Raw genomic sequence first — 139,081 nt, forward strand, 5'->3', positions numbered from 1 at the left:
TCTTCTTTTGCATTATTTCCGATAAGCATAGTAGATAGACCTAAGACCCTGAAATATGATATATTGATTAGAGCTGCAACAATTAGTTGATTAATCAAAAGAAAATTAATCGTCAACAATTATGTTTTGAGTATCATTCATTTTGATCATCGAAAGAAAATGGTGAAAAAATATGCCATGTGGTAATATATCTAATTCCTTTTTCTTTTCTTTTTTTCTGATTCATTAGGGTTAGGGTTCTCTGGGATAATAAAGTGAATATCTTTTGGTTGTGGACTACACAACAATACATTTTAGGCTGCACTTAGGACTTTGGAAAACACTGACCGACATTATTCGCCATTATCTGACATTTGAAGACCAAACAGTCAATCCAATAACCAACAAAATAATCCACAGATTAATCGATGATGAAAATAATCCTTATGTAGCAGTGTTATCAATGGTAGTTTCATTCACATTGTATTGGCGACAGCTGGGCTACTACGAGGTCCTGCCTGATGACATTAAGAATTACGAGCCGTACATGAATGCATCGTAGGATCCCATTTTTTTTTTTTTTTTTTTTTTAGGAGGGCTGATGTCATTTCAAAACTTAACTCACACTCCCAAGTCAACGCGGCGACTTGCTCACCTCTACTTCTCCCGTGAAGTCCTCCCTCATGTCTGTTTGATCACATTTTCAAAAAGTCCAGGAGGTGAAATAAATGAAAGAAAAACCCGAATTTCTCTGCTAGAGGCGAAGCAGGAGGATTTTTAGACCAGAAACCCCCGGGACTAGAGCCCCTCTTTCTGCGGGCAAAGGCGGCTGAACTTTTTTTTTTTTTTTTTTTTTTTTTTTTTTTAAACTGCAACTGCACAAAAAAATGAATCGGAGTTTTAATAAATCGCAGCCTCTGCGAAATGTGGATTGTAACGCGGTGGAAGTGAAAAGCAAGGTGAGTGTTGAACTGTGGGGATTTTTAAAAAGCGCTAAATGGGGATTTGAGGTGGAAAATAAATGTTCACATGGTCGTCCCGTAACGGAGCCGGAGTCGGTCGGACCAACTGTCTACAGCATATTTCGCTCTTTTCAGCGACACAACGTTGATCTAGATCGTAAATTAAACATATCGGGTTCGGGAGGTTTCTGTAATTTGCAGAGATTATTTTCCCCTGATTTCCAACCGTGCATTATTGTGCTGATTTGGCTCTTTCTCTGTCACGAAGCTGTTGGGTGGAGGAGTGCGGGGAATCTGGTTTGACATTGTTTTCGAGCAACTCCGCTTTTAATACGTCTTGTAACAATAAGCTTTCACGGGGTAAATCGGATGTTTTTTTTTCGCCACACTAAATTACATTCAGCGCTGTTTTTTGTGCTACATAGTTTCAGCCCACTCATTGTTTTGGATAGTTTGGCTCAAGAGTAATGGCTGCGTAAATTAAGTTCACCATCAAGTAAAGATGACCACAGTCATCTGCCCATTCTAATGTTATGCAATGGAGACCACTAATTCATAAGACATTCCACTATAAAGCATCAGTTAATTCAAATATGCTCCATCTATCAGCGAATCAAACGCAGGAGATCCACGAGTTTCGAGATACTTTTCTATTAGCTTACTCTACTGAAGAAGAGTTGTTGTTGTTGTTTTTTATCTTTGCTTGTTTAATACACAACTGTTTACGTGGCCAAAGTAAAAATCAAAACAGATAAACCACCAAATAAAGGGGTGGCACTCACCCAAGGACCCACAAGAGGATATTTACTTAACAATGCTTAAATCGTACAATTATGTTATTGGGATTTTTATTTGCTGAGTATTGTCAAAACATATATTTCTATATACTGCAGTTGGTTACTTTTTTTAACTGCAAATTATTTCCCAAAAAGGAAAACTTATTTTTTATCAAACAAAATAAGGTTTTTAGGCTGTTCATCTCACATCATTCATTTCTATTGCAGCAAAATGTTATTGTCAAGCTGACACACTGACCAACTTTCTCATTAATACCTTTGTGTTGATTCAATTTTGCCCTGCAAAGTATCCCAATACTATTCTGTATAACTGTTTCCGCTACCAAATACCATTAGTTAATTTATAATTGTGCCAAAGCCACACAATGATTTCCTGTAGCTGACAGTTTTTATGAAGTAATTTTGGTAATCAGTTCATCAAGTATATGTGTTTACACATGCCAGCCCTCGTGAGTGTGACTGTACGTACCGTACGTACAGTGAAGGATGAACTCCTCCTTCATGGGCAAGTGTTGCAAGAGGTGTGACTCATTTAGTCCAGAGGTCTTTTCACTTTTAGTTTTTGGCTGCCCAGTTTCAGTGTTGCTGGAGAGGCACTGACCTGAAGCTGTGAGCTGGATAACAGATGCACTGATAGTGGCTGAGCATCTGTCCTCACACAGACACATCAAAGTTTTTTTTTTTTTTTTTTTTTTTTGAGGCAGGGTCAGTTTTATGTTTGTTTCACAGAGACAGGAGGGGTCACTTTGTTTGTGACTGACACGCCGGGAGCTGCCTGGCTGGAACGGGCAGTTTCAGCAGCATCATCACTTCAGTTTAGAGCTGACTCACTGTCATCCAACGTCACACGTTTCCCCTTTTAGATCAGATAGACTTCATCGCTTACGTCACTTTAAGTGTTTTGTCATTGCCTTCTCTTTCCTGCAGTTTTGTTATGATCACTTTGATGTGTGCTGGAGACTGAGCAGCTCCACACTGCGTCCTCCTCAAGGACAAATTTGTTCAAAGTAACAACATTGAGAAAAGAAGCGGATGGTTTGGAGAGAAGATGAGTGGTGTAAATCCATTTAGTTTTGCTCAAACAGAATGACAGCCGAGGACATTTGAACAGTTGAAAAAACATGTCATCTCCTAAGTAGCTCTGCCACATTTGAGTCTCTGAAAAGCAGGATGTTTAATTTTATGACCCTCTAATTAAAGCCAGTTGCGCATTGAAGCAATCTGCAACTTTGTAAGTAATTAATTTGTTATTTTTCAAGAAAACCTGGCATTATTTTCATTCTTATGTGATTTGTAAATAGGTACATCTGTTGTCAGGGTTGCTGTGTGATGGATGTCCTGTGCATGCTTCTCACTGGTTCTTGTTTGGGTTTCTCAGGGGAAACTGTTCCATTGATAAGCTTATCAGGGATAACACTGGAGGTGTCTGGCTGCCTGTTGTGGAGCCTCAGCCAGGAGCTGGTTTCACTCGCCTAAAGCTCTTATCAGTCACAGAGAGTGTGTAGAGGGATGTTGGGGGTTGGGTGGAGTTTATTTTCTGACTCCCTTTACCCTAACTTTGGTTCAGCCAGCATTTTATTTTGAAAAATTCTTTAACTTATCTCAGTCTTAGCCAAAATATTTCCTGAGTCACACGTCCCAGAACATGTTGCATATTTATTTATTCATCTTTTCAAATGCCAAGAACCTGCAGGAGATTTTTCAGGTGAGATTTCTTGGACTTTCAGAGTATTGAGTTAGGAAAATGCCTGTGTTGTTGGGCAAAGACAAAAGTCAGTTATCTTCCATCTCCAGTGTGTCAGTTAAGACGGCCTCGACATGTTTCAACCTGTTGGACGTCACGTTGCCGTGATATTCCAGGAGGACAAGTGATGTCACGTTTGTAGTGATGTATTCTTAGGTTCAGGGTTTAGCACCGAGGCCTGTGATTAATCATGCCATGCTCAGACTTGCTCACACTTGAGGGCTGAGTTCTGCTTGTAAAAACAGATTCAGTTCAGCCTGATCACAAAGTACAGTGCAAAGAGAGCGCTCACAGTCACAGCAGTGACTGAGGTTACTGATATGGAGAAGAATAATTATCATTTGGTAAGTCAAGTGTAACATGTTGAAGTCTACAGAGTTAATTGCAGTTCATTCATGTCTTGGCTTCACTTTCCAAAGTGTTAAGAGCACCGACGGAACACTTTCAAACCTGTTTGTCAACTTCCTGTTCATCTCCTAATTCAAGTTGGGTGCCAAGCATTCAAAACGCAGCTTCACGCGTGTGTCTGGGCTGAATCTGGCAGCAAACTGCACCCGCCTGGCATCCCCCTACTCTCCGAACACGCCTCCTCTTAAATTCATATGTCATCTTCTAATTACAGAGCTGGTTAATGTATCCCCCGCTCTTCTTCTTTTCCTCCCAGTCAGTATACCGCGGCACTCTTCTGCTACTATGTCAGCAGTTTTTTCTTTCCCTCTCCCTCCTCCTCCTCCTCCTCCTGCTCCCTGATCATCCCTCCACTCTTCTCCTCTGAGCTGCTGTCAGCTTCCCTCTGCTGTGAGCTGATGATTACAGTAACAAACAGCACCTTTTAGTCTACAAATTACCACTGTGATTCACACACCGCTGCTGCTGTTGTGCTGCTGTGGCTTATTGAACTGTGCTTTTGTGCCTCTGTTGGATCTTTGTATTCGTGTCTATGAGTCACATGATGACCCCACCATGACCCTCAGCCATGCTGTCATTGGCAGTTCAGTGACCTAGCCACGAAAGCTGGAGCACAATTGTTCAAGTGCGTAAACAGTGTATTGGAGGCGGAGCTGCTGCGCTCTGTCATATTCATACAGAGAATTTACTTATCTACCTGTATTCTTCTATTTCAGCAAACCATTTATGTGCTAATTAGTTTTTTCCGATGATACGATCTTGATGTGCAGTGTAACGCAAAGCAGCAGAGCTTCCCCCAGGAGATGATTTAGCTGAGGTGGAGAGCCACCCAGATCCATGATGCATCTCATTATCAATTAAGTGTGTGGAGGATGCACTAAACAAGTCACACTTGTTAAAGGAATAGTTCTGCATTTTGGGAAATGTGCTTATTCCTTATTATCTTGGAGATAATTAGATGAGAAGTTTGGTGTATCTATACTAAATATGAAGTTCACTAAGCAGCTGGTTAGTTTCGCATAAAGACAGAGCATTGATCTATTCAGAGGCGCCAAGACCTCTAAAGTTCTCAAAGTAGCAAATAAACCAACAAATTTAGAGGAAATTTACCTTTAACATCCCATGTACAAGATGGTGACAGCCAAAATCCAAACTTGAGCCTTTATAACAGGTGTTCACAAACCAGTGGGTGAGTTTCTGTTGGTCGCCGCTTGGTGATGAACAAGGGAAAGACACATCATGACTGATAAGACCCAATCAGGGTGTCTCAATTATCGTTTCCAAAAATCTCCTTTTCTGCCCATCTGTACTAAAGCGCAATCCCAAGGCTTTCTAAATACAACTGGTCAGTAGTGTTTTTAAAGGTCTTAATTTTAGGGGCAAAAGTTGTGCTTTGCGAGGTGTTCGGGTGGTTGCACCATCGGAGGTAGCGGTAGGAGGATTTTTATCCCTTCCGGCAGAGCCAGGCCCGGTGTTGCTGCCTGTTTTCTGTCTTCCCACAGATTAAAACTATCCAGCTTTTGACCGTAGCCTCAGCACACTTACAATGCAGACATAAGAGCAACATCAACCTTCTTTTCTAACTCTTGGCACAAAGTGTGTAAACTTGTTCCTAAAATGTCCAACCATTCCCGTAAATATGAGAACCTCTGTACCTTTTTTTTTGGTAGTTAATGTTTCATGATGTTGTGTAATGTAAATGGTTGCTAAACGACATTGCTTTGGCTGCATTGAAACCGGTTTTGCGAAGGATTGCAGCTAATACTGTTTATTTATTCCTGAGAAAAGGCGCCCTATTTTACATCAGGTCTTCCTTAGGACTTCCACTCTGTTGACTTTATGGTTGCCATTCACATCCCGGTTTCCTCTTCCTGTTTGGTTGTCACACTGACAGTTCCTTTAACGTCCTCTGTCTTTTGATTTTTCTCTTCAGTATGGGGCAGAGTTCCGCCGGTTCTCTGTGGACCGGGTCAAGCCCGGCAAGTTCGAGGAGTTCTACAAACTCATTCTGCATATCCACCGCATCGCTAACATGGAGGTGATGATCGGTTACGCTGACATCCACGGCGACTTGCTGCCCATCAACAACGACGACAACTTCTGCAAGGCGGTGTCAACGGCTCATCCTCTGCTCAGGATCTTCATACAGAGACAAGGTAGGTTTTCTGAAAGGTGAACCACACTGCATTACTTTCTTTGGGCTTTTTCTTGTGTTTCTTAGACAGCAGGAATCAAGCTCACTGAGTCTAAGAATGCTCTGGAATCAGTCTTCCCCCTCCCAAAATAACTACCTAAAGATTACATCTTAAAGCTATTAGCTTGAATAAACATTAGTTGGATATTGCGTTTGAAATATCCTGCAACTGGTAAAACTATAAAACAATCACCTATTGCATTAACTGCGTCTTGGGCTGCAATTATTGTGCTGACTCGAATCAAGTTTCCCCTCAGAATATTTCCTGATCCAATTATGTCTGTCTCTGGGCCTTTTTGTTTACTTCATACGAGGCTTTCTGTGTGTGTCTCTACGTGTGTTTATGTGTTTCCTGCCTTCTTATTGGCTGGATCAGTCTCAGTCTGTGTCTGTCTGCTTGCTAAGTCCTTTGCCTTATCCAGAGGAAGGGCTCCCAGGCAGATGAACACACACACACACACACACACACACACACACACACACACACACACACACACACACACACACACACACACACACAACACACAAACATACACACACAGACCAGTGCCTAGGCAGCCCCATGGAAATCAGGTCATTGAGCAAAGCCTGTATCCCGGCATACCAGACATTACTGAGAGACAAAAGATCTGCATGAAAAGAGAGACTCCTTACTGAGCTCCCTCCGTTTGTGTGTTTGTGTGTGGTTAGTGCATGTGAGTGTGTATTTGTACAAAGACAACACCACGGTAGCCCGAATTGGAACCAAGTCCTAGTCTCTCTCTCTTTCCATCTCTCTCTCATTGATCCCAACTCTGGAGTGGGTCTTGACTGCCAGCCAGCCAGTCAGGGAGCATACAAATGAATCTATCACCATTCACATCTACTCAAACCCTCAATCCTTCTTGCAAAGTCCCTCGCTCGGTCGCTCGGTTGTGGAATGAACATGTACACTCTGGGGTATTGTTTTAATTGTCCTCCTGCGGCTCAAATACAAAAGCAATCCGCAATACATTGAACAATCTTGTTGCAGATGGGGTTCAAATATTCAAGAGTCCCCATCAGACTGTCTTCATATGGCCCCAGCTCAACCAACTCTGTCTAAGTTGGCTGATAAAACAGTCAGTGCTAATTAATATGAAAGTAAAAGTTATTAATTAGATTGCTTCATTTTACTTATTGTTAAGGCGTGTAGGGATATGTCAAATTTAAGTCCTGAGAGCCATAATTTGTGATTTCTAGTTATAGCTACAAGGATTTTCTTTCCAACTTTTGCTGCGAGAGGTCATGCATTACTTTTTACTGGCGATCTTACTGCTGATATTGCGCACAAAACAATGGTCTCAAAAGCGTGTGGAAGCGTATTGATGTTGATTAAGTGATGTAACTTGGAATACTTACTCACAGAAGTTATTGCTTCCCCCTGCGCCATAGGTAGTACTGTGGTGCACTTTTGTTTTGTGAGCAATAGGATCCGTCTTTTTGATCACACCTGGTATATCCAGATGGACCAATCATGCTTGTCCCATCATCTTTGTCACATTCTGTCTCTATCCCACTCTCACTCTCTGCCGTGCCCCAGAATTACTTAATACAGCAGAAATCCCCTAAAACAGCAGAGGGACAGAGTGTTCCTTCCTGATGGACAGATTTGGTTGCTCAAACTGGAGGAAGGGGCTTACTTAGTGCAGTGGTGGTGTAAACACAACACTGACATGGTGATGTGGTTTAGAGGAATGTGCAGTGTTGTGACTGATGCTGAAGCAGCCTGAGCATCCTGAGCCTGTAGCCATTGTTAGCTGCTAGACAAAGAGGTGTGTGTATGACTGTGTAAGTACCTCATGTCTGAGAGAGGAGATGCCCTGCAGCCGGCAGTGGGGCACAGGCATGAGAAAGTCTGTGATAATGACCGTGTCAGTCAGTACCAGCCTGTTAGTACGGGTCATCAGTGGTGTAACCACGCATCTTCTGTGTCCCGGTCAGCAGACCACACTGGATGAAAGAAAAGGCCTCACAGACTCATATATTAAGACGGTGTGACTCACCACCCACTCACAGAGGGGAGACTCTGTGCAACTTCAACAGGACTTGGCTTTCATATGGATATGCGAGAAGAAAACAACACATTTTAATTAGATCGCTCCTTGAACAGCTCAGCCCACGAAGTTTTTATGTCTCCTTTTCTGTTGTGACAATGTGTGAAATGTGCATTGTTTCACAGACACATTGGACAGTAAGAGCTTTTAGAGGCTTTCATTACACTTACAGATGAACCACAAAGACAGATGGGAATGGAAAGGGGAGAAATAAAGGAAAACTAAGACGGGAGAGGTCTCCAAGTTTGAATTAGACAGTTTGAGAGTAAATCCACTACATAAGTCCAGTGATGTATTAAAGGTGCACAGACAGAGCAGTGTTTTTCTCTATTGGGCTTAGTTGACCAATAACTCAAATCTTTGGACTCTGCTCGGTCAGACCAACAGACAGACCTTCCCCTCCACACCGAGATCAGACAACTTTCTGTTACTGGTCCTGTGTTAGTGTGTGGCTTTTCCACTTTTGCTCCGCGTAACAATAGGTATTACAACATGTGCACGTCTCTTTTATCTACCTGACACTCCCTTTCCAGGCTGGGGTATATCCATTGTTGGTAAAATCACTTGAGCACGTGCCACGGTTCTGTGAGGATATGAGGATAATCCTGCTGAAGGTAGCTGTTACTCCCTGTGGGCACTGATGGCAGCTTCTTTAATGATGACCTGCTTCTGGAGAAAACAGCTTTCTTCTTTGTGTTTTTTTTGCCAAGAATACACAGTAGCCTCTGAGCGTAGATGATTATAGGGTACCGTTCTTCAGTCAGAACAAGAGGAAGTTAAAGGATAACACCTGTTTTTTAATATGACCCACAAAATCCACTGAAAACATCAGAGTAACGTTGTTGCACATTCAACATAAAGAAAAAAACTAACTTTAGAAACTGCAACAATGCCTGTCTGTTTTGTAGTAATTCTACTCTCTTTTTTGGGGTATTTTTAAGTCACCTAGGCAGCTTCTCGCCTCTTAATTCATTCATTAATACCAGTTGTGTTTGCGCCAAGTTATATGTGGCCATTTAAGGGCACATTTTCTTTTTCAGAGGCTTTTGCTTCTATCGAATATTGAACGTTATTGCCAAACTTTCACAGACTTGAACGTTGCCGGATTTAGAAAATTCATCATAGTACATGTCAAGTCTTAATTATTTAATGACCGAAAAGAGTGATTCTCTAAATGTTTACCATTTTAGAGCAACATGCAAATATTACTTGTCAATATAGCAGCACTACTTGTAGGTATTTTGATAGATTTCAGTCCATTTGAATGTAAATTGGTGAATTGTGTTCCTGAACAGAAAATGTTGTTTTCCAAGTTGGTTCTCAGCACTGAAAGAAGCCTTTCTCTCCTAAATTGTATAGAATGATGACCTAATTTACGTCACGCAGTCTGTTTGTAACGTGGTTAATATCGGTGTGACCGGCCATCCTAACAACAAATCAAATCCAGTTTAATCATCCATTCCTTCTGCAATCTCTATAATTATATTTTAAACTTTACAGAAGCTGGAGAACTGCAGTGAAATCTACCAGTTTGTATGGAGCGGGGGAAGGTAGTCGCTTCTCCTAGTGAAGATTTGTACTGGGACACTTCTACATTTCTCATGCAGGAAGAATTGGGAGGGGGAGGCGGAGGGGCAGGCGGGCAAGTGATAGGGAAAAAATGGGAAGCGTGTGGTGAAAGAGCAGCTCTGTATGTGGAGGTGGACTCCCTGTCTGGTCCAATGTGTGGGGGTGTGGTTGTAATAGTCAAGTCATGTGACGTCAACTGCTGATTGATTGATTCTTAGACCCTGGTCACAGACACAGTTCACTGCTGAGTTTGTACCTTGGGGGAAAATGGACCCTGTCACTCCAGTGCCTTTATCTAGGCTCAGCTTTTAGTTTCCTGTTTAATATATTTGTTACTCCTTTTCGCAACAATGACTTCTGTCAAATGTTTATGGTATATTTTTCAAGGGAAACTACAGGAGCACTGACTGCTCATTCATAGTCTGACTCTAAATGATGCAAGTTATATAGATAAGCCTGGGATGAAGCACCGCCTATTGTTTTTGAGGCAAAGATAAGTCAGACGGGACAAATTGAAAAAGTGGCTAAAACTGCAGCTCTTCGAATGCCCTCTTGAGGCTGTCTCCAAAAACGAGTCAATCCTCATAGACCCCATGTTAAAATGCCCAACTTGCGCTATATTAGACAAAAAGTCCCAATTATAGCTCCTGTTTTGAAAGCTTGTTCATGGCGTGAGGGATGCAGTTGTTTTTGTAGACTGTGCCAGTGGCCTGCACATAGACTAAACTTTCAACAAAGAGAAGAGATCCCTGTTTGGCAGAAGGGCTAAAAGTTTAAATAAATAGAGCAGTCAAGGTAAGCCAAGGTGGTGGTGTGCGAGGCTTCACATCTAGCATGCTGGGTGCCGGGAGGTTGCAGCTCCGACTGCTATCCACACCTGTGAAAACTCAGACCAGATACCAACAGCAGCCAAACTAAAGAGAGAAGTGGTACTGCAGTGCAGTGCAAAAAGCCAGGGTGTAGCGGCAGCAATGCCAGTTAAAGCTAAGCTGTGCAGACATCCAGACGAGTGCTGTTTCACAACAGCTTGGATAGCACAGCTGCTTGGAGATCAAAGAAAATCACTGGCTTCCTTTGGCTTTTTCCTTTTGCATGAGTTAAATCAGAAATGTGTTGTTAACAGAAAAAGCTCGGCAGGCTGTGATCAGAGAGGTGTCATTTACACCCTGATAAGTTCAAAGGGAGTACAACAGAAAGACTAATGCTGCCTGATGGATTTGCTTGAGTGAAAAGTTCATTAATTGTATTGGTGTATCTGTCGTCATCATAAGGAGGTGCTTCTGTTCATTGCAAACTGTTGACATCCAGAATTGAATTTTCATGCCTCCCTCTGGAAAAAAAAGGCCCATGCATAGCATTGAAATATTTCCTTTCTTTCATTCCGAACTAACTGTTTTGAAATGAATCACAGATGAATCAGTTCAATGAAAAATACAAGGAGGCAGTGTGCGTCTGGTGTTCATAGAGTTGTAAAGGGATGTTTGTGATTTGGATGATAAGCACCGGTTTGACCTTAACCCGACCTGCCCTGGCATTTTTAACTACAGAGTCACTCTGTAGTCTGTCAAAAATTAGCCACCCTTAACAACCCACCTACACTTGTATTTCACAGTTTTTCATGGAATTTGGTTCTTAATTATTCAGCCTTAGTCATTATTCAGTTGTTCCATTGTTAAATCAGAGAAATAAGGCACTTGTCAGAGTTAACATTAGGCAGAGTAAAGAAACTTTATGCCATGAAAGCTGGTCAAATAAGAAACTACGCTGCCATGCTTTAATACCTGAATGTTTTGCAGCCTAAATGTTGAAATGAAGAGGTAGCTAAGTGGACTTGGTGGGGATTTTTTTTGTCTGGTTTTCTGGTTTTGCCCAAATCAGTTTGCATAGATTTTCATAAAATCCTGTTTTCTTATTGAAAAATACAATTGAAAGCAAACATTTAATTCCTTCATCGTTTTTTAGCAGTCTTTACACTAGAAAGACTTTTACTGTTGAACCTGAATTCATAGTAACTTTGGAAAATTAGATTTATTAATATTTGTTCCCTCATTCATCATGCCTATTTTCCATTTTGGGCTGTGGCTCATTATCTGAACCAACACACTTGAACATATTGCAGCTCCAGAAATGATCTTTATCATGTAATAATTACAAAGAATTACTGTATACATAGATTTCTCTATGTAGGTACTCAAAGCAGCTATAGTGCATTTTACAACCACCACCTCTGTTTTGAGACTCTCCCAGTCTGTGCACTGTTGTAGTGGCCAACTGCAGGGATCCTGTCAGCACATCTGGCCACTCTCGCACCATGGCCGAAGGGCCTCCGAGAACACGTGCATGTGTGTGCGTTTGTGTATACGTACTGTGTGTACTTTTGCCCACTAGCAGGGTTGTGCTGTGGACGTGTCAGCATGCCAGTGCTCCGTCACGGTAGCTGTGAGCCCGCAGCATTTCTTCCGTGTAGACAAGAGAAAGAGCCACCTCTGTAATTAGCATTGGCTTTTTATCCCAGTAAGATCTCACGAAGCTGATTTAGTCCTTGGACTTTAGATTAGAAAAGATCTCTTGATTAGTATAGGTAAATCAGAATTTATTCATGCCAGTGTAGTGCTTTTTCTGTTTTGCCTTTTTTGCTTGGTTGCATTTTGGATGCTGTTTGGTGGATTAATGCAACGATGAATTCCAGTCATTCAGGGAAATGCCACCATGGGCAGAAACCATCCTTTTCCTCATACCAGCACGTCTATTTTGGTCATGTAAAGGCACTGCCTTATTGTGCTGCCTCTGCATGCTTTTGTGACTCCATTTGCCAAGTCATTAGGAGTGAGTTTGAGTATTGGTCTGTTGTGCTGGTGCTTCAAGTACCCCTGGTCTTTGTGCTTGGTACCAGAGAGTGGCCTCAGGCTGCGTGCTGAAGGACCTGGTTTAGTGAAAGGGATGAAACAACAACCCAACATGCTGTGTACTGCTCCTTGAAGGAAACAGCAGTTGTTATTTAATGTGTTTTTTTCCCCTCTTTGTTTTATTTTCTTTGTTGCATCTCCACCCTTCTTTGGTTTCTCTTTTTCTAGGAACAGTGGTGAAGGTGTGCAATCCCTGCCAGCAACCTATCCGTCTGATCATCTCAGTGCTCAGTCAAGAATTTAGTTTTAGGTAGCGGTGTAGGCCGATCCTCATTCTTTTCACATTAGAGCTAAGGCATGACTCAATTGTCAAGGGCAAAGGGGGAGAAAACCACGGCAGACAGTGGGGAGTCAGGCTGACAGTAAGAAAGACAGACAGACAGACAGGGAGGGAGGGAGGGAGGGGGAATGAAGGAAGGATAGATGACCCTGCAGGTTGAGTCCACCTCTATCCTGTGGTTTGGCTGTTATCCTCGTGTTGCAGACCTAGCCAACAGAAATCAGGAATTTTCAGCCTGAGCAAGCAGCGGTGGCACAAGCAAATATCACGTACAGTATGAAACAAAAATACTTTTATTAGCAAGCTTTAAACAGATACTTTGATGACACTTCTGGGTCACATTGAGAGGGCAGCAGCATGAGAAAATGTACCGCCGTTTATCACGGCCAAGTGAGGTTCACAATGACTAGTCACAGTCGGAAATTGGTGCAAGTGTGTCCCCATGCGCCCTACCAAATAAAGCCCTGTCTCTACTGAGAAAAATGTTCTGTGCTGTAAAACCTTTTAGGTGGCGTGTGTGTGTGTAGGGGCTTCTCAATAAAACCTGTGTGGCCTTTTCTCTGCGTGTCTGTAGACAATGCCAGCCACAGTTAAAGTGTGATGGAGATGCCTGGTTCCAGCCAGGGGCCGGACGGGGCAGCAGCAGCCATGTCGGATGGGGAGCTGCCTCCCTTTGTGCCCCTGACTGCACAGCCACTGCGAACCAGCTCGGATCATGCCGTAAATCATGTCAGCTGGCACAAAAAAGGGACGAACCGAAGGCCACACAAATCCAACACCAATGCTGAACATGCAGCCAGTCAGCGCGCACACCCTCTGTTCCATTACACCTACGATGTGGGTGTGTTTATGAAATGACTCATTTTATAATAATCACACCACTGGTAGTCTTTTACTTTACTTCTACAAAGCATTTCAGACATGCACATGTTCATAATGCAGCTGACACACATCAGCAATGCTTCTCTTTGTTCTTGAGGTCTGGTAGGGGAGGCTCTATGCTTTAATTAAACTTTCAAGGGTTGTTGTGTTTGTCAAAATTATATTGGTGTTTGTGTTTCCTAAGTCCCTGCTTTCATTTTGGTTTACGACCCTGCTTTGAACTGCACCCCCGCTCTCCCGCAATGAAGTTTCCAGACATTGTGGGACAGGACTCTTCTGTGTCAGGGCACCACTCCTATCATCTGTTTGACATTTCTCAGCAGCATCTCATCGATTTATTTTGTGGTTTTTAAAGCTGCGAGTCAACAAAACTGATCAAATGTTTACTCTCGTGTTTAATGTGCAAATTTCCTGAAGGATGCAACTGATTTGAGGTTCTTCATACTGGTATAAATTAATGTTATGACACAGCTGCTCTCAAGCCAGAAGTGCTATCACTCCTCAGCCGACTTTCTGTTGGGACGATTCTGATTTTTTTTTTTTTTTTTTTCAAAAACTCAGTAGCTGAGTTGAAATTGGATTCATGCTGCATCTACATAAGCAGGTTCTGAAAATTGTATGATGATTGTGATGACTATAGACGGTCCTTCGGGGACAAACAAACAACTTCCTCAGCCACTACCAGCACCACAGCCACTCCTCAGCAGCATGAAGCTTCAAAGACAGACAACAAGCCTGAAATACTTCAGTGCTTTATTTCTCTCTCTCTCAGTTTATGGCCTGAAAGTGGCTTGAGATCCTGTGACGTGTGTGACTTTGTGTGTGAGTTTCCAACTGTTTGTGGGTTTCTGTTCTTTGTTTATGTGTTTGTACGTTGTCACAAGAATAATGGGCAGTGCTTTGTTTAGGACTTTCCCTCTGCTTTATTTTAGAAACCTCCAACCGGCGATCGTGACACTTCTGTTCATCCATATATAATGATTTTACCTGTTTTTTGAATTTCTTTGGTTGTGGGCATAAAGAATTAAAAAAAATTTTTTTACTCCCGTAGTGACATTTAGGAAAGAATTTTGACCTAGAATGCCACATTTGACTGAAAAGAAAATGATTAATCTATTACAATATCAACTCTACCATTTTTACATGTTTCATAAAAAATTAATAAATTATAGAAATATTTTCAGATGGACTGCCAGAAAGGAGTAAATTTACCAAATGGCACCATAATGACTTGTGGAAAAAAATGTATTGACTTTGTATTTTGTGCCAGAGCCTTTTTGGACCCAACCCCTAGTGGCCCTCTGTGGTATTGCAGTTTAAGGCACTTCCACATTGGCCACACTGTTCAGAGCCATGTGGACATTAGGCCCTTGACGTGGGTTTGATTTGTGTGACTGTGTTGTCCGAAGGAGGTGTAACTCTGAGCAAGAAAGTAGTCAATAAGAATATTTGATGACGCATTAAACACTGCAGGTAGCCTAAATGATAAATAATAATGCCAGGACGGAGACAATACCGAGATCGTCCGAATAAGAGAAATGCAGTGGAAAAATTCCCCGGCCAAGTTTGGGCCGGGCCGCGAGCAAAGTGAGGGAAGAGGGTGAAGATTTGGGGTTGGAAAGAGCGGGGAATATGGACGCTGGGTGGGTGTTAGTGGGTTTGTGAGGGAGGAGTCACTGGTTTTGTGCAGAGACGGCAGCTCGCTGTGAGACTGGCCACTGCAGTTCCTCCTTAATTACAGCTCTGTTGAAGGACAAGGCCGGGCATGCTCATTGTGTGCATCTGTGTATATGTGGAGAACAGTGGAAAACTCATACTAATTCACACATGTAGATGTTAATTGCAAGCTTGAGGAAAGGATTTGTGTTCTTTGAGGAAATCCTAGTTTACCCAATTTCCTCAAAGCGTGCGGATTGGCTTTAAAAGTTTTGACATTGTGTGTGTGTGTGTGTGTGTGTGTGTGTGTGTGTGTGTGTGTGTGTGTGTGTGTGTGTATTGATCACTGATGCAGTTATACCAGATCAAACCCTGCACTTTTAGTTCTCTGTGATCTTTCACTGATTTGTTTGTCCATGCTATCACCAGCTCTACCGGGAGTAGAGCTTCAAATATTTTCGTAACTTTTGGATCTATTTCTTATTTCATGGAAGATACTTCTTCAGGATAATTTCACAACTGCTTATTTGAATCCTCGCAATCTCCTCGGCAATTACTTTGTCTTACCTCGGGGACGACATGCAGCTTTGTGGCATCTTAAGTTGAGCCGCTAAAAATGCTCGCGAGCTAGCACAACATCAACCTCGCTTTGGCTCGGCAAAGGCTTATTTCGGGAGTCCATAATTACAAAGGAGGGACTGACTTTTGCTTCTCGACAGCTCAGCCCGCAGCAAACACGCTCACCACTGGCGAGGTTGGCTTCAGAGCCACCCGGCTCACTTCGACTGAGCTCTGTCTTGGCTACGAAGACAGGTTCACGCCGGGCGCTGGTAGCTCGAAGTGAATCTTATCGGCTGACTTTGTGTTGTAATTACAGTGTGGCACCTTGCTTTGAAATGAGTCTGTTGCATGTACCGCTGCAGATGCACGTGGTAGGCTCGTATGCTTTAAGTACTGTATAATACACACACGCACGCACACACACACACACACACACACACACTCACACTCCTAATCCCCTGAAACCAATCATATGCAGCCAACCTTGTAGCACGAGAAGTCATTTATTTCCCTCATTTGATGACCGTGGTCACAAGGTCATGGTCCCTGTGGCAAAAAAAACCCATCCAGGACTAAGTCCACTTAACATGAAAGCCTGTGCAAACATATGGACTGTGTACACACTGAACTCTGCCTCTATGGACACCAGTCTCTTTCTGAGTCACGGCCCGTGTTTGCTATTTTTGCGCGTTTGCTACCGTTTAGTTAGTGGGACCTCGCTAATAGAGGTATTCCTAAATTTAGCCGGTCACGCGTGCACAAACACACGTGTTGCACTTACCAACATGTTTACGCGCAACGCCGAGGCCGAGCGGACAATCACGCTTTGAGCACTATACAAAGGTCTGTTTCTGTGTCGCGACCCGCTTTATGCCGTGTCTTTTTCTTGAAATAGTTGGAGCTGGTCTGCTGAGAGGGAGTTAACTGTTTCTTTAGGGTTGTTTACTTTTCTTGCATCCCCTTGTGGCCAAGCCACACTGACGAAATATGAGGCCATTTTGTTGTTTGTTTTTGAAAGGAAAAAGGGAAGCTATATTTTAGACTTATCACTTTTTGGAATTGTAGTTGCTGTTAAAAATGTTCTGCTTGCTTGTGTACTATGGCACATTTAATTTTGTATGGGCTAGTGTGTGTGTGTGATGTCAAAGAACTATGGGAAAAATTGCAGCAAAATGAAGACAGTGTATAGCCTTATATAGGTCATGAGGCTAAAACAATGAGGCAAGCCATGCCCCCACCCCACCCCCCCCCTCCCCCACGCCCCCACCCACCCACAAGCTCTGGCAGTTGTTACAGCATGCTCTGGACTGATTTGATTGGCTAGAATTGAGCTTGAAGTTTTTTTGTGATTGGTCATCACCAAATCACCAGAGCTGGCAGTGAGCCCGGCAGCAGCCACTGCACACTTCATTCAACATCTAAGTGAATCACAAGCCGCATCTACACTGCATTTCTTGTGAAGTGTCCTCGGTATAATTGATTGTTCTTGGATTATCAATTAGTCATTGGATGTTTGTTTGGAATGTTTTGCTTTGCTGCATGAGAAGATGGCCTTGAATAGCAGTCTGGAATGCATCTTTAAACATGGAGAAAGGAAGGAGGAGTGAAGACAGTCAAAAACATCCTCCCGTCTCAAATAGCTTTTAGTCACAGTCACATAAAGGTCTGGTTAACTGTTTGTCATCGAGCCCATTTTGGATGACTTCAGCTTGAAATTGTCAAACTATAATTAAGTTTTGACCTAAAGCCCTGCTCTTCACCAGAGTTTGCTATCTTATGAACTCCTGAAATGACTTGGACAAGGCTGGCAGGAATAGACAGACACACCGTGAGAAGATACTGCCCATTCTCCCACCCTCCCTCCCCCTTCTCCAAACATGTGGGCCAGGAGTTGGTGGTTGAATCAGGCCAACTCAGCAGTTCAGGATGGGAGAGGAAGGAAAAGAACGGAGGAGGGGAGGAATGAGCCCTGACTCTTGTCCTGATATGAATTGTGTCCTAGAGACTCCCTGAAACAATGGACACTGACAGCTCATGTGGAAACACTCCCACAGACAGTTTTGACATTGTGTGTGTGTGTGTGTGTGTGTGTGTGTGTGTGTGTGTGTGTGTGTGTGTGTGTGTGTGTGTGTGTGTGTGTGTGTGTGTGTGTGTGTGAGGATTGTGATTTCGCTCCAGAGACAAGATAAAGTAACCCACAAATGGAGTCAGCGGTGCAAAGCAGGAGCAGGAAGAACCAAGGATATGTGTCACCACACACAGGAAGTGTTCTGTTCTGCTGTGTGGTTGTGTAAGAGAGGGAGTTGGTGTTTCAGGTGTAGGGGATGATGGGAGAGAGGCCTGTCTGAGCTTGCAAAAGATTATCCCAATCACACTCGGGGAATGGGGGGCCCCTCACCTGGAGACCCAGGAAGGGGCTTTTCATTGACCCTTGTTCATGATTGACCAGAGCTCAATGAGGATGCTCAGTGGCAGGGTTCAGCACGCATGCAAATCTTATGCTAAGGATTCAGAAAGTTCACTGGATAAACAATAGAAGTGGACAAGAAGGTTATTTTTTAGCCAAAACTATTATATTTATTTGTTGCTAAACATAGCAGAGCTGCAATAATAAGTTGGTTAACCGATTAGTTGATCGACAGAAAAATAATCGCCATTTTTCTGGATAATAGAGTCGTTGTTTTGAATTTTTTATGAAAAAATGCAAAGATTTGACCAATGACAGCTTCTTAAATGTGAATATTCTAGTTCCTTTTAGTCCGTCATGATAATACATTGAATATCTTTTTGTTGGTCGAGATAAAACAAGACATTTTACGCTGCACCGGCGGACATTATTCACCATTTTCCAAAATTTTGAAAATCAAGTCTTTGAAGATAAGTCTATTAATAAAGAAAATAATTAACAGATTATGAGCATGTTAATAATATGTGTTATTTGCTGTTTGGAAACAAAGCACATTATACATCTGAGGCAAGGTGGATGCGTGATCATGTACTTGTCTGCTCAGATAAAAATGATCTCATTCAGCATGTGAAACAACATTTTTGTTGGCCACTCATTAATCGTGCTGTAACGTGATGAGTTATTTTCCTTGCCCACGGTGTGAATGAAGCAAATGTCTCCAGAGGCAGCTTCATAACAAAGGATCACTTTTCCTGTGAGTAAATGTAAGACCTTCTCAGCAAGATGTCCTCTCTGAAGATAGCCCTTTCTCAGTCTTGCTTCGTCTTTTCCTTAAAGCCAGCAGTTTACCACAAGCAAAATCGAATTTGGCCCTAAGGTATTATGATGACTTGTTAATTTTCAACAATTCACAAAAAAACTACAAATTTTAGCATGTTTGCATACGTGTTCACTTCTTTGACTCATTTCCTCACCTGTTTCTTTCAATGTCACATCCACAGCGTGTGTGTGTGTGTGTGTGTGTGTGTGTGTGTGTGTGTGTGTGTGTGTGTGTGTGTGTGTGTGTGTGTGTGTGTGTGTGAGAGAGCCAGAGACACCATAATCCTCCTAAATATGCTTGTTGTCTATCACATGCAGTTGATGAGATTAGAAAGTGACTTAAGATCAGATCAGTGCCAAAAGGTTGGTAGGGATGAAGGTAAATGTTATAAATAAACAGCAGCAGAGGTCTTGCAGAGTTCATTTGTGGTTTTGAGGTACTAAGATTAGACTCGGGTCCAAATTATATCAAGTCTAATCAGGTCTTGTCTCATTTTACCTCTTTAGGTCTTTGTGTGTCATTGTTATCAGCAGGAAATACTTTAGGAAATCAGTAGCCCTTATAAAAAAAAAGTGTGTGGTGTTAGTCTAAAAGACAATTACTCATTGGAATTAAAAAATGTTCTTTGCATTGTCTGTTACATAATGTTTTACAGTTGGTTCCATGAGTTTCCATTCATTTTGAGGATATTGATAGTGCTGTTTGTTAATTGATGACACCTCATGCTGCTGCAGGTCTTGTCTCTGTATTTGGGCGTGTTTGGCTCGACCACATTTTTGGATTGGATAGGGTGTCTATCCAGATTAAATTGCCTCCGGATCATGGAGGTTTTCCACAGCTTGATTTTGGATGAGGTACAGCATTTTGGACCAGAGAAGATCTCTACACAGTACTATGTGTGTATGAATGGCTGGAACACACAAAATATACAAACACATGCAAACCAGAAAGCCTAACAAGTCAATTGTTTATTAGTAAAGTATAATATTGCATAAACCTACAGTATTTAGATGTGTCCGTTCCTGTGTCTGGCTTCCAGATTTTGTTAAGACGCTCCCACGTTGGAGCGCTGTCTACTAAGACAAAAATATGTTTTTGCAAATCTCTGTGGTCCAAATTCAGATGGGTTTGACAATATAGAGAATATTTCAGGTCCCCCACCCTCCGCAGCAACCACTGCATTCTTTTCACTTGTAGATTTATTACTATGCCTCCATGCTGGTGACAGCCGTGGCCAGAGGCATCATGTTTTTGGGTTGTCCGTCTGTCTCATTCATGTGAACGTGATATCTCAGGAATGCTTTGGGGGAATTTCTTTAAATTTGGCACAAACATTCACTTGGACTTAAGGATGAACTGATCAGGTCAGTGTGGCCTCACAAAACAAGTTTGTAGCCATAAATCAATAATTCATTAGCTAATTATGACATTTTACACAAATACTAACAGGATAAAAGGTCAACTTCACTGTGACATCAAAATGTTCTGCCAAAACACTTTTCTGTCCATTATTCAACACCATATTGCTGGAAGAGAAGGTGAGATTGTGACCATATTTCACATTTAGTTTGATACTAAATTGGTAAAACTAATCTTGGGTATTCACCTGATTGTTTAGATCTTCTGTGGTGTCGGGTTGAAGATGTGTGTGTCGCATCCATATTTCAGAATTTGTACTTACTTAGCTGCGGTATCCATATTTGAAACATTATCTTCTGAATAATATGCACACAGGACTCATAAACGTTGTTCTCTCTATTAAGCAATGCGAAGCAAATCCAGTTGACAAGCAAATCTTTTCAGCCTGGGGCTCTTTCAAAATTATTTGACGGTCAAAGAGGCTGAAGGCTGATAAGCCTCTGTTTGGGTTTGTGAGTGTTGGAGAGGAATCGAAAGTTTATACTGCAAGTGTTATTTCGTTATCTCCTCTGAGTGACTTTCTTGTAGTAGAGCATTGTTTGTGTACAAGAGACGGTGGATACAGACAGACAGACTGGTTTTATCAGGAAACAATATCTTGTGTTCCTCAAAGTTTAGGGGGCATTTAGAGTCACTATGTTTCCTGATGTCTTACCTTCTCTCTTACGAACACACTTACCTAATAGCTCAACAGGCCTCATAAACAGAAGGCCAAGCAGGTGGCACGGACTCGGCTCCAATTCTGCTGCTGTGACTTGTTTCTCTTGATCTCTTCTGTGCCAAAATGCCTCTAAAATATCTTATTTATCAAATGGTTGCGGGACTTGTGTTTTAATGTTCTTTAATACTCTTCATAGTTCTCTGTTCATTGTCCCACCAGTATATCTCTTGCTAAGTAAAGAGTCCAAGACTTCCATTAACTCCATATTCCACAGTGACTACTTATATTTATATCTTCACATGGGTAGTGAGCAGTGAAAGCAGCGCGGGTACCTGTGGGCCAGATGGCAGTGGAGACTTTGGGGAGCTTAAATCAACAGCATGTGTTTTCGGGCTTGGAAGCATGCATATGACCAGCAGAGAGGCAGCTGGATTAAAACCAGAAGCAGCAGTTCCCTGTATACTGGAGAGAAAGATGGAGGAAGTAAAGTTAGTGAACCCCCAACAGCACTTTACAACACTTGATGGAGTGTAGATTGTTCCTTTTGAAAAGGTGGAGGAATGCAAGACCTGTCTGCTGCATTGCTCTCCTTGTCCTCCCTCTTTGATGTTTCACCCCCAACCCCCCTCCCCGCTCCCTCCTCCACACAAACACAGATTAATCTGCTTATGTACGAGCACACACACTCCGGTACTGCCTTCTTTCTTTCCCCATTAACCTCTGGCTCCCTTGTGATATAGCCCTAACATCTACATTCATAAACTTACTGGGGGCGGTGTGTGTGTGTGTGTGTGTGTGTGTGTGTGTGTGTGTGTGTGTGTGTGTGTGTGTGTGTGTGTGTGTGTGTGTGTGTGTGTGTGCGCGCGCGCGCGCGTGTGTGTGCGTGATGGGGGGTGGATGATACCTGCAGCGAATCTCAAACCTGTGACTCTCTCCACACCCCACCCCACAGGCCCAGCCAGCATGGAGCAGATCAGGCAGCTCCTTTTTAACATGTCCCAGATGTGCAGCCGGGCCTCTGTGTGCCGCAGCAGTTACTGCTAGTTAAAGGACTGAAAGCAGTGAAGGAATGGACCGGGAGCATGCAAAGCGCTACCCACCATCTACTGTAAAATACACGCAAAGGTTTCAGAGCCTTGTCTGGTTTTGTCAGGAGGCGAAACTACTTTTTCCATTTGCAGACAATTTCACCCCACTCTCACCTGACTCTCCTTCATTTTCTATAATCCCAGGCTCTCTTTTCTTTACTAATGCAGTCTTAACAGTGATTGTAGGTCTTTGAAGTCTGTTAGGAAGTCTGCATGAGACTGGAGGCTCAAAGCTCCTCCTGCTACTATCTTTGCGGAATGAGCAGGTTAAAGGAGTTCACATGAAAGTGAATGCAGTAATGCTTGTGTCTGTGTGTACACATAAGTGAAACAACTTCTTTACTTTAGAGAAAGTAGTATTACTACCATGTAAAATACAAAGCAAAAGTCATGCAGTTCAAATGTTTTGAAGAAAAACTAAATAAGTTATACAGAATGGCTCCTTTTAAGAGTTGTATTGTCATTTGCAATAATGTGTAAGCAGCGTTTTATTGTTTCTCTGCAAAGACGTGTATTTTATGTAATGTAGTGAATTAAAAAGTGCAATTTTCACTCTGAAATTAAGTGAATTATAAAGTAATATAACATGGGAATACTTAAAGCACAGTACAGTTCTCGAGTAAATATACTCAGTTACTTTCCACCGCTGCCTGTATGTTTAATCTTTCCTATGCACCTAGCATAACACAGCATGCACAGGATCACAGAAACTTCCAGTAAGCTCCTACTCAAACCTTCAGCGGAGCTGTCGATTAAAACCACGTACGTTTATCGAGCTCCTCCAAATTTCCACCCGGGCTCTGCCTCAACCACCCCTGCAAGAATGTGAAATATGTTTGCATGTTTAAAAAAAGTTCTTTATTCTGTCTGGATTCTTTTTTCCATGTTAGTGTTAGTTGAAAAATCTTGGCAACAGTCAGCCTATAAACACACAGATAGACTTCCCAGCCATCTTCAGTGGGGAGGAGCAGATATGTCCAAGAATACAGATTATTTTGTTTCATACATTTGCAGCTTGCTTTTTATATTGACAAAGGTGAAACTCTGACTGGTCAACTAAAAGGCACTGCATCTTGCTTTAGAAGAGAAATCCTGGTTTGGGGTTTTCGTGATGTAGAAATTTGTTTATTCAGCTCATTCTGCTAAATTTGGATGTGTTGTATGAAACCACTGGAGCGTCCTTAAAACCAGCTATTTCTGAGCCCACGCTATGAGGAGAAAGCAGTACAAAGCGCCCTGGATTTCATTAAATCATGTCTTTTCTAATGCTAAAAGGGAAAAATGTTTGAGTGGACACACACGTTTACTATACTGCATTGTACTGGGTTGTCTTGTTTTGTCCTGTAAGGCTCTTTGCTGTCATGGGATGTTTCATCTGTCCTATTTATGCCATATTCCTGGTGGTTTTGAAAGTGAGGAGCTTCCAGCTATATATATATGTGTGTGTGTGTGTGGGGGGGGGGGGGGGGCGCCTGTGGGGCCCAGGAATGAAGCCCACTGCCACAGCATCCAGTGACCTAATGCAAAAGGCAGCAGGGTCTAGCACTATTCACTATTCTCTCTATGTGCCTTGTCTCCCCCTCTCTCCAGTGATTATGGTCTCCCCTGTCACTAAGCACTTTGTCACGCTCGGACGAAGAGCATGATGGGGGCTGGAGGGGGTTGTTGGGGGCGCAGGAATGTCACATGCATAGATGGACTTGTAGCTGGATCTGCTGTAAACAGAGCAACAGGCTGGAGGTTATAGGCTACTGCTGTATAGGAGTAAGATGATGAATATACGTCATAGCTGTCTTGTTAAAAATGCTCCAAAGTTCTAAACTTTTCATTAGCGAAACAAAACAGCCCTATTTGTAATGATGAACTTTAAAATAATCCAATGAGGTTTCCAATTATTTAGTTTCAAGAAGTTGGAGACGTTCCTCAAGCCATAAAAATAGATTTTGACATGGCAGGAAACATGAAGCTTTAGCTTTATGCCCCGTGTCCACACTAATCCAACATTAATACAGACAACAATGACCTTGACAACCACGGGTAAATTCAACATGGAGCATGTAGCTACTGCCTACATGCTCAGGAAGCAAGCTATTATATGAGCGACGGTGTTGCACTGCATTCGGTGGCACACCAGATCCACTCTTCTATCATTCATTAAGGCAGCTGGGAGTTTAGAAAAGTTTCTTTTTGGAAACCTTCTACTTCCGAGCTAAGAGAGTTCAGAAACATGCAACATGGAGGCTACCTGAAAGTGTGCTCAATTTCTGCTGTCAAAATACAGAAAAGTGACCAACAACATATCCAACCAATCCAGGTAAACCAACACGGGGACAAAATAAAACTCAGGAGGTCAATATTATTTGTACACAACATTTCTACATGTTTTGATGCACTGCCTCGATTTAACATTAACACAGCTAGAAAACGAGGTAGGCTAAGCTAACCAGGTCTGACACCTCGAAGCAAGTACGTTTCTTCCTATTACCACTTCCTAAAATTCCTCGTCGAATATTCCTAGTTCGACTGGCATTCAGGTATATTTTGCCATTCGGAGGTCTGACCTTTTGCACTTCCCAGTTGCTCTTTACCGCGTCCACGTTGTTACTCCAACGCTCTCACCACTACAGAACCACCACTGCCTTTCACAGAACGTGATGCCTCACCAAACACGGTGTATCCACAGCTTTGGGTGGCATGCCCAGTGTCGTGAACGATCACGTGATGTAAACGGTGAAGCGGTGCTAAACCACTTGTTTGTACTGACAGAGATTAGATCGTTTTAGTTTTAAAATGCCATTTTAGAACGAACACATTAGTGCGGGCATATCTTTAGCTGGAAAAGGGGACTGTGCCGATTTGTTCTTTTAAACCTGCTGTAATTTGGCCACTTTCAGACGGTAGGAACAAGTTATAAGCAGCGTAGTTTTTTTTTGTTTTGGGTTTTTAGTGTGTATGCAAGTGCATATGAGCAATCAGGTTAGGTGGTTAAATATGAAAAAAACATTTCATATTTAAATTACCAACTGTAATCTGGTGGTTTTTTTTGCACGCTCTGGTGTTAGTGCAGTAATCATTGCTTCTGTGAAGCAGTTTCAAAGGATTTTATGTTTGTAAAGTTTCTCAATTGGGCTGCTGGAGTCTGGGTCAGATCAATGGGTAAAAATATCATTACCAGGGGTCACACCCCTGAGGGGCCGCCGCCTTCAACCCAAGTCCCACGTACACATCATAACAAGGCTTTCCGCGATAGTTGTGTATTAAAGTAGTAATATTTGTCCGTCTTTTGATAAACCGTATGCTGCTGAATGGTAATAAAGTAGTGTATTTTTTTTATGTTACTAGCACTTCAATTCTTCCTGTTAGCATTCTATTGTAGTTTGTGTTTTTCCCGTCCGTGCAGTGTCTTCTGTGCCAGCACAGGTACAACAAAAATATTTAACATACTGCGCCAATTTTCACAATGCCCCGTGTGAAATCTCACGCACGCCGTTGGCCCCGAACGCCTCTTAAAACATTAGTCTGAACTTCTGTTATGCGATTGTGGTGCCTCTGCTGTTACATTTTCACTCAAGTGTAGCCACAGGAGATAACGTCTGTTTGTCTACAACAGCCCACCATTTTAGTGCTTACAGAGTAGTTTACACACACACACACAAAAGAAATTCCCTGTTGATTAATTCTCTCCTTTTATTCCTGCGTATCGCTCACTTTATATCGCACACAAAATTTAGAAAGGATTTGAAAGACTGCCTCTGAACGGAAGTGTGTTTTTTTGGCTTCGTCCTCACTCTCTGTTTACAGTTGGGTCGAATGTTAGAAGACCTGCCAGGAACAAGTGTGCCGAGAGGTCCTAATGGTTGATCATAAAACTCGTTGGATTCCTGGTTTTTATGAGAGACGCTGGAAAAGCAGTAGAACTTTAAAGAAATGCCTTCTTTTCACAGCTTTCGTCAAGTAGAGGTGGGGTTCAGTGGAACAAAGACTATTTTTCCTCTTTTTCCTTGTTTATGCGAGCTTAAGAACAGCATGACACGTTTAATAGCAACTGAGAACCAGACAGAAACCAGTTTGCGAACTAGCTTCTCATTGGTCTTTTTTTTTTCCCCCAACACAAAACTTTAGGATTCGGGTAGTTCTCATAAAAAAAAAAAAAAAAAAACATTTACAAAATAGTGCTAGATCACATTATCTAAACGGTGTCGTTGCAAGTTAGTAATAGCTAGTTGCTTTAGGTCGAAGCAGCCTGGATCTAGAAGTTATGCAGAGCTCCAACCTGTTCGGCGATATCGCCAACTGCATTTACCACCACATTCCTCCGGTGTCGGAGGGTGCAGACAAGCAGGCAGCCACACTTCAGCACAGAGCAGAATGTCGAAGTCATCCAGAAGCGGTCTTCTCACCTCTGACCTCGTCCCCTGACCTCGCAAGTGTTGGAGCCACGTTAGGTGGTGTTTTCTGGCGTCCCAGGGTTTTAGGTCCAGTATCCCTAAATACAGCCAATAGAACAAGAAAGGATTTAGGTTTACAAGGGGAGAAAACATAGCAACTTTGAAATCCCACTGTCAGTTTTAGATATTTCTTTATCCACCAAGATGTGCCAGAGCTCTCATATTCCCCTTACTGATACTCTTTACCTCAGATGCTGTTGAAAATGTTTTTTCCATCTCTGTCAGCATTTAGCCTCACTATTAACTGGCTGGATTTTTTTTTTTTGTGGAATTCCCTGACCTTGAAGTTTACAACAAAGTGAAGTTTAGAGTAAATGCAAACAGCTGCTGTGCTCATGCAGCCTCTACACACAGTACGCCTTCCTCGATTTGTTTTTCACCTTAATTGATATCATTCCACACTGTGATCAGTAAATGATCCTTGATAGTAAATTGCAGTGTGGAAATAAGGAGTAACAGCTAATTGAAACATCAAGTTCTTCTAATAGGCTTTAGTTCTGAGGTGTTGTTGAGCCTGCAGATGCCTGGCAGTGACCCGACACTTTGATCAACGGGTTCACATTGGCTTACCCATCATGCTTCAGTGTAGCAGCAGGGATTAGGTTTGTCAGGAGTTGTTACAATAACCATTGTGTGATTGGCTGGAACATGCTCACTTTGTGTGTGAGCGTGTGTGTGTGTGTGTGTGAGCGTGTGTGTGAGCGTGTGTGTGAGCGTGTGTGTGTGCGTGTGTGTGTGTGTGTGTGTGTGTGTGTGTGTGTGTCCTACACTTGTTCAGAACTAGAACGCTGTGACACCTGATAGTTCATCCTTATTTCTTTGAAGTAATCATGGACCTTTATGAGATCGGTTTGGTTTAGGAAAGTCTTTTTTTTTTTCATCTATAATTTAAAAGAGGATGGTAATTTTCTTGCATTAGCCTTGACTGCAGTTACATTTATCTGAAAGTCTTTAATAGTTCTTAAAGAAAAACTGTGTTCACCATTATACACAATTTCTATTATGGAGTGTGTTTTTTGTTTTTCTTCCTCTTCTCTTCTGGTGCACTGCTGTAGCAGAGACTATAGTCCTTTACAATGGAAAAACCCTTTATAGTTTACTTAATGCACCGGTTGTGAATATAATACCTGAGGCCTGCAGACACACTTAGACAGACAGGGTTTTGCAGACACAGTCTGCTTCTCTGACTTGACATCTTAATTTGTTTGGCCTCTCCAAATACTGCAATCTCCTGATGCTCCAGCCACACTTGTTATGGAAGGCAGCTCACAATTATTTTCATCATTTAATCTATTGATTATTTTCTAAATTTACTGGTTAATAATGAATGCCAATTAGTTTTCTGTCAATCAGCTGTTCCATTATTTATTAATTGTTGGACTATCGTGTGCTTAAAGGTTCTATATATAGGATTTCTGTTTTTCAGAGCATAAAATGACGTCAGGGTTTAAAGAATGGGAGCAGCAAGTAGCAGTGTATCTGCATCACCTGCGGCTGTTTTGGTTGTTGTCTAAATGCCTTCTTTCTTACTGACTTGGCTCACCTTCTTCCATAAAACTATGTGACGGTACTTGATGTTTGGTAATTATCCAGAAAGGTAATTGGCGTTTTAGCGAGGTAAACAGCCATCCTTATAGAGTTAGCACACGTGTGATTACATCACTTGGATTACATTGGGTTTGCCCTAGAACACGACTTTTTAATCAATATCCGAAATGGTGATATGTTCCAACTCTTTTGGTCGGTTACTGACACCGATATACACATATATTCCTTCTAACCTAATAGCAGAGAACATCAAGTCTCTCTTGTTGTGGAATTAACATATTATTAAACCTTCTCTTATTGTGATGGCCCGCTGGAAGATGCAGACAAAAAAAAGCTTTTCAACGTGTACACATTCACAGGGCATAATGAGAAAACTACATTAACTTGCACTGTAAAGCTTGCCATATTTATTTTTACATCACGATTTCTTTCAAACAAAACGGTAAGCTTCATTCTATTTAAACTAGGGATAGGCCATGATTTTTGTATTTTTAAAGAGTCATTAAAAACTGAAAAGTCAAATCATTTACCACCAGAAGGTGGCAGTAATGCCACTAAAAGCTGTTTGCCAACTGCCAACAAAAAGAAGAGGAGAAGAACACATTACTACCGTCTTGGGTAAAACAAGTGATGCTGTGAAATAACCAAAAAGTAGTCTGCCAGGTAAAGCCAGCATAACATAAGTATACTTCAGCTGAGCACAGTCTTCTGAGAGCGAGGTACTGAGCAGACGGTCCATCTACAGGTCAACAATCAATGGCTAGCTTTGTCACAAGACATAGTAAGTTGGAATAATGGTCATCTCGTTGCCAGAATAGTAATTAGTATTAAAAAAGTATTTTTGCTTAAAATGCTCATCCCTACCTTAAACATGTTTGAATGATGCTTTCCCTGAGACAATCATTACAAATAGCTTCTTAGAGACTTGATGACGTCGTGCAGCGTGCGCACCCGCACAAAGGAGTTATGGCATTGAACATTTTCTTTCAATTATAATTAAAGTGCAATTTTATCACATCTGTAGAAATGTTCCTTTTGTGCTGATACTGATGATTTGCCTGTATGATCTCAAGTGGCTGGTGTTGCATTTAGAGGAAGGAGGAGAGAAATAACCCTGCTGTAAATAGAAGACGTCACTGGAGCAGACTTTAACCACAGACTTTTTAAAATGTAGTTTTCCTGGTGGATTGTGGTTGTGCACACAATAGTGTAATGAGCACTGTGCCCCAAACTCCTGCTCATCTTAACTAAACTTTCCTCTTCAGCTATTGCCCCTGGATAGATCAGACACACCCCATGTCTCTGAATTTGTAGGTTTCTTAAAACAAACGACACCAACAGATGTGTCTTACGGGGTTTTGCTGAACAGCTGTGAGATATTACACACAGAAAGCACAATTATAGTTGTACACATTGGATTTCTCACTGAAAGATCATCTGTCCTCCTACCACACACCCCAGTTATGTGGTGTGGCGTTGGTTTCAGACCGAGGTGAGGGTGTGGAAGCAGGGTGTTGCACCAAAAACCTTTAATGAGACTCTGCTGCAATCCCCTACAATATGGTTCCGATCAGGGAGACTTGCACTTGTGGCAGAAATTCCAGCCCTGTAGCAAATGCCTTGTCTGGATTCAATCAAATCAGCTTCTGCCACAACATGCTCAGAAAACTAAGAACACCATGCACTTTAAGCTTGATTATAATCAGACGGTTTTGCTATAAATGGAATATTTTTTTTATTTTTTATTATTATTTAAAAAAAAGCTCATTTTGAAGCAGCCCCGTTGCATTTCTTTATCAGGCACCTCTGGCACAGCAGCTGGGCTCAAGTCCGAGCACTTGACAACATTTCTTTATGCTGAGCCAAGACACGTCAATCTACCGTTTCACTACCACTCATTTATCATTCCTACTTTGTCATGTTTCTCATTTTCCACAATTTAGTCTTTGCCAATTCCACGTGTGCTGCGGTCAACTGCCGACGTCCACACGCTGCCTCTTCTCACCTGACAGCGAGCACACAGACCCTCTATATCCATTTTCTTTTCTTTTGTAGTATATGCCTTTGCTTTGTCAACACTCTGCTCAGGGAGCAGGAGGTGGTGGGGGAAGACAACATATATCACTGATGAGTCAGCACTGCATAGGGAGCTGGAGGGACGGCTAGCCAGCTGGCTCTGCTCAGAGACTCCAAATTTATTTCGTTGTTTAAAGACGGGGCCAAAATTACCGTGCGCTCACCCATTGAGGCACAGACCACCAATATACACAGCAATTTGATAAAAAACAAAGTGTCCCAAACAGCAGGGCAAGCATGACTCATCATCATGCAAGTGCAGGAGCCGATGCTCCCGCCTGGGGACACCACTTCCTGTCACATCAGGGTTTACTGTGTCCAGATTTCCTGTCAGCCTGAGAAGGGAAGATTAGAGAGCTATCAAGTTATTTATTCACCATGGAGCGCAATTTTTTTTTCTCTCTAGCTCGCACTGTCCTTCAACTGAAACACAACTCAATGAATGCACTCATTTAGTTTTTAGCGTGACACCCTAGAGCCGCGGTTCTCAACTAGTCTGACCTCAGGAGCTGCATTTTCCGTTCATCATGAAGTCTCGACCCAAAATTTTGACATTTTTAAGCCATTCAAATTTTTTTCATGTAAAAATAGGACAGCACTGTTAAAAACATTAAATAAACATAAAAAGTTGCATGAAAAGTGCAACTAAAGCTACAAAAATGAATAAATTAAAGGCATATTTATCTTGAATTATAGGCTTTTTAAACAAGTTTAAACTGGCGATGCCCATCAAGTGTCAAAAATCTAAATTAAACCGTATGAAATATAAAATAAAAAGGCTGACTTTTCTTGAACTAAATTTTTTTTTTTTTTTTTTTTTTTTACAAATGCTCATGTAACAATGTTAGTTTTGTTTAATACTGCACAGTACTGTAGTTGTGCTGCATCATTGCAAATATATCCTTCATAATTAAAGCAACGCCCTCAAAAACAGCCCCAATCTAAAAGTTGGTAACGACTGCCTTTATCCTGTCATGTTTATTCTTCTAGTTTATCCAAGTTCATCTGTGGCAGTGGGTATGTCATTTTGAATACGAGTACTTTAATGAGTACTTCATTGTTTGATGCCACGAGTTCTACGTTTGTATGAAGGATAGTACATGTATGTGCCTGTGTATCTGGGGGCAGGTATGCAAACTGAGAATCTCTGCAGCTGCTGCCTGGTAGCAGAAGGGTGGGTCACCTCTGTCGGCACAGGCATGCTCTGCAAACTCAGCAGTTTTATACACACACTCAGTTTGTCAGTAGTAGCAGTGTGTAAATCTAGTTGACATGTTCAAGTGTAATTTTTCTTAAATTTGAATTCATCTTTCTAAAAATGTTCACTCTTGACTACTTACAGACTCAATCAGCTCTCAGGCAACAAAACCGTTGTTTCACATCTGGAATGAAAACTATATGAATAATTATCTTGTCCTTCACAGGAAAAATTGCTTCAACCACATCTGTGCATAGTCTGAACAAAGGTTACTGAGTTTGTAAGGCAGGTGGTTTGATTTAAAGATGTGGTGAATACTGCAGAGATCATGTACAGGTTTCATACTTCTAGTACAGAAATCTTCCTCTTTCATCCATGTTGTGCCTTTCGGTGCTTTTACACAGAGGACGAAACACATGAAAGAAAGAAAGTTTTAAACCTGTGTTGCCTGCACATTAATAAGGAGGAAACCTCTTATTTATTACTTTCTCTCTCTCTCTTTTTTTTTTCTTTGCAGAAGAGGTCGACTATGCTAACTTTGGCACCAACACAATAACTCGTAAAAAGAAGGCAGTGGTCGCGCTGCGCAACAACGATGTCAACCGCAAGCGTCCTCACATCCGCATCGGCATGCCGCAGGACTTCCGGCCTGTCTCCTCCATCATCGATGTGGACATCCTACCTGAATCTCACCGCCGTGTCCGACTGTATCGATACGGCTCAGACAAACCCCTGGGCTTTTACATCCGAGATGGAACCAGCGTGCGGGTGACACCTCACGGCCTAGAGAAGGTCCCGGGTATCTTCATATCTCGCCTGGTGCCCGGAGGGTTGGCAGAGAGCACCGGGCTGTTGGCGGTAAATGACGAGGTGCTGGAGGTGAATGGCATTGAAGTGACGGGAAAGTCTTTAGATCAGGTGACAGATATGATGATCGCCAACAGTCACAACCTCATCGTGACAGTGAAGCCGGTGAACCAGCGCAACAACGTGGTCCGGAGCAGCAGGATCTCTGGCAGCTCAGGCCAGTCGTCTGACAGCAGCGGGTCAACTGGATACCCGAGTTTGTCGGTGGCCTCGGCAGGGGTGACGTCTTCTGGAGCGCACGGTTACCAAGACGACCTGGAGAGTGACGAGGAGGCAGATATTGTCATCGAGAGCAGCCTCAAGCGGCCATCTCAGAGGTCGAATGCTTCTCTGGCATCCAGCGTGTCTCGCACGCACCAGCAGACTCCGACAGCGGCTTCAGGCCCGGTGGCACCACCGAGCCCCCCCACACGTCCATCATCGGTAGTTTCCACTGCCTCCTTCCACTCCCAGCCGAGTCTCAATGGAGGGTCCCACCACCACCACCACCAACACCACCACCACCACCAACACAGCAGCCTTAGCTACCAGCTCCACAGAGACCTGAACCTTCAGCACCCCCCACACCAACAGTCCCAACACAGTCATCACCACGTACAGCCTCTGCATCACAGCAGCAACCCAGCCCTCCGCCACAGCAACGGCAGTCTGCACAAAATTCTCAGCTCAATGAAAACGGACCCACGGCACAGTCTTGCACTTCCCAGGGGAGGGGTGGAGGAGGATGGCACCGTCATTACTCTATAATACTTAAAAAGACGTACACAGACACGCAAACATCCCAGCTGCTCAGAGACTAAACTGGAACACCAGATGAATATGAGCGCGAGTGTTTTTTGCCAGATACTAATTGTGTAACTTCTGTTTGTTTTTATGAGATAATTGATAATAGAAAGTTGCCAACAAGGAAAATGTATTGTATATATTTCTTGTATTTTTAAAAGTCCTCTTTGTCTTACATAAAAAGATTTGTATGTTTGTAATATGCATCAGAACAAATAACTGTTTTTAGGCAAGTCCACTGTATCCTAGAGTTCTGAATGTACCTACAGCCTGATATCGTTTCTTAGTGACCACTTTTTTATTAAGATCCTTTCATTCTTATTACCGGGACCAACTTGGGGTTGCTTGTGGATGTTTTTTAAGAGTAAATCTATATTTCTTATATTCTGATAAATGCTGTGTAGAATGTTTTTTTTAATAGGTCTTTTATGCATTGATGATTGTGATCAAATCCTTGTATCTGTTTCAATAAATTATTCTGTCTCACAATTATGCAAACTGGAAATGTGATGTTTTGGTTCAGCAGTTATTGCATTGGATTGTGTAATTTTAAAAGCTGTCAATTAAATGTATGTCTGTTCTACCTGCTCAGTTCATATCCACAACTATTAAACATGCAAGATATCAATAACAGACATAAACAACTTGGACTACTTGTGAGATGGAAATGAGTGGATGGTAATGTTTCAGTGACAAATTCAAGTCTGATATTTGTTGTAGTTCAATCACATTTTAAAGCTCTAATTTAATCACGTAGTCACTGTTGTTGGTCAATAAATTCGCTGTAAAGTAATTTGCTTCACCAAAATGTCGTAGCTACTAAACAGACAATAGATGCATGTTGGGCTCAGCTTCATAACCCTGTTTAAGGGGTGGTTTTTGGATAGGCACCTGAAAACTACAAGTGTGAAGCTCTACTCTGGAGTCATGGCTGATAGTCTGAAGACTGAAGTCTGAAGCAGTATCAATAAACCAGAAACTCCTAAAAATAAAACATGGCATAAGGGGTATGACTTTGCTCTCATTGGTAATGTCTGGAAGTTGTTATTATACTGAAGCCAAATTAAGATATTTTCCCCTCGGTAACACAACACTAAGGACCACTCAAAGATTATAAGTAATTAAGCTATCGGACTACTTCACTGTCACTTCAACCTCATTCCAGTAATGTAAATCTACAGGCTAATGCGACAAGCCGATGCCTGTTGGAGGCAGGGTTGAATGGAAGGGTAAGACATTAAGGTCAAGTTTCACTAAATCATTTTCTGTAGACATCACAAAGGGAAGATAAAGGTTGAATTCCTTCAGTCAGGCACAACTAGTCTTTATCTTTATCTGGCTTTGACTACAGCCAATGCTGCGTGTCAGTCCTCCAACAGCAGCAAACTTCTTTCACCTCTCTGCTAATGAATGTTTGTCTGCGGCATTTACTCAGGATGCCACACTGCTCAAACAGCTAATAGATCCTTGACACCCAACTAGACTATGCCGCCAATAAACAGATTGTTGGTTTAGTGGGAGACCTAAAATCCTGACTCACACAATCAATCTTTGCTATCAGTGTCATTTTATCAGCAGAGAAAGGACACATGCAGTAGGTTCTTGCAGAAAGAAATACTAAGAAGCTAATAACACTTGAAGCACTAATGTGTGAAAGTACAACATGCTTCACATGCGACACAGATGTTCAGATGATAATTTAGGATGCAAGTGTAAATTGATTAGAAGATGACAGTCTTGTTAAAGATCAATGAAAAATAAAATGAAGAAATTCACATTTTGTTGGGCTAAATATACAAGGGGTTGCCACTTTAATACCACCTTTATGTTTCTTTTATGGCATCTTTTCCAAATGTATATCATTATATACTATATCAATTGTATCAAGGGGAATTTACTGCTACATCTCCTCTCCAAATAAACTAATTTGACAGAAACTCCTTATATATATTATACAACAATAATAACTACATATTTTGACTGTTGGGAGGTATAATAAATCTTTTTAACCACATGGAGTTTATGCCTCTGCATTGGAGCACTGAAATCCATTGTCATTCAGTAATTCTGGCTGCCATCTGCTGGCCGAGATTGCAATGACATGTCTTGAAATGTGAAAATATTGACTTGCATTGCAAGAGGAAGCCAACCTTTTTAATCATGATATTAATAAATTATTATCATTATCAGACATATCTTTTTTTTATATGCAGATTACGTGCATATTAATTGGATCTCTTTTTAACCCTTTCATTAACAACTGTTACAGTAGTATCTTTAAAAAACAAAACAAAAAACAACATAATATTGTTGCTTTAAATCAGTGTTTGCGACCATCTTTCTGTGTTTTACATGCTTATTGTTTCGCAAAATGTATTTCGTTTTTACTCTCTATTCATTTGTACGTGTTTATACGCGACGATTTCCAGTCAGTGGGGCCAAGGAGAGAGAAACCGTGAAGTTTAAAAGGCTAGTTGTGCGGTTGCGACAGGTTTTGACCCTTCAGAGCTACCGTCCGCTGTGCAACCCACGTGATCCCAGTCAGTTGACAAAGCAAAACACGGCAGTAGCTCAGAGAAAGAGGCGAGATGGACCATCATCGGATTGACAGGGTGGGCCTGCTGTCTCCCCTGGAGGAGTCCAGCGCTGAGATAAGCCGAGACAGCGGCATCGTGTCTCAAAGCGCGAGCAGCTTGTCCATGGTGAGCGAGATCCTCAGCAGCGGCACCTTGTCGCAGAGCCCCAGCTTCGGAGCAGCAGCTATTCCTCAAAGCCCGAGTCTCGACGAAGCAGGGGAGCCCGGGTCAACCGAGCAGCGCGACCCAGAGCGGGACGATGAGGTCCTGAGACACACCGCCCTCAACTACTCCTCCTACATCAGGGCGACAGCCGGAGAAGAGGTTTGTGCTGTTCTCCCCCGAGACTCGTGTAAAACAGGAACTGCACGGACCGACCAGCTCTGTTGACGTTAGCTTTTGTTGTTGTTGTTGATGAGGTGTCTGTACTATTTACGGGAGTGAAATCTCGCACTCACCCAGTCACAGATTTCCTGGAGATTATTTCAGGTGGTCCGCTTGGAGTTTGACCTCCAAATGAAGTGGATAAACTGCTTATTTGTTCTCAACCAGTCGGTAACTTCTCTTTGTATTTTCACCGTTACGTTACTTTAACCGAGTGCAGGTAAATTGGTTGCTAAGCAACATTGAGGCAGTGAAATGGTTGTTGTTGTTGTTGTTGTTGTTGTTGTTGTTGTTGTTGTTTTCCGTCACTGGGTTTCACCATTAAAACACCTGCAGTTTGCTGCTGACACTTTAACTCTGAAGTCCTAAGTGAAGTCCAGCAAGTCAATTACAAATCCCAAAGTTTGTCAACTTTAAAAAAAATTTAAAAAAAAAAGCCATTATTGTACCCTTTCCCCTTTTTATGTACACTTTACAATCACGTTTAAACTTTTTTTTTTTTTTTTTTTTAACCATTGCTGCTACCTGCTGTAGTGAAGAAATTTCCCCTCGGGGATTAATAAAGTGTATAAAATCAAAAAAAAATCAAATCAAATCATTGTAGAAAATTCAAAAAAATGTGTTCCACAAATGTTACATGTAAACTTAATCATGAGGAGCACTACTCAGACTGGGGAAACACCTCCATCACGTCTTGTGTGGCTGTGTTTTTGGAAGTTGAGCCATACTGAAGTCCACCATCCATATTGTATTTAGAATAGACTTTGTAATATTTCAGAGTAAAATAACAAGGTGTGTCCAAGCGTGTTATTCCTGTGGAGCATTTACAAGTAGAGCGCCAATGATTAGATGATTAAATGATGAGTTGATAGGCAGAAAATTAATCACCCAACTGTTTTGATAACCTACTAATTATTTGTTAGTGAAAGAAATGTTCAAATTCTCTTGATTCCAGCATCTTAAATGTGTTTATTTTCTGGTTCCCTTAGTCCTCCATGATAATGAAGTGAATATCTTTTGGCTGTGGACTGTTGTTCCGTAAAACAACAAGATATTTTAAGCTTCACACTGGTCGACATTTTCTACCATTTTCTGACATTTGTAAAGACGCTTGTCAATTAATCGAGAAAATTATCAACAGATTACTATTATAAGTCACGCGCTGTATTTTTAATGCCTCTCTTTGCTTTGTGAAGGCTGATTCAGTCTCAAGTTAAGTTGCAAATAACTGTTGTTGAAGTACAAACTAAGTCTGTATTGCTTTTCAAAGTCAAAAGTCATCCGCATCATCAGTCCACACCTGTTTTCTGGCTCACAATGTACAAGTAACAAGTAAAACTCATTCTAACATATAAAAATAAAAAATAAACTGTGTCTGAGCCCCCAGATTCAGACAACTCCAAAAGTTGTTACTTATCTTCATCTTCAACAGTTTTCTATATTTGTAGCCATGGACAGGAAGTTTTACTTAGGATGTCTGACTAACCAGCTTCACTGTCATTCCTGAGTTGACGTTAAGTGGATGTGCGTGATACCAGACAATTTATAGAGGAGCTGAGTGAGCCAGCCGGCCCCGTAGGAAGACAAAGGCCCCTGTGTTTGGACCCTGGGATTATCCCTCACACACTTTGTTTGAAGCACAGAAACTGTCACATAAGTTTGAGATTATTTTAGTTTATTTGACATGTTATCAGTAGCTTTATTTTCCATGGAGTTTGTATGCGTGTGACATTTTACAGTCATTTTGGTATGTATTCGTTTCTTCTCCAGATCTTGTGCTTGGAGAAAAGCTTGGAAGAAATGCTGACAAGAGTAGACGAGTTTGTTGGTATGCTCGATATGGTAAGCTAAGTCAAGTTATTTAGCTATAAAGGCTTATCCTATATCTAATCATTTGAATTATATGCATAAATTGTCTCGTTCTTGCGTTCTTTTGTGTTTCGTCTCCAGATCCGTAATGATACCTCCCAGATAGTGAATGAAAACCTACCTCAAATCCAGCAGAAGTCTGATGAAATGAGACAAATATACAGAAGAATTGATAAGTTAGAGGTAAGTGAACCATGAAGTGCTTTATAAAAAAATATGAATTCATTGTTTTTATAATGCACATTTGATCCAGTGAAAGACGTCGTGTGGTTTAGGCCAACTGCAAGCAACATTAGCAAAAATTCTGAATTGAATGTAACATGAGATGTGGCGTGACATAAACAGGATTTGTGTGCAGTGTTTTTATTCATAATTAACTAATAAAGAATAAACATTTCCTGTTTTCGTAAATCTATGTTTTGGTGAGGTATGAGGTCTATTTCCTCATGTAAAGGGACATCATGGTACATTTGTCAGGATGTTCTTCTGTATATTTTTTCTTTCCTTTTTTGTAACAACAACTTGTTCACTCTTTTCTCTGCCTGCCTGCAGGCCTTTGTAAAGATGGTGGGAGCCAATGTCAATGCAATGGAGGAGCAGGTCGCGCAGGCAGAGGGAGAACTTGGAACAATACCGGGAGCTTTCAAGAAGATCCTCCGCACAATGAGTGTCCCCGGCTTTTTAAACGTAAGGGCCCACTTGTGCACTTTTTTTCGTTGTCATTTTTGCTTTATTCGTACCGATGGATGAAAAAAAACAATGAGTTTTGTATTTGTGCTGCAGGATTGAACAGAGACCCTTTTTCGACAAATCATTTGAAATCCTGCAAATCAGTTGTAATTCCACTCATGCAGTGTCATTGGAAAACTAAGTTCATTTCGTGTCCCTTCGCTCACAGAAACCAGGCAGCCCTAGAAGACCAGCATCACAACAGCATCAAGAGGTCCCCAGCGTGTTCCGGGCAGATGATTTTTTCACATCACAGCCAGAGCAGTGACACACCAGAACATTTGAAACAACACTTGGTTCTAACCTCAGAGGCCTGTTGGGTGAAATGGTACAAACAACTTTTACTGCCATCCATTGCGAGAGGATCTGTTGGTACGGTGGCCTCAACAAAGCAATAGTAGCCTTTCTGAACAAGTCACTGGAACTCACGAGGGTGAAGACGTTCTGCATTTTTTTGGGTGTCCTTCTCCTGGCACTAGCAAGCACTGAACTATAGCAAAATGATTTTAAAAGTGCCTAGATGGGTCTTTATTTCACAAATTGTGAAGAAAACAATATCAGATGTTAGATTTGACACAAGTCTGGAGGACAGATTCATCCCACTTGCCAATAGGACACTAAAGAAGGTACAACAGGAGTTGCTATAAAGATCCTTAGATACAATACATAAAGAATTACCCATCTTTTTTTTTATAAATTATAATCCTGTAGTTTGTGTTTTGTAAAGACTTGCACGCTGTTATGAACTGATCTGCATTTCTGTATGTCTCATCACTCTCCCCAAGCAATAGTGACCTTATCCAGTTAAGCATTTAATGTCTTCCATCTCAAAATATTCACTTTAGTTCCAGCCTTAAGTTTCTGGCTATGGTGGTATCACTGACATGGGAATACATATTTGACCCTTGAAAAGAGATAAGCACACTATTCAGTAGATGAGTTTAGTTTCACAAACTTAACGATGTAATGAACAAAAATTTGGTGCCAGGGATGAAGCTGTACCTTAGAGGTGATGTGATGTGGGCCTTACCCTTCCAACAAAGTTTAGTCAATAATGATCACAGCTATGATTGATTATTTGCCAAAATAGTTGTTAAAGATGTTTCATTTACATGTCAGTTTTGGTATTCAAAAAAATAATCATTAAAAATTATTTGACACAAGTTCTTTGTCACATGTCATGTGGTAAACAAAATACAAATGTATTGCTATTGTTGTTATTATTTAATTTGGTTCACTTGTTTTTTTTTTTACTTTACTTCTTCAGGTATGTCTTTTTCAGGTCTGTCTTTAGTCAGGCACTCATGAACGCTGAAACATATCCATTTCTACTAGAGCCAGTTTGAGGCTTCAGTGTTTTCATTTTAAAATTCCCTTTAGTTTCTCCACACGTTTCCCTGTTGAATTGCGGTGGAGGGATTGTAACAAAAGAGGGATTTTATGTTAAAAAAAAAAAAAGGCTATGTGTCTGGTCATTCACTAACCAACAATTGCAGAAAGTCGCCCCTCATATGTCTGCTGAATAACGATCTGCAAATGTTTGCAGGGCAGTGTTATTTTTATTATTTGTGACAAGTCAAAATGTTTTCTATGAAACATGTATTTTTTTTCTCCAACTCTAAATGAAGATTTTCTGCTGTCTGGTGCCAAGTCCTGCAGTTTGATGGAGTTACTATTTTCTGTGCGGATGCAGACAAATAGCGAGACAGCTCTGTGTATTACATTAGTGCAGAATGACTGATATGAAAACATTTGTCTTTGTAGGTCCTATTACTATTTCTTTTCTTTCTATGCAGTCTATGTGTTTTTTACCTACAGTCTATCTTCAACTGCGCCTGTCAAGTCGGACACCTTGGGTGCGTTTGTCAGATATTAAAACCTGGCAGAAATGAGGCGGCCGCAGTTTCTCTCCTCCGATTGGTCTATTTTATCCACTGTCTGATTGGTCCATTCTATCCTGCTTTCTGATTGATCTATACTATCCTGCTTTCTGATTGATCTATACTATCCTGCTTTCTGATTGATCTATACTATCCTGCTTTCTGATTCTACACCCTTTCTACTTCAGGTAGTGTGCTTAAATTGACAACAATGGCTGATCTTGCAGTGTTTGCCTTTCATTTTTACTGAAGCTTATTTCTATTATTAATATATAGCTCCAAATAACAACATAAGCCATGTCGGGGCTCTGAACACAGCGAGGTCCTTACAACAGAAACTTACAACAACATAGATCATCTTACCTGCCTGTCTGTTTGTACCATGAAATATTTCATCAGCAATAAGCAACATGCCAACACATCAAAATCTGTCCAGCTCTGTCTCAGCAGCAGCTTGTTCACATAACTCTGTGAAAAACCTGTTCTGTCGTTTGTATTCTAAGAGTATCAGTGAAAACCTCAATATTTCAGACTGATGCGCTGACACTGTTTATTCATCCATATATGTTGCTCTCTAAAATGTACAGACCAGACACAGTTTACATCAGTGTAAATTAAATCTAAGTATGTTTAGTAGAAACAACCTCTTTTTACAGCTTTTTTTTTTTCTGGATGTGTCTGTGTCCAGATGTAAAACCTGATCTATACAGAAGGAGCAGATCAATAAATTAGGAAAGATAATTACAGGAGAAGACTGCTCTGAAGGTCTACATGACGTCATACGTGTCGATGAAAGTTAAAAATCAGGACAGAGTGTCTTCACAGAGGAGGTTCTGACCCGGTGCACCCGGAAAAGAGCAGCTGCAGCGCCTGATTCACAAAACTGCATCCGCCTCACTCCCGCGAGGTTTTAATATCATGTGACGTCGTGACGTTTTGCAGCGCCGGCTAAAGTCAGACAAAATTTCTAACCATCATGCATTGTTGTAAGTCCAGCATGCATCACTTCAAGGCATGAAGTCGAATGCTTTTTTTTCCGATTTGTAATTTACTGCCCCGAGTTCAGTTTTTCAGGTAGTGCTGGACGCATGAAGGTGTTTGGAGGTGACTGGCAGTGGTGAAAAGAAACTTTAACCGAGCGTCCTGGGTTCACTTAACCGGGCACTTATAACAAAGTAATAATCGGATACTCAAGGTTCGGCCCACGAGTTCTCGCTTTATTATTCCTAATGCACAAGAACAGAGGCGGAAGTTCCTCACAAACCACTTTTCCTCGGCCTCTACGGCAACCCCGAGGGGACATTTCATTTATACTGCAAACTACGTAGTAAACATAAGACAGTCTGTTACATAACTAAAAACATTTAATCAAATACTGTACTTAAGTCCAAATTCAGATATATGTATTTTTGTACATTTGTATGACAGCTTTAGTTACTGGTTACTTTTCAGAAAGCAAGTTTCATACCCTTTCTGTCCAGTGAAAATCATGTATCTCCAAAGTTGAAGATGTTGGATTTGAATGACCGATCAATTGAAGGATCAAATGTTTCTTTACCGGTTGAGAAAGTTCCTTTACTTCTAAAGCGAAATAAACCATTTAAAAACCCTCTTAGATCAAAAGGTATAAGTACAAAGTTAAAAAATAGGACTGTTTTTCTGCGCATGTTGAACCTTTACAGATGAATGTTTCTCAAAGGGCAGCACTGTTAGCAGCATGTGAGGATTTTATAGAATATAACACATTCCTGGAGATTAAACTACCCGATAATATATAAAGAAAAATGTAAATTATTTCAGCTTTGAATAACTACAGCAGTATAATGCCACAGTAACAATCATATACAATAGTAAAACACTAACAGTGAACTTTGACTGCAAAGTGTGTATTCAAAGTAAATTGCGCGTTCTTTTACTTAAGCGTGGTTGTGAAAGTAGACGTTTTACTTGTAGTGCAGTATTTTCACGTTGTAGTCTTGAGTACTTTGTTATTCCGAGTAATGGACCTGAAAACAGTCGCGGAGGAAGAGCACCTGACAGGCTCGGAGCAGGGCAAAGTTACCAACGGGCGACCCTCGTTGGTCGGCTTGGAATGACGTCATAAATTAGTCAGCGTAGAGGAAGCGGGAACTCCATCAGCCTCGATTTGAGTTGTCTCCACGCTGGTTTACCTACAGTTGAAAAAAAAAAAAAAGTAAGCAAAAACTTACTAACTTTATTAGCCAAACGCCTATTAAAGACGGTCGTTTCTCCCCACGCGTTTACCGAGTCGAGTAGAGCAAAGATAACTTGAGACAAATTGGTGAAAAGCGGTTCCGAGAAACGCCAGTCTTGTAGAGTAACACCATAAGCACCCCCGTTACGTTATTTGGTTATCTAATGGCGGCGATGAACAGAAAATACAGCTCGGGTTCAGTGTTGATTTAACGCTCGCCGACTTTTTTTTTTAAAAGCCGGACAAATGGCTCGGCGGTCATTTAGTTTCCCGGAGTCGCGAGTCTCTTCGTCACGACCTCGGTTTGGGTGCCGTTAGCTAAAAGTTTTTAAACATTTCAGGAAACAGCGCCTCACTTGTTGTCGCTGAAATCTCTTGTTATTGTAACCGACGGACATGTTACAAGAAACTCTTCACATTTTTGTTTTTCTAACCGTGCACCTTCAAAATACCCGGTCGACTCAAGTTTTTCACCTCTTTGATTGTGTCCGCAAAAAAGAGCGCTTTTTCAATCGGTGTGCTACAAGTTTTTTTTTTTTTATTATTTTTTTTAAGTCTCCCACTGACCGGTGTTGCACTGAAACCTGTCCTCGTGTCCCTGTCCTTTTTTTTTTTTTATCATGTCGGGTCTCTCTCCCGTGCCTAACCCTCCCATCGGCCTCACCAAAGCGGCAGATCTCAAGAGTCTGATGAGTCGCAGGTTTTTGGTGTAATACCAGGAGGCTTGCGTTCAAAAATATCCTACGTTTTTATATTGATTTGTTTGTGTGTGTGTGTGTCTTGTGTTTTAATTCAGAAATCACACAATAGTCCCGCCTGTGCAAAATGTCCTAAATGTAGAGTCAAGTGAGACGTCATGAGGATGTTTAATGAAGTAACCCACAGCAGAATAGACTTGGAAATAGCTTGCAATTGCTCCTGTTAATTGGCTTTTTTTTTTTTTATTATTTTTACATTCATTAAGATTCAACAATGGCCAGACAAATCTAGTCAAAGAAAGTTAAAATAACTATTATGCATTTAACTGATTAGCTCTGTTTCTTAACTAACAGCCTCTCTCTTTTCTTTTTTTTCTTTTTTTTTTAAATAGATCCAAAGCATTACACATGGCTGGCGAGAAAGAAATATGGCAAAAAATTGGAGAGGGCTTTGTCCAGGAATACTACAACCAGTTTGACAACACCAACCGAGGGGAGCTTGGTAACCTCTATGTAAGCTTGTCCAGTGTCCTTTTACTAACTGCCTGTTTACGAGATCAACATTTGGCAACACTGACACTTGCTGCTAACCAGATTTGATCACGCTGTTGTAATGCTGTGATGCACGGTAGAAATGATTACGTGCATGCATACGATGTAAAAACTTTTTTTTCTTTTCCCAGTCTGGTGATGCCTGTTTGACATGGGAAGGATCACCTTTTCAGGGGAGAGAAGCCATCACTAACAAACTAGCAGTACGTATCTTTTTTTTTTTTCATTTATTTTTTTTTATCTTTGGTTGGTTAAAACTGTCCAAAATGTAGGCTTCCAGTTTAAGTCTCTTTTTTTGTGTCAATTCTGCCTTTAAGTGTCTGTATTTGTGCTCTTATTGAGTAGATCGTATTTTGTGACCTTGCATTGAACAACCCCTGTAATGTTTTCTCTCGCAGCACAACTGCCATTATGTCTGTTAGATGTTGCTATTACATTCCTATAAAAAATATTGTTTCCAATTCACAGAACCTGCCTTTCAAGCGTATTAAGCACATTATCACAGAACAAGACTTCCAGCCGACAATAGATAGTTGTATCCTCATCATGGTGTTTGGACAGTTACAGGTAAGCTTGTGAATTTCCCTTTCGTGTGCACCTGATCCACAGTCATACAACCAGCTAGTATTTGCTTTTTAATGCAGGCTTACCTGACTCAGTGCCCTTCCTGTACACGTGGTCCATCTAATTGCTAATTTCCCTTTTTTTTTTTTTTTTTAAAGCAAGATTTTTGGCAAATGTGTGACTAATGTGCATTTCTGCTGATATTACAATTGTTTCTTTCATGGTTGTGCTCTCTCAAATATTTCCAAAACTGTTTCTGCAACAGGTCGACGATGACCCACCAATGGCCTTCCATCAAGTGTTTATGCTGAAGATCCAAAACTCTGCTTGGTCCTGCACAAATGACGTGTTTCGCTTGGGGATACACAACATACCAGTGTAACGAGCTGGATTTGTGGGCATGATGACATCCAGCTCTGAATTCATATTGTGGTGCCATCTTTGAAAACAGGGAATTGTGTGTAAAATTCCTCCATTGTTTGCCGCATATCAACAACCATGTGATTAGTAAGAAAGATAACAAATAACATTCCAATCAAATTAATAAATATATCACCGGAAACGACTGTTCCTGTCTTCGTTTCGTCTACCTTATACCTATATCGTGGAGTTTTTACTCATTTTCCCCCTTGGCAGTACGATTGTGCCAGTGAAGTGAGGAGGTTACAGCAAAGAGTCTTCATCATTTCATCAGAACTTCTGTCACAGTACTATGATTGCGTTTAAATGCACAAAACTTCACATGCTGATTTTGTGTTTCATCCTGGCTTTGATCATACACAGAGTATGAGAAACTCTGTATACATGATCATTACAGTATTCAGGTTTTTATAATCTGTGTAGCTGTGCCTTCATTTCTCACATCAGATACTTTTTTTTTTTTTTTTTTTTTACCAGCAAAGAATTGTTCAGGTATTTGTAACACTATCCCAGTGCTCCAGGTGGCATCTCCAGGTTTCTTAAAGGCGTGATACAAATATTTTACGTGTGCAACAATATAACCAGGATACTCCAAAAATCTAATCATAACCTGCACACTAATATTAACACCCTGTATATAACCAGTGGTTTTATAACATCTCGTGTCCTGTGTATGCATGACCGCTAGGGGGCGCTGCATCCCCTCCGTGTGGGTGTTGGTTTAAATGGTCGAACAGCTGCATGCACAACAATGAGGTTATGGCTCAGAGACAGAGGAGAAGGTAGCTAGAAGGACTTAGTCCTCCGTAGGACACCGACGGCAAAAGACTATCCCGTAAGGAAATGGATCTGATGAAGAAAAGTCGGCGATCTGATCATCACAAAGAGTCGGTAAGCAGCGAGCTACCGCAGTCAGTGTGCATGGTGGGGGGGGGGGGGGGGGGGGGGGGTGACGTTTGTTAAGATTTTTTTGCTGAGTTAATGTTAGCTGATACATTGACATTGTTGAATCCTAGCCCCGCTTGTAAAAAAAAAAAAAAAATCAACGTGAAATACTGAATATTTCATGTTAAAGGCAGAATTGTAAAAATGATCCTTGTCAGCACGTGTTAGTTGACGGTTCATGGCCTTGTCGAAAACAACAACCGACCAGGAAATACAGCTGAAACATCCAAACCTTTGATGGAAAGTAACGAGATACTTGTGGTAATGTTAGGACATTAAAAAAGATAAACACGCAGTGAACATGTTTTGTAATGTTCGTGTTAAGACCAAATGCGCATGCTCCGTGACCTGTTTCGTAATTAAAGAGGTAATCCGTGTAACCGTCTACCAGAGGCCAAAAACTGACACCAAACTAAATGCAGTGCTGGATCAAGTATGCATATCCTTAATTGTAGTAAAAGTACAAATACAGTCAAGTAAAAACACTAGATTACATGCATGAAAAAAATCCTACTGGTAAAGTATTAAGTGTTAGCAGCAAAATGTAGTTAAAGTATTTAGGTACTGGTCTCATCCCTCTAACTGATATATTGTCAGATCATTACATCATTATTTTATTATCACTGAAGCATTAGTTTGCTTGTAGCTGCTGCAGCTAGTTTGAACTACATCATATTTAGTAGCACTTAAAATGGCACTTACTGATAGCACTTTGTAGTTTGGCTTTCTTGAAGAAATTGTATTTTCTTGATTCCTGTTGTTCTGGGTTTTGTACCCTCATGGTTGAAATGTACTTATTGTAAGTCGCTTTGGATCAAAGCACCAGCTAAATGAAATGTAATGTAATGTAATCATATCCAGTTTTATATACAGAGATAGCAGATACATTTTAGTCACAGTGGGAGAGGAAAGAAGAAAAAACAAAGCTCTGATCCACAAATCTGTTTTCAGTTTTGGACTTTTTCTTCAAATCTTTGATTGTTGGTAGGATTTTGGATCATTTGAATATGTATTGAAGTGAGACCATGTGAGAAGTTGAGACGGAAAAAAAAAAAAAAAAAAAAAAAAAATCCCTATTTGGTGGACCTGTTAACAATTTATAGACATCTGAAACGTGACCCCAACTACACACAGATTTTTGTAAAACATCAGAAGAAAAAAAGGCTGGAAACCACTCGTTTAATCTTTCACAATAATCTTTTTTTTTTTTTTTTTTTTTTTTAAGCATGTTATATTATTTATTGTGTCTAATCTTCATCTGAAAATTTACTAAAGCTGTCTGATAGAGGAGTAGAAAGTGTGATATTTCCCTCCAAAATATAGTGGAATGAAAGTATAAAGGAGTATCGAATGGAAATACTCAAGTAAAATACAAGTACCTCAAAATTGTACTCGAGTACAGTACTCCGGTAAATGTACATAGTAACTCTCCAGTAACCTCTTATTAAATGTGGCTCTGGCTCATTGCAGAACGTCATGGAAAAAGATGCAAAGTGCCAAAATGGTTCCGAAACGGTTGAAGAACCTTTGCTCCGAGAGAACTCCAGACGGTTTGTCATCTTCCCCATCCAGTACCCGGACATCTGGAAGATGTACAAGCAGGCGCAAGCCTCGTTCTGGACGGTGGAGGAGGTGGGTGTTGCACTTTCAGTATTTCAGGGACTGACTTGAAGGGTAATAAATACAATCATTTGAAAGCCCACAGTGACCACATCCATTTTGCAGTTATTCCATTCAGAGTCCATTCAATGTAAACATATACATGTATAAATCTAATGGATTTTCCACCACAGCGTGACATCACTGGAATAGCCTGATCAATCTAAGAGACTGGTGTACTGTTGATGTTGTTTCTTTCAGGTCGATCTATCCAAAGACTTGGTACACTGGGACAGTTTGAAGCCTGAAGAAAAACACTTTATCTCTCATGTCCTGGCATTCTTTGCTGCCAGTGATGGTATCGTCAACGAGAACCTGGTGAGAGGGGTCAGAGGGATGTCGCTCAGTGATCAAATGTGTCTCGTAGCTGGTATGAGAGAGCGAGGTGCAACACTTCCACAAGTGTTTGTAAATTTAGAGCAAGCCCATTTAATGTATGGGCAGCCAAATGAGAAGTTTATGAGCTCAAATTTGTTATCTTCCAAAGCCGTAAATGTTTGTTGACACTACCCAAATGTACTTCTTTGAAAATAACCGTACCGATCACCATACTTGATGTGTTTGTCTGCATGGTCGTGAATGAAACCTTGACTGATACATTGTTTATTCAGTGTGGCTCAACTATTTTGAGTGTCACACACCGGAAACCATTGTGTCTTTGTGTTTTATCCAACAGGTGCAGAGGTTCAGCCAGGAGGTGCAGGTCCCCGAGGCACGCTCCTTCTACAGCTTCCAGATACTCATAGAAACGATTCACTCAGAGATGTACAGTATGCTCATCAACACCTACATCAGAGACCTGAAGGAGAGGTCAGTCACTCCTGACGGCTTTGTCTAACTCTAACGAACAACAGGTTTCAGGCCAAATTGTTTTTTTGTTTTTTTTCATTGTACTTTTCTATGACGTATGAAAGCATGGATGCGAATGCTACTATAGTGTGAGACACGGCTGTTTGATATATTTTGAGGCTTAATGAACAACAGCAGAGTAATAAACACTGTAATTGGGGGAAAAAACAATATGCAGGAACATACTTGCACTCCACTGATTCAGTATGAAAAGTTGCTTTACTGCATTGTAATGTTTAGATGGTAAACGTCTCAGATTTAGTGCCATTGTAAACAAGTCCATAACCATGAACAGACAAATTCTTACAGTTCATCTAATTTTCTGAAGACTCAAAACAAACGATAATATCTGCACCTGTTTAGCACTCGACAGCACTGCGGTATTTTCCGTTGCATTCCCAACTGCAGCAGCTTTGATGTGCCTACTTACTAGAAAGATAACAACTTCATACATCAACAGGCTGTTTACAATGCCTATAAAAGTGTTTGGACTTATTGTTTAGCTGTTTTATATGCATGCATCTTATTGCTTTAAAAGTAAACTGTGTCTGTTTTTTATGTCTAAGAAAAACTGTTCCAGTGTAATTAGTTATTGTCTGTTAGTTAAACATTAAAAATACCAAAGGATTTTCATAGGCGCTGTCTTTGTTGTGTATGTTTAAATTAGTCATGTTTAACGGTTTCTAACCAATTACTGTGGACTGTATATGTTTTAGGGACTATTTGTTTAACGCCACTCAGACCATGCCGTGTGTGAAACGAAAAGCAGACTGGGCCCTAAAGTGGATAAATGACAGCAAATCCTCATTTGGTGAGGAAGACGTGACATTCAAAACATCATACATGATTACAACTCTGGCATTGATTAACTCCCCATTTACATTGAATTAATAGCAGTTTTGACTTTTGTGTCCACAGCGGAGCGAATTGTGGCTTTTGCAGCTGTGGAGGGCATCTTCTTCTCTGGTTCATTTGCTGCCATCTACTGGCTCAAGAAGAGAGGCCTAATGCCTGGCCTTACATACTCCAATGAGCTGATCAGCAGGGACGAGGTGAGATGAGTTCACATACGACAAGACATGTGGCCTGATGTGTTGAACGCACACGCCTTAGCTGTGAGCGCAGCTGCAAAACAAAACAAAACAAAAAACACTTGGGGAGGCTTTCAATACTGTTTTACTGTCTTTACTTGAACTCTTCCATACACACCTTGCTGTCGTCAGAGTAGCTATGTTGCTCCCTAGGTTGATCTCCGTCTTTGTATCATCAGTTCTGACATGTGTTCTGTTGTATTCCCCAGGGTCTGCATTGCACCTTTGCCTGCCTGCTGTACAGCTACCTGGTGAGAAAGCCGTCAGAGGACAGAGTCAAGGACATCATCACCAAAGCTGTTAGCATTGAGCAGGTTAGTTAGATAGATAGATACTTTATTAATCCTTCAAAGGGACATTTTTAGGTTAGCTAGTGTTGGTGGGAATATACCCAACCCCAACTACTCTTAATTATTGTTGTAACGTACATTATATGTCTGCTTGTTTTATGCTGTTTACTTTATCTAAATTGACTTGTATTGGAACAGATTAATAGTAGCTTAAGAGTCTATTATTCTTGCTTGGACCAATGGAGCTCCAGAAACCCTCATTCTGTCACTGAGAGAGTGGATGAGGGATGAAGCTCCACCTTTGTTTGGCTGAATGCTGCGTTTTCAAATCAAAAGCCTTCCTTTAGAATTTCAGAAGAGCTCTCCAGAGTTTCACACACGGTGCAGCCAGAGTTTCTTTTCTATTCTGAAAGAACAAAATCTTGATTGGTCATACAAGTTCTATGAATACATGTACTCACGCTGTCTGATGTTGCAGGAGTTTTTAACAGAGGCCCTGCCAGTTGATCTCATTGGAATCAACCGTTGTCTCATGAAGCAGTACATCGAGTTTGTGGCTGACCGGCTTTTCGCTGATCTCGGACTGGACAAGGTAATTTTATTCAAATGATCGTAAAGTATGAGTAATCAAAGCCAAATGGTCATTTCTCATCCGACTTGTTTTATACTGCGCCACCTGTAATGTTGAAGCGGGGCATGAGCCGTTGACTGTAATGATATATGCTTTGTATATCATTTAATTAATATATTATATTTATATAACATTAAAATGTGAACATTGTACATTTGTATTGTTTGAAATGTGTGTGAAATGTGTATGAAATGTGTATTTGGTGTAAATAACCCTATTTTCCTCCTTATTTTTTTCGTCTTCTCACTTTTCTTTAATCCAAGGTGTACAAAGCTGAAAATCCATTCGACTTCATGGAGTCCATCTCGTTAGAGGGCAAAACCAACTTCTTTGAAAAACGAGTAGGAGAGTATCAGAGATTCGGAGTTATGTCGAGCAGGATGGACTGTGAATTCACACTGGATGCAGACTTCTGAAACAGACAACGTTCTGTTTTATATTTCTCATTATTTCACATATTTATTTTTGTTCAAGCTGTTACAAAAAAAACTAACACCCTAAAGTCTTATATGACAAAACTAAAGCTGTACTCATAACTTGTTTCTATTAGAGATGAGTTATTTGCGGGCCGGTAGAGTTTATAAATGGAATATGGTGAAAAAAAATAAATGATAATAGTACATTTACAGATCATAAGCTAAAGTGGGGCGTTCAAGCCCTGGTTGGTTACAGTTTTGATGCTGACATACTACAACAAGGTATGTGGCTTGAGTTTTGATTACACATAAATACTGAGTGAGAAGATAGCAGGGATTATTCTGCACCTCATTAGGCATTTACAGATGTTTAATATCTGGACTATTTAGTTTGCCGTCTTGGGTGTTGGTTTGAAAGGTCAATTGTCTTAAGTTTTGTCATTTTAATGTAAAATAAAATGTCGTGTAAAATTAAAACAAGTTTCTTTAATGTGATGAAAATAGTATTTGTGATCAGTTATGGTCATATAGCTGACAACCAGCAGCAGCCTTCATATCAAATGTGGGTGACTAGTTATATATACAGCGCAAATGTATGATCTTAGTCCGGCTAAATGTCTGGATGCGGTTATTATTATTATTAATTTCTAAGAGGTCAGAGCTGTTTGTAGTTTTCCTGAGATGTTGCCCAACAATCAGATTAGATTAGCCACTCCTTCGTTAGCGCACGGATGCTGGAAATGAAAGCTAACAGCTAGTGTTTACGCAATTTGGAAAGATGGCTGGAGACCTGCGAGGTTTCGCGCTGGAAAAAGCCGAGCTGCTCTCCAGCCGCTTGAAGGAGCTCCTGTCTTCGGGACAAGGGTACGTCCTGGCTCGGTTCGGGGTGGATTTGGGTCTGAAGCCGGAGCTGTATCCGACGTGGGTCATCGTGTCGGCGGCGGCGGGTCTCCTGGTGCTCCTCGCTCTGTCCTGGGCCGCCGTCTGCGGCGGTCTGCTCGCCGGGAAAAAGCGGGGATCCCCGGTCGGCGGCAGCGGCGGCGGCGAGCCGGGGAAGGCCGGCCCGGTCCGGAGCACCAGGGCGGAGGAGCAGAGGAAGAGGAACAAGAAGAAGACGCCGGATAAGGTACCGGAGGCGGCGGGGCTGTCGAACCGCGGAGGCTCGTCCGAAACGACCCGCGTCTATATCACCGCTGATAAAAAAAAAAAAAAACTATTATTATTATTTTTTTTTTTTAAAAACACGTTTATTTGATCTTTTATTTTAAAACACGTTTAAGTTTGACGTCAGTTAGCCAGCCAGCTAACCGGGCTACCTGACGTACCACGAAGTGGCGTTTAGCTGCCGTTGCAGCCCCCACGTTTGTTCACACGACATTTATTATAAACCCTGGAGGGAAAATTCAAGAGACCCGAATAAAATAAAAAAAAATAAAAATAAACCAGAGAGTTAACTGAATACACAATACGTATTGTTTAGCAAGGGATGCTAACTAGCAGCGCGTGTAATTGACACGCCACTGATGACGGTTAGTTTAACGCGAGCCAGTCAAAACATCAAAACACGTTCAAAGTACTCTTTTTTTTTATTTTTACCTTCATAATTAACATGCTGAATAAACTGTACTCATAACAAGAGAGCGGTGTCGATGTCAACACGTCTGCGGACAAGGCCGAAGGGACGTCGAAGACTTATTGAACCCAAAAAAAAACCCTTCAAAACGTCAGCGCTGCTCAACCGGGACGTTTTTAATGGACTTTTGGCTTGCTGCGATTTTTTACATGAAACGTTTTGATATTTCCTTTCGAAGACCTTTTAAATTCACACATGGGGTTGTTGTTTTTTGTGTGTTTTTTGTGTGTTTTTTGATGGAAAGTGCAGATTGTCCGTCCCGTCTTCCTCTTGCAGAAGACGCAGTCCAACGGCCAACCGGTGATTGTGGCGCACGAGGAAGTGAAAGCGCACGAGCCCGTTTCCAAACCCGCGCCGCAGATTAAAACCGAGAAGGTAATGTCGAAAAAAAAAAAAAGATCAAAGGAGATGTGAAAGTGCCGGTGGTGTCTGGGGCAGAGTAGACGACGGGAGTTTCTCCTGCAGACTCGTCCCGGTGGTGTTGTCGGTGGGAGTATTTACTGACGCTCCTCCGCCGCCGCACCTTTTGTCAAACTTGCCACGTGGCACTACAGTAGAGCAAACAACAGTCATTAGAATATCAAATTGTTATTATTGTTATTTATTTATTTTTTTTATCATTATTATTATTATTTCTGTCTGCGCAACAGGTGCATGAGGTTCAGGCCCCAGCGCAGGTGAAAAAGAACAAGAAGAAAACCAAGACGGATGTGAAACCGGTTCAGCGTGTGTCCGCAACTGATGGGAAAGAACCAGATGACGGTAAGTTTCTCCTGATGAAGCTAAAAATTCATACCAACTTCTCGTTTTCAAACTAACTGTTTAGTTAAAAAAAAAAAAAAAAAAAATACAGCTCAATGTTAGCCTCATTTTAGAGCAGCTACGATTGAGTTTGCTTGTTGGAGCAAACCATTTTACATATTAATAAAAACCAGAGTTTCTCTGCAGACAACCATCTAAATGGCTTTGTTTATTATTACCTTCCCTAAGCATTCAGAGTTGTTTTGTGTGTGTGTGTGTGTGTGTGTGTGTGTGTGTGTGTGTGTGCGTGCGTGCGTGTGTGTGTGTTTCCACCAGGTAAGTGGGAGACCAAGGTCAGTAACCGAGAAAAGAAGCAGCAGCGCAGGAAGGAGAAGGGCTCCGAGGACTCTGGCGGTCCAGGAGGCCCGGAGGCTCCCAAAACCCACGCGGAGGCGCCCGTAGCTACGGTAGCGACCAAGAAGAGCAGAGGTAAATTCATCGAGGAGGAACCGCAAAAAAGAGTGATGGAAATGTGGTACCAAACGTACAATAGAATTACCAAGTTTGGTTAACATACATTCTTAACACGGGAGTGTTGGCATCCTCCCTTTGGTGTCTTGTTGCGAATAGTCCATTCATAAACTCAAACGATACTGAATGTTACTCGAGTATTTATCTTGTGTTTCAGAGTCCCTGCACTCGAGAACCAATGGAAAAGGGGATGCAGCCACTGGAGCTGGTAAGTAGAGCCTTTATTTTCTATGACTGCTTTTTTTTTTTTTTTTTTTTTTTTTTTCTCAGTACAGTTTTAGTTTTAGTTTCAGTTTACGGTTTAGTAAGAAGATAAAATGGAGGAGGTGATTTTGAAGCTGTTATGCGTGAACCTTTTGATGTCCGATTAAATGTTACAAACATTCAGTTTCAATATCCACGGCAGTAAAATCACATATTGGGAGCTATACCGTAATTGGACATATCCGAAAACGGCTGTTACGAAAGTCTGAACTCTTAAAATGACTTTTTCAACTGAGCGCTCAATTGACATATGCGAGTAAAAGTTGTCTCTGCTTGACAACAGTCCGCTTCTTTCCTGTTTTGCCCGCCTTGTCAGTGTCCTCCAGCTGGAGAAAGGATCCTTTGGTCAACGGTAGGGGCTTCACCGACATGTCCCTGAAGATCCCAGGTCAGATGGGACCTATGGAGGGAACCAAGTGGAGTGCGGTCCCTGCGGCTTCACATTACAGGCCCCAATCTGAATCTCAGCCCTGGGCTCAGGAGTCACAAGGTACCATCTGGACCCGGACAGACCTTTTCACACCACGAATAGAAATACTTGAAGGGACGGGGCAGGGATGTTTTGTATTATTTTGTCTCTGATCAACACTTCGGATTTGAAAATGAAAGTCAGATAATGGCTGTGTATAATGTTTGATTAAAAAGTAAGGCTTCATGTTTTTTTTTTTGTTTTGTTTTGTTTTTTTACCATGATTCAGTTAGTTTTGATGTTCGGAGGGTGTTCGTCACCGTGTCAATGGTGCGATCTTCATCACCGCTTTGTGGTGGACATCAGTGGGAAAACCTATACATGTGGCACAAACATATTAGTTCTTTATTCAATCTTTTTTTTTTTTTTTAGGAAAGCTTGTCTGTTAATGCCAAACCTGAACTCCGCTGTTTGTTTGCCAGAATCGCATTCTGCCATATAATCTGCCTTTTTGTGTGTGTGTGTGTGTGTGTGTGTGTGTGTGTGATGGTTGGCAGCAGCATGGAGTGGCATCGATGGCAGGATGAAGACCGACCTCAAACCCGTGTCCTTCTCCATGCTGGGGCTGAACAGCACAGGTTGGCGCTTTGATTAACTGCCAGCCCTCTTCACCCAATCAAAAAACAGACTCTACCTTCTCATCCAAAGAATGTCTGATGTTGTTTTTCCACTGTACTTCAACAGCTACCGGTGTTTTTGTAGTCATGGCCGGTTCACTGTTTTACTTCCCTCACCTTTTTTTTTTTTTAACCGCCTCCTGTCTCCTGTAGACCCCGTATCAAATGCAGTGGATCTGCAGTGGCCGAGCCGCCCTGCTGTTGATGACGAGTGGTCGGGATTCAGTAAGTAGCCTGCGATCCCTCACACACGTCTGCGCGCTCCCGGACAACTGCTGCTTGCTTCAAAACAAAGGATCATTTCAGATTTCTGTATACCCGACATCTATTTGTTTGCTTTTTGTTTTTAGAAGGGATGGCAGCAGTGGATCCCAGCTCAGACTGGAACGCCCCAGTAGAGCACTGGGGAAACTACGAAGAACCTCCTGCGATGGCGACGCCAGCTCCTCCCCAGAAGGAACAGCCTGCGGCCAACAAGGTGTTAATCTTCAGGACCTTCACACGGCCCTTTATACTGTACATTTCTAAATTATGTATTGATAACTTGTAATCGGCTTCAACATTTCTTTATGTTATTGCCGGAGGGTTCATCTCTGGATGTTACTTGCAATGGACAAGGATTGTGCCACATGTTAAAAAAAAAATAAGACACATCATGATAATGGCAATATTCCAACTTGTTGATGTGATGACATCATACTGTAATGCCGTGTAATGGTACGATGGATGTTAAGTGCGTAACTTGGACAACAGCAGCAACGAGCGTGGTTGAAAGCGGAGTAATCTCCACAAAGGGAACTTTAGTCGTGTGGAAGTAGTTTGTTTACAAAAGATGAGCTGTACAACAAACCAGTAATAATTGAACTTTTACTGAGTATTTGAAGGCAAACGATTATGCAAATGTTGACATATAAAATCACAACACTTATTTTGTTGCATTTTTTTTTTTGTTCTTGAAATGAATAAGATATTCATCGGAATCTTTTCATATTGCTAGCACAGAAATTACGTCGGATCACTTCAAGGCCACGCCGCCCACCCCCAACATGGGCGTTTTCCGTTAACATATATTGGTGTTTTCAACTGTCACCTGAAATATTTGAACGTGTTTTTGTTGTGGCAGGTATCAGAGGATGAGAAGGACACTGAGGATCCATCTGGGGGAGCAGCCAAATCGAAAAAGAAGAGGAAAAAGAAGAAGAAGACCGAGGAGGAGGCTGCGTCTGATCCTCAGGCAAGAAACAAAACTCAACCTAAGATGAATATCCTTTAATATTTTATTAGTTGTTTGTGTTTACATCTAGTGAGCGTTGGTATTTAACCTGCAGTGATGTAATGCCATTGCATTTATGTGTAGACGGTGAGCACGGTGCCGCTGGTCAATGCGGTGCCCAAACCTCAAGAGCTTCCGGTGCTGCCCTCCAAGAAGCAGAACGCCAGCATATCTTCCTCTCACAGTAGGTTTCATCAGTTCTCAACTTAAATCTGTGTTCAGTCACCGCAAGGGGGGGAAAAAAACAAACTCAAGAGGGGAAATAAATGATCTCAAAGTAAACGAATAGATATTCATAATTGTTTATTTGATCACTTTCCTTTATCTATATATTTTCCCGAAAGCACAAGTTGTGTTGCAAGTCCAAATGTTTGAAAGTATTTTTCAATAAAGATGGTCCAAAGTGCAAATATTGTAATTTTTCTTGTCGATCTTCCTGCAGAGAAGTCCGAGCAGATTGTGGAGCCTCCGAAGCCCTCCCAGAAGAAAAAAGCCAGAAGGGAAACATGAAGTCGCATCACAGGCCCAAACACAGCATATGCAAATGATTGTTAAATGTGTCACATGCAATAATTACCAGGTACAGAAGTTTCTTTCTGAGCTACGTTAACAATTTATCAGTTACAGAAACAAAAAGACACCAGGCAGTAGATATCACCTGCTTGGCTAAATATAGAGATGAAATGTGGTCCTATGGACTGACAACTTAACTAATTTGCACTATTTGCTACAATGCAACCAGAGTGGAGTTCAGGTGTGGTGGACTTTTAATAGAGGTACATGTTTAATGGCAAGTGTTTTTCTTTCCTCCTCCCAAGAGCGCGTGTGAGATTTGTAACCCCAAAATACAAAACGGGTTTTTAATTATATTATTTTGCTGTGGCAAATTTTTTTCTTTTAAAAACGACCTTACATTTGTATTCCCCGGAATGTTGCACTTTGTTGTGCTTGTTGCTGCTGCCCCTGTATGCGTTACTGAAATGTTCTAAAGTAAAGGGAAAAGGGCGGGGTTTGGGTTAATGTCAAGTCTATCTCAGTACAACACTCAAGATTCCCATATGGACCGCGACAGATTCAAAGGTTTCTGTAATACCTCTCCTCTCCATAATGGGCATAAAGTGATACCCCTCGTCAAGGAGCTCGACTGTAAGTAAGTAAATCTTGTGTGCAAAAATGCATTTTAAAGTTCAGCTTAGGTTAATGAGACAAGCTACCAGCAGACACGTTAATAGGTATTTCCAAAAGCAACGGCCTTTTTAGTGCAAAATTCCCTCTGTTCATCATGGCAGTGCATGCGACTTTGTTTATGGTGAAAAACACTGATCCTAAACTTTCATGTGACTGCCAGGGTGAAGACACCACCTCGGTTTGGCTCTTCTCATAGTTTTTGCCTGACGTTGTTTTGCACAGTGCAGGTAATGTATTTTGTACCCGATTTTGTAGTGTCAGTGTTCTCAGTGTTGTATGGAGATAGATTTGTCTACCCTTGTAATAGTCCCTGAAATCTGCCCTTTGAGTACAAACACCTCACGGCTTGTAGGTTGTGTAGTTTGCTCCTTTTAAAATCAATGGCAGCTGTGGTCCATGTCAGTTACAGCCATGTTCAAGGTATCTTCATCGTAGAAACTTCTCCAAAACCACTCGTACAGAGTGATCCACCTCTTCGCTGTCCGTCCGTGTGATTTAAATGTCCCAAACACTTACAGTGTTCGCTAATATGAAGGTAAAATACCCTTCGGTCTGAGTTTCGGGGTTTAAAGAAGAGGGTTACTGACACGGTGAAGTGTTAACCCTGATTTTGTTGAAACTATGCTGGCAGGTTGGGGAAGGAACAAAAACTGGTTGTAAATCATGAGAGCTGGTATTTTGACATTATATATTGATTCTGGATCTGCCACTGGAGACTTGCTGAGGATACATAGTGGCTGCAGTAACTGATATGAACCACCAGGAGGCACTACTGTGAAGTTAAGAGGGAGTGGGATTAAACCATAAAGCAGTAGCACTGTTAACTGTAGTCCTACGACTTTTATCATCATCATTATCACCGTGAGTATGTCTTTATCTTAATAGAGTGTATGTTGATTTTTTTTTTTTTTTTTCTAAAGACTTAATGATCCCTTCGGCACTCTAGGATTTTTTTTAAATTTTTTTTTTAAAGACCATTTCTTCCAGTTTTGTGCTAGAAAAAGCTGCGCCATATGTACAGATTGTAAGGGCTTTTTCCAGTTCTGTAACTGCACTGTGCAAAAGGCTGTACTCTGGGGTCCTTTTGCTGTCGATGAATTGTTTTTAATACCTTTTGCTGAATGTGAAATGTGTAACTTTTTTTTTGTTTTTGTTTGTACCTGACTTCTGAAATTTATGATGGTGGGAAATGTTTTGGACGTAAACTGAGAATGAAGACACACATCGAGATGTGATATAGAGCAGCTTTAATTCCACATCCCAGTTGGTTTTAAATAATACATTTACACACAATTACACACATATGAAAGGAATTTAATTCCATTGCCTTAACCTGTAGTTGTATAGAAAGTGCATTGGAGTCCTTTTTATAGTTTCCATCCAATTGCAAGTTTTGATGTCAGAGACTTAATTTAATTTTGCATGACTTTGATAATAGTACTTGTGTACATGAAATAAAAATGCTCAAACTTTTGCTTTAACTGTTAGTACCTGGTCTTAGAGTACCACTCAGTATACTGTATACTGGAATAGCTTTCTGTAAGGAGACAAATTGCAGCTTTTCTGTGGGCATCCAGTTTAGAGGACATTAACGTATTCATGTGGGCACAGTCCTAGTACATCAAGGTGTTTTATCAACTGGTGGTGGTAGCTAGACCTGCTAGATCACTAGGGACAAAATTATGTGTCACTGTGGCTTCAGGTGCCCTTTTGTTAAATTTTTACTGATTATGTTAGATGATGATTCAATCCGTGTATTTATATACTTGCCTCTAGGAAGTGTTTTTTGTGAATGACTTTGTTTATTGAGGAGATACAAATGCTATTTCTATGTTTGTTTGGTAAAAATGAAAATTAAATGAGAACTGCTTAATACCACATTGTCATTGAAATATGTTTGTGGTATGGTTTGCATTTCTTTCTTAAAGTTGAAAAGTAACACAGCGGACACCAACAGAATAAACAACCCCCTTTCAATAAAAGTTGGGACGCTGTGTAAAATATAAATTAAAAACATAATGTGATGATTTTCCAATCATGGAAACCTAAATTGAATTGGAAATAGACCAAAGCTAACATCAACTGTTGGAACTGAGAAATGTTATGTTCTTTTTGGAAAATATATGTTCATTTTTAATTTGACACATTTCAAACAAGTTGGGACAGCTGCAAGTTTACCACTCTGCTGCGTCCCCTCTTCTTTTAACAAACCTCTGGAAACGTTTGTTTGCTGAGGAGACCAGTTTCTGGAGTTTTGAAAGTGGAATGTTGTCCCACTTTGCCTGATGTAGCATTTCAGCTCCTCAAAAGTTCAGGGTCATCTTTGTTGTGTTTTTCATTTAATGATGCGGCAAATGTTTTCAATGGGTGACAGGTCTGGACTGCAGGCAGGAAGGTTTAGCACCTGGACTCTTCTTATTTTGGAACCACGCTGTTGTAAAATGCATTTGTGGATGCAGCATGTTCACAGACAATCGGAAGTGTTCCTGAGCCCATACAGTGATTTCCACTACAGATTTGTGTCTATTTTTTTTTTAATGCAAAGTAATTTTACAAGGTAGTAAGGAACTTTTGGGCCTCATTATTTAATTAAGTTTTTATGCCATAACAACTTTCAAGTATGGATAAGAGGCATATTCTTTTACCAGAATTCCACACAAGCAGTGCCGACAGTAATTGGTATTTTAGATGTGTCCACTTTCATGCTGTTTTAATTTTTGTTTTCAGACTAATCCTAAATCTGTCATAAATATAATGAGGACTTGCTGTATGCTGTGGTGCAAATCTGTGTCAGCAGTTAGCCCTGTGTTCGGCCCTGGTTGCAGTGACCCTCCTGAGGCCAAACAGCTGCCTCAGCCAATGCGGTTGAAGCAGCCGCGTTGCACGCTTACACAGCCTGACCTCCTTCGTCTCATCTCTCTCTCTCTCTCTCTCTCCATCCCTTATCTCTCAGTTCATTTAGGATTTACCATCTTTTAATCTCCCGCAATCTCTGGCTCGCTGCCCATTCACCTTCACTTCAGTGGGATATAAAAAAAATAATAATTCTTCCCTGCTGGACGATTGTTGTGCTTGCTTTTTTTTTTTTTTTTTCCTCGTGTGTGTATAAAAGGCAAATGTATTAATAGTGAAGGTCACTTGGTAATGGATGGTACCGTGGTTGCTCAAAGCCCTACTGTGAAATTCACTCGCTAATACTGTTTTAAAAAAAGCTCTATCTAAAGTCCATGTGTCTGAAACCCAGAGGCCTAAGATAGTCACGTCTTCGAACAAGTCATAAGAATGAGGCGCCATTATACAGGCTAAAATAATAAATATATTGTGCTCCACTAAGTTTGAGGAAAAAAAAAAGACTGTAAGGCTGTGTATTTCCTGTCATTATGTCTGCAGCCGCTCCGCACATGCATTGTGAAGTAGTTCAGACACTCACTCTGACTGTAATATGGAAAATCGTCTGTAAAATGCAGCACGACTTTGAGATTTTGTCTTCGTGTTGCGTTCCAACTTTTTGTTCCAACAAGAGGTGGCTGTCTGGTCAGTATTAAGTCATGGCAGGAGAGGAAAATCCCCTAATGTGACGATGATGCGGTCCGCCCACCAGAGCTTAGAGCTGTGGTCACTGGCCCATCTGTCGGGCTTGGTGCACAGACAGCGAGAGACAAACTGACGTGAAATGAAGTCTGGTTTCTTTTTGTAACACGACAAAAGAACATCAATATTTAGCTGTTCCATTTAGTTTGAGAACGTCTTTCAAAAAAAAAAAAATAATAATAATGTTTTAACATCCTGTTAGGTTTTAGTTATTTGTCAGCTGTTCCTTCTCTCTGTGCACACTTGAAAACGCTGGAATTATAAATGGCCCCAGATTTGATTAAACACATTCATTTAGAAATATGAATCACGAGAGCATGATGTTATTTCAAATGAAGATGGTCTCAAGCCATGACAGGGACTTAAAATCACATTATATCAGCACCTGCCTCAGCCTTATCATGCCTGTTCATATTGTGTATCAGTAATGCATATCCCCTTAGTCCCAAACAAAGTTACCAATTAGTCAAATTACCACAAGCCATTGGTCACGGTGACTTTTGGAGCTTTGGAGGCCCCTGGAGCTCTTCACAGCCCATGGAAGTTGGCCACTTTGCCCGGTCTGCAATTCCGCCTTGCACTGGAGATGACGATTAGGTTGAAACACTTTAAGAACGTCCCTATTGTTAGGTTTATAATAGGGATGGATCAATGATATTATATCACAATATGTATTCACGATATAATATTCTGATTTGAAACATTTTTGTGACGTACTGCGTGTTGTGTATTTTGCGACATGTGGCGAAGAAATAAGGTTTTCAGTCTGTTCATCACATTTCAGTCATTTTTATAACAGCAAAATTGTTCTTGTGTCTGTCTGAACAGGAGAGTCAACCACAGAAAGGGAAAATCAGATGAACGGCTTGCCTGTCGCGCGCTTTTAATCATCGAGCAATATCTAGCCGTCTTCTCACCCTTCTTCATAGGTGTGAACGTGATTTTACCTTTTGAGGTTGTTTGATTTACAGGATTTTCAGAGTTTTTGAGAGGTGAAAGCAGTATGTTTAATTTCATTATATATATATTTTTTTTTTATTATTATTACTTTTCCAGTGTAAGTGCACTCACATCACAACGTTATGCCACGAAACAAGACCATATTATTCACAATGTACAAATAAGAACACATGAACCACGAAAACACCAAACACATTGATGGTTATATTTCTTTTTGAATGGGCAGTGAAATAAACCTAATTTCTCCCAATAAGAAACTGCCACTAATACGCAGCTCCGTTCACTGGCATTAGTTAAAGTCGGGGTCATAATGAGATATTTTGTGTGATTATAAAAGCATTTTCCATCCATCATCATCCATCCATCCCTCTGATCTCGGTTTAAAATCCCTCCCGCGGCCACGTGACTCCGGGATGAGCCGGATTAGCGGCTCCGTGTTTTCCAGCAGGAGTCCATCACCACCACCACCACCACCACTTACGGAAACCAGGCTTCAAACCACAACGCTGGATGTTAGCGGTCCGAGCACCGAGGACGCTTAAGTATTCCGTCTTTTTTTTTTTTTTTTTTTTTCCCCCCACTGAACATTGTTGCCCTGACTGATCAATTTTCATGAAATAGCGTGAAACTGACAGCGCGATTAAAGATGATTTCGCCGTGGGACCGGTGGTACTCGACGAGCTGCTGCCTCTGCTGCCATGTACGGACGGGCACCATTATTCTGGGAATATGGTATATGGTGAGTCCCGATTTTATTTTTTTATTTTTTTCCAGGCAGACGTCAGAGCCAAATGTGCACGAATACTTGGTGTATATTTATATATATATATGCGATGAAATAGTTTCGTAAAACGTCCAGTGCCGTTTCGTTTTTACAGCCGTAGCGAAGTTAGCTGGCTAAAACAGTTGTTGATTTTCATTTGTTTTTTTTTTGTTTTTTTCCGCTTGATTTGGTCATTTTTGCAGGATGCACTCGGTTTAACTAAATAAAACAAACCGCGGTAGCTGATCGTTCACCAACGTCAACATATTTCTTTCTCGGTCATATAAAAATACTTTTTTTTTTTTTTTTTTTTTTTTTAATCAAAATGTAAGCGTTTTAACATGACATTCACACGTGTTTTTCTTGCGGTGCAGTTATATTTCTTTTAAGCCAACATTAAGGTTAACGTTGTTATTGCGCCCTTCTGTGATTTGTCCTACATTTGAACCGGGTTAAATATAGTTCGCTTCCGTTTTTAACCTAAAGTTGTAAACATAGTTCAATTAAGCCTCGTAAATCCCCGACCTTTAGTAAGGTTGTTTAGTAAACAAGTGGTTTATTTGCGGTCCGCCACTAATAAACAACGTCCGCTCGCCAGAAAAAGCAACAAATACCTACATAAGATGTGTTTTCGCGAAAGGTTTCAACGGTGACATAAGGTTTAGGATGTGATAGCTGTATTGATCCCGGTCAGCAGTTTCATCAATGCTACTTTCATATCTATAATCTACGAAATAACACGTGACATTAGAGCTGAAACAATTTAGATATACAACAAATTAAATGCCGATTATTTTGGTTAATCATCAATAATTTGTAGTCATTTTTAAATGACAAAAAAAACAAAAAAAAACGACACTTCTCTAGTTTGCAGCTTTCTTTAGTCCTCCATGATGATGATCTTTTAGTTGTGGACTGTTAGTCGGGACAAAACAAGACATTTTAGGCTGCACGTTTGGCTTTGGGAAAAGATTTTCACCATTTTCTTGCTATTTAAATACAAAACATCTAATCTGTTAATCCCCAAATATATATATATAGAATAATCAATGATGACAGCAAATGTTATTTGCAGCGACTGTGAATTAACAGAAAGGAAAAAAAAGGCCGTGCAAATTATCTACATTGTGTGTTGATGGTTCAACAAAACAAGCAATTTCAATACATATCCTCTTGGAAAGATGAGGATATATTTTCAGACAGTTTATTAACAAATGATTTATCAGAAATATTATCGATAGGCTGATTGAATAGGATAGAAATGAATACAATCCCTGATCATGATGCCCCGTTACATATTTCTTTAGTTAGTGTGTCTATGCTGTTTCATATTTTAAAGATGAACTAAAAAAAAGGGGGGGAAAAAACGGATTTCTTTACCTCACCTGTGCTTATTTTTTCTTTTTGTATTACTTAAACACTGCAACAAGAAAAAGGACGGTGTATCATCACTTCTTCAAGCTACTACTCTGATTAGTAATGTCTGCGTTGTCACATAACTGCAGGATGGGGACTAAAAATAGAGAACTCCACTATGCAATTTAATGTCAATATTGATTTTCTCTTCCCGGCAGCTCATCAATGCAGTGGTCCTACTCATCTTGTTGTCTGCTCTCAATGACCCAATTCAGTACCGCTACCACCTTACCAGCTCCGAGCTGGGAACTGACATTGATGTCATGGACGATGCAAGTGAGTGCAACTAATCCCCCCCATACACACACACACACACACACACACACACACACATGTCTGACTTTACATTATAAAGTGATATGATAGTTTATGTTCAATTTCTTACCTGGCGTGAAAACCATTTGAAGTCAAATATTTTGTTGTTTCAACTCCTCCAATATGAGGATTCGCTGGTTTGTTTTCTGTTGTGAAATGATTATCTTCGGGTTTTGACTGTTGGTCAGAGACTTTGAGACGTCACAGTTGGCATTTTTCCATTACTTTCTGACATTTTATCGTCAAAATACACAACTATTCGAGGAAATAATCAGCAGATTAATCAATGATTAAATTTTTTTTTTTTTTAGCTGCATCCTTAAAAGAAACCTTCATAGTTGTCGTACGTGATTCAACCCACCCACCTAGGACGTATCACTCAGATTTGCTGTCAAGACTTGCTTTGTTTTTTGAGTATTTGTTTGTTTTTCTTTAACACTCTCTAACCCTAACCCTAACCCTAGTCAAATAAGTTAAGACATTTGTGTGTAATTAACTTAAATGAAAGAATGACTCATGAGCAGTCAATAGTGACGCTAGATTAAGCTATTACAGGAGCCCAACTCCCACACAACATCGAGTTTCATGGCTCAGTAACAATTTATTTGGGTGCATTTTACGGTTCTGCCTCAGAGTGCTCATTAAAATCACTGTCATGTCCAAATAGCTCCACGCGTATCCGCAGCTGTAAAATCGTCTACCCTTTCTGCCCACCACTTCTTTTCTGAGAATGCTGCTCTCAGCACAGACGTAGCTGAGTAAGCCGGGCACCATAGAGAACACATCAGAGTGAATGTGTATTTTCAGTGCTTCCCCTCCGGCAGCTATCATCATCACAGTCGCCTCTGGTAGGCCACAGACACTGTCACTGGCGACTTTGATTAAAAACGACTGCTCTAATTCTCCGTCGGATTAAAACGGCCATCTTGACTGTCTCCCCCTCTCGCACGCTGTAGCGTTTATGCTCGTGCAGCATCGAGCGCGTGTTGTAAAACACGGGAAAAGGATGGCGATGAGCTGGTGTCATGTATTTTTAATAGACGGGTGTCAATAGAACCAGCGCCACTGATCATGTGCATCGAAATCTCGTGTGTGGGGGACGTGATTGGTCGCAGTGCATTTCTGCAGACATGTATTGTGTTTTTATATGTTGTATGTGTGAACTTGTGTGTCCGCGGCAGGGATTGATATACTTAGAAGAGAATCCCTTCTTAGGTCTTAACACCGTATCGGTGAGGTTAAAGCATGATTGCATTCGGTTTTTGAGAGTTTGTATTTTATGAAGTTATGGAAAATTGGTTAACAATACCAGCGTTTATGATCAAGTTCAGTAAGTGCCATTTTGCACTATTATTTCATATCAGTCTGCACAAATGATATGAGACAAATATTTTTGACCAAATAATTTGATAAGTGGATATAATGACTAAGTGGAAAAGGCAAATAATAGAAGAGCTAAAACAGTCTGGTAGGTTCAGAAAATGATGTAATTTCACTGTAAAGCAGCCTTTGAAACCAGGAAAATTATACTGTATCACAATATCAAGTTTAATATCACAATATTGATAAAATAGTGCTATATTTTCCAGCCCTAATCTGGGATTCTTCTTACCTAACAGTACATACACATCTTATTTGATCTTGATATCTGTGGAGGATTTTAGTTACTGTGTTGAGTGCCCCACTGACAGTGACATGTGTCTCATCAGTGATTGTGAGAATGATGTTATAGTTGGCCAATATAAGCCCCTCTTGCATAACAATTACATGTTCATCATGTTTTGTCCAAAGGCAGATTGAGTGCTATAAATACTGGGGTTACTTACGGTGCTTTGTTTTGTAAAAAAAAAACACGGCCTACTTAGGGTTGGTCATCAGCATTAATATTGCTAGTGCCATAAATGTACCATATATGACAGTATTTGTAATAAGAAAAACATCATAATAAAGTCAGTGTCCGAAATATATGACATTAGGAAGTAAAATGTACGCTAAATAAGCTAATGAAACACTTTGAGGTCCGACTGACTGATAAAGGGTAATGAAAATATTGACTAGCTTTGCAACACGAAGGCTAAAAGCAACCCACAATGCAGCACTCTTTGTAGAAGACTGACTAATTACACTGGCACTCTTCACTGACAAAAGCTGATGTTATGACTATGTAATAGTCCTTAAATATAAGACAACTCACACTTTTTGGAAAGCCAATCTCAAAAAAGAATCAAAATAGCTTGTTATAATATGTCTAATACGAGGAGGATGTTGAAGACTATACTACAGATGCTTCTTATCTGTTCTCACATTGTTGTCTGTTTGTTTGTGTTTTTCTTCCCGCAGATATCTGCATAGCCACTGCAATATCCCTACTCATGATTCTTATATGTGGCATGGCAACGTATGGTGCTTACAAGGTACAAACGAACACAAACAAAACCAAATGAGATTCAAAGACACACATGAGGACTTGGGAGTTTAATCAGCTAATCTGAATCTCTTCCACACAGCAACATGCTGCCTGGATCATTCCATTCTTCTGCTACCAAATCTTCGACTTTGCCCTCAACACACTGGTAGCCATTAGTGTGGTGGTTTATCCCAACACGGTGCAGGACTACCTCCAGCAGCTGGTGAGAACCCGTTCATTCCAACTTGAACACATACCCAGGTGTCTAAACGATGCCTGACGTTTAATGTCTTCTTCATGGAAATGTCCCATTCTACAACATGAAATATTTGGAAGCAAGGAATATCTCACTGTCTCTTAACTCGGTTTGCCATGACAGATTCTGGGTTAAGTACTTGACCAAAGCATCTGCTAAGTAGCAGTGCTAAAGAAGAGGCATTCGATAAAAGCAGGCCACCCAGGCCTGAGCACAGGTCGTAGTTATTATAGATTAGGTGTCCTTTTCAGACTCCGTGCTTGTTGAGGACTGAAAGGTCCATCTTTGTCAGTGGCTAAATTTTGGAAAAGGTCACTTGTGTACTTTATGTCGCATGTTTCTCATTTCTTCATCTTCCTCTCTCCCTCCCTTCCAGCCGGGGACATTCCCTTACAAAGAGGACATCATGTCCACCAACAACATGTGCCTAGTCTTTGCAGTCCTGCTCTTCATTGGCTGCATCCTCTCCTTCAAGGTAAGACTGCAGACTGTCTGTATCGCTCCTATGGCCTTAGCTCTGGCCTCGCAACATTGTTTGGGGTTTTGTTCGTTACAACATCCAAGTTGACTGACATGTAAATCTGTGCAGATGTGTAGAAAAACATATACTTGTAAAATGTGTTTTGTACTTGCAACACATTGATACAGATTACACACACTTGCCGAACATTTGTTCACCGGGGAACTGCCCTTTTTTTAAAAAAAATATATACATATATATATATATATATATAGATTTGCTCATCATATTGCAAAGTGATTAAGGCAAATGAACCCTCCTGTTGTCCTTGGGTCAAAATGACCCGCAGCTGTGTTCAACCAAGTTCTATTTTATTTTCATATTTTTTGGGATCATTGGTGACAAGGAGGCTGTGAGGGTTTCTTTTAAAAAATGATGACCAATGATCCCCCAAAAAATATAAAAATATAGAAATAAAATAGAAGTTGGTTGAACACAGCTGTGGGTCATTTTGACCCGAGGACAACAGGAGGGTTAAGTCTCACACTGTGCTCATTTCCTAGCAGTAGGAAGCATATGGCATGTATAATGAATCTACCGGTGTGAGCATTCCCATCAATACTCTCCGTGAGATTATCACACAGTCAGAGAGCAGCGGATCAGGGACAACAGGAAACCAACTCCCGTCAAACTAATTCTCCCTTAATGCATGGATGATTCTCCCGGCGCAGCTTCGCTCTGGGGCTCTGGGACGAGATGGGGCATGAAGTTGCAGTCATCTGTACAATCAAATCAAGTTGTTTCTCCTCTAAACTGAGATTAGAAATGTTCTAGGCAGACGTCCAAAGCCAGAGCCGGGGTTTTATGACAGGGAGCAGCCACTGGAAGACACACTGCTGGACTCGCAGTCAGAAGAGCTGGAAATGTCACGTCAAAGGAAGCTTTGTAGAGTATGTGGCGCTTATTGTTCCAGAAGTCAAAAAAAAATCAAAAGGACCCCATTTTTATTGATGGGCTGCACATGCAGTATATACTGTATGTTGTCAATACGAATGGTAGTTGAGTCCCCCGGAAAAGCGCCAGATGTGAAAGCTCAAGGACACATTCAGCTCTCAGGACACAGCGAACACCTGCTAAAGTTCCTGCTGAAGCCAACATCCTCCACTTGACTGCACTTAAATGACAGAGACAGACAGGAAGAGGGAGAGCTGGAGAGAGAAGAGAGAGTTGAAGACGCAACCACCGAGGAAATGGAAATGGATGAATGGTTCGATGAGTAAAAAGAGAGAGACAGATGCTGAAAGTAAAAGAGCGACATGGTCAAATTCAGATTTGGCAATGACAAAATGTCACTTTCCTCTCAAAACAAAATGGTGTTAAAATCCAGCATCCAGAACGAATTACATTTGTACTTTGATTGGAAGTAGAATGATAGAATAAACTGGTGAAAGGAAGAGTACACGGGCGGGCTTAATTCAATCAGCAGAACAAAACAGAAAATGATTGAACAGTGGTAGGGATTCTTTTGTAGAAGACAGGACTTTTAAAATTTGATCAATTTGACCAACATTACTAATTCAAATGGCTGAGCAGTAAAGCACGGTGTTTTACCGACATCTAAAATGTCCAGAATGGTGCACGCTGGCTAAGCCGACCTCACACTTGTGTTGCACAGCGAGGATGTCAGCTCAGCAGATGGTAAAGTGATTGGCCAACGCTCTGCTTGGCTTCCTGGTCAGTTGCTCTTTCGGTTGGCAGAGGTACCGACTCAGCAGGCTACTCACACATACGCACAATGAACTTCCTTTTCTTTTGCCAAGTCAGACAAACCTAAACCTCACAGGCTCACTGAAGCAAGAGATGCCTGAGAAGTTGCTTTTGGTAAAATGGCGGAGAAACAGAAAGGGTCCTACAAAATGTCCACACATGAAACTTCATAATTTTTTTACACCTGGATCGAATCGGCACGTTTTACCCGTCTCGATGAGATGCATCTCTGCTGTCACCTTCCCTAACCTTGAACGAATGGATTAAATCACAGCGAGCGGCATCAGTAATCATGAAAAGTGGAGACGGTGTCTCTGAAGGTCATTGTGTCTTCTTTGTTTTCACCTCCTGCTCACAGGCTTACCTGATTGGCTGCGTGTGGAACTGCTACAGATATGTGAGCGGCAGAGGCACCACGGAGGTCCTTGTCTATGTCACCACTAACGACACCGCGGTGAGTCCTCGTGTGCTCCCTCCAGGGCCTCACCTCAAGGACACACTGACGATCCCTTCGCCGTCACATCGTCATATAATTGCATTTGCCCACCATTCATTTTTACTCGCGCAGTTCATTTTATTAGGTGAAAATAATTCCGATAAAGGCTTAGAAAAGTCACTTTCATCTGTATCCTTGGTACATTAAATTCAGTAGAGTGCATTAACAACAGTGAGGGTTTATTTAGCAGCACTAAAATGTAGACTATATTTACTTTTGCATGTATTGCAGTTCAGTGAGTTGATGCCGCTTAATGTGCAAGGTAAGGATCTTAGGAATTACGAGAGTAGTCTGCATTGCCATGTTTATATAATTTGACTTGTACATAGAGCAGAAATAAATAGATCTTTCACTTGTAAGAATATCTCTTAAAGAACCTCACTGACCTCAACCTCAGACTCAGATGTCCTCCTTATTGTAAGATATCATTTCATTTCCAATAAAAGAAAGATTCCAAAATTATTTTTTTCTGCATTCGTAAATGCTACGTATCAAGGAGGCAAAATTACCACATTGTTTGAATTGGCAATTTAGTGACATTTTATTTACTGTCAAAACAACAGAAAAGGAAATGACCCTGTCACACATAGAAATGTTTTGTTTCACTTAAAGTGTATCTGAAAAGAAAGTTGTTTCCAAAGAGAAACGTTTCTTGATAACCTATGGTCATTTAACAGTCATATACATCAGATAACGTTTACCTTTCAAGGGGTTCAGGTTAGTTTGGTTCTGCTCTGAAAACTTTCAGAGGTAAAAGAGCGTTTTTCTATGTGTCCGACTCCTACATACATGACAGGCGAAGATGCTATGTGTAGTATTTTAACCACTGGCCAGTTATTGGCAAATTATTTAAAAAAAAAAAAACAGTCTGCTAAAATATTGTTTACCAGTATTAAAATCCTACACATATCAATTTTTACAGGAAATTGTTTAGAAATTACACAGTGATTAGTAATTCTATAGCACCCTTTAATGTTGGTTTAAATAGTTCATATTGTAGACGGTAGAGCAGTTTATAGTGAAGCTGTCCAGGGTCCACATTCTGCTGTTTAAATGCCCCGGTGTTGTTGCCGTGCAGTCGGTCTGACAGTCAGTGAAGTGACACTGTACAGTGAAGTGCTGTAGGTCGTCCCGAGGTGTGGTTGAGTCGAGCCGGGTGTCGTCCAGCCCACTCGGCCCCCCTCAGCGTTGACTCAGAGTGTTTCTGAGAGGCTTTAGCACAGTCACGGTTTCCATTTGTCTGTCCGTTTGTAATCCTCCATGCTGATACATAAGACATTAATCTGCCTCACACCCACTGTCGTCTCGGCGCACAGTACTTCATCTGTCTGTCACTTTGTCCTTGCGGTGTCGTAGGCCCGCTTCACACTGCTGACGTTTTTCACCTTTCGAAATAGGCTGCGCACCCAGGAGCTAATCCAGCAGGGTCTGATGTCATATTGTATATCATATGGTCCCTCAGCAGATATTGGATATGGGTCGGCCACTTTGTCCACTGCAGCTATGATGGAGGACAATCTGAATACACAAAAACACAGTTTTGAAAATACTTGATTTGGAAATATATTAAATAATTAGTATAAAGGAAGTTGAGAACAAAACGTTGCCTGTCTGTGGGGGTTATCAGGTAAGTATGGAGCCCCAAGCAGATAAAAAGTGAAAAATAAAAGGTGTCAAATGAGTCTAAAATATAACGGAATACACCAGTAAAGGGTTCAACAAGAAATATAAATCTTTACACTTGTTTTTAACTTCTAATCATATGATTAAATATCACATAGAGAAAACAGAAGGTATAATGTATTGATATGAGCGACAAAATAAAACAAGTGTGGGAAAAATAAAATAAAGTTTGAATTCATTGTACCAACTGATCAAAGTGTAGAAGTAATGGATAAAAATGTATATTTCTCTTTACACTCTTTTGTATTTTTGACTCATCTGATCACCTTTCAATTGTCTTTTGTCAGTCTTGGAGCTCTGAAGGTATTAATGAGCCTGAATTGATGTGACTTTGAATTCTGTGTGTTATTAAACACTTCTCTGTGTGAAAATTTGCATCATAAGGCACGATAGATTAAAAAAAAAAGGTGCACGGTGAAAATAAGAATAAGAAAACATGCCTTTATAAATGACTGTTATCAGCTAGCTAGTGAAACCTGAAACTAAGCATATGTACAAAGTAAACACCAACACATAAGGATATACACAAACAGTAATTAATACTAAGAAAGACATTTTAAAAACAAAAAAAAGCCCCAAATATTGAGCTGACGAAACGAGGTCAGAGCGAAGGCCACAGCACAAGCTTGTTTGAATTTAAATTAGAGAAGTATGAGGAAACAAATTGTGCTTGAATGCAACAAATATTTGTGGCACATGAACAGGTTAAAAATCTCTAATGTTGGACGAAATACTGACAACTTGGTTTTACATTCCCGAACTCCCCACACCGCTGAATGGAGCGCTCCGTCTATTTTTACTATTAGAAAGCCGGCAGTGTGTCTAAATGGCTTTTTACAGCCTCGAACATCAAGTACCCAGCTGCTTATCTGCCCTGCTTTTATACAAATGCCATTAAAATGCACGACGGTCATCTCTCTCTCTCTCGCTCTCTCTTTTTATTCTCTCCCTCCCCCTCTCTCTATATCTCCGTCCGTCCTGCTCTCTTCTTCTGGTTGTGTTACATAATTGTCTGCTTGTCCGCTTCATTTCAAATCCTCCCTGTGATGTGTTCGCCGGGCCTCCCTGGCCGTTTCACAATTACATCCCCTCGGAGCATATTCTCTCCCTCCCTCTCTCTCTGACTGAATTAGCAGCAGTGCCGGTTTTATAACACCATTATAACACAGAGAAAGCCCTCGGACGGAGAGAACGCAATCTGGCCCCGTAAAGCAGAGGGACGTGTTTGAATGCTGTCCTCGCCGCTCGTCATGGCTTCCGCGAGGATGGAATAAAGGGCAGCGTAGCAAGATGTCAGAAATCACTTCCTGTTCACTATATGATGACGTGCACTACATTTTCTCTTTGTCTTCTGCACCACATAGTGCCTAAAAATTCTTTCAGTGGAACAAAAAAGTAGTGTCCGTATCGCGTACACTGCCTTGTCACTGTAAATTATAGAGGCGAACATTTCAGATTTGTGACACTGCAGCTCACAGCAGTGGTGACGCAAAATGAGGATTGTCAGAAACGTCACACATGTAGGGACTAGTGAAGGACTGACGGATCGTGGCAGTTATTTCAGGCACAGCTTGAGGTGAGACTTTGTTGTCTAAAAGCAGCCTCTTTGGCCACAAGTGACAATTACAGGATAATTAAAACTTTGTGTGATGGCAGAACAAGTAAAGAAGAGTTTCTGTATGAAGTCGGGAAACTCTCAGTTTCACAGCAGTTTCCATTTGAAGTCTGGCAAACAAATCCATTTGGCCAAACCAGAAAAAGTAAGGTTGTATGTGGACTCGGCTAATTAATGCTGCAGTTTATTGATTTATATTATGTTTTGTTTTTTTCTCAGTCAGAAGTTACATAAGGCATTTATGTTGAGATACAAAGCTGCAAAGTAGTGTGTGTGTGTGTGTGTGTGTGTGTGTGTGTGTGTGTGTGTGTAGAATTTAAGAATAGTAAAGTTCATTCTTGGTCTTTAAAAACAATATATAAAGTTCCACTGATCAGCCTTGGGGAGCTTTCAGCCACATCGCATGCACTTCTTCAGCAGTGGGAATTTCTCAGGCGTGATCATGTCACCCGAGTGCAGAACAATCACTTACAAACTCAGCATTTACTTTCATATAAGGCAGAAAAGCCTGTAAATGGACTGTTTGACCTTTAGAATATTTTGTTCCACAAAATATACAACAGATGTAGATCAGGACAGGGTAGATTATAAACGGCAAGTTATGCACCCTTGACCTTTTTGTAATGAGTATGTTGCATTAGTCTTTCAATTTGTGTTTGCGTTCATAGTTTACTTTTTTTTTTTATAAATTTAAAGTTCCTTACTTTTGTTTACATGTCCTTGTTTCATCAGAAATGGGGATGGGGGATTATTGTGGGGAAATCTTGGCCAGTAGTTTATTAGTAAATAAGTGTTGTACAATGTCCTTATTTTGATTTAGTTTTCACAGGACTGAATATTTTTGTTGCTCATATACTTTAGTTTCATGAGATGTGCGACTACAGAAATAATCATTCGAGTATTAGTATTAGTATTAGTAAGTCTAATGATAAGAAGTCTTTTCAAAAGATTGATGGGATTCTTTACGTTTTTCAGCCATTAGCTGATTTACTTTCAAACAAAATGAGTGCTTAGTCAGAAGCATTTAAAATTTTAAAACCATCACCATGTACTTATACTAACGTTAAGTACAACAGAATAGAAGATGTATTTGCGCTATGACTTGGGGCTGAGCTGTCGCTTGGTTCTTTGTTACCTTTCAGGTTCTGCTGCCACCGTACGAGGAAGCCATCGCCATCCCACCGAAGGAGCCCCCCCCCCAGTATATGGAGGCATGAGAGGCACCCTCGCGGCTGGAATCAACCCCAACACCTTCCACATCTCCCTCCAACAGTAGGACCCCAACGCCGACTGCAACGTGCTGAAAAACGAGACGAAACAAAGTCTTAGATGCTGGTTTCAGCTTGGACTCCTGCCAACTTTAGATTAGATTAGGCCGACCCTGAGCCAGTATTGTCATTAACTCTTCCCTCTCTCCGCTGCCCATAGTTGTTGTGACATATTGTCCTCCCTCTCGTCTCCTCTGTCCTCCTCCCAAGGACAGCATGACAGGGACTTTCAGACCTTTCCTTCACCACCACCACCAACCCTCCCTTCCGGGCAGCTGCTGTTCCCTGGAAACATCTAAACTCTTGCCGGCCCTGAACGCTCTGACCCAACTCGATGTGCACTTTTCTGTGAGTGAAAAGTGGTTTGGCCACCAACTGTTAACCCCCAATACTGTGAATTACCCTCGCGGTCTTTGTCTCGAAACAAACTACCTGAAGAGAGAGATAGCAACAGAGCGAGTGAGAAGGAAAGCGACACACACCATCAGTTCTACAAGAGCACTTTTTTTCAGAGAAGTTTTCCTTCATTGAATGTAATGTCGGGGTATTTTTGTATGACTTTTTTTGTATAAGCGTGAAAATGGAGAGAAAAAGACATGAATAGTGAAAGGCTGTCCTGTCATGATAAAGTATCACCAGGGTGCTGACGTAGCTCGTTCTGCTGGAAAGCATGTTGAGAGAGGTTCCTTGACCAATCACAGCTATGTCTTCCTTTTGTATCCACCTCCCGCCGTGTCTGTAATTGTGCGACCCATCGACTGCCAGTGAAAACCTTCCTCACCCGTCGACTTGCAATCGCAATATTCCAGTTTGCCTTCCTGTCCTCGTCCTGTCTTTTCCAAAAATCTAAAACGTTAATGTGAAGCACTTATTGCAGACAAAACGGTCTCCGATCCAGAACGGCAAAACGCAGTAGAAGTGTGAAAATGTTGAGATGTCTGTCTTGTGTTCCCGTCGAGCTGTAGCAGCATCGACTGTCTTTATTGGGTTTTTTTGTACGTGGATTATGGTGTGTAATCTGATCTTTTTAGTTGAGCTAACTTAGCTGGACTGAGGGCATTTTCCTATAAAGGCTACGTAACATGCTGCTGTACATCCAGAGACTTAGTGTACGTGCGTGTGTGTGCGTGTGCGTGCGTGTGTGCGTGCGTGTGTGTGTGTGTGCGCGCGCGCTTTCCTGCGGGTGACATTATGATGTAACTCTTAGGTCCTTTTTATGCACACGCGGTGATATCGTGATGTAGTGTTTCCTGTGCTGGTGACCTTTTTGAAATTAACATCGGGTGGAATCTAAAGCAACGATTTAGCTCGGCTCAATAGCACAAAATCAATGTATGAAGCTAGTTAAACAGTGCAAACGCTCGTCCTTTGCTGGGAACTGTTTGGGCAATCAGTGGAGCATTCGGACAGATGATTATGGGAAAAATAATATGTATACTTAATCCTGTTTTTCCAGTAATTCCTAAGAAGTATTTGCTACCAACAGAAAACCACACATTTACATTTTATCCTTCAGACTATGCAACAATGCACCACCGACTCTTTAGACCTGGAAATACATGTACCACGAAGTAGTTTTATTCCATTTGATACTAATACCGTAGTCGATAATGTAGCCATTCGTTGGCCCCTCCGTCGTTGTCCCCGTGTTTATGACCGCCGCTTTTGCAAATCCAACAAAGCCGAAAATGAAATTGCACTTTAAAGTCAGTGTGAGCTCACTGAAAAGTTGATGTATTTGTGTTTTGTCCATCGTTGCTGTGTTATTAGTGGTTCTGATGTGATCAGGAGCAATTTGTCCGGATGATGCGAGCTTCTAAAAACAAGACACAAATCCACCTGTACATATATATTGAGTGATGTGTCTGAAGAGCTGCAGAGCTGACAGATTTTCATGTTGGTTGATTGAAGCTGAGTCCTGCAGGGTTTCAGCTTGCACAGTATCTGGACCAGCGGATGGCTGACGCCTCATTTTATTTAGTCACTTCAAGACTGTTCTTCTTTCTCCTCTTGTTGGATCTGCATGAGCTCATGTGTTCAATTCTGAGTAATAAAAAAAAACTAAATCAACCACTGTCTGCTGGAGTTTTTGTTTTTATTGTTCTTCAGCTTACTATTGTAATTTTGACCTGGTGAATCACTTCTAAAATATTCAAATTAACGGGTTGTTTGGAGAAACTTGAGGATGAAAAAAAGAGCCCAAAAGGGTGTGTTTATTTTTTTATTATTTTTTTTTTTTTTACCTGCCATTTGAAAGTATAAAACAGTAAGTAATGCACGCGTAATGGTTTTGTTTTCTTGGTTTGGTATAAAATCCACAACACCTATACCTGCTTTATCCTGAAGATGGTGACAGGGTCTGATGTTTTCTAAATTCTTCAGTCTCGATAAGCAATTTGTAATCACCAATTAACCCATCGTGCATGTATGTGGACCGTGGAAGGAAGCCAGGGTACCCAGGGAGAGGTCCACGGAGGAAGGCTCCGGCCGAGGTTCGAACCCAGAACCTTCTTGCTTTTGAGACTGCTGAGCAGCAGCTGGCAGTGTCTACTCTGTGGGATGGTCCAAATGTTAGTCACGATACAGAAATAATAAGGTATTTCTTAACGTGAACAATCATAAAACACTACTATAATTTTAGGCACATGTTTTTTTGGATGAAATATGGTGATTTTCCAGCTTTGACGGGTCAAAAAAACGACTGGTGTGTTCTGAGGCCGGAACCTAAGAAACACTCATTTAAAGCCTTCTTTAAATTCAGTTATGTGGTTTATGTGTGAAACATCCTGTTTTTGTCCTGAGGTCAGAGGGGACGGCATCCTGGGAAATGCCACTCCACAAAAATTGAACGCATCATCGGCTGAATTTGAGCGTTGAGGGCCGACTGGATCCACTCAGTGCCAAAAAGATTCACCCTACAGAACCAGTTTTTTTTGAGAATTTTCTCATACTTTTCCAGAAGAAAACTAGTACACAGCATTTTCTCTGTACAGACAACAGCCTTGTTATTTGTGGATAGTTATTATTCAAACATCTCAACAGAACACAGTCTGGTTTTGAGACCATGATTGTAAAAATACAAATTTAAAAAAAAAAAAAGTAGTTTCTATATCTGTCCCTCAGTGTGGACTAACAAACTGGCAGATTAACAAGGATTTACCCGCCTGCCTCAAAATGGAGGCTGGCATTACCTCAGGTCTGACAGTAGGATACCAGACAGACTTTCTGCCACTGGGACAGGACAGGAAAAAAAAAAAAACAAGCGGGGTTACATTCTGTCTCTTTTCTAGTTGAAATGCTTGTGAGGGGCAGAGAGAGGGCTGTAACGTGACATCAGCAGAATTTGTGTGACCTGGATAGTGAAACTCTGCTCTGAAATCGTACCCTAAAACAGGCCGTGGACTAACTAAACTGATAAAACGAGCGACCCATGCAGACGTTTATGACCAGTGACACGTGTGTGAGTTTAAGTCACACGGCATCCAGTAAATGTGAAGTGATGTGACGTAACATTCGGGCCGTGCTCAATGTGGTGAGAAAAAAAAAAAAAATCAATAATAACAAACATGGCTTGACAATGAAACACAAACAGTTAAAATAAAAGAAACATGTTGAGGATGCCGTGCAACCCTAGACATGCTTTAAAAATCTATGTTTGGTGCCGATTGTCCACACGTGTTGATTCAGATCTTATTGTGCAGCCTCTTTAGATATTGTCCTCATTTCATGCAGGGCCTCTGCTGCACGTGAATCAGATCACCAGGGATGATTTCATTCAATTTAATTGGGAATCGAGAAAAGGGACTTAAGGGGCTTAGGGAAAGCGATGAGTGGAAAAACTGGGGCAAACCACTGGATGGATGATGGGCAGCTTATACCTGAGGCCTCTGTAGGGAAGCAAAAAGAATAACATCTGAACATCTATTGGATTGATTTATTTCATCATAGCGTGCCGAGTGAGTGACGCTTTTCAGTTTTTCAGGCACAACATTGAGTGCATTCAAATCATTCTTTTATAGCTGATAACATTTGGTCAGATCTGCACCAAATGACCGTGAATGCACAGTCAAACTCATTTCAGGCCTTTAATATTTCAGAAAATATCTAAATTGGACGTTTTAAAGTTGCTACTAAAACAGGGTTGTTTTCAATATTTTGTGCAAAATGATACTTCTTTCACAGGCTGAGCAGTTCTAAACATGTCCAGCAGGCTGATGCACATCTCATTTGTTTTAATAAAGATGGGGATATTTTGTTGGCACTCATTTGCTGAAACGACGTAAACACATTGCTTTCTAAAAAAAAAAAATGACCCCGACACCCCGAATGTCACGTGATCAATGTGTGCTGTAGCGCACAGCTACTCCGACTGCGGACCCTGAAGGCGTATTTGAAAGGCTTGTGATCGTTCCTCAAGGTCTTCATCAATGGTCTTCATCAATGTTGTTTGCTCAGTTGTGAAGACGTTGAAACTTTCCATTATTTTGTGAAGTAGTGCTGCTTCTCGTCGCTCCGGTGTGACTATGGAGCATTACAAGGTCTTAAACAGTGTTCACCCACCTTCTAAACCGGCCTGCTACCGTTGAGCGTTACTGATCCGAGCGCTGCCACCGAGGGGTCCCAAAAAAGGCCGAAGTCAGCCTCATCCCGATGTCCATCCGCAGTTCCACACGACGGGATTAATCTACTTTCTCCACCTGCGCTTCCACACCGCCCTTCAGCAAGGCGCTCGACCCCCAAACAGCTGCAGCCCAGCAGATTTGTGGCTGACCTCTGACCTCTGTGGAAATCCAGAGCTGCGTAAAAGCGCCGCCACCTCCAGGGTGATTTAATCTCCTCATTCATCCCCCCCCCTCTACTCGCAGCCAACAAGTGTCCAGCGTAGACTCGTGTTGCTCAGCTGCTGCAGCGGATCCAACAGTCTGAGAACCGGCGCAGCATGTAAGCAGAGCACTTCTGACATCTTCATCTTAAAAGTCTCCAGAACTGTGAAGGAAAAAAGGATCTCGAGGAGATGGAACTGCTGGTGTTCTTTCAGAAACATCTTCAGGCAGTTTAATCGGACACTCAACTAACATGATCGCTTTTTAAAAATTGATCCGAGAAGCAAAAGATTTGGGAGGTTTAACTTGTAAAATTTGACTGTGGGTGTTGTTGCTTTTTTTATTTGACGTCAGCTAAAACATACAGCAGTGTTTACGGACTTTTCTTTTTTTTTAACTTTTTCTTTAAAAGCAAATGATGTTTTTTTTTTTTTTTTTTGTTCTGGCAAAAAAAAAAGAAAAAGTGAACCACTTTGTTCTTGGTTGACTGGACCGAATACGAGTACGTGTGACAGAACCATTCATCACCAACCAGCGAAGCCTTTAATGCCTCTGAAAGGAGTGTCCTTACTCGATTATAGTCAACAAGCAGCAGTTGATACAACCGCCAATCATCCCCAAAGCTTATGTAAGCGAGAAAAAAAAACCAAATAAATAAATAAAAAACATTCCCAAAGATCAGCAGTTGCATAATTTTGACATCCCGATGGATCACGCAGAAAGTGATAATCCTGTTGTCATGGCTTGTTACACAAGCCTCTGAAGAAACGTCGGTTGTAAATGTAGTTTTCCGAGCCGTTTCCGTTCGGATTTGTTTTCGTGCTGTACATATCTCGACAGAAACAAAACTTGCACATGTCAACGCGGTAACGTGAGAAAAATATTATAAAGGGCATGGGGTCCTCTCTTTTGGACGCTTGCGGGATTCCCACGCTTGTCTGGACAGGCCAGCTCCATAGATGAGAAATGAAACGACAGCAGCATTTTTCTGTTGACACCGACTTTATTTATAACAACGGGGTGGGGGAACAGCTCTACTGAGGCTGCTGCTGCTGATCCGGCATGCTCCTGATGATGTCGGAATCACCTGGGGAGGAAAAGACGAGCACAGTCAGTGGATTCAAAGGACTACGGCCTCATAATTCGCCGCAAAGACGTACAACCGCGTCGCCTGCGCGGTCACATTTTAAAATGCGCTCGACAAGTAAATAAACAATGTCGACATTAGGAGGGCAAATGACCCCAAAGGAGCATTCGTGAACTGAACGGAGAGCGCCGCAAGTTCAACGAAACGCTCCGACGAGCTCTCATCCAGCGAACCACCAGTCCTGAACTGGACCGCTTTCGGTGAGCACGTCCAACAGACGCAGAAATTCACACAAAAGGAAACCAAATACAAGCAAACAGTTTGCAGGCATTTCTGTCGAGCTCTGTAGAAGATCAACTCTTTATCTCTTTACTATAAAAAGGACATTGACTGTGTGAGGTTACGCTATAGTTAACTGTTCAGAACGGGTCAATACTTTCTGCACTTTGGCAAAACAAGAAAGAAAAGTGCATTCAATACAATTCAATATTTAAAAAAAAAAACATACACACCACAGAATTCATTTTACACGTTTCTTATATTAATAGCTCTCCTTACACCGCTGGATCATTATTTTAGGTGTTTAATGTCATCATCTTAGTACTACATAACTTCTCGTTGAGCAGGTTCAAGGGACAGAAATACACGTTGCCATCATGAATCAGTGAAGCGAAATCGTTGTGTCTGAAAACTTTGCTGATCTGTGACTTGAAGGAGCTCATTTCTGTCGAGGCATACATTTTGCTACCAGGCAGTGACGGGCACAAGCTTGTCTCAGAAACGTCCCGTTAAATATTTAATCCCACAGCATTAATACAACTGAATTACCCTCTGAAGAGCAATGAAATAGTCTTAATGTTTGTAGCATTCGATCGCCTGCACCAGACAGGGTACAAAACCAGGGCAGGTACTCACCAGGGTCAATGATGGCCAGTGTGCACACCCTGTAGTATTTACCGCAGGCTGTGCCAAGCTCAATGTTGTTTCCACTGTAGTGGTGGACACCAGTCTTGGCCAGCATAGCATAGTACTCGATCTCAGATTTCCTGGACACAAAGAGAGAGGAAGGCAAAAGTTTAGTCAAAGCAGCAGGCGCTAAGCAAATACAGTAAAAAAGAAAAGGGCCAGACTTTAATGTGTCAACAAGTTGTTGTTTTTTTCCCCTCGACGCTCCAACACCCGAGTCTACCGACTAAAAGACACTTCCGTCGCTGTATTTAACCATTTGTGTTGATGCTGTAATTCCACTGATCACTGCGTAACCAGACAATCTTGCACACCTAGCTGTGGTTCAAAATGCAGTGAGCTTAAACATTTTGGAAAAAAAAAAAAGCAGGCAAGTTTTGAGTTTCTGAATCATGACATGCACGTTGCACAATGCGAAAGCCAGTTAAATATATGGAGTACAGTCAAAGCGGGAGACGTGCACCTGGTTGGTTCACTTGCGCATAATCTTGGGCTTTTTATGAATTGGTCCGTAGCGAGGTAGGTCACTTTTCAGTCAAATTATGAACTTGTACAAAAAGTGTGTGTTCCAACACTTGAATACAATGGTTGATCCAAAAATAAAATTTAAAAAAAAGATGCCGAGAGGGCACGGAGCAGCTATAACCTTTGTGTGCAAGTATCGCAGTTACGTCACTTGCTCAGCACCAGCAGTGGAGTTGCAAATATTTTTGTGACCACTGGTACATATGGGCATTAAGGATTTCTCGGTGGACTTTAGCAGAGGGCGCGCATTAAAATATGGTGTCAAACTCAGGAAATTGGCAGCACAGACCCTCAAAACACAAGAAAAAGTCTCACGGCGATGAGCTGGGCCAGATGTTTTGAGTGACATTCAAGGTATATATAACAGGGGGAGACTGAAGACAACAGGTCAGGTCAGGGGCCGCAACCAGCTGGATTTTCTTTTGACATTTGAATTCTTGACACTCCCATGTAAAACAACAATAATTACACGCGAAATCTCATCATCCTCATGTACCTCAGGGCAGGACAGTTGTTGGCCAGGATAACCAGCTTGGCTTTTCCCTGACGGATCATCTTTTGTGACTGCTTGTAGCCCAGGACGTATTTCCCACTCTTCATCACCAGCTGGAGACGAGAGTTGATGGACTCCATGGACTTTTTCTGAATGAACAAGAGACATCATACTCAAAAGTCAGCGACAGCAGACGGGGGGGGGGCAAACGAGGCCCACGCGCACCACGTAAAACCTTGAATTATAGCGGAAAATATAAACAACCACGAGGTCAGCACGTTTACTTAGTTTATGTCTCTTTGTGAGAAATGTTATGTCTCGAGTCAAATGAATAGGCTAAATCGGAGATGTTTAAGCTCTCGGGGCCCTGAAACGCGTCTCCACGTGAAGCAGCGGAGAGACGCGTGTGCTCCGGGCCCGTGCCCGACGACACTCACCGTCTTCTTTGCGGCCACCATGTTTGCGGTTTAGTCCAGAGACCGGCCAACCTGCGGGCAAAGGGAGAGGACTTGTCAAACGAAGACAAAAACGTGGAAAATATTTAGAAAATGACGGATTTTTTATCGAGAAACTCGGAGCGCGTCTTACTGTGAGTTTAGTCCAATATGGCCTCGGAGAGAAAGGAAGTCCCGTCGTACACTGCGGCGGTATCAGGCGGGCGAGTCTGCGCACACGAGTTCTGCGCAGCAGAGTGGATGCCGATGGTTTATCTCTCTCTTTTTTTTTTTTTCTGCCGCTTCTCCAAAAAAACATATTCAGTAACAAAACCCTCATATGTTTGAAACGTAGTTTAATTATACACTAAATTAAAGCTAATTTGATCGTTTCAAATATTTAATTGCATGTAAATTTGAAGTGCTTTAAATTAAAGAGGTATTTAACAGAAGCCAATGGTAGCCATACAACAAAATAAAATTACTTTTTAAGGTACTGCATTCAAAAACATACTCAAGTAAAGGGATAGATAAGGCCGTATTCAGGGACTATTTCATTACCTATTACAACAGTATTTATACATAAACGTGTTGGAATAATTTGATGGTGATTCGGTTGAAATCATGTTTACATCTTCGCATAATGTTGGGTGGTGGGTAGTAATTGTAATTGTAGAGTAATTGTTATTTTTACATAATTTCTTTGACAAATGTCAGTAATTTTACTTTGGGCAAATTTAATTTTGGTTCAGTTCTACTGGAGACTAGTGTTAACGCTGCTGTTTGCTCAAGGGCAGATCGGCAGCAGATAGCTATTTGTTGGTTTGGCGTTAACGTCGCGCAATTGGTTCATTTTCACCGCCCCAAAAGGTGGCCGCTGCACACCGGCTGAATAATGTATTTTTGTCCCTGCGCCAGCCTCATGGAAACAGCCTAAGTTACAGCACACAACAAAAGCCCACATTTCACCAGCGTCTCCAACTGTTTCTTCCAACCACAACACCATCTCCTGAATACGTTTATTGGAACAAGTATGCGCAATTACGCACGGGACTAGAGGAATCCAAAAGGCGGGCTGTCTTTTTGTTTCTCCCCTAGGGGGTTTACCTTCTCTCCATTTACAGGGACGATATATATGAACGACGTTGTCAGTGCAGCCAAAGTCTGTCCTCACCTCTTAACTCATCCAGTCCTCTATGTGCACAGGGCAGGATGGGATGCTCCACCAGTTCCCAAACTTCAGCAGTAGATACGACTCGACCTGGTGCGAAGCCCGAAGAGAGCAACGGAGCCAGCACTACCGGTGAGGCAACCAAACCTCGACACTATAGTAGGCTATATTATATGATAAGCATGAGATCTGGGCTCTAAGTGCGGCTTGGTGACATTCATTGGAAGTTAAGTGGTCGAACAGAATATTACATGAATCAGTTGCTCAAAATGATGCTGTCAAAGTGCTATGTTGTCATAAGTTCATTGGAAATGAAGCTATCCAATCCAAAAATATTGTACAATCCTGTAGTTTCATTTGCATGTGAAAAGTAATTATATTTGCTGTGTATTTACTTCGAAATCTTGGTAATTTCTCCACTGAAATCAAATGTATTAATCAAAATACTTTTAATAATGATTTTTATTTCAATGTTTGCTATATATAGCTGCATAGCATGCTGTTGGAAATGGTGTCATGTTGAAAGTTCACTGCTGTCTCCATATAGAGTGGCGTCATCCATTTATTATACCGTAGTGCACCTTGTTCTGCTAAGGACAACAAGGTCCAAATGCAAATCGCTACCTATTTAGACTGTGTGTCTGGGTACAGTATCTAGTGTCTTTATTTTTAATGAGTCGCAGCTCACAGTGACAGGATGAGAAAGTTTATTGTCATTATTTAACAGTGGTTTCTGGCTCTGGATACCCCGAGAGAGACAGAAGACATGAAAGCAGATTTGGTGACAGTCTACGGTTTCAATAGGAAATAGAGAAGCCACTTTGGACACTCCTTTGTTGTAGTGGGTCAGAAACGGCCCGGCTGGGGTGCAAAGTAGCACACGTTTCAAGGTAAAACACCAACACTGGATCCCGTATTTTCATTTTCCTTCGTAAAGAAAAAGTGTGGGCTTCTAAATTCCACTCAAATGTACTTTTGACCAAATCTGTGTTGTATTTCAACACAGAAAATGTGACTTTGTAGTGCTACCAGCTTAGGCATTCTTTGACACACTTTGATCTATTTATTTTCACAGAATAAATCGGTAAAAAGTCAGTAAAAGATTCACCAAGTGGGACCCCCTCTGAGCTAGTGTCTCCCGCTATCCTTGCAGGCCTATCAGTGCCATTCAATTTTGGTTGAAATGGTTAGACTTAGAGTGATAGGGAGCTGAAAACTGCTGCTGACCCCACTAAAGTGTGGATATATTAATTTTGACCTCTGAGGTCCTTCGAGAGGTGACAAGTAAAGACATATTTGCTCAAATAGTATCGCAGTTTTGTTTTTAACTGATGATGCTGCGGCTGCAGACTTTCTCTTAGCTGAATGACATTCAGCAGCGATGTGTTCATGTTATCGACGTCTGAGAGGTCAGATGGAAATCTGTCAGGATGTCCTAGAATTTTTGCATTCAGCTCATTTACTTCAGTGGATGCCACTTGTTACACCCAAGACAGAAGAAGGATGATATATACACACCCAAAGTCGACTCATTTAAAAGACGCATCAGTTTAAATCAGTCATTTGTTTACTTGCTGCAAGTTAAGAACATTGAAAGCTGAGAGTCAAAACTTATGATCCATGCAAATAACTACAATGCAAATCCTTCGGAAAAAAAGTCTGCCAGGAAGTTATACGCAATATCACTAAACACGCAACAACCTGCCCTGTCTGAGGCTGTTAAAGTTTATTAACAACCATCTACAAAACATTAACTCTTGTTTCCACTGACGTGTGAGCGGAGATCTCTTTGTGCTATTATTTTACTTTATACCCAAAATCATTGGAAGGTAGCGGCATATATTTTTACTGATATTTCCAGGGGGAACGATTGATTAAATCCATGTCAGATTTCCAGGAATTCGTGCGGATTCTTTTTGCTCTGCTACATTTGGATTAAAGTGAAGGCTTTGCATAGTCCAGTGGTCAGAGACTGGATTTCAATCCAAGTGTTTCACTTTAGTCTCATCCTCAAATTCTGAAAATCGAAATATTCATTTTTTTCATTTTGTTAAAAATACGATTGTGTTTTTACCAAAGATAGTTGTCCAAAGAAATGCATTCTGACAATCACAGTATAATAAATAGAAACCGTCTGTCAGTGTGGCATTCCACCGCTAACATAACAGTAATGCAGACTGGTTGTAGATTAACTCTCCCCTCTGGTTTTGGATTGAGTTGATTATGTAACCATAATGTCACACACAAAGTAAACAAAAAAAAAAAAGAAAAACCAGAGAGCACAGTGCCCAAACTCTCTATTTCAATAATGAAAGTATTTGTTTTCGGACACTAACCGGGCAGGGTCTGTGTGCGTTTGTTTGTGTAGGCCTACAGTCACCAAAAAACGACCATGAGCGAAAGTGCTGTTACCGTCCTGTGTAGTTGTAGATTGAAACACTGGTAGGCTGAAATGGTAGACTTAAACTTTTCAGATTTATTTAAATATACCTATAAACCAAAGAATTCTGAATAGTCAAATTAGGTGCACATTTACCATATGAAACCCTTGTGAAATTAGATAAGACTAAAAGATGAGTAAAATACAGTAAATCAGAAAAGATAATGAAGACACTATTGGACCTTGAAGTAAATTGTTTATTTATTGTCCATAAACTGCTTGAGTGTTGTTTCAATATTGTGCTCTGCCGATGCTTGTGTTCCCCACAGGGGCGGCCAACGAGACTGGCAAAGTAGCTGAGGACAGTGAAACTATTCCGGACCAGACACCTGCCGAGGGCTCCGCTGCTAAGCCTGAAGATGAACCTACTGCAGCTGCCACATCTGCTGATAGCACCTCTGCAAATCCACCAGCAGGAGAGGAGTCTCAGCCTGCAGCAGCCAACCCATCTGCAGAGGCAGCAGCTGCACCCGCAGACACGGCTGCACCCGCAGAAACAGCTGCACCCGCAGACGCAGCTGCACCCGAAGAAACAGCTGCACCCGCAGACACAGCTGCACCCGAAGAAACAGCTGCACCCGCAGACGCAGCTGCACCCGAAGAAACAGCTGCACCCGCAGACGCAGCTGCACCCGAAGAAACAGCTGCACCCGCAGAAACAGCTGCACCTGAGGAGGCACCAGCACCTGAGGAGGCACCAGCACCTGAGGAGGCACCAGCACCTGAGGAGGCACCAGCAGCAGCAGCAGACAGCACTGCTGAGACAGCAGCAAACTCCTCAGAGGCTGGAGCTGCAGCTCCAGAGACAGGTAGGTCAGAGTTCAAAACAGCATAGAGACTTCATTATATTGGTACATATTTTTAGGACTCTCCAATATTTTGCTAGAACGTGAGCTTTCGACAAAGATATTCAAATTTGGAGTCAGTTATAATTCATTCACTGGGGTTTGGAGATTTTTCTCTGAAACTAGTCACCACGATAGTCACAAATTCCATGTGTCCCAACGGGGGAAGGGGAATTTATAAAGGAGAAAATCTACAATGTTGTCATTGAGCATCAATAACCTGAGCCTCAAGAACATGGGATGCCACACCAACCAGGTACACAATGTCTCTTCCGCCTTTCCCTTGATACTCCCCAGTCCCTCTACAATAACAGTAACCAACTGGTATCCAACAACACTCAGGCATGACTTTGGCTTTTAATGAACACACCGGGGTGGCCATAGGAATGTGTTACCATTATTCACACCTCTAATTTTTTTAGTCAGTATTAAAAAATGTCTCCATATTGCACTTGTGTTCAGTTTACTTCATCAGGCTGTAAGGGTTAATGAACTATTTAATTTCTTTATTTCATTTGATTCTCATTTGTGGTCACAAAGGAGGCTTTTCGTTCATGTTTGATTGATTTTGAGCATCGCCTAAAAGTTAATCTCTGATATGTACTTCCTCATGGCAGCATGTACATGAAAGGTACATGAAGTGTGGGTTTGTACAGTCATGCATGAATAGCCTGTTGATTAATAACTATTGTTAGATGAGGCTGTAGCTCTTGCACAATTTAACTTTATAGTTTTGTTTTTAGTCACAGAAGAAGTTTTCGGTACCTTAGGAGCTGTCACTTAGGATTTGTTACCTGCTGGCCCAGGATCAGCTGGGGCAGCAAGTTTAAACGTTTTAAATGTTAGTGAATGCAAATGGTCTGACACTATTTGATGTTATCAAGAGGATACTTGTAAAGTTTTAATTTACATTTTTGTTGTATTCTCTGGAGAAACAGTGCTCCCAGCGCTGTGGTTTCAGGGGAATATGCAAAATTCCAGTTTAGTGAGAGCAGCACAACAATCTCTGCTCTAATTCTAAGAGAGCAAGTCAGAGCGACCGCAGGTCAGCGCTGTAATAATCTCTTTAAATGATTATGTGTACGTGGAAGTGCTCCACAGGGAGCTGCATGACATTACATCCGCTGATATCAGTTCATCTCGGGCTTCATGACTCAAATGACAAGCAGCCAACAGGTGCACGAGGGCAGCTCTAATGCAGAGTATCTGCCACTGTAATACAGGCCATTAAATAAAAGTGGACAAGGTACCAAGGCTTAAATGTGAGATGTTATTTCTCCGTCATCATGGTGTGCACATACCGTCAATGAGGCTGGAAGCTGTGAGACTCTGTACATCTTCTGCCTGGATGCTTGAACTTTCGAACTTAACTGTAGGGATTTATTTCTGTAGATGTCCTGCTTGCTTCTTTACTTTTATACATCCTTGTTTCAAAACTCATCAGAAGTTTATTTTTTGAGATGTTTCTGCTATTCACTCCCTCTATGAAGAGTGTATATGAGGTGATGTTGCTTCTGAGACAAGCTGATTGTAAAATCAACCGATCATCGGCAATTAACTTCAGGAAAATTGTTTTAAATTCCATCCAGTGATCCAGTGTATAAAGAGAAAGCAGACAGAGAAGTAGAGGCTGTTTCTAACTGATTATATGACAACCTTACTCTTAATTAGCTTTAAACAACATTACACTAAATTTATCTAAAGAAATACATACATGAAAATGTTTTTCACCTAATTTAGTAACAAAACAGCCCGAGATCTTTGAGACCTGTGTCTTAACTTGATCTTGACCCCCTTTGGTCTCCACCTTGACTCATCCTCAGTTCAAACTTGACCACAGGTCTGTTTTGATACTGTGTTGTTTTTTTTGTTGCCAAAACTTTGTTGTCAACGTGGTCTCATTAAGGTGCAATCCGAGTCAACAGAGAAATTAGAGCAAGCCAACACGTATAGGGCTTCCACTGGCGACAGGCGATGTCAGGCCGGCTGAGCCACCCTGCCTCCATTTCACAGCCAATGGAGAGAGAGAGAGGATAGAGTGTCACAGACAGAGCAGCTCATCCACTGTCAGTGGTTGATTTTAGGATTGGCTCGTTGCAAGTAATCTGCCATCACGAAGCTCCGAGGGGAAACTGGAAATGAAACGAACGACCGCGTGCTGTTTCACGCGTCGTTATTGAGGTTTCACACCTTGACGTTAAATGGTGCTACAGGCTGAATAATGAACAGTTCTGCTGTTTTGCAAACTCAATCCAATTCTGCAAGATGTGTTCTTAAAGGGTCAGTTCACCCACATTACAAGCGAAGTGAATGAAAAAAAAATATATATATATATATATATAGCAAATGCCTTTAAACAAGATGTGTGGAACCATGCTTTGAGGTGCTGTTGTAGTTAGACACTGGTTTTAAACACTAATGCTAACTGCGTAATAGTTATTGTGTTCAACGTCTTAACATGCTAACATTTTCTAATAAGAGCTTAACACAAAGTTTTACAAATGTTAAGTCGTAAACCAAAACATTGGACAAATTAAAAACGTTACCGTGCTAGTTAAACTAGAACTACCACCTCATTATTGAATGCCTCTGCAACATTCAACGAAGGAGCGCGGAGAGCGCAGTAACCCCCTTTTGGGCCACCAGGTGAACTCAACTTAAATGTGACTGTTTGTCGTTTTACATGCACCATTGTCATTGTCCGTGTTTCTAAAAGGAAACCCAGAGGCCACAGCGACTGAGTCAGAGCCCAAAACAGAGGAGGCACCAGGTGAGCAGGGCTGCAGTTTTCTCTTTATCACGTGAGCCACAAAACAAAATCTTTCTGACACGTCTTCCTTCTTTGTGTCTCCAGCGCCCAGTGAGTGAAGTGCAACAATGAACGACTGCGCAGATGAGTTCGTTGCAAGTGTCCCACTTTGTGTGTGTGTGCATGAGTGAAAGTGTGTGTGTGTGTGTGTGTGTCTGTGTGTGAAAGACATCACCTTGTTGCCAAGATGCAGACCCTGTGGTAACCACTTTCAGTCAGGGTCCTCAGTCACCACTGTGCCTTTTTTTTCCCCCTTCTTGATGGTGTATGGCTTGTTTTTAACTTGCATTCTGTACATAGACTTCTAGTGGGAGTGTTTATTTTCATAGGATGCAATTATTTGGGAGAAGTTTAGATCATCAGCAGGAATGTATTATCTGTATAGAAATTTATATTAGCACCACATGTCTTTAATCTAACTTGAACCCGAGTCCGCTCCGAACTCGTATGCAAAAAGAAAAACATAATTCTATGAAAACCAAAGCCAAAGTTTATCTGATTTATGAAACTATTTTCTTTTTGAGTAGGTGGCTTTCATTTTTATGACCATGTTTGTAATGAAGCTGCTCCTCTAAAGGTGCATTGAGTGCTATCCAGCTGATTTAAAAAAAAATAAATAAATAAAAAAAAAGTTTCAGATGAGCATGTATGAGATAAGAGCTTTTTCGTTGTTGTTGTTGTTTCTGATGTGTCATGATTTCTTTCTGGGAAGAAAACCCGAAATCTGTAATAAGCTAAGAACTGTCAAAAAAATAAAAAAGGCTACCTTGAAAATTTATGTCCTTTCTTTGATAACTTAAGTCACCATTCAGATATTTGACTGCATTTTTTTTTATTAATGAGAGCTGCTCTTATAAAAACATCTGTCAGTTTATCAGGAACAAAACAGAAGATGGGATACCAAACTGGAAACACCACTAAAGCATAGTCCGACTGCATCCTTACATTTTATTTCACGTACAGTTTGTCAGGTGTGAATTTACTATTAGCCACAAACCATTAAGTGCTGCTCTGTTGTGAAGAGTAAATATAAAAGTTTCCAGCGGTAGAGTGCTAAAACACTTCAGCAGCGCAGTCAACCAGCCACACGGAAGGTCAACAACATCCGAGTCTGGACTCTGTTGTGTCATTTAAACATACAGTAAGGCTTCGACTACAGCTAGAAGAACAATCGACATTTGGTTTGGCTACAGCTTGTTTGTGATGGGGCCGCCTAGTCATGAGTCAGAGAGAGGACCGAGAACAGCCACCGCCTCGATTTCCACCAGGCCACCCTGAAGAAAAAAAAAGGGGGAGGACATGAGGACAGCTTTTTGTTGTTGTTGTTTCTGATGTGTCATGATTTTTCTCTGGGAAGAAAACCTGAAATCTGTAATAAGCTAAGAACTGTCAAAAAAAAAATTTAAACGCAAGCATGTTGTTATTTGTCCCCTAAAGTGAGGCTGGTCCCCACAGAGCAATATTTCGTGTCGGCACGACAACAACATTTATTAAACCCAGCGGTGAAAACAGCTCCAAGTGCCAGATGGAAAATGCTTTTCGTGGATAAATGAGCATGCACCTGGAGACTGTGATTTTACACCACCCCCATGTGTATTGATGTGCACACTATAGAGTAAAGTAGATGCACTGTAGAGTACTGTAGTTCTAACACTGTGTAATAGTCTTGTTTGTACTTACTCTGGGGAGAGCAGCAACTTGATAGGCTGCTCTGGCAGGGAAATTACTGCTGAAAACTGGAGGGAAGATTTTCATTATATTTGCATCAGAAACACACTGACAAACTATCAATCGAATGAATCTCTGAATGGATCATTTTAACTTCTAATAATAGATATCAAAATGGTGTATAAACTGTAACTAGAGGCTTTATTGGTAATAGGACACTGACCACAGCAGAGTTTTAGTTGCCAGATTTAGAAAAAAATACATAATTCTGGAGTACAACAACAGTTGAGGGTGGATAAACAGATCTTTAAACAACATGAAAAGCCGAAGCTTATTGCTCATCAAAATAATTAAACTAGCAGTTTACCACTTACAGAGCTCCGTTATTATGCCTTATTAGGAAGTGAGGTAATGCTCAGGAAGAGATATAGTACAACACGTATATCTGCTTTTAAAAGACATTGTGTGGTGTTATTAGATGTAAATATACTTTCAAATGCTGAATAGTGGAGGCTAAAATACAGTTGAACTATTTTATGGTACCGTTACAACAAAACGTTTTCTTCTTGCCCATGCTGTCAAAACTTTGGCCATTAGCTGGAATTTACTTTAATGTGCGAGTCCAACTAGCAGCCAAGAAGTCAAAAGCCGTATGACAGTGACCACATGTCCTTCCTCTTACTGTATCGGGGTCAGGGAAAGTTTCCTGCCTGTAGTTCAGGCTTGAGTAGTGTCGGGAGTAAGGTGGATCTCAGGTTTGTACCCGAGTCAATGGCCTTCACAGCAATGCTTGCTGGGAGAGGTTGGGTTACACCCGTGTGTGCCTGCACAGCAGTGTCCATTTACAACTCAGTGGACGCTGCAGCTTCCATTACACCTGACTGTTGTGATCCGGGAGGAAATGCCTGGACTGAGCGAAGAGGCTGCATTCACACAGCAGAGGAAGAGCTGAGTGAGCCCGTCTGTCAGCAGCCATTTCCTGAGAGATGTCAGTGAAATATGAGGCACCGCATCTCTTCATGACCACAAAGGTACGGAGCCCGGAGTGTGCCACTGGAAAATCGACAAACTGTTAAAAGTGCTTTGTTAAAAGCCATTAACAGATTTAGCGTTGGATTTCATGTCAAATTTAGGTGGCACACAGTTTATACACGCACATTAAATCAGGAAACAAACATATTGAAAAATGGAATCCGACATATTACATCATAAAGCTACACTGAAAGCCAAGTAATCCCTTAAGAGAGAAATTTGTTTTGCTTTTAATTCCTCCCTCCACATAACACAGGCAGACATTAATAAATGCCTTGGTTGTGGATATTTTAGCACGCTGCTCACTTGATAATCCAACCTTTTCAATCACAGCTCCACTTCCACAGTAAACACTTTGTGGACAATTATTTTAGGTGTTTTTTTCAGGGGAAATGTCCTCATTCTGACCACAACAATGATGCTCATATAAAGTGGTTAATGTTTGGTATAGGGAACATGTCTGGCCACTGCTATGAGAGCAGCACTGATCATCTTGGTTCAGAGCTGCCCCCCTGTGGCAGTTTGTATGAATTAAGGAGATTATAATTCGAACTCAAAGATACCCCTCAAGGTTGTCTGTGGCAAGTTTACTCACTGTATCCAAAATTAAAACCAAACAAGATGAAGTGGCTTTAAGTGTTTCTGTTCCCCACCAGTGGAACAAACTTCCTGAATACTTGAGGTCTGCTAAAACCGTCAGCTCATTTAAATCAGGATTTAAAACTTGTTTGCTTGCTGAGGCTTTCCAGCTAATAAAAAAATGAAACCGCAATTCCAAATGTGTTGTACTTCCGTTATGCCTCTATGAAGCACTTTGAATTGCCCTGTGTATGGATGGTACTGTGTAATAAACCTGCTCTTCTCAAACAGAAGTAATTTGTGCATTTTTTAGGGACTACTTTCCGAAGCGGATTATTACTCATTTGTGTACCCTAGTAATGCACACGGCAATAGTTGTTGGTGGGGGTCGGGTTAATGCTCATTTTGCGGCTTTCATGGGCTCTGAAGGCAAAAATACTGAATATCACCAAGTTTATCCTTTACTGAGCATTGAAATGACCAATAAAGTATTGTCCTACATGTCTTGTAGACCTCGTTGACACCGTTGAAGTCATTTATATCCGCGAGCAGCACAGTCGTCTTCACCACTGTAATGAAAGAGTTTACTTGGTGTTAATGGTTAACATTAATATTCAAAATATGTGAAAGATGTAGGAAGAGGGTGAGTTACTGAGCAGCCCGATCGTAGGGGGATCTCACCGTTGCTGTAGTTGCAACCAGCAGCTTTGAGAATCTCTCCCATATTGACCAGAGCCTGAGGGACAAGAGAGAAAAAGAGCAATGACACAGAGGGGATCAATATTCAATCTCAGCTTTTACATTTCTATTTTGCAGATACTTTTAGCTTTAATAGCCAATCAGAAAAAGCCTGGGAAACATCCTGTTGTTTACCATCAGTGTGTTAATTTGCTCTCTGTTGTAAATATCTTTTAGTTTTAATTTTATTTCTTGTGTTTTGTGGCTGGAATTAGTCACAGTCAATTTCAATTTTCTCCAGCTGCACAACAATATTATGATATATCAATCATCCATGATGCAAGGACATTTGAATGGTTCTTGACACTTTAAAAGCCCAAATTAACGGCCACTTGTGTTATTATAATCTCAACAATGTTTCTTAATATCTTTAACCCCATTAGAGGGTAGTAGAACTGCTCTGTACACTGAGTTTACTGCTCCATAAAATGTTTTTTTTTTTTTTGGTGGAAACCGTGCACGGCACACGTCTGTACCTTTTACTGACACAACATGTCAGTTACTTCTTGGGAAATATGCAATAGAAGAGGCCAACAGGTAGATGTCAGATGGTGTCAGCACGTGTTGCAGTGTGATCAGTCGTCATTGTGTCTCTCCGAGTCTCACCTGTTTGGCCTGAGCCTGCACGCCTCCATCTACCAGCTGACTGGAGGCCACGTCCATCCCCAGCTGACCAGAGATGTACATGGTTCTGTCCACAACCACCGCCTGGCTGAGGACGACACACAAACAGACACACTACTTAGACCTGAAACATAAATATTGTTAAAAAAGTGTCATACAAAACACAAGACTTTAAAAGGCAGTTTCAATATCTAAATACAAATAATTGCTCATCGTGTTTCGATAAGAGAATCCCTTATATGATGTGGTTTAAACGAGGATACTTTCACACCGTTTCCCTACAAGCACAGTTCATGATAGTGCACTGCTCTGTGCTGTACATATTCGTGTATTAATAAAGATTTGAAACATACAACAGGTAGTTTACCTGATCCTACAAAAATCTGAAACTGACATCATCATTCTGATTTTATTTAATAATCTAAAACCATCCATCAACCACTGAAGAGGTTTAATTCCCCCCTCTAAATGCTAAACAGCTGAGTCAATTCTGTCTAACCTAACTCCACCCACTGGAAGTCAATTGGCCAGACCAGGAACACCCCTCCGTTCATGCAACTACACACCCTGAATTAAACAACAAAACAACCTTTGTGTCAGGTTATTTCAGGATTTATAATAACTTCGGTGATGTTTTATCAATTTATTTGAACACAAAACAATGCCTTTACCGACTTTTTGTAGATCCGGTTAATTGTAGTCCAAACTCTACATTTCACAGGACATCAATCCTTACCTGTATATCCCCTGTCTGACAGGGGCTTTTGGCGTGTAAGGTATTTGTCGACGAATAGTCGCCATTTCCAGCTTCCTGCCTGCCTGTCTGCTCCGCTCTGCTAAATGTTAATCTTTGGTACTTGTTTTTATGAGGTCAGGTCATGCAGGTGAGTTCATTGAACAGTAAGACCCGCCCCTGAACAAATGTCAGGCTGTCCTCGCGATTCATTCAAACATTTTGGCTTCTGCAGACCACGTGTGGTCGCTACAATAAGTTGCATGAGTAAAGTTGTCTCACCTGTATGGACCGATGGCAGCCGGGGCGGACGTGGTGTTAACGACCCTTCTGTTGAGCACAGACATGTTGTTCGGATTGGTTTTTTTGTTGTTGTTGTTTTTTTTTTAATCTTTCTGCACTGCGGTGACGCTGTGCATGAGTGAAAGAGGAGGTTGTGCAACAACTTGTGGCAGATGACGCAGTAAAATCTACCGTAAAATACCGTGAACGGGAGCAATAATATAGCAGACGGGACATCCGGGAACTTTGGCTTTGCAAAATGTCCCGCCCACTTTTTTTTTTTTTTCCCGGTTCACCGTTAACTTCTGTGCAGTATGTGGGATCGTTTTTTTCCCCGTAAACTGTCTATAAAAGTGGACTTTGGCCAAAATCCAAACTCGAGGCGTCATAAGGGCTGTTAACAACCCAATGGATGACGTCACTGTCGGTTGCCGGTTGAATTTTTCCCCCAGAAAAGGGGCGTGGTGATGAGCGCCTCCTGTGGATGAGGAAACAGCTCGTAAAACCAAAGTGAGTTGCGCCAGTAGTAGAAGAGTTACGGTGCAACCGGTGTCCCAACTCCGAGGTTCAAGGCTCCGCTTCTAAAGATAAGATAAAAGCCGGACCGCAGCAGCTCTGGTTAACTATAAGTAACTTTTATTATTTCTTGTACATTTTCAAAACTTTATAAAGTATTACAAACAAAACAGAATAAATTAAGTGGTTCAAACATAAATGCTTACATTCCACTCCAAACCCTCACGTCATTTATATAGCATGAAAAATAAGTAAATCATATAGTTTTATAGCAAAACAGAATTTCAGATAGCTCTAGATATTATGGCCAATTAGGAACATTGTCGCATTTCAAAATTGACTTTTTATAATTGTACAGAGCAAGTCATTTTTTATGAAAAGCAAAATTAAGACAATCCATCTTCCATATTGACAGTACTGTTTCCTGTGCACTTAATACAACATTCCACTACAGAGCAAACATAATTATACACATGCATAGTCTAAAACACAGAGATAAATCAACACATCTGTTTGACCAAGGGCAAAAATATTAACAGCCAAATCAGCTACCATATTTAAACCAATGTCACAAAAGCAAATCGTTCAATAAATAAAAGTGTGAATGCTCGTGTGTAAGTCAGTAGGATGCACTGCAGACTTACTTTACGGTCATGTTACTGGTTTCTGTCAAAGTTCTGACTTCAAATAGAAAAATAGATTGAAGAAAACAAACAAACAGATATGATCATTCACAAGCTGACTAACTAGTATTGATTGAAGTTTGATTTGGGTCTAAAATATGAGCTAATTCTGGTCACACTCTGCATCTGATAAGACAGTGAGACAAGTGTAACAGTTCTATTTCATATCGCAGCATTGTTAAAATGTCCCCTAATATGTAGTAAGAATGAGCAAAACCACATTCATATGTAACAGCAAACCTGCAGACAGTATTAATGCAGACATTAAGACAGGCTGAATTCATTCAAAGACAGTATTAATGTGGGGAAAAAAAAAATCTCCCACATCAACAGAAAAACTAAATTGAAGCCTGAACAGCTTCAATTGTGACAAGACCAAACACATTTAGAGATGTCTGGTAGTTTTTATTTTTAAATTAACCGATTAAAATTGAATTTCTGATACCATTCGGGATATTTGAGAGTGGAAACAAATCTGATAAAACCAAATTATTAGGACACCGTTAAAAAACATTTAAAATCCTTGAATTTAGTTTGAGCAACGCGTGCTCTGTGAGCGACATTATACAGCCGAATAGTAAACCTCTTATGACTTCCTGACGCGGAAAAAAGAACTGTGATTCTTAGTTTCTGAATTACTTCAAATATATCTTTAGCATTTACACACAATAATTCCGACTTTGACCACCATGTACGCTGTTACTGACATATAAATGTAGTGAAGTAGTCTTCAGCACAGGAACTGACCGTCACTTTCCAAAAAAAATAAGAGGATAGGAGCCGGATGGTTTTTATCTTTTCAAATTAAGCTTGTGTCCCAACACCTACGAAGCACAGTAGGTTTTCATTCTTTCATTGCGAGCATCACCTCCGCATGTCAGGAAATAGAAAGTATTCTAGCTGCACGAAAACTGTCTGCAAAGAAATCTTAATGCAATTAAAAAAAAAAAAAGATATTCATCTAAAGTCTGAGAATCAGAAGTTAGACGTGTGGCTGATGCAGCGGCTGTTTTTAACTATATCAGTCAGTCGCTTGAGTCATTTCCCTCAACCCGATGGTTTTTGACCGCAGCAGTGAAAACGGTTCGTACACAGCTCAAGGTTGCGTTCATCGCCGAGCTGTTCTAATGTTTTCCACTGCTTTATGTAACGGATGGTGTCACATTTGGTTTAGATGTTTGGTAAAGTCACACGAATCTGAAGTCCATCTGTCATAATGTGGAACAATCAGAGGAAAATGAGCCATTATCATTTTTAAATGCATCTACAAGATATTAAAACAAAAATACAAGTTGTTAAGTGTTTAGGAATGCTTTTGATTTTTGTCCATTTGGGAATACATTTCTGTGCCGTCTCTCGCATTAAATCCAGAACACTATACGAGTGTGTTGAGTAAAGGCTCTGATTTTAAATGTGAGGGGTAGTGAGCGAGTGTGCACAGACAGCCCGCAGACTGGGACTGGTGGGTTATGAGGCACTAAGATTTGTGAAATATGTCACTAACGACAGAGCAATGGATGTATAACGAAGCCGAGGACATCATACTTGAAAACAACAAAATTAAGGTTAAAAAAAAAAAAAGACTAATGAGATACGTTTAGAATTTTCTGGTCCACAAACGAATGAAAACATGCATGATCCGTTCTTCACGTGATTTCCCTCTTTTCTGTCTATTCAGACAAACATTCGCAGCTTCCAACAGTCCACATCCGAATCGTCTCCGAGTGAGGACGTGGATCCAACCGTCCAATGACTTGGTTTCTTTATTACATTGCTTATGTTGAAAACCAGGTTTCAAATATTTTAAGGCATTCTCATCTTCATCATCTTGATTGTCTTTGGTCATGGACGAACCGCCACAGCTTTTGTTGCAGGAATTTCTAAACTAAGCTCTATGTTATATGTACACTGAAGGTAAAAAGTCTGAGGAACAAAGACCACACCATTGATCCCGCTGCTTCCACTGCTGCTGGAGGAAAGGCTTCCTTTATGTGTTGATGCTGGTTGACGGGTGTTTCATTGAGAAAAAAAGGGAAATTCTTTTTGTGGCTTTCAGATGTATAATGGCCGAGGCTTGGTTCTCTTTTTGGCCGCAGTCCTGAGCAACGTTCATGGAAAAACAACTTCACAGGGACTGTAGAGGAACATTTTTCATATAAAGGCTGATGAGTATGAATTCAAGGAGCCAACTGGATGTCACCCAGGAAAGAAAGCATCTAACTTCAGGCCAGTGAGCAGTCAGTCAGAACAGCCGAGGACATCCAATAATAGCAATAAGGTCGTCTTTTTTTCCCCCTGAGTCACTGGGACATGAGTTTTGTGGTAATGGCGGCTTTGGGAAACCCAAACGAGGGGAGGAGGGGGAGACGAGGAGGATCTTAGAAGTTCTGTTGTCGTCTCTTCTTGGCATCCATTGCGTCCAGGATGGGCTGCCTTTTGGCAGTGTAGCGCTGCCTGAGCTCCTCGATCTCCCGCTCCATCATGGGGTCTAAGGCAGTCAAGCGCAACTGCAGCTCCTCAAAGTCCAGGTTCTTGAGCTGGGTGGCAACACATAAGTAGAAACACGGACAAACAACAGACGGAAAGAGATGACTCACATGTAGTGTCTTGTTATGGTTAATGAAAAGAACTGCTTCCCTTTTGATATTTTTTGGTTTTACACTGGCCACTGATGTGTATTCAAGTTAAGTGAAGAACTTCCACTCACAAAGTCAAAGTCTCCGTCCTGAGGCACCTTCCAGTTGTCGGGGAAGACGTTCTTGGACTGGATGTGGTAGCCGGGCTGCTCATGTGGCTGGTTGCGGTTGTAGTTCTCCTGCTGCTGCGCTGCCTTGTTTGAGTCCTGCTTGTCAAAGTAATCCATGAAGGATGGACGTATTGGCTGCTGGGGGGTGGCATGCCCTGAGGAGGGGGAGGAGAAGAGCCTCTATGTTTCTTCAGAGAAACAGTCATACATACGTTTGATAATTTAATTTCTGCATCGTTAGTTTTCTCTCTCTGCTCACCGTTTACTTCAGCCGGTCGAGGCAGAAGGCCTTCCACCTCCAAGTGAACCAAGTCTGGTTCTCTGGGAGGTTAAACCTGAAGTTTTCCAACCTACGATCACTCCTGTGGCAACTATTGAATTGCTGTGTTTCTCTGTATAACATAGTACGGTCTCCACCGTGCAATATTAAGTTCCCTGACATGACTTATATTAGGATTTGGCACAGCATAAATAAAATTGAAAGAAATAAAAATATGAGAAATGGAAGTGTTCAGTGTTTGTGGTCATGATTCGTAGCCACATTGCTACATAAGTGATTTACAATCATAGTATTCCATCAGGACCAGGAGTTGCTCAACCTATCTGTCCACTGAACTGGTTGTAGATTATCACTACGAGAGTCTTACGTCAGTTTCAAAATAGATTCTCTGAATGTAATGAAGTATCAATGTGACTACTTTTAAATTCCGACTAACACCGTGCTCACTTCTCATTGATCCCTGGTCTTCCTCCTCGTCTTCATCATCACTGTTGATGACCATCGTGCCAAGGTCCGACTCGAGCATGGTGCTGCCGTGCTCGATCATGGTCTGCGCCCCGTCGCTCATGGTGCTGGTGGCCCGCATGGTCCCGGCCCCCTCTGAGCCCGACTTCACCATCGTGTGGGAGTCCACCTCCGTCTCCTCCTCCTGGACGACAACAGACAGTTAGGCGTGAAGCGCAACATCAGGCAGTCTGGTGGATTGTTTACTGTGAACCTGTCAGCATACGTACGGAGTTGTCGTCCTCCTCTTCCAGCTCTCTCTGCTGCTCCTGCTGCCTCTTGGCTTTCATCTCCATGGCTTCAGTTATCAGGTCTCTCAGGATGGTAACTGGCTTGGCCTGGCTGATGAATGGGTGCTGGATATTCACAAGAGTAAAAAAAAAACACAAAAAAACCTGTGTTTGCGTGCTGAAAACAGATTTATTTATTTTGTTAACATGTTTCAATACGAGCATGTGCACCCAGGGCTGTATGTCGCCCACTCTGATGTCCGTATCTATATGTGCGTATGTGGCGGTGTGCACGTCTTCCTCGTTCCTCATCACCTGTAGCAGCTGCGTGGCCGTTGCTCTCTGCTCTGGGTTCTTGATCAAACACTTCTTGACAAAGTCTGTGAATTCATCCGACCAAAGCTCCGGCTTTCTGAATGTTGGAGGAGGGTTGGTGGGGATCATGAAGATAGCCTGTGGGAAAACAGAGAGTCGGAGAGGGTTACCACAGCAACTGCGTTCAAGCACCCACCGCATCAAAAAACATGTTTACACTCACTCTCATAGGGTGGATGTCAGCGTAGGGAGGTTTGCCCTCTGCCATCTCTATGGATGTGATGCCCAGGGACCAGATGTCGGCCACGCAGTTGTAGCCGATCTCCTGGATCACCTCCGGGGCCATCCAGAACGGAGTGCCGATCACAGTGTTTCTCTTTGCCATGGTGTCCTTCAGAGGGAAAACAACGACATTAAGAACAACGGTTTAAATCTCTTCATATGGATTCACAAAATCAATGAAATATTACACGCTTCCAATAAAAGTTTGGTGCTCCAACTGTAAAAAAAATAAAATCTTCACTTCCATTATCACCCGATCATTTTTTTTAATGGTAGAATCAAACTGTTGTATGAATTTCAAAAAAACGAATAATTTAATAGTAATAGCCCAAATCAGTTGCCTTTAGTCCCATTAATCTCCTGCTCTTCATTGTTGCTAACGTCTGTTATAATTTTACCGTTAGTTGTCCAGCGACTCCAAAGTCGGCCAGTTTGGCGTGTCCCTCTGTGTTCAGAAGGATATTTCCAGCCTTGATGTCCCGGTGGATCTTCCTCATGAAGTGCAGGTATTCCAGACCCTTCAGTGTTGACTTCAGGATGGTGGCAATCTCATCTTCAGTCAGCTGAGGTGGGACAGAAACAAAACACAGACATGTTGCAATGACGACATGTAACACAGGAGGAGGTATTAATTATGTACTTTTTAGTCATAAGTGGTGTTAAAGGTCAAAGACACGGTCGACCTGGACATTTTTCCTTCTAAAGCACGCCTGATTTATTAAACTAGATGTATGTAAGTAAGAACCTCGTCAACAATTTATTCTTTAAGCTTTTTCTTTTCTCTGCAGTTAAACACGAAACTGCGTCAGACCCACTTAAGTACATAATATTGAAATGTCTCTCCTGTAACCACATGCTGTAGAAGTTCCAGCATTATTTCAGGTTATGCAACAGTTCATTTACAGTACGTGTGCAGGTCACGTGTATTTTCAGAATTATAGATGTAAATAGATGCAATTTTGTGTTCTTGTGCCAGAAGAACAGAAATATAATTTTGTTGTTGTTTGCAACAGTGGATCGTACCGTAATGTAATTTTATTGGGCAATAATGCATATACAATACACATTTAATTTGTAATTAACCATGTAAAAACTTGTATACCTATTAGGTTTTATAAGCCTTAAAAAACAGTGTCTTGTTAATGTCAACATGTTGGTCAACAAATAAATACTAAAAACTAATTTTTGAACCACTAACATTTTAGCACAACCACCCACACTCAGTTGAAACTGTGTAAACACCCACCGTCTTGTTCCGCAGTCTGATGATGTCAGAGACAGAGCCGGCTCCGCAGTACTCCATGACAATCCACAGGTCTGTGTTTTTGAAGTAGCTCCCATAGTACTTTACCACGTAAGGGCTGGGAGGAAACACAAAAAACAAAACAGGGTGGTTAGAAAAAGAGAAGAAAAGTTTTGTTTTGAACAAAAAGAGCAGAAGTGAGAAAACAACTAGCAGATCAAGACATCAGAAAGAAGAACAGGCTGCAAGAGCATATTGCTACACTTTTCTGTAAAGTCTAGTAACTAATTGACAGTAATATGGGGACAATACTGATGTCATAATCTAAACTATATTGCAGATTTGACTAAAAGGTGCACAGCCATCCCACCTGTCACACTGCTGCATTATGGAAATCTCCTTGATGATTTCCTGCAAGTCCGACTCCACAGGAACCTGCTTGATGGCCACCACCTGGCCTGACTCTTTATGAATGGCTTTAAACACGCTGCCATAGGACCTAAACACACACACACACACACACAAAGTTAACTATGTCGAGATGAATTTCATAACTGACAGCGTTAACAAAGTGATGCATCATAAAACAGTCTGCTGTAGAGCTGGAAGTTAGTTATAATGGAAAAAAATTAAAAAAAATTCTTACCCTTCACCGAGTTTTTCGAGAACATCAAACACTTCCTCCGGCTGTTTGGTCAAACTGTCTTCACTCAGCTTTTTCAGCTTACTGTAAAAATAAATCACTGGTAATCTCAGTATCTAATGGTAAAAACAAACCAGAACACTGGACAACAGGAGCGTCTGCAATCAACAGTACTGTAGTTTCTACCACCGAGCACAAAGTTACATCAACAGACAAATTAACATCTAAGAAACTAGTTCTTCTGACACAGAATTTTAGGGCATCACAAACAGACAAAACTATATTTCTGATAATTGAAAGTGCAGTTAAAAAAAAAAAAAAAAATAAGGATAAAGAAATGAATTAAAATGTTGAAATTAGACAGATGTTGTAGTTATGTTCTTCAGTTGACTATTATCATATTTATGCTGCTATTTGTGTGAGTGTTCATTCATTTTATGTGGAAGTTTGTCAAGGCGTCTTGCCAAAGATTTTTTTTTTTTTTTTAATTTTTTTTTTTACCATGAACTAGTTTCATTGTTTCTGTTTCAGTTTTGGATCTTTAATGGAATCTGTGTGACTCTCCTTTTAATAAATATGAAGAGATGTATCACAAGTCCTGTCACGATGTGGACTCATTTCTTGTAAGGTGAATGTGGTGGACATGAATCCAGCCGTAATCCTGACAAACTAAAATGACGCTTTTAACACTTGAACCTGGAGGAAAAAAAAAATAGTCACTAACAGCGTTAAATCAAAAGAATAATCAACATGTTATAATCTCATAATTTTAATGTAAACACCTTGCCCCTCTCCGGATTAAGACGCACCCCAGTAAAAATTAAAACTCTTGTGGTGTTTCTTTAGATAGACAACCAGTCAACACGTGGGTCACCGCAGCTCCGAGACCAAGTAAGTGAAGGGAAACTGGTGTTAATCTTTCATGAAGGTGACATATTGGGTCATTTCACATGCGATTCATTAGTTAGTATTTCATGTCTAAATATAGACCCTCAGAGACGAGAAACTGGCCAGTTACTCGACGACGAACCGGGTCAAACAGCCATTAAAGAGTGTAACACTGGGTTTGTGGTTCAACAATGAGATATAAAAGCTTTCACATATATATATATATATATATATATATGTATATATATATATTTGAGAGAAGCTAACTAAGTTAGCTCAGTACCAGCTAGCTGGGCGACAGCCTACGTTAGCGTTTTTCTGCTCGCTAATAATAATTAAAAAAAAAAAAGCTTTCAGGATGTTTTTTTTTTTAAAGCAGTCAGAAGTGCACAAACCTTTTGGGCGCAGATGGCTCCATGATGTACGACCTCAAAAAAAAAATTAAAAACTCAACAGACTAATGGTAAGTTGTGGTAGTTTTGGGACCGACGGTCAAGACGTGAACATCGTCGTTGTTGTCAAAAACTAGTGGAGGGCCAGCTGAGTCGGTTCACGGTCTATTCGGGGTTACAGCTTTATCGCAGCGCCCCCTGTCGGAACGGAGTGCAAAAATAAAAACCACCACTCGGAGACCGTGAAACCCAGGGTGCAAACTACCCCTGAAAACATTGTAAAATTCAAGAGGGGGAGGGGGGGGAAGTTTATCAAGTATTGGCAATATCCTAATTTTTTTTTCCATACCTTTCTATTTTACATTATTAGACGTATATGGCAAAAAATCCGACGGGGAATCATCGGACCAATCAGAAGCCACGTTACTGTGAGGTGGACGGCGCGTTGCACGCATGCGCAAACCGAAAACCGTGCGGAATATGAAAAGAGGGGTAAACAGCTCGAAGTTAGCTTATTAAAACGGTGAGATGGCTTATTTGTTTGTTTAATTTTCTGTTTGTGCTTTTCATATTTACTATATTCACACTGTGTTTTGAGATTCCTTGAGGGCCTTTATTGTCCACTACACCTACTGGTTGTGTACTTTTAGTCTAATCCTGTCGGCAGCACATGCTGTTTGTGTTAGCGTGCTGTAACCACACAGATGTGGTGATGTTGACACGTTTCTCTGTTTTATAGGACAAAACATGGACACGCCGAAAGATGTGCAACCGCCAAAGCAGCAGCCTATGATCTACATATGCGGAGGTATATTGCTGCTGTGTGTTTAAAGTAGAGCTACTACAGTCGTAATAATAATAATAATAATATGAATAATAATAATAAACGTTATTTGTATTGCACTTTTCTAAACTCAAGATACAAAGTGCTTCACATAAAATAAGCCATTAAAACCAAACAACAAGTGAACTCTAACAAGCCTTAACAATACAACACAATGATCATATAAAACAACCATAAGAAAAAAAAAAGTAAAACAGGGTTTAAAAGAAATAAGAGTTGATCACTGAAATCAACTAAAATCAGCAAAAGCTCTCCGATGCTTTAAGAAGAGATTTAAAAGATGTCACTGACTCTGCAGACCTTATTTCCTCAGGCAGCTCATTCCATAACTTTGGGCTCTGACTGAAAATGCTTTGTCAATAATGTTAAATACGACCGGACCTGCTTTAATGCAACCTTAGCATCAACCAGCAGTCTTACTACAACTGGATCTGTGTTAGTGTTTGTCTTACATTATTATTCAGAGTAACTCACGATTGTTTTAGTCGAACTGATCCATTAGCAGCAATGTTAGTTAACAAACAACATTTTAACGTTGTAGTTGGAGCTGTTTTTTTTTATTTATTTTTTTTTTACTATTGGTTGATTTGATTTATTGTTCAATAAGGCATCATATTTTCAATGGTCATTATAGATTTTTAATATCCAAATCGATACAGTGAATAGTAGACTAAAAAATACCATGTCTTCCTCACTTTCCACCAAAATGTTACTACTTTATTTAAACCACAGTAATGACAACTGTTTAGTTAAGAGCATTAAATTAGTCACTTTTACGGGGTTTTTTGTTTTTCAATAAATAAACAAATCTTATTAACTTTGATCAGTTAAGTCCTTTATCAACAACAAAGGTAAAACATTCTTCTAAATTACATGACAAGAAAACATATTTGATTGTTGAGATGCTGGTTGAACAAAACAAGCCACTCAACAAGCATAATTCATTGTGTTCTGACATTAATCATTAAGAAACAATTAGTGGGTTTAATCTCATAACCATTCAGACATTTCAAAATATCTGTCGTGTTATTTCCAACATTGCCCAACTCCCTCTCTGATTTAAAAATACTCTTCAGTAAAATAAAGTTTATTCTTGTGTCACACATGCAGCTCTTCTCAGACCGTATTTGCTTGACAACACAGTTTCCGTCTTTACTTGCAGAGTGTCACACTGAAAATGAAATTAAGGCCCGTGATCCCATCAGATGCAGAGAGTGTGGTTACAGGATCATGTACAAGAAGAGGACGAAGAGATGTATCCTTTTTGTCTGTGTGTGTGTGATGTGTGAGAGTTATGGAGGGTATTTTCAAAAGAAGTGCTACATTTTAGTTGAATTTGGAAAGTGATCATTAGTTTTTCTTTGCCCCATAAGGTAATGAAAACATAAAAGTTCTAACAACTACTAGTTGATATTAGTTTATGTTCAACACTTGTCTTCATGTTGAGGACGGGTCAAATGTTATGTGATGACTTTGAAACACAAGTCTCATGTATAAATTGGGTTCCACAGTGTCTGTACTTTTCCTTGACTCTTCCATTTCAGTGGTTGTTTTTGATGCCCGATGAAGAAGCAGTTTTGATTTCTGTTTTTGTTTGCTATTTTTGTAGTGTATGACCATGTAAATAAACAGACCATGAGTCCCGGCTTCAGATTTCAGAATCATTCATTTTTATGTCAACATAAACATTGCAGAGTTTTTGTTACTTAATCGTGATGCATTAAGAATTTGGTCTTATTTCCATTGACCTTCACTGTTACCATATTTTTTTCTTGTTCATTATTATCTCTAAATAGTAACATCTAGATTACTACTAGTTATATCTTGTACATTATCCTATACTCATTTTTGTCACTTTCACTTTCAAACCTTTTTGGCCTTTGACCCCTTAAAACAAAGTTTCTATCTTTTATCTATCTGGCAATTTTCAAGGAAAAACACAAAATTAGAATTTTCAAAATAATAATTCAAAGTGTTTTTCCTGCTTTCCACACCATTTAATAATTTATGGATTCCTTAGGGTTGACCTCTGACTTGTGTTATCGAACCTGTGGGTTTCACTGATCTGGTCCAGTCACAAAAATACAAGTTTAATAATGTTGTTGTACATCAAGAGTTCAGATAGTTATATAAGATATGCTGAATTGTCCCTGAGGTGAAGAAATCTCCATATGTGGATGAACAGACACATAGGCAGTACACAGATATTTCCCTCATACATAAGCACAACTATTTCTAAATATAAAACACACCTGCGGTCAGCAAAGTAGAAAATAGTCGAAGCATATTTTACTCCAGCTATTTGTTGGCTGAGAGCAGTTGCCAGGCAGCGAGTAAACAGTGTCTTTATTTGCAGATGTTACACAAACGGAGTACAACATGTTAACAAAACTATTTTCACTGTCGACATTGTGTCTTGTCGCAGCAGGAAATGGCTGATTTTCTTGATCAAAAATTGATGAGCTGTTTCCAGGCTGCTGGTACGCCCGCGTACCTGATCACTTGCACCGCTACTGGAACAGATCCATCGTTAATGGGATTGGTATCACCTGTGCTTTCATACATCTACAAGTCAAAATATCAGCTCAGCGAGTGATGGAAAGATTCTTTTGTTCTTTGTTGTTTTTTTTCTCATTTTTATGTACATGTTATGTTTGTAAAAACAGGAGGGATATGATGGAAAGAAAAGATGTGTCTCTTCCTCTTGTTTGCATTGTGGCTCCGGAAAGTCTTGTCAAACAGGCTCCGATAAGTCTCTTTGGGTTTCTCTCTTGTTTGCAAGTGATTCTTTTTGTTTTACTTTCCTCATCTAATTGACGACTCCCCCCCGTGTCCTTATCTTGTGATCTACAAACCGACTCAGTATGACCATACGAAAGCAGATACAAAGGGAATGGGGGTGATTGTCAACTGTTTGTTGTACGGAGGAGTGACGGGGGGGGCCTTTTGCTGGACACCTCTCTTTGAGGGTGCACGTATGTGCTCCTTCTTGCAAGAATAAATGTCCGATGTATTTGATTTTGAACCAAGCCTCTGAGTAATTTGTTTCTAACAGTGAGCCTTGATTTACAGATGCTGGCCGGTGGATTGTGTTCGTTTTGGACAGGGTCAGGTTAGCAGCTAAGAGGCTCCTGGCCTACACCTTACAAACACAAGGTGTTAAAGTACAGCCTCAAACTTATCTTCTAATTTTTTTTTAAATTGATAGTTGTTTAAAATGTCATTTGACTGCATTTAAGGATTTTTTTTAAATTATTTTTATTACCGATTAATTATTTTATATTTTGGCAGTCTTCACATTTATGAAATGTTATTTTTATCTGATTATTTTACGATTAATTCACAACACCAGGACCTAAAGCAACTCAATCATATTTGTTTATATTCACATTTCTGTCAGTATCATTGTGTGTTTTGCCCCCCCCCCCCCCCAGTCGAGCTACCAGAGCTTTGGGCTTTAAAGTCTTAAATCGTCTCTCCCGTCAGCGGTGTCCTAATGCAGCACTGCATGGCACGGGCCCTTCCCCCCATCAGTGACATCACGCGTGACGCATCACACCGGAGGCGTGTCCACGCAGAAATCCCCAGCCGGGCACTGATGTAGCCGCAGCTCGAAGCGGAGGAGAGGCAGGGCGGGAGGACGAGTCGGAGCCACACTGCAGAGGGAGTGCAACTATGGGGAACGCGCAGGAGAAACCCCCGGGCGGCGGCGGAGGAGGAGCAGCAGCAAGACCGGATCAGGCCACGGCAAGAAACGGGACGAGGAGTCGGGGTGGAGGCGGCGGGGGAAAGCCCCAGACTCACAAAGGTTCCGCGGAAGGGGTGGCCAATGGCACTCCGAAAGAAAGCAGCCGTGGTAAAAACGACAGCCCTGCGGTGGATACAAGTTACCTGGATGCTCCTGCCGGGGCCCTGCCTCCTCACCTGGCCCGGTTCAAGAATGAGGGGAACCACCTCTTCAAACATGGCCAGTTTGGAGACGCCTTGGAGAAGTACACCCAGGCCATCGATGGATGTGCTGAAGCAGGTGGGGGAGATGTGAAGAGTGTGTTTGTTGTCTCTTTTTCATCCGAAGAGAAATCTGTTGATTACAATTTTAGGTTACAAAACACGTTTTCCACTTAAGATATTATGAAAGCTTATATTCATGTAAATTACAATAAGCTGTAAGGCTGCAACTAACGGTTATTTTCTTTATTAATTTATTAATAGTTTGGTCCATGTGACTCTTACGATTTCCCTTGAACCCAAACTCAAAATTCAATTAGCTTAAAATGCCTATAGATGCTCAGTTTACAATCACTAAAGACTAAAAAAAAACAAAAAAAAACAGTAAATATTTACATTTTAGAAACTGGTTTCTGTAAATTTCTGACATTTTTGGCCTGAAAAATAACAATTATTTCATTATCAAACAAGTTTCATTTTTAAATTCCTCCCGATGAAGTCATTGGCAACAACAGATGGGTGGCACAGGGACTCACAGACAACCTCTTGCAGCATCTGTGTGTTAGCCTCTGTAAGGGTATCAGATGCAGGTTGACTCAGTGTCGTTTGGCTTCATAATCCTGAGTATCTCATGTCAGTTATGAATACATTATGCCACAGCTTGACATGCTGCACGTTGTCCTCACTTTACTGCATTAATCCTGTATTCTAATTCAAGTACAGGCCTAGTCTAATATGCTGGAAACTGTAGCTGACACATGGTGATTTGTGAATGCAGAGGAGTGTTGGCACAAGACAGCATCACCAGAAGTCATGTGTTAGGGTATGGGGGTGGGGGGTGGGGGGGGGGGCATTTAAACTGAATGTCATGCTGCACCTTTAAGAGCAGGCAGCCAAAATTTACTCTCGTAGTTGGCAGGGGTGATCGCTTTATTCTGCAGCAGCACTGTCGACAGGTTTTTAAAATGACCAGAGTACACATTTAATATCACAGCAGGCCTCACAGAAAGATGCAGCCCTGACAACAACGCATGACGATGTCTTGATGCCCTATTGATTTGAGCTCTGAAGCAGTGTATCAGGATGATGCTCTGCTAACGGCTATAAAACTGCAGGAGGAAAGCAGACTCTGACTCTACCAAAGGGACTGTCAACACATCCATTTATCTGTCTGCCAAGCACCCCTTCAGCGTTTCTTGAACGCACTTGAAATTGAGCTGCTTCAGTTGTCTTGATTTCTCTTCAGTCAGGGCCGCTTCAGGCCTCAAAGTTTAAAAAAAACAAACCATCGTATTGTTTCCAGAGCTGTTGTTGATATGTAGTGCCTGTTCTTGCACCTCATAGAGGACTTGAGTGTTCTTTGAGACTGTGAATCTTTCAGATGAATGGTTGTGGTTGTCCCCCCTGCAGGCGTTGATAGTCCAGAAGACCTGTGTATTCTCTACTCCAACAGAGCTGCTTGCTACCTGAAGGACGGGAACAGCACAGACTGCATACAAGACTGCATTAAGTACGTGACCACTGTCAGCTCTGGGCCTCATTGTTTTCACTGTATCTGTCAGGTTTAAAGAAGGATTCCACAGATTGATTACCACCTTCTTATAACAGACTTACTGACAATGGGCTTTTTAAAAACAGGCTCAAAATTTATCCAGTAGAATATGATGTAGCCTTTTTTTCTTTTCTTTTTTTTTTTATCCCTCTTTCCTGTCGAAACCTGGCACTTATAAATACCCACAATGCAACTTGACAGCCAGTATTTTAGTTTGGGGATTTTAAGTGTGTTACACTAGTAGTAGCCTTGAGCTGCCAGCATCAAGCAGAGAGGAGAAGCGGTAAGCATGATTCCTGGTATATTTTCTGTACCTAGAAAAAGTTAAATCGGTTCCAGGTTTCATCACTTTTTTAGAGACAGACATGACAATTTCATGCAGCATTTTCAATCAGTTTTGAAGTGTTTTCAATTCATCTCTACATTATTTATTTTTTTATTCAATTTTAGTTTTGCTGTTAGTGGCTCTCTCCAAGTATTTAAATTCACTTTATGACCATTAGCAACATATAATTTCACAGGCTATGTAATAACGGTTCAGGTAATATGTAGGCCATGTTGTTTATTTGAACTTATCATTCACACTGTGCTTTTCCATACTCTGATTGTTATTGTGTCTGAAGAAAAGGGATGTTTGCTTTGTCATTAGTTGGTGCTGCTCTCTGTGAATGTTACAGACTGGATCTCAGCACACAGCCAACAGCTCAGCGTTTCCACCAAATGTTTTATATAAATACAGAATGTCTGTGGTGCTGCAGGTTTGGATGCAAAAACACATGACCCATTGTTTTCCTCTGGTTCAGCAGGTTGCAGCAATCTTTTAGTCAAATATTCATTCACGCGTTTATGAATGGGAAGCTACAGATCAACTCGGCTCCACCCGTGTGCAGGTGTAGACGGTTTGATCCTCTGTCTGTGCGTCTCTCTGATCCTCTTAGGGCTTTGGAGCTGCAGCCCTTCTCCTTGAAGCCTCTATTACGTAGAGCTATGGCCTATGAGTCACTGGAGCGCTACAGAATGGCCTACGTGGATTACAAGACAATCCTGCAGATCGACACCGGGGTGCAGGCCGCTCATGACGGCGTCCACAGGTCAGCTGAACACAAAGGCCAAACACAGGAAGCTGTAGAGTTATACAGAGGTTTCAGTGGCTGTTGTGTCGTTCACTTTTCTTCTGAATCTGTTTCATTCTAGCACCCCATGTTTTTCTATTTTTAAATATAACTCGCAACTTTTTCATGGTAGACTTAAGAAACTATAAACCCATTCATTTAATCATTTGCCTTTGATACTGAAGACTGTTCATATTTTTATTCAGACAAACACTGAGGAAGCTGATTTCACTGAACAGCGCCTCCTGAAATCAGTTTTCTACAGTCAGGACTCGTTCCCTCAGCGGTGAATGGAGACAAGGAGTAGCTCAATCTACAATTAGTTTGACTTTATATGTCACGTTGCCAATCTGGATACAGAACAGACTCAAAAGAAGTTCCAGAGATAGTTTTCAAGTCCACTGTGAGAAAGAGCTGTTGACATCTGATTCAATCGCCTGTTAGTTTTGTTGTGCTGTTGGGGCTGTAGATTTTGGAGACTTCAGCAAACTCTCAGCAAAGCTTAGTCAAATTTTAGCCATTTAATGAGGTCTGACTAAGGTCGGAAGCTTACCTGTTGTTAGTCTGCACCCTTACTGTATATTATTCTGGTATAAGGGAAATAAATACTCGAGCTTATTTAAACTAATCACAATTGTCTTGGGAAGCGCTAACCCAGGCTACAGCGACATTGCCCGTGCAGATTAGTGTCGAGAGGCGAGTCCTGGCATTAAACCTGTCGTGGACGTAAACTGTGAATATAAGTAACCTTTTGCCATTAAAACTCTCAACTGCACCTTCCTCTAAGGTCTGCTGTCCTCTCGGCATCAAAGTGGAGCCCACAGCCTTGTAGAAGTGTGTTTTACTATCCTTGTCTTCTGCCAGGATCACCAAGATGCTGATTGAGGACGACGGGCCTGAGTGGAGAGAAAAGCTTCCAGGGATTCCCACCGTCCCGCTGTCTGTTCAACAGCGACACAGAGAGAAACCAATCAGCATCGAGCAGGCTCAGACCCGAGCCGCCAGGGCTGCGCAGGAAGAAGGTGAGTGACATCACTTCTTCTCATCTTTAGGTGGCTAAATGGCTCCTGTGAACGGCCCTTTTGACATATAAACGTGTGAACTGGGTGTAAAGCACTGTACTTTTGCCCCTAAAACCAAGATGATATTGAATTAGGGCACATACTAAAGAAATCAGGCAACATAATGTTTAATTTAATTTATTTTGCCTCATTGTGGCTGATAAAATTCATACAATGTTTTGAAAAGAATGCTCTGAATTTTGGAGTCAGAAGGCAGCAGCAGCATCAGAAGTCAGTTAGTGAGAATCAGTGTGTAAATGCTGCTGAGAGACTGTGTGTGTGTGTGTGTGTGTGTGTGTGTGTGTGTGTGTGTGTGTGTGTGTGTGTGTGTGTGTGTGTGCGTGTGTGTGTCTGCGTTTGCGAGGGCCATCAATAATGCAGAGGGAAGGCGATCCACACAGAGTATAGCGCTGCTGTAATGGAACAATCCAGGTCAGGTTTCCTCTGAGCTGTTAACGCTCACACAGACCAGAAAACTCCTCCACATGTACCATGAATTCAGATACATTTAAATACATGCGGTGAAGTATATACGGCCATAAAAACCCACACCTTCATTGACATTTAACTGGTTTATCTGTATTTATTGCATAAAACTTTCAAAGACAGGATCCATAAACAGATAAAGTTGACCAGAGTTATGCAGATACACACATACTGAACATACATAAACAGTTAATGAGTAAAGCACATAGACAGAAGGAGATCATCTCAGAATAGCTGCTGCTGTTGCTGGGGAAACAGATGGGAAGTGGTTCAACATGTCAGCGCTTATTTGCACATTTTGTTGCAACAAACTGTGCAACATTTTCGTGTAAAAGATATGATATGACAACCGACAGTCTGACAACAGACTCGAAGTCAGCACCTCAATAATTATACCAGAAGGACATTTTGTTTTGCTCCACTGAGCAATGATTCAGTGTTGGACCAGAAGTCAGCACACAGTCCACGTTGTGTTTAAACGAGACACAAAGGTGATTGAATTTCCGGTCCTGGAAAAACTCTCTCTTTCCTCCTGTACAGTTTTAATGAAGCCGGCTCACACCTTTTGACTGAAGGATGAAAAGTGCGATCAATAAACATGGATAACTGAGTCCTGGACTGTGTTAAACACAGATGAGTAACAGAACATCATGAGATCATTTGAAGATGGGAATTTACTTGTTTTATCATGTTCGTGGCTGTTCTTAACAAACAAATACCATTTCTATGTATTTGATATATTTCCTATTTTTAAACTTTAAACTTAGATTAACAACAAAAGTCACTGTCAACTGTAAACTTAAAGCAACCAGAGAGGCAATATACACTGTCTCCATTATAATTCTGATGGGACAAATGTTAGATTTTTTTATATATATATAAATTGGAAATAAATCCTAGTTTTAAGAATGAATATAAAAGTTCATGCTGCTGTACATTACAACGTAAACAACAAAACATGTAGTAGGCGTACATACACCTTTTGCGTCTAGCTGTGTTCTTGTTCTCTCAGCCTCTAAAAATATCCACATTTTAATATCATTCTATTTTATAGCTTTTTTGTCCATTAATATGCATATTATAATAAGAGATCAATGGTTTTGGTATTCAGCATCCATGTTCTGTAATAAAAATGACGTTTCCAACAGCAGCAGGTGCCAACATTTCTATTTTTATTGTATTATTTTTTTTGTATTCTAATTCTATATCATGTTTGATGAATACATTTATTAATGTAAAACCAGTATTCTTTTTATTTGCATCCATTAAACCTTCTTCTCTCACCTTGACACTTGGATTTTATCAGCCTCAGCAGAGGTGATTGATCTACAATACTGGTGTTTTGCTTATCAATTTAGTTTCCCAGCAACAGAGAAGCTGTGAAAAGTGTGACTGCAGAACTGTGCTGAGTGGTCTGAAGTGTTGAGAGATGTCTCGGGTAGAGAAGGAATAAACTTTTAACATACACTCAATTTCAAAAAGTTTTCTAACCCCTTCACTTTATTTTGACTTTAAATGGACAAAATCTGCTTTTCCCATCAGTCTATTCTAGATGATGAGAAATGATTGCAGGTTTATTAAAAGTCAAACACTGATTCAGACTTTTAATTTTGTAGAGTGTGCAAATACAGTACGGAGCTGAATATGAACATGAACATGGTATATTTTACTTTGAAGGCCTGCTGACTCAGCTTTTTTTTTTTTTTTTTACTAAATAATTGATTTAAAACTTTTCTATCAACAACTGTGTGATTTATCAGGATTATCTGTCTGTGTATCCATGAGTCTGTGGATATGTTTAAGTGCATCTGTGTGTGCGTGTGTGTATGTATGTGTGTGTGTGTGTGTGTCTATCTATATGTATGTTTCCCAGAAGTCATTAGATGTAGTGACTTTTTCAGCACAGCAGATAAGCTAGCTAAGGAGTAGTTGACTCATCTCCTCTGGTCCATTCAGACCGCTGCTGATGGGCTGATGGATTTATTGATGCTGTCTGCTGAACTGATGGCAGAGGCTTCTTGAAACACAAAAACATTCATTACAGTCTGCCCCGGACGTGTTTAACAAATCCACAACCTCGAGGGAAGAAAATGAACTCTTCTTTCAGCCAATCACTGATTGATTTAATTAAAGCAGTGAGGTTCATTATTAATCATTCTATATTTATTGTATCACCAGATAGAAGAAAAGAAGCCCGCTTCACTTTACTCAAACAAGAGGGCAACGGTCTGGTCAAGAAAGGCCTCTTCCAGGAGGCTCTGGAGAAATACAGTGAATGTCTCACAATAAAACCCGACGAATGTTCTCTTTACACAAACAGGTATGAACGACACAACACAAAGACACACGACTATTGTTTGATCTTTGCAATAGTGACACCTGAATTCAAGGAAACTCTGTAAGCTTCAGGGTCATAGTTACCACAGTTTTAAAGTTTTTTTTTATGACATTACGTGCTGAGGTCTTATTTATCAGTGTAGAAAAAGGGGTTTCCATCTCAAGGTTGCAGGGACGGGTGTGACACCCCTCCCACTGTCTTGAAGGCAGTCCTCTCTTACTTTGGAGGGCTGTTGGCTGACATGAGAGGTTTGTCATCTGATGGAGAGTCACCTGGGCTCTGTTTATCTCTTCATCACTTTAGCATCAGCACGTATGACACACATCCATTCATTGCTGATTGGGCAGATTTTTACACTCCATTCTCAGTTTGTGTTAGTTTATTTCTGATAAATTTAACTTGTTTCAAATGAATCTTGTGCATGGACTCCCTACTTGTTTGTAACCGTGGTAGCACGAAGCTGATCCTAAAACTTGGCAATGATCCCATTTAAGGACATTATAAGTTGAATAACAGCAGAGGGCACCACATGAGCAGCAGTCATTGCAGATATTATTATGCACTGCAAAAATGTTGTCATTAAAAAGTCATTGTTGTGAAAATAAATGATTTTTAGCTCCCCTCCTGCACACATCAATTTATTTCAGTTTTCTGAAGATGAATTTTAATGCACTGAATTAAAAAAAGACAATTTTCTTCAAACACATGGATTTTAATTAAAAGTAGCAGAAAATAGCCTCAACCTAATACTTTTATTTTCATTTTCAGTAACAGAGCACATTTGTAATTTGGTCCTCATAGTCACTACCAGCAGCAGACGACTGTCTGACCCCTTTCCTCTCCTCCAGATCCATTTGTCTCCTGAAGCTGAATCGCTTTGAAGAGGCCAAAAAGGACTGCGACTCTGCGTTGCAGCTGGAGCCGGCCAACAAGAAAGCTTTCTACAGACGAGCCCTGGCTTTTAAGGGTTTACAGGTGGCTGACACACACACACAACACACACACACACACACACACACACACACACACACACACACACACACACACACAGGTTCATTATTATTCTCATTTAAAAGGACTGGAAAGGGTTGTGCGCCTACTTACTCATATTGTTTTCTCCCACTCTTTATTTTTCGTGTGTTTGTGTGTATGACCACATTTTAGGACTACCTGTCAGCCAGCAGCGACCTCCAGGAAGTCCTCCAGCTGGACCCCAAAGTCCGGGAGGCGGAGCAGGAGCTCGAGGTGGTGACAGGCTTGCTGAGACAGAGCCTGATGGATAACACTGCTCGCACACCAGCGGTAAGAGTACAAGAAGTTGTTCACGTCACCTTCACTGCAAACTTACCACAGCAGTGTGGATTTACTATCGGCTGGTTTCAATGTTCGCAATTTTAAAATCTGTCCAGATAAACCACAAAGAATTTTGACATTTTATAATGTCCTCCAGGTGTGAAGGTTCTTTGTGGTGCACAGATGGAGACAGGTGAGGATACACACCGCACTGTAGCAGTTCTGGAAGAAAAGGAATTTTAAAGCCATCAGCTGCTGTAAGTACGACGGGTGAAAATGGAAATGACTGGCTTTAACTCCGGTGACGGGCACCTTGGAAGACCAGCTTTTCAGCTCTCCACCATCTGCAATGTGTGCGAACCACACCGAGTACACAACCTTACATAACAGCAAGCTTTATTTCAAAAGGCTAATGTTATGGTACTTGACCTGCTTGCACTACAACTCATTCAAATCGTGATGTAATGTACTGTCAATACAGTTCAATGTAACAGGCTGCAGAGCGCTGTTATTAGTCAGAGTAAAATGGGGAAAGAAAGAGTGTATAATGTGTGCCTTATTGAGATTTCTACCACAGTTTGGATGAAATACGCCAAGATAAAAAAATATTGTTGTTGTTGTTATTGTTTTAAAGATGTTATGTTGGTTTCAAAATTATTCAGTGAGCTTAAAACAAAAGGAAACATATTTGAACTCAAAATCACTGTGTGGAAGATTGTGTGTGGCACAGAAAAATTTAAAGGTGCAATATGTAATATTTTTTTTGTTTAAAACATTCAAAATGAACTAAAAATGGAACGTGAAATACAAGTATTGACATTATGTCAAAGATTTCTATTGAAGTTAGCATGCTTACCAGCTAATCCTGTCCCATCTTGTAATACCAAAACAAACTTCGGCAGGCAATAGTGAGTCACTGGTGAGTAAACAGCTGTAAATGCTAACATTAGCTATTTAGCAAGGTAGCTAATTGTATAATTAACAGGGCTAATAGGTTAAGCTGGCTATTAGATGTTATGCGGTCAGACTCTTACCAGCTATCTGCCATACCGGGTCAAGTTTACTGTATGTAGCAGACAAAATTCAAAAATCGACTGACCTTATTTGAAGGGTTTGAAATGGATCTTGAGTGTGGCCAAACAAAACACAAACTGTTTTCTTACTACAACGGTTTTCCAACCGAGATCATCAACTACAGCCAAACGTTAGTAGAGCCACTGCTGGGTCCATACGCTCAACGTCAGTCATCAATTATATCAAGATAAAAAGCCAACGACAGGGCACAAAAAGACAAGATTGGACTAAAATGATGAAACTCGGACAGACTGAGGTCAGACTGAGGACAGAATGAGGACAGACTGAGGACAGAATGAGGACAGACTGCCTAGACTCACTATCGCCTCCTAATGCGCAAAGTGGTGTTACAAGACTTGACTTAAATCGTACATATTGCACCTCCTAAAGAGGTTAAAATTTCATACACCATGGTAGATCCAAAGTTCACGCTATTTCAGTACATGACATTTGTCATTGTTTACAGGTAACATAATAACAGCTGCTACTAATTTAAAAAGACAAGCCAACAACACACTCCAGACCATCGTCACCATTAGTGTTGGCAACTGCTTCAGAACAGAAAAAAAAACTGCAGATTTCTGCAAGAGGTCCTTACCTGAATTACCAGTTAAAACTACCCCCAAAAAAAACCAACTCTCGAGCTCAGTGCTCAAGTCATTGTTAGTTATACGTTTTTCATTTCTCTGGTTTTAGATAAGCGTTGTGCTACTTAAGTTAGGGTGACAGGTTACTTAGACATGCACTGTAAGACTTGCTGTTGCTCTCAGGTTTAATCTTGAATGTAACCAAGATGACTGTGTGTCCTTTTGTGTGAATACGTGTACAGTATTTAAATTATAGCTAATGTCCACATCTCTGCGCCCTTTCAGCTGCAACAAGGAACCACATAAGGATGTCCACTATCGCCCTTATTGTTTGCCCTGTTCATTTAAGCCTTCACGTCCTCCTATTAAACAAAATCCTACCCGACAATAAGAAAAGTGATTCTGTATGTTGATGATATCCTAGTTTATGTCACCAAAATGATCGTAGTTGTGAGCCTAGTCCCTCAAAAAGTGACCGACAATGTACATTTAATAGCTAATGTCCACATCTGCACGCCCTCCCTGCTGCGACAAGGAACCACAGAAGGATGTCCACCATCACCCTTATTGTTTGCTCTGTTCCCAGAAGTCTTCACATCCTCCGATTAAACAAAACCCAAAACCAATTGGCATGAAGAAACTGTCATGTCACGAGAAAATTGTTCTGTACGCCGATGATATCCTTGTTTATGTCACCGAAAAGGTATGACCGACTGATGGTTAGGAGCGTAATGCTTAAAAGAAAGTGACTCGTAATGTTTGTTTAGTATCTCGAAAGTCATTTCTCACCCAACTACCTTTACACTTTAAGACCACGTTGAAAGAATGGAGGTCCCTCCCTTCCATAATTGGCTGAATGTTTAAAGTTGAGATGAATGCTGTTTTTGTGATGTTTTTTTCTCCGACCACGCTCAGGTTGGTTCTCCGCTCTCATTTTGGTTTGCACGTTCTGCTTTAAAGGCAAAATGATACTTTACAAGATAAGTTAGGCGTCTGTTCGGACTCGAGTTCAAATTTTTATAACCATGGTTCACATATACGCAGTTTTCCCCTCACTAAAGCTGTTTGGATGTCTTCAGACTGTCGGTAACTTATTTCACTATTTTAATTTTTCCACCCATCTGTAGAGAAATGAGATTGTTCACTCTCAGTGGATTGAGCTTTATGACCTAACGAGAATAACTTGACTTCCACAACACCTTCGGCTTTTTAAAATATCTCACGTCAACCCTAATCCAGAGAAAATGTAAGTCTTCGTCTAGCACGATGTGCCACACCTTTTACTTTACTTGTATTTTTAAGTATTAAAGTATTCAGTTTGTCCAATTTGATGAACCCCCCTCCCCCGGTACACAGTTTTCCCTCTCTTCTTCTTCATTTTTTTCTGTTGTCAAAATAAAAAGCATAAAAATCTCATCTCGATGAAAACAATGTAAAGCGTAATTGTTCCAGACAATGTTTGTACTGATTAGTGGAATGTAAAAGCATGTACTTTCTGTAAATAGACTGAATGCAAATGTAAATAAACTCCAACACGAATGCTTTAATGTGCCTCTCGTCCTGCAAGTTCATAGGACCTCGTTAAAACTTCAAATGGAAACACTCCCAAAAATGAATTATGGTTATTCATTTTATTTAAATGAAATAGTTGATGGTGTTTTGGTTCCCAGTTTGACATCTCCAGAGATCAGGGAGTGTAACATTTACTTGTATTAAACTTGTTAAGTCGAACAAAGCAACACCTAAACATACACGGCACCACGGAATACAGCATGATAATCAAAACAATCATTTGATGCCAAAATATAGAAACAACAAGCTTTATTGAGAATTTTATTGTTTAAGGATATGCATTTACATGCACATTCTGAAGCAAATAATTAGGAAATATATGTTTTCAAATAGCGTAAGTTTCTTTTGACCAAATTAGAAAACAGACCTGGCACTCGTCTTCAAATAATAATATAAACTCAAGAGGAATTAAACAGGCATTTTCAACAGAAGAATACATAAAAAGGGTGTAAATATCCTCCAGCTTGAGGATTTGTGAGGTGCACCAAAACTCTTTATTTTAGTTGACGGCCCGGCCCCTCGAGCTCTTCGCTCCCACACAGCTTGAGCTGAGCTCGGGCCGGTTGACGTCACAGCAGAGCAATCTGTGGTCAGCCTGAAAATTTCCTCCAGCTGCTGAGCACAAGATGAAGCCTTAGTGTCACTGCGCTCTGATGCTCATGGTGAAGACTGCTTTGGATAAAAAGGATTTCAGTGTGCGCAGATTTTTTTTTTTCTGCCAACAAGCACATAAAACTTTTAAGACTTTGGCTCCGTCGGGGGGAACATTTAAAAAAAAAAAAAAAAAAAAAAAAAAAACTAAAAATGACTTCAGCCCAAACAAATGTTTCGGTTTTAAGTATTGCCTCGACTTTCAACTTTATGGACCGAACCTCCTCGTGTTTTAAAGTAAATTTCCAGGACAAAAATCTTCAGTCAACTCCATTAACAGTTCTGTCAAATGTCAACCGCAGTGACCTGGGAGCAGTCTTTGGTAGACTAAACCAGCTAGTGACTGTTAGAATTAGCACTCAGGGAAACAGGAGTTGTTTTTTTTGTTACCAACCACCAGCCTTATAACCAGGCAAATATAATTAATTCTCTGATTATTTTTATGTTTATCATTTGAAGACGAAAAGAATTAATACAAATAAAATAAAAAGACACTCCCCCCTCCCCAAAAGGCACTGTAGGTTCAACAAATATAAAATGATCTGCATCGATCATTTGCAAGGATTTAAGAAACAACCTCAAAACATATTGTAGCTAAAATACAGCCAAAGCTCTGAATCAAAAATAATATTTTGATTTGGATATTACTGAGGGAGAATCAACAATTAAACATCATTACTGTACATTCAATATTGAATATCGAATAGGATGTATGCGGTCGGATACACAAGAGAGGCTTCTCATTGCACAACAAAATTAGTTCCGATATAAAGTCGACGTGTTTCGTGACTCAACACATCCGCTCTTATTGTGTAGTTACTCGAAAGCTTAACTTTCTTATTGCAAAATACATCGTTTGGTTGGCTTTCCAGGTTTTAGTGACTGATGAAACAAAGCCCTGTAAATGTATAAGAGATGCTACAGCTGGGCTTTTTGCATTTCTAATTGATGTTTAGAAAGAATAGCTTACAATTCCCTTACTCGAATCCACCTCTCATTGTTCCATGACACCGAAAACCTTTACAGGTGCAACCACAAACAAGAAATAGTTTTCTTACCAGCGTAGATAGGGTCTTGTGAAGAATTAATTACTGCAAGATGCCAAACAGGCAGGGCTACACTTTGAGTCTCCGTCTACACTATTCCCACCCGATTATACTAAAAAAAAAAAAAAAAAGACGTTTGGACCCAACACAGGGCTTTCAACAATAAAACAAACTTTCCCAAAATGGAAAATAAAAAAATAAGCAAACACGTAGCACAAAAAAACTGGAGTAACATTTTAAACAAAAGCGACCATAATAATTCTGTTTATATGTGATTACAGAAAATATACTCTGCTACTGTATGAGCTGGTCCCTCTTAAGATTATATGCTCGACAGACTCTTCAACAATCCGTTAGCTGTGTTCTTTCTCGCGGCCGTTTTAAGAAATCACAGAATGAGCTGGCGGCACAGTGGTGGACCACAGTGATGACGTATCTCTCTCTGATTCATGCACAACCAGAAGAAAAACGGATTTTTTCCAGATGTGATGAAGGACAATAGGTTTAGGTTTTTGTTTTTTTTAATAGCAGCTTAATTTACCACCGAAAAGAATATCAGACATTTGACTGTCCAGCTTTTGTAGATCAGCTTTTAGTAAGCATCAGTTAAAAAAAAAAAAAAAAAAAAAAAAAAAAAAAAAAGGTTTGGAATAAATCGATCAGGTGTTTAGAAGAACTGCAAAGACTGTGCAGATCACCCTGACAGCTCTACCATTACTCACCCCACTGAAAACCTGCTCCACACCTGTCCCTGAACACTCAACTCTACTTACTGCAGGCCTTACCGCTCCAGTTAATGCTTCAACAACTGGCTGAAACTTCCCACTTACACATCTGCTCATCCTGCCACTAAACAACACAACACAGTGATCGTCGTTGACTTAACTGTGCTCCTTTGCTTACTTTATTCACAAATCTCTCTCCCAACTTAAGACCTCAACTCTCCCCATGACTGAAGAGACGGACATTGTCATGATATTCCTCCTTTATCAGCAGATAAAGATCATAATTAAACTTAAAGCCTTCACCCTGATCACCAGCTTCCCGAGATGCATGCAGAGAGGGGCTTCGCTCAAGAGTGAAATTAGGTGAAATAAGGCTGACTGCCGTGATGACACGGCAGAAGGACTGACGAGTTGCCTCAGATGTCCGTTTGTACGCAGCGCTGCCTGGTTGGGCTTTCAGGCTGCACCGCGGCGTTCTTCTTGTTGGTCTCTTTCACGTCCTCGTTCTTCTCCGGATCTACGTCTGCAACGTCCCCCACGTTCTCCTCACTGATGTATAGAAACGTCCCACTGCCTCCCTCTTTTGGTGAAGCAGGCGGGGATGAAGACAGCAGGCGGTGGGTGAAGGCTGCGTGGCTACTCTGAGATGGGAAATGATCCAGGCGGTCGTGCTCCACCTCCGGCATGGCGGCGGCGGCGACGTCGTTGTAGGTGGGGGTGGTGGGATGATGAAGGTGCGGGTCCGCGGAGGAGGAGGAGCAGGGTGCTGGTCTCGAGGTTTCGGGGTCGGAGCAGCTGAGCTCTGATGAGAAGTGGCTACAGTGCGAGTCGGCTACAGAGGGGAGGCTGCCGCTCAGAGACGGTGAATCAAACTCGGAGGAATTGGTGCTGCGCTGCTCCAGGAGCTGAGCATCCACGTCCCCTTGCGCTTCATTCATTTTTGTTTCTCCTTTGCTGCTGCTGCTTGCTCTGTCCCACAGCTTACCTTTGCTCTTTTTGCCCCCCAAGACGGAGGGGTCCTTTGACAACGGGGACGAAGGACAGCAGTGGTTGGCATGCTGAACACAGTAGCAGGTGAGGGGACATGAACACGGCCATGTGCCGCCGCTGGCTCCTTTGAGGCCGGCGGTGCTGCTGCTACAACTGGCTTCATCCAGGCTGCTGCTCGCGCTGCCGTGTCGCACCTGTTTGGACTCCACGTCTGCCTGCATCTCCAGACTGTTGTCTCTGCGAAATGAAAGCACTCACATTTGACACGTGTAAAGAAATGATGAAGACGCTATTTTAGAATTTCACCTTCTATTTCGGGCATCTATGAGTATCCTCGTGCACATTTATTAAAAAGCAAACTCCGTAAAAATGTCGAAAGAATTACGAAACTATAATCTCTAATGTTTGAACGTTAACTCACTGATAAACAGAAAACACGCAGTGCACTGAATATTGAAAAGGAAACAATGGCTTGTGATGAGATGACTAAACAATTGGACCGCAAGGCGTCTGGCACAAAAAACTAGGGCAGGATTTTTTTTTTTTTCCCCCAACAGTCTGAAAACAAGTCATGAATCTGGCTCAGCAACAAGTAGGACGAGAACACTCCCACCGCTGACCTTTCCAAAGGCATGTAGGCATTGAGGATGGACCCCGCCATGGCTCTTGTGCTTGCGTTGTCACTGATCGTCCCCAGACTGACGGTGGCTGATTCCCCGCTCAGACTGCAGCGCTCCTTCTGGACATCAGCCTGCACTTCCATCCTGAGGGGGGGAAAAAAAAAAAAAAAAAAAAATCAAAGACCGTTCAGCGGTCGAGTTATTGTAAAAGATTGTTAATAAAGTGAGTACAGAGGATTAACAGCATGCGGTTTATTAAACAATCGACGAAAATATCTTTGAAAAAAATGATCTCACAATAATCATGATCCTCTTTCCCGTTTAAAAATTCACAAACATGACACGTAAAATATTATGCACACTCTCTGCCGGTCACGTAGTACATGGTGATCCATGTTTATTGGTAATTCTGAACCGTGTTTAAACCATAAACATTTATATCGAGGCTCCCAGCTCCGGTCCGTTACCGGTTGTAGCAGCTGCCAGACAGGCTGCCGGTGATGCTGGTCCCGGCGAGCGCTGTGGTGCTGGCGTTGTCGCTCATGTTGTCCCGTTGAGTGGAACTCACGCCGCAGCGCTCCATGTGGCTCCCGCTGACACTGAGGCTGAGGCCGGTCAGACCGCCAACGCTCGCGCCGTCTCCGAGGCTGGGATTGTTAAGCCGAGTCTCTGCCACCGAGGTTGTGTCTGAGCAGAAGGACGGACGGAGAAAAAAAACAAAATGTGTTTATTCATTTACGGAATGATTTGATTGACAAAATACTTGAAAACCAGAAGGTCTAATATCTGTGCGTCCCGTCACTGTAAAAGCTCAATGAGGTTTTGAACTTTGAGGGGGAAGTTACCATCTTCTGCTGGTAAAGCTGAAATATAGGAGCAATGTGAGAGAATCGGGTCAAAAGGATGAAAAGGAAATAAATACCGAGCAGGAAGTAAACTGGAAGCAGTTGGCCGCCGATAACAAAAGCAAACTAAAAGAAAAAAGGACTTCATTCTTCTGACTTTTATCTAGTTACACCCGTGACTTAACATTGTATCCTGGAACAACACACTAATGAATTGTTAGGTGTGAATAAGTGTCATCATGTCTCACACCTTATGTTCCTGGAAAGTTCAAAGTCCCTGCTGTCATTTGGAAATCTTCATTATCATTCTCAGTGTTGACAGAAGCTGTGAGAAATACAATCCCTTTTTTAACACCTCCTGGGAAAGCAAGACGAGCTTGACCTCACACAGATGCCAGTTCGACGGTGACGATCACACGCAGACAGGAAAAACCACTGACGTGGTGACAGTCATCTCATACCAGCACACCTCTTCAAATGCTTTTCCGAGCCACCCATCAACTGTTGTGGTATTTAACGGGCAATAAATAACAAGTAAACACGAAGGCACTGACAGACGCAGGTGTATTTGTCCACCCACACAAGCAACACACCAAAATTCCTTCTGCCTCTCCTGCAACACAGCAGCTGCTTTTGCTTGTTCAGTAATTCCTCTGGTGGAAATCTGTGGCATTGTTTTCCCGTGGTTGTTTGTTGTTTTTAACGTCTGCGTCTTCTCACCTGTGGCTGCTGCTCCGCTACCTATGTTGTCGTTTTCGTCGTCGAACTCGATTCGCACCCCTTTGCCGTTCCCAGCAGACACTCCACAGCCTCCACTGCGGCACAGGGAGATCGGCACAACTCCGTAGACGTACGCCAGCATGATGGGGACACCAATTCCTACACGACACAACGTAAACACACTCGCACGTCGTATCGGGGTTTCCTCTTAAAAACAGGTTATCTCTAAATATAAAACAAAATCCTATCCCAACATTAATAAGAACTCGCATTCGGCATCTCTTACTTTACTGGATAGATGACAAAAATAGAAGACATTTTGAGAGATCGGTCTTATAGTGTTAATTTATTCTTTCATTCGTTTAACTTTTATTTCATTCTTGGGAATACATTGAGGGGAACCCTCATTTTTAATGACACACTGAGCAGTAATTAAGACAGATTAAATCAATAAAATATGTAATAAACATAATAGTAAAACAAAGTAGGCAAGCACTAAAACAAATGTGACGTAAAGAATTATTAAAAAAAATACCAGTGGGCATGATAAAACTCTAACATACAGACAAGGCACCAGTTAAAACAGTAACAAGTTGAAGCGAGGAGGTTCTTGATCTAACAATTAAATTGAATTTAAATAAGGTAGCAGGGAATAAAATATTTGTGTGTGTTACAGGAAGATCGTTGCAGGAAGATCCGGCTTTAAAACCAAAGGCTGTGGGGTTTTTTTTTTTAGTTCAGTACTCAGGGGGCTTTAAGCGTGACCAAGTCTCATGAGCAAGTTTAAAAAGTTCCAATCGAGCATCGACGTGATATAAAGTGACGTCTTTCCAACAACGGCCTTATAAACCAACAGAAACCAGTTCTTGTCTCACTTCTCTTCCAGGGAAAACCAACCCAGTTTATCTATTCAACACCACTGACCCACCAGGAAAACCCCTTTAAATATTTCACATTCAGTGGAGAGACAGCTGGTGCAGCAAAGCCACAGAGAGACAACAAGAGAGATTCTTTCTTACCAACAGTGACTGCAGCAACCACAGGCGACACGATCACAGACAGCGTCACACCACCAGCTATCACCAAGTTCCTCTTGTGTTTGGAGATGTCCTTGCCTTCATAGCGATTATGGATCTGATGCGGAAAAATTGTTGCGCAGGATTAACAGGAGAGATACCAAGAGAATAATATTGGTGTGCTGTGCAGTGAAGTCACAGACAACAGGCGTTCAAAACTGATTTATGACCTCACAACAAAGTGGATTTCTAATTTAAAATTATAAACATGCATATTACACACTGCAGTCTGGTTTTAAGCTGCTGCTCATTGTTCAGCACGGATAAGCGGGTATAGTGCTGCCGCAACATAACTTCTGTTCAACTTATCTGCGTGGATGATCATCGCTACATCTGTACTACATCTGTACTACATCTGTATTACTGCCGCCTCCATTCCCACATCATCTGAATGAGCTGCTGAAAGCTCTCACCTTTCTGCCCACATAAACAGGGATGCCAATGATCATTGCAGGGATGGCGATGCCAGCGATAAGGGCGATACCGACGGGCGCCCCCACCAACGTGCCGAGCTGCCACAGGATCTTCTTCTTTCTGCTCCAGGGCTTCTTCCCCCAGAACGTGCAGCCTGACGGACTGAGAGGACAAGAGAGGGAGGAAATGGTTTCTCAGGGCCGAGACAGAAAAAAGGCGTGGAAGTGTGTATCTATCTATCTATCTTTTTTTTTTTTTTTTTTTTAACTAAAACTTGGGCTGAAAAATAAATACAACTAATTTCTCACATATTTATATTTTTATGTGTTGATAAAATGAATTCCATCATCCCTGCACTGAATGCGGGGATACCGAAACGCAAACTGCAACAAGCGTATGAGAAACTAAATCAATAACAACGAAAGCAAAACGCATTCCAATTGAAGTTTAAACGAGAAGAATCTAAGACAAGGAAACAAAACCGAAACTGGGCACTGCATCAAAGCCCTGACTGGAAACACTGAAATGACGCGAAGCAGTCAGCTCCACGGTGCCTTTGTCTCACCTCAGGTAGTGCAGGTCAGAGATCTCCTTCATGCAGAGCCAACAGAACTCACAGCCGCAGACAGCACAGGTCATGTGATTACAGCTGCCGTCATTCATCTTGATGATGTAAGCGGCGCATCGAGGGCACGGTTTGATGTCATCACCTGGTGCAGGTTGATTAAAAGGAGAAACACACACATATGCTGTTTTTTTCATGCATATTGTACGCCGTAAATTCATCTGTGCGTGGTGTGACGAGGCAAAAAAAAAAAAAAAAAAGTTGTCGTGTGTGCTGAAGGTGTAAATACCAAGGAACTGCTCAGGTTAGTCAATGTGCATTGTGAAGCATGTTACCTGCGGCTCCGCTCTCTTGACTGTAGCTGAGGGAGGATGACCTGAAAGTCCTCAGGCGCAGGTTCTGGGCCCTTTGTTGCCGCGCCGAGTCACACGTCTGGTTGGGATGCCACAGCTGCTTGCAGTGGTAGCAGAACTCCGTCCCGCAGCCCTCCCGCCCACAGGTGATCTTCGGGCAGCTGGCACAGCCAAATGCAATGACTGCATAACTGAGGGGGGGGGAAAGAAATACAGCCAAAATGGTGGTTAATAGCTGGTAGCAGGAGAGCATGGATGTAGTAGTTACGCCCCAACACTAGGGGTCAGCAGGGTGAAAATGTGAAGTATAGGGCCAGTGAAGGAGGACAAAATTAGAGTAAAGCAATCTCTGGTGTGATTTTCATGTGTAAGCATAGAAAATTATCCCTGCTTTTGTCTTGCGTCTTCAGGAATCTACCACCTCGAGACCCGTTACAACAATTCACTGTTGGCGAGATCCATTCTGGACGACTGCGTGTCATCATAGTACCTTTTATCAATCATTACAATCGTCTATTTGAGAGCCATTTCTGAGAATTACCCGGCATGACCGAGGCAAAGTACAACAACTGCTGTCTTATAAATATGCAAATCTAATACGACCCGACAAACTGGTTCTATAAAAACACATCACTGCCGCAGCCATTTATATCCCCACGCAATTACTGCCTCATATAATTTACTCTGTTATCTGTCAAAACAATAAAATGAATGGAGGCAACTGTGTCCTCTTGCTTGCCAACTCACAAACGTACGTGTCCCTCTGGTATGAGACATTAATATTTGTTTTGCTGAAAAGAACACTTTATGTGCAGAAAGTATGACGACATAACACTGGGACCGTCGCCACCACAGGAACATTAGGCTCGGATGATGAGGAATAACAAACGCTATGACGTATAAAATGGACAGCATGTGACAGCTCTTTAGTGGGACATGTGTAAAGTCTATAGGCCCACTCTGATAGCTAGCAGCCTGCGTGAAACCCCTACTGATCCATCCGAACAGTGTGAACATGCTCAACAGCATCTACATTTAATGTCAGTCTGTGGAGCAACGCCCACAGAAAGACAAGATGCTTACTCAGTTCAGCACAAAGACAATATTTAAGCTACGTCCACAGTTGTGAAACGCCTCGACTGCTGGCTGATGAAGTCAACTGTTTACTTAGTCAAAATTGTGGTTGAAATGAGATAAGTTTTTTATCCAATAGACATGCTGACATCAGCTGATACTGGAGAAGCAACAGTGAGGCCAGCTGTGAGGAAAGTGGAAAGAAAAGTCAGCAGTGTCTCAGGCAGAATTCACATTTCTGTGTCCTAAAGGTGTCCTCCTTCACAGGAAGAAGTTAAAACCAAATTTAAAAGTAAAACTGAAAATAACAATGAGTAAAAGGCTTTTACTCAAAATAAAATAAATATACCATTCATGGTACGTCGTGGAGGTTTTCAAGGTTAACTTAAGTGTCATATGGCAGAAACAAAAATGAAGTTGCATTTGACACTGTCCACCCTCATAGTTGGCATGTTTGACAGTCCCGCGATGGAAGCTGTATGTGAACACATAAATCCATAAAAACATTCAGTCTAGACACTTTCCCAACAGTCTCCGGTAACGCCTCGGTGAGACCAGATGATTGTGTCAAAGATTTCCAAATGGACCTTTTGGCATCCGTACTAGTCTGTTCTCCCGCATTATTTTCAGCGGAGCAACTTAGTTCCTGTTCAATTTCATCTCCTACTCGGTTTATCTCCAAAACTAAGCATGCTGATACACTGATATCTGGCGGTCCAACCTCTAACACACCTTAATTGGTGCTGATCAAATTGAGTTTAAATATACCAACATTAAAACACGGTGCACTTAACTACAGATAACACCAGTCTGTAGAGTCAGTAAACTCTACCCTGCATATTGATTTTTCTCTTCTTGTAAAACACACAGAGGACTTTTAAATGAGACAAAATTTTATGCTGAGCTAACAACAGGGCCGAATAACGAGTGAGCACAATTATACAAGGATGAAGGGTGAGGGCGTTAACTGGTGGAGGGTGAGGCAGTGAGACCAGAACCGAGCTGTTCGGACGTTGAGAGCAAGACGAGTTGCCACAAACTCATGAAAGAGCCATTATTCTGGGAGACAAGGGTCGGCAGTGTTGACGCAACAAAGCCACGACAGAGAGAGAGAGAGAGAGAGAGAGAGAGAGAGAGAGAGAGAGAGAGAGAGAGAGAGAGAGAGCGAGCGAAGGCTAAAACCACAACTGAACTGGGCAGTGAACTAATGATGACGACAGTGAACGTGGCCTACTGAACCCGAACTCTACGGAGAGGTAAATACTGCTCTTATGCACGGTGGACAGTTCGTCGAGCAGCAGGTGAAACGGGGACAGCGCGGTGTTCGTCACGGTTCAGGCCCCTGAGAGCAAACTGTTGAATCCCTACCCGGCTGAAAACACAAGACGCTGACCCGACCTCAACAAACAGGAATAAAAAAAAAAAAAAAAAAAAAACCATCCAAACAACAGCTCTTTAAAACCATTTGTTCAGCAAGTAGTTGAAGGAGGTTTTGCAGAACTTAATCCCATCTCAAACTCATAATTTAAAACGCTCAGAAATTCACCGGTTTTTCCCTTTTTGTTATTTAAACATTTGAATCAGTCTTGAGATGAATGTTTATGATATTTATTATTTCACTGTTATATTCTGTGTGATTACATTTTCCTGGTCTCATTTTAACATCATCTATTGTTTACTGTAACTTTGTTTAGTGTGGCAGTAAATAAATCATGAACTTTAATGATGGTTGTTAATGCATTAATAGACACACTAAGGCAGTTAAAGCTACCAACTTGATTTTTTTTATTACAATTTTATCTATCACAGCAGATGCCGATTTCCTGCGCATTAGTATGCATGACAAAGGGAAACCAAAATAAACGGGACTTGAACATAAACACTAAAAACGTGTTATATTAATTTAACATTAACTGTTTTTATTCGTTTTCAGTTTCACATCGGTCCGAGTGACCATAATCCATCTTTTACTGGTAATTATGCTCCTATATTTGTGGATAAATGTATATATATTTATATCCCTTCACAGCCTATGACTACTCAAGTAAGAGCACAGTCTGATAACAATCTCCATGTACTCACTGCTCACGTCTTTTGTCTATGACTCACAAGGCTGACAGAATAATGAGGTCGGTTACTGCTACAAGTTATTTTTAACTCAAGCATCAATGAAGAAGCTGAGGAAAACTTCACAAGGCCACATTACGGCCTCGAAGCTACCTTGATGTAGTTCCTTACTGTGTTATTTTAAGAGTCCTGTATTGTTTTATCAGAAGTACGGAGCAGCGTCGAGCACATCTCGGGTAACCGAAATCAAGATTTGGACACATTTAAAGCTGCACTCTTTCAGAAAGTAATATCACAAGCCTGAAATATTGCAAACTGGCTAAAAATAGGCTCCAAAACATTACACATGCTTTGCTGCCATGAATGTTGAAAACCTCAAAATTTTGAAACTGCTGTACAACCCTTCATTTACATTTGACTTCGAAAACCCCTCAGCTCTGGTTCTTACCCGCAGTCTGGGGCTGGGCACCAGCGGCAGTCAGGTTCAGCCACCAGCCACCTCCTCAGCATGAACTCCTCGTACTTCTCCATGAGACCTCGGTCTCCCAGTATAATCTGGATGTCGTGGGGATTGAAGCGCTCCGAGCACTCGGGGCAGCTGATGTTGACGCGGGACTCGGAGATCTCGATTCGCAGGTACTGTCGCAGGCAGTCTGCACAGGAGCGGTGGTGACAGGTCATGATGTCTGGGAAGCGGTCGCGTGCATGGTGCAGTAGGCACAGAGGGCACTCCAGCAGCTCTGATGACGATCCCGGCACTGACGAAGTCGATGCTACGTCCAGTGGGAAGTGGGTTGAAGTCCGGTCATGGAAAGTCTCTGACTGCACGCTTTCGACGCTGACAACGCCGTCCACTCCGGCGGAGGCCTGCGGAGGCCTCGACTTGCGCTTGGGGTCACGGTCAGGCCGGCGTCTGCGTCCAAAGAGCGAGTGAAGGGATAGACGGCGCTTTTTGGGAGTCTTTCTAACTGAAGGGAGGCTAACAGAGGAGGCAGCAGAGTGGAGGTCTCGCTCCGAGCCCGTGCTGCCATGATGCTGCTGGTGCAGGCTGCTCATCACGCCAGAAGGGGCGCCGCTGGTTCTAAAACCAGAAATCACCACATTGGGAGAGGAGAAGGGGAATGGTGAGAGGAAGGAGGAAGGAGGAAGGATGGACTACGGCTTGAGGGACAAGATGATCAGGGAAGGGAACTGGATTACTGTCAGCTAGGACATAGTGGCAGGAAAAAGTTACACAGTCTGAGGTCTGCAGGTCAGTGATGTGGTCTGTCCCTGGTTTAAATCACAACCTTTAAGATGTTCTGCTGAGGCTGAGATGTTGATGTTCTGAAGTAGGACACAAACCTGAGAGAAGAGAGAAAACAGAAAAGGATCAGGTGCTGCTGTGCCAAAGCGGAATACATTAACTTTTAATGTTCTGCTGCAAAAACAGACGCATCTGGAAGCAAAGAGAGGCAACGTTATTTTCAGGAGGCAGAACAAGCGCTCGATTACAAAAAAGGATATTAAAAATAAGACAGACAACTATCAGTGAGGCTGTTGCTCACTGGCCTCTGTCCGAAAGCGAGACCCTTCCTTTGATAGTTAAAATGTTTTCTGGCTAGCTGCAGGAATTTTTTTTTTTCCCCAGACGTGTCTTCTGTGCTGCCGATTCTGCTCACATAAACAACTGCATGATTTCCCCAGAGTGTGTATTAGTCAAGTGATGGCAAAACAAGACAAAACATTGTGTCTCTCCACCATAGATCTCGGATGCGGCCACAGCTGCGTCAGCGAGCCTCGAGTGCTTCCACTGCTCGTTTACACAGCACAGCGAACTTAACCATAAGTCATCATCAGTGAAAGCAGCTAGAAGTGCACTTGTAGTGGATGTGAAGGATAACTGTTCGAGGGTGACACTGGACTAAACCAAACACGCAGAAGTGGATTCCCAGGATTCTGTTCTGCTGAAATACAATGACATTAAAAGACCAACTCGAGGCCTTAAAGCAACCAGAGTTAGTGGCCATGGTGCTGTGCAGGCTTTCATTTCTTTGACTGATCTCACCCAATGAATTCACGTGTCCCGGATAAACTGCTCTGTTTTGGACTGTTTCCTTAAGAGAAGACGCAGAATAAAATGACTGCAAGCGTCTCGCGGTTTGCATTCCAGCCAGGGACTCGATCCTGAAGTGTGCTGCGTCAGCCTTTTAGCAACAATGACACATTAACAGATATTAAACCTAAATACCTGCATGAGTTTTACGCACCAGTACAAAACACACAGCATACATTAGCTTTAAAATCAATACCCATGGTCAAATCTACTGGCTTTAACATCAGGGATTGTAAAGAAACTGCATGTTTCATTTGTCCAATTCATCTCTCATTTATAAAAAAAAAAAAAAAAAAAAAACATAACAGTGCTGAAGACACAAGAGTGACATCAGCAAGAGATGCTGCAGCTGAGGGTAATGTAATGTTATTAAAAACTTTGCGTCTCCTTGAGTATACTGACCACATAAGCATTTAACCAGATTGGTTTATAATTGAATTTCAACACAGTGTACCTGCTCTTACAAAGAACACATCTGGAGCCCTGGTTAAGAGACAAGTTTCCATCCTTGGTTTAACTTCTCACTATATTCACAGCACAGGAACTTGAACGGCTTTCCGTGCAATATCGTACAAGCTTGTCTGCACTGGTTTTGACATGTCCTCAAAACTATAGTTGCCAAATCATTATATCATAAAGTATTTCAATTTCCTAAAGTTTTATGCCAACTAAGCAATACAAAAGACAAGAAAAAGATTTTCCCAGACTGCTGCTCGCTCCAGACCCGTGTTTGTGTGTGTGTGTTTGTCATTAGGGACTAATTTCAGGAAAATTCCAGAGGCAGCCAAAAGGTGACTAATTAACAAGCCTGCTGTAAATCTCAACTGGGCCAGCAAGCCTGCGGGGCACAAATTCTCAGTCCCATAACCTACAAACCTCAGTCTGACTGGCTGCGTTTTATCTACAGTCTTGATGACATGTAGGTAGCAGTCAGCTTTTTCAACTTGAAGTACTTTTGTGTTGGAGAAAGCGTCTTAAAAAAAAAAAAAGGGCTTTCAGCTGCACAGCCCGAAGCCAGATTAAGTTTGGTGCCTAGACTGCTTTAGTTTAGATTTCCTTGTGTTTATCAGGGACATCTAGGTCAAATAATATAATACACTAGAATGACTCAATGGAAAACGTCCACTTAGCAAGGAAATGTCTTTGGGGGTTTAATCATAAGTTTAAAGCTCTAAGAAGAAGGAACAAAAAAACAGAAAAGGCATCCAAATCTGACGACATTAGATTTGCTCCTCCATGTGTTGAATTATATTTGAATTCATCTCTGACTATAGAAAGAACACCATATTACCTCTGTGTACAGCAACCCAACCCTTAAAAACACTATTTATTTGCCAGCGTCAAATGACTTGCACAAGGTTGCAAATTGGAAGAACCAAATTGCTACTTAAATCCTCCTCTTCAGCTGCAAACTTGCAGCAGTTTCACAGAAAAAAAGACTGAAATGCAAAGCAGAAGCTCATCCTAAGTGCATCTGAGAAATGCCGGGTGTAAACTGCAGGAGAGGTCTCGCCACACACTACCCCACCTTTCTGGACATCTCCGCGCTATTAGAGGTCCAACAGTTTGCTCAGACTCGACTATACTGCAACTATTTAATAATAGATTGGCAGACCTACATTAGCATTCGTCCTCATACACAATCTGGCAATAACAGAAAAGATTCAACACAAAAAGATGGCTGTAGCTTATAAAGAAAGATTTTCTTTTCCCCACTGTTGGTTAATGACTGACAACACTGTTTATACTGTTCTGCATTTGAGACTAAATCCTCCTTGCACATCCCAAGCTGTAGGCATGTTTACCGTTTTCACTTGATATTATAATGTACTACTATTAACCGTATAAGTGTTGTTATCTCATGAGCTGACATTTGGCATCTGACTTTATTGGATCACATAACAGTTTTTGTTGTGTGTTTAAATGATAGTTTTGCTCATTTTGTAGAATGTTAGGATTTCACAAGAGTACATCAAGTGCAGCGGAGATCATTAATTCAGTTTGCATCATTTAAAGTACTGTGCCTTTAAAAAATGCAACTCAAAATCAAACTTGAGTGAAAAATGCCTAAAATAAAACAATCATGGGGCGTAGGGGATGTTTCAAGCAGACATATTTAGCTGACTTTACCTCACAAGGACAATACATTCAATGTTATGGTAACGGATATAGTTAACTGTAAACAAAAGATAAATGAGATGAAAAACCATAATTGCATTTCATCAAGCCATTTGCACTGCAGCCAAGTTGTAAAGAATAATGAGTTTTAATTGGTGGCTCTGTAAGTTTAAAAGAAAACTAAAGCTCGCACATTTGAAAGAAAAACTAAACACAAACCAGCAGTGTGTAAGGTGATGATGACGACGACTGTAGGATGAACTTTTGGTAACAACATCCATCCTTGAGTGTCACAGCACTGAACCAACAAAAGCAGAAAGGGCTTTTGTAATTATTAAACGAGTAACCCTGAAGTTAACTTCCACAGTGACGCCTACATGGTCCAGGCTTAAGGGATGCCTTAAGACTATAATTCCACATTGTGACAAAGGGTAATGATGTACTGGGGGGGGGGGATAACCAAGTCGCGTGAGCAAGAGGAAATTTTAACGAGGCAGAGGAGCAATTTCAAGCAACCCACAGGTCAATATGAAATTACAACCTCCGAGGCGTAATTAAACGGGAAAATCCTGCCTCTGCAATGTTCCAAGAATGAGTTTCCATGTGACTGCGGTCAGTATGTGTGTTTGTGTTAGTACGCACACATTCACATATTCAAGTTCTGTGGCTCAGAGGCAATCACATGCAACCACAGCTCGCACACTGGTATGGTGCCCCAGTTCCCGAGACGAGCCCGGGGCCAGAAGCAGTTCCAGTCCTCAGTCAATTCTTCAAAGACATCCCCAGGTTTTCGTCCGTTTATGGTAGATCATGATTACAATTGTAGGATGATTTAAACCAGCGGTTTTGTACTAGAGATACAGGTCAATGTAAAGTCACCGAGTTGCATTTTTAGGGGTGGGGGGAGTCACACTATAATTTATGTGTCAAAATGGAAGGGGTAAAAAATAGCAATAAAATGTGTCACTTGGAGTTGCAGCGGTAATGGTTTTAACAAGTACAGCCCTTGAGACCACAGAGCAATAACTCTGCTCCTGCATCGCAATAAAGAAAATAAATCCAGGTTTCCCTTGCCTGTAATTTTGTTAAGAGACAATTAGGTGCACAACCAAATACCAATGAAACATTTTATCCTGCAGCTCTGTGACTGCATACTGGCACGTCAAACCCAGTTTCAGAAACACTTTTTGTAATATTTTTGGACCATTAAAAAGCTCTAAAGAGAGCGTGGCCCACTCCCAAAGAAACATCCTTCTCTGAATGTTCATATTAACATTGTTCCACGGTGATTCTTCTATTTCCAAGACAAACACATGTGCAATAGCCCAAATAAAACCAGGCAACAGAAAACATGCCTCCAATGCAGATTGAATTCCTTTGCTTGGCCTGTTCAGTAACAAATACAGAACCTTGTGCTGACCTGAACATGGACAACGTCCATACTTATGATAGCGTAAAATGTTATGCCAACATACTTGAGGTAAACTCAAGCCTGAATTAATCACTAAAATCTGATCTCCATGTCAGCCAATATCAAGTGTTTTACATTAAAATGTAACATAAATACGTTGATCATATAAAGTGTCCCTTGAAGGCGGTTGCTAAAGAATCAAGATATTTTCAGGACATTATATAGTTGAAAAATAAACTTGTCAGTGCTCTGGCGGAGGAAATGATATAGTAAAGGCGTTGTTTAGAAATTTCCCAAAACAGATCTTTGGCAGTTCTGCATTGCAAATTGCGACACTCGTGTTCACCGATATCTACGATATGCTCACACCAGCCGATATATTAACAAAGCCACCCTAAAAAAATATAAAAAATGTCGTTCCCATAAGCAACAACTACACAGACCGATGGCATCTGCCCTTTTGTAGGGGTTTTTAAAGGATCTCAATGCGCTGCCATAATAAGCAGACTCAGTAATGATGACAACACATTACACAACAGAAAACAAGTCATGATGATTAAATTTGACGTTATATTTCAGTGTGCAGGAGAGTAGAATTGAGCTCTCTCACCTCCCGTCTAAGGTTCACACACTTCATAATTATCACACATGAAAACACATTTGTTTGATGACTCTGGTCTCAAGAAAAAACATCACAAAAGTCATCAGATCTAAACAGACAAACTATCACCTCAGCTCTGGCATTTCCTGTAGGCTAAATTGGACTATGTTTTTTTTTTTTCTAAAGATGTAGTCTATCACATTTCTGTAGGCGCAAATCATCTAAAGCACCATCCTCACCCCCCTCTTGACTTTAATTATTGAGGGATGAATTGATTTAAAATGGGGTGCATTTGAGTTAGTGTGGTTTTTCTAAGTTGGGAGGGTATTACGAGGGAATTCCTGCTGTGGTTCTCACGGCTGAAGTCCAAATTTAGATGAAGATGATGCGAAGCTTTAGCGAGTTTGGTACAAATGTCTACTTTCTCACATACAATGATCAGTTTCCATGACTGGAAATGAGAGGCTCAAAGCGTCCTTCTGCTGTGTTCATCACGTACTTCCGGTGACATTCCTGTTTGAGGACAGATTTCCTGATCATGACAATGCATTCCGTTTTCATGGCTTTGGACCAAAGGACAGCCGTAAGACTGGATGACAAACTCTCGAGAAAAAAATACTTTTTACATAACTTTGTTAACCCTAACACACCGAGATGAAATATTTCAACGTTTGCGAGACCGTCCCTGCCGTCTACATCATGAGAGCCTTTCTCTGAAACAGATTCACACTGGGAGAAGGGTATTGTTAGGCTGCGCAGTACTTATCAGGTGTGGGACAATTTGAATCTCTATTTAACCTGTTATCTGTCCAGCGTAGTATAATGTCAGAAGTTCAACACGGAGTGGGGACGGGCGGAACTGGAGTGAATCCATCTGATGCTGCTTTCAGCTCTATTTAGTAAACAGTCGGCTTCACAGTCAACAGGGCAAGGTACTTTTCCACGGTATCTGTGCGTCATCACAATGATTCTGGAACAAAACAAAACAAAAAAAATCCTACCAGTAACAAAATACTTCATCATGTCCAAAGCAATTTAACATGCATCTCCATTTAGCACCATG

The 139,081-nt window shown here is 41.2% G+C and overlaps 13 protein-coding genes and 1 long non-coding RNA gene across 21 annotated transcripts in view; 9 read left to right on the forward strand and 5 right to left on the reverse strand.

Annotated features, from left to right (window-relative positions):
- The first annotated feature begins 618 nt into the window (after window positions 1-618).
- pard6gb (par-6 family cell polarity regulator gamma b) lies at window positions 619-34,237 on the forward strand. The gene is made up of 3 exons (XM_069176828.1): window positions 619-938; window positions 5,824-6,046; window positions 32,196-34,237. Exons 1-3 carry the CDS (start codon window positions 867-869, stop codon window positions 33,290-33,292), a joined length of 1,392 nt encoding a protein of 463 aa, XP_069032929.1. The 5' UTR covers window positions 619-866; the 3' UTR covers window positions 33,293-34,237.
- Window positions 34,238-35,883: 1,646 nt separating this feature from the next.
- bloc1s4 (biogenesis of lysosomal organelles complex-1, subunit 4, cappuccino) lies at window positions 35,884-40,793 on the forward strand. The gene is made up of 5 exons (XM_069176722.1): window positions 35,884-36,228; window positions 38,059-38,130; window positions 38,239-38,340; window positions 38,710-38,844; window positions 39,056-40,793. Exons 1-5 carry the CDS (start codon window positions 35,917-35,919, stop codon window positions 39,152-39,154), a joined length of 720 nt encoding a protein of 239 aa, XP_069032823.1. The 5' UTR covers window positions 35,884-35,916; the 3' UTR covers window positions 39,155-40,793.
- A 2,085-nt stretch (window positions 40,794-42,878) lies between these two features.
- Window positions 42,879-45,355, forward strand: LOC138214521 (nuclear transport factor 2-like). The gene is made up of 5 exons (XM_069176220.1): window positions 42,879-42,960; window positions 44,072-44,192; window positions 44,363-44,434; window positions 44,700-44,798; window positions 45,061-45,355. The coding sequence occupies exons 2-5, from the start codon at window positions 44,088-44,090 to the stop codon at window positions 45,175-45,177; spliced, it is 393 nt and encodes a 130-aa protein (XP_069032321.1). The 5' UTR covers window positions 42,879-42,960; window positions 44,072-44,087; the 3' UTR covers window positions 45,178-45,355.
- Window positions 45,356-45,912: 557 nt separating this feature from the next.
- On the forward strand, window positions 45,913-51,576 carry rrm2b (ribonucleotide reductase M2 b). The gene is made up of 9 exons (XM_069176644.1): window positions 45,913-46,106; window positions 47,631-47,792; window positions 48,021-48,137; window positions 48,496-48,629; window positions 49,385-49,479; window positions 49,587-49,720; window positions 49,969-50,073; window positions 50,528-50,641; window positions 50,944-51,576. The coding sequence occupies exons 1-9, from the start codon at window positions 46,059-46,061 to the stop codon at window positions 51,094-51,096; spliced, it is 1,062 nt and encodes a 353-aa protein (XP_069032745.1). The 5' UTR covers window positions 45,913-46,058; the 3' UTR covers window positions 51,097-51,576.
- LOC138214824 (uncharacterized) lies at window positions 48,806-49,973 on the reverse strand. The gene is made up of 2 exons (XR_011179651.1): window positions 49,878-49,973; window positions 48,806-49,793 (listed from the first exon to the last, which is right to left on the reverse strand). It is a non-coding gene; the product is annotated as an uncharacterized lncRNA (long non-coding RNA).
- A 103-nt stretch (window positions 51,577-51,679) lies between the features above and the next one.
- On the forward strand, window positions 51,680-60,578 carry mtdha (metadherin a). 4 transcript variants are annotated; one of them, XM_069176642.1, is made up of 12 exons: window positions 51,680-52,222; window positions 52,979-53,104; window positions 53,380-53,491; window positions 53,807-53,959; window positions 54,159-54,209; window positions 54,582-54,755; window positions 55,232-55,312; window positions 55,505-55,576; window positions 55,705-55,829; window positions 56,475-56,585; window positions 56,709-56,808; window positions 57,067-60,578. In XM_069176642.1, the coding sequence occupies exons 1-12, from the start codon at window positions 51,875-51,877 to the stop codon at window positions 57,132-57,134; spliced, it is 1,521 nt and encodes a 506-aa protein (XP_069032743.1). In that variant the 5' UTR covers window positions 51,680-51,874; the 3' UTR covers window positions 57,135-60,578. The 4 variants fall into 4 exon arrangements, with proteins under 4 accessions (XP_069032743.1, XP_069032741.1, XP_069032742.1 ...); XM_069176640.1 differs by having other exon boundaries at window positions 51,683-52,222; window positions 55,702-55,829; XM_069176641.1 differs by having other exon boundaries at window positions 51,685-52,222; window positions 55,235-55,312; window positions 55,702-55,829.
- Window positions 60,579-62,798: 2,220 nt separating this feature from the next.
- On the forward strand, window positions 62,799-76,873 carry laptm4b (lysosomal protein transmembrane 4 beta). Of its 2 annotated transcripts, XM_069176645.1 has the most exons (8): window positions 62,799-62,905; window positions 62,985-63,102; window positions 64,701-64,818; window positions 67,198-67,271; window positions 67,365-67,487; window positions 67,897-67,995; window positions 70,106-70,201; window positions 74,684-76,873. In XM_069176645.1, exons 1-8 carry the CDS (start codon window positions 62,874-62,876, stop codon window positions 74,756-74,758), a joined length of 735 nt encoding a protein of 244 aa, XP_069032746.1. In that variant the 5' UTR covers window positions 62,799-62,873; the 3' UTR covers window positions 74,759-76,873. The 2 variants fall into 2 exon arrangements, with proteins under 2 accessions (XP_069032746.1, XP_069032747.1); XM_069176646.1 differs by having other exon boundaries at window positions 62,803-63,102.
- Window positions 76,874-80,615: 3,742 nt separating this feature from the next.
- On the reverse strand, window positions 80,616-83,365 carry rpl30 (ribosomal protein L30). The gene is made up of 5 exons (XM_069176418.1): window positions 83,292-83,365; window positions 83,141-83,191; window positions 82,707-82,852; window positions 81,635-81,765; window positions 80,616-80,719 (listed from the first exon to the last, which is right to left on the reverse strand). The coding sequence occupies exons 2-5, from the start codon at window positions 83,159-83,161 to the stop codon at window positions 80,667-80,669; spliced, it is 351 nt and encodes a 116-aa protein (XP_069032519.1). The 5' UTR covers window positions 83,162-83,191; window positions 83,292-83,365; the 3' UTR covers window positions 80,616-80,666.
- Window positions 83,366-84,290: 925 nt separating this feature from the next.
- LOC138214652 (skin secretory protein xP2-like) lies at window positions 84,291-90,524 on the forward strand. Its single transcript, XM_069176417.1, has 4 exons — window positions 84,291-84,440; window positions 87,018-87,557; window positions 90,310-90,363; window positions 90,448-90,524. The coding sequence occupies exons 1-4, from the start codon at window positions 84,350-84,352 to the stop codon at window positions 90,459-90,461; spliced, it is 699 nt and encodes a 232-aa protein (XP_069032518.1). The 5' UTR covers window positions 84,291-84,349; the 3' UTR covers window positions 90,462-90,524.
- Window positions 90,525-91,336: 812 nt separating this feature from the next.
- On the reverse strand, window positions 91,337-96,217 carry LOC138214654 (2-iminobutanoate/2-iminopropanoate deaminase-like). 2 transcript variants are annotated; one of them, XM_069176420.1, is made up of 6 exons: window positions 96,059-96,217; window positions 95,026-95,131; window positions 94,363-94,417; window positions 94,182-94,250; window positions 92,083-92,138; window positions 91,337-91,676 (listed from the first exon to the last, which is right to left on the reverse strand). In XM_069176420.1, the coding sequence occupies exons 1-6, from the start codon at window positions 96,121-96,123 to the stop codon at window positions 91,620-91,622; spliced, it is 408 nt and encodes a 135-aa protein (XP_069032521.1). In that variant the 5' UTR covers window positions 96,124-96,217; the 3' UTR covers window positions 91,337-91,619. The 2 variants fall into 2 exon arrangements, with proteins under 2 accessions (XP_069032521.1, XP_069032520.1); XM_069176419.1 differs by lacking the exon at window positions 96,059-96,217 and adding an exon at window positions 95,780-95,885.
- A 455-nt stretch (window positions 96,218-96,672) lies between these two features.
- On the reverse strand, window positions 96,673-104,908 carry stk3 (serine/threonine kinase 3 (STE20 homolog, yeast)). Its single transcript, XM_069176166.1, has 11 exons — window positions 104,784-104,908; window positions 103,504-103,584; window positions 103,228-103,356; window positions 102,861-102,975; window positions 102,013-102,177; window positions 101,556-101,723; window positions 101,333-101,470; window positions 101,018-101,143; window positions 100,731-100,932; window positions 99,965-100,158; window positions 96,673-99,794 (listed from the first exon to the last, which is right to left on the reverse strand). Exons 1-11 carry the CDS (start codon window positions 104,804-104,806, stop codon window positions 99,636-99,638), a joined length of 1,500 nt encoding a protein of 499 aa, XP_069032267.1. The 5' UTR covers window positions 104,807-104,908; the 3' UTR covers window positions 96,673-99,635.
- A 311-nt stretch (window positions 104,909-105,219) lies between these two features.
- On the forward strand, window positions 105,220-107,270 carry polr2k (RNA polymerase II, I and III subunit K). The gene is made up of 4 exons (XM_069176167.1): window positions 105,220-105,303; window positions 105,520-105,588; window positions 106,787-106,879; window positions 107,169-107,270. The coding sequence occupies exons 2-4, from the start codon at window positions 105,528-105,530 to the stop codon at window positions 107,189-107,191; spliced, it is 177 nt and encodes a 58-aa protein (XP_069032268.1). The 5' UTR covers window positions 105,220-105,303; window positions 105,520-105,527; the 3' UTR covers window positions 107,192-107,270.
- A 1,948-nt stretch (window positions 107,271-109,218) lies between these two features.
- On the forward strand, window positions 109,219-120,622 carry spag1a (sperm associated antigen 1a). 2 transcript variants are annotated; one of them, XR_011179623.1, is made up of 9 exons: window positions 109,219-109,651; window positions 110,983-111,082; window positions 112,063-112,215; window positions 113,101-113,258; window positions 115,962-116,103; window positions 116,970-117,096; window positions 117,286-117,423; window positions 117,572-118,744; window positions 118,778-120,622. XR_011179623.1 is itself a non-coding variant. In XM_069175829.1 (8 exons), the coding sequence occupies exons 1-8, from the start codon at window positions 109,300-109,302 to the stop codon at window positions 117,575-117,577; spliced, it is 1,176 nt and encodes a 391-aa protein (XP_069031930.1). In that variant the 5' UTR covers window positions 109,219-109,299; the 3' UTR covers window positions 117,578-120,622. The 2 variants fall into 2 exon arrangements, 1 of the variants encoding a protein (XP_069031930.1); XM_069175829.1 differs by having other exon boundaries at window positions 117,572-120,622.
- Window positions 120,623-122,970: 2,348 nt separating this feature from the next.
- Window positions 122,971-139,081, reverse strand: part of rnf19a (ring finger protein 19A, RBR E3 ubiquitin protein ligase) — a 19,569-nt gene continuing 3,458 nt past the window's right edge. For both annotated transcript variants that reach the window (XM_069175827.1, XM_069175828.1), the window contains exons 2-10: window positions 132,242-133,137; window positions 128,635-128,843; window positions 128,300-128,444; window positions 127,734-127,896; window positions 127,264-127,378; window positions 126,245-126,403; window positions 125,147-125,366; window positions 124,680-124,823; window positions 122,971-124,296 (exon numbers count right to left, since the gene is read on the reverse strand). In XM_069175827.1, coding sequence (XP_069031928.1) covers window positions 123,486-124,296; window positions 124,680-124,823; window positions 125,147-125,366; window positions 126,245-126,403; window positions 127,264-127,378; window positions 127,734-127,896; window positions 128,300-128,444; window positions 128,635-128,843; window positions 132,242-132,849 — 2,574 coding nt within the window. In that variant the 5' untranslated portion in view covers window positions 132,850-133,137 and the 3' untranslated portion in view covers window positions 122,971-123,485. The remainder of the gene's footprint in view (window positions 124,297-124,679; window positions 124,824-125,146; window positions 125,367-126,244; window positions 126,404-127,263; window positions 127,379-127,733; window positions 127,897-128,299; window positions 128,445-128,634; window positions 128,844-132,241; window positions 133,138-139,081) is intronic.

This window comes from Embiotoca jacksoni, unplaced genomic scaffold, assembly GCF_022577435.1.
Source record: "Embiotoca jacksoni isolate LCO1_2020_lvr unplaced genomic scaffold, fEmbJac1.0.p SCAF_7, whole genome shotgun sequence".
Lineage (NCBI taxonomy): Eukaryota > Metazoa > Chordata > Actinopteri > Embiotocidae > Embiotoca > Embiotoca jacksoni.

Excerpts from the sequence above, each read along its gene's own strand:
- pard6gb (XM_069176828.1), top strand. The coding sequence starts at position 867 with ATGAATCGGAGTTTTAATAAATCGCAGCCTCTGCGAAATGTGGATTGT. Across the intron at positions 939-5,823 it reads CGGTGGAAGTGAAAAGCAAG|TATGGGGCAGAGTTCCGCCG; the intron begins GTGAGTGTTGAA and ends TTTTCTCTTCAG. Across the intron at positions 6,047-32,195 it reads GATCTTCATACAGAGACAAG|AAGAGGTCGACTATGCTAAC; the intron begins GTAGGTTTTCTG and ends TTTTCTTTGCAG.
- bloc1s4 (XM_069176722.1), top strand. The coding sequence starts at position 35,917 with ATGGACCATCATCGGATTGACAGGGTGGGCCTGCTGTCTCCCCTGGAG. Across the intron at positions 36,229-38,058 it reads GGGCGACAGCCGGAGAAGAG|ATCTTGTGCTTGGAGAAAAG; the intron begins GTTTGTGCTGTT and ends TTTCTTCTCCAG. Across the intron at positions 38,131-38,238 it reads TTGTTGGTATGCTCGATATG|ATCCGTAATGATACCTCCCA; the intron begins GTAAGCTAAGTC and ends TTTCGTCTCCAG.
- LOC138214521 (XM_069176220.1), top strand. The coding sequence starts at position 44,088 with ATGGCTGGCGAGAAAGAAATATGGCAAAAAATTGGAGAGGGCTTTGTC. Across the intron at positions 44,193-44,362 it reads GGGAGCTTGGTAACCTCTAT|TCTGGTGATGCCTGTTTGAC; the intron begins GTAAGCTTGTCC and ends TTCTTTTCCCAG. Across the intron at positions 44,435-44,699 it reads CCATCACTAACAAACTAGCA|AACCTGCCTTTCAAGCGTAT; the intron begins GTACGTATCTTT and ends TCCAATTCACAG.
- rrm2b (XM_069176644.1), top strand. The coding sequence starts at position 46,059 with ATGGATCTGATGAAGAAAAGTCGGCGATCTGATCATCACAAAGAGTCG. Across the intron at positions 50,074-50,527 it reads AAGCTGTTAGCATTGAGCAG|GAGTTTTTAACAGAGGCCCT; the intron begins GTTAGTTAGATA and ends CTGATGTTGCAG. Across the intron at positions 50,642-50,943 it reads CTGATCTCGGACTGGACAAG|GTGTACAAAGCTGAAAATCC; the intron begins GTAATTTTATTC and ends CTTTAATCCAAG.
- mtdha (XM_069176640.1), top strand. The coding sequence starts at position 51,875 with ATGGCTGGAGACCTGCGAGGTTTCGCGCTGGAAAAAGCCGAGCTGCTC. Across the intron at positions 53,960-54,158 it reads AGCGACCAAGAAGAGCAGAG|AGTCCCTGCACTCGAGAACC; the intron begins GTAAATTCATCG and ends CTTGTGTTTCAG. Across the intron at positions 54,210-54,581 it reads GGATGCAGCCACTGGAGCTG|TGTCCTCCAGCTGGAGAAAG; the intron begins GTAAGTAGAGCC and ends CCGCCTTGTCAG.
- laptm4b (XM_069176645.1), top strand. The coding sequence starts at position 62,874 with ATGTTAGCGGTCCGAGCACCGAGGACGCTTAA. Across the intron at positions 67,488-67,896 it reads AGGACTACCTCCAGCAGCTG|CCGGGGACATTCCCTTACAA; the intron begins GTGAGAACCCGT and ends CCTCCCTTCCAG. Across the intron at positions 67,996-70,105 it reads GCTGCATCCTCTCCTTCAAG|GCTTACCTGATTGGCTGCGT; the intron begins GTAAGACTGCAG and ends TCCTGCTCACAG.
- rpl30 (XM_069176418.1), bottom strand. The coding sequence starts at position 83,161 with ATGGTGGCCGCAAAGAAGACG. Across the intron at positions 82,853-83,140 it reads TGGTGGCCGCAAAGAAGACG|AAAAAGTCCATGGAGTCCAT; the intron begins GTGAGTGTCGTC and ends TTGTTCATTCAG. Across the intron at positions 81,766-82,706 it reads AACAACTGTCCTGCCCTGAG|GAAATCTGAGATCGAGTACT; the intron begins GTACATGAGGAT and ends CTTTGTGTCCAG.
- LOC138214652 (XM_069176417.1), top strand. The coding sequence starts at position 84,350 with ATGGGATGCTCCACCAGTTCCCAAACTTCAGCAGTAGATACGACTCGA. Across the intron at positions 84,441-87,017 it reads CAACGGAGCCAGCACTACCG|GGGCGGCCAACGAGACTGGC; the intron begins GTGAGGCAACCA and ends TGTTCCCCACAG. Across the intron at positions 87,558-90,309 it reads AGCTGCAGCTCCAGAGACAG|GAAACCCAGAGGCCACAGCG; the intron begins GTAGGTCAGAGT and ends TGTTTCTAAAAG.
- LOC138214654 (XM_069176420.1), bottom strand. The coding sequence starts at position 96,123 with ATGTCTGTGCTCAACAGAAGGGTCGTTAACACCACGTCCGCCCCGGCT. Across the intron at positions 94,251-94,362 it reads TGGTTGCAACTACAGCAACG|TGGTGAAGACGACTGTGCTG; the intron begins GTGAGATCCCCC and ends CTTTCATTACAG. Across the intron at positions 92,139-94,181 it reads CAACGAGGTCTACAAGACAT|TTTTCAGCAGTAATTTCCCT; the intron begins GTAGGACAATAC and ends TCTTCCCTCCAG.
- stk3 (XM_069176166.1), bottom strand. The coding sequence starts at position 104,806 with ATGGAGCCATCTGCGCCCAAAAG. Across the intron at positions 102,976-103,227 it reads ATAATGCAGCAGTGTGACAG|CCCTTACGTGGTAAAGTACT; the intron begins GTGGGATGGCTG and ends GTTTCCTCCCAG. Across the intron at positions 99,795-99,964 it reads AGGACGGAGACTTTGACTTT|CTCAAGAACCTGGACTTTGA; the intron begins GTGAGTGGAAGT and ends GTTGCCACCCAG.
- polr2k (XM_069176167.1), top strand. The coding sequence starts at position 105,528 with ATGGACACGCCGAAAGATGTGCAACCGCCAAAGCAGCAGCCTATGATC. Across the intron at positions 105,589-106,786 it reads TATGATCTACATATGCGGAG|AGTGTCACACTGAAAATGAA; the intron begins GTATATTGCTGC and ends CTTTACTTGCAG. Across the intron at positions 106,880-107,168 it reads CAAGAAGAGGACGAAGAGAT|TGGTTGTTTTTGATGCCCGA; the intron begins GTATCCTTTTTG and ends CTTCCATTTCAG.
- spag1a (XM_069175829.1), top strand. The coding sequence starts at position 109,300 with ATGGGGAACGCGCAGGAGAAACCCCCGGGCGGCGGCGGAGGAGGAGCA. Across the intron at positions 111,083-112,062 it reads TGCATACAAGACTGCATTAA|GGCTTTGGAGCTGCAGCCCT; the intron begins GTACGTGACCAC and ends TGATCCTCTTAG. Across the intron at positions 112,216-113,100 it reads GCTCATGACGGCGTCCACAG|GATCACCAAGATGCTGATTG; the intron begins GTCAGCTGAACA and ends GTCTTCTGCCAG.